Source organism: Dipodomys merriami, unplaced genomic scaffold (assembly GCF_024711535.1).
Source record: "Dipodomys merriami isolate MVZ:Mamm:240054 unplaced genomic scaffold, mDipMer1.0.p SCAF_1106, whole genome shotgun sequence".
In the NCBI taxonomy this organism is placed as follows: Eukaryota; Metazoa; Chordata; class Mammalia; order Rodentia; family Heteromyidae; genus Dipodomys; species Dipodomys merriami.
Genome location: NW_027202390.1, coordinates 32358 through 176536, shown reverse-complemented (window position 1 = coordinate 176536; position 144179 = coordinate 32358). Strand labels below are relative to the sequence as shown.

The following is a 144179-nucleotide window of genomic DNA, read 5'->3' as shown; positions in this document are numbered from 1 at the left end:
ATCGTAGCCTTTGGGATGACTCAGCACACAACACCCTTTGAAGGAGGGAGTCCATAGCACGCCCTGTATAGGACTCAGTGCATGGCATGCTTTGAAAAACTCAGCACATAGCACTCTTTCCCAGGACTCAGCATATAGCACCCTGTGTTAAGATTATTTAAATACTTATACTTCAGCAGAAAAGCAACATGTTTAACAACTGTTACAAATAAAGTAATAAATCAGAATATATTACTATACTAATCATTGAATAGATTTTTAGTGGCAGTCAAATATGTAAGAAATGAGGTAATATGTCATTCGTTTGCACTTAATAAGTGAGAAAGAATTTTCTAGGTCTTTTAAAATATATCATAAGTTTAATGAAGAAACTATTCTGTCATGTCATATGATAATCAGATAAAGATGATATTAGAGCAAAGAACAGATTGTACTAAGTTTTGGGATGTTAAAGAATGTACTTATTTTGGTTTTGGAAAATTGTGATGATTTCAAATTGGGGTATTGTTCTTGCTAGGCTGGCATTATGTCATTGGTTAATTTTAGGATAAGGGTTCCCTTTCCACAAAAACATGCACCTGATCTGTCCTTTTAAGTTTCCCATCATCAATTGCATCAGAGTTGCACACCAACTTGTCTAGCTTCCTGGATCCTGCAGTCCTTCCAATGTTAGTCTCTAGATAGTGCAGGATGGTGGAAATGATCTAATGCACCCAGCTATAGATTGAGAAGGAACTCCCCTAAAATTTGGCCTGGTTTCTGTTCTCAAGCCTCCTAAGTAGTTAAAAGTACAGATTGGAGCCCCTGGTGCCAAACAGTAACAGTATTTTTAAAGCAATTAGACATTTTTATGACACGTTTGTGATTACCTCAGGAAAAGAATAAAAGAGCAATGAAGCATAGAGGACAAACAGAATTTTAGCTAGCTACTCAGAGGGTGAATCAGCTTAGCTAGCTACTCTGGAGGCCGAGATCTGAAAACCACTTTTCAAAGCCAGTACAATCATGAAAAAACATGTGATTATCTCCAAAAAACCAGAAGTGCATCAGTGGCTCAAGTGGTAGACCACTACTTTGGGCACAGATGCTTAGAGCAGGAATGATGCATGCATGAGCACATGAACATGCACGTGTGTGTACAGGCACGTGTGTGCACACACATACAGATGAGTATTTCAATGCAGAGTTCTTTATTTTTTTTTACCTTGCTGTACTTTATTTCCCTGTATTAGTTCACAAATTAACAAAATCAGCTAAGCACCTATTTACATACAACTCATCATGTTTCTCTAAAGTCTACTCTCTTTTGGGCAGCCTGCTCTTATTTGACCCAAAAGTAAATTATTTAAGAGATCAATTCATCTCCCTCATCTCTGTAATGTTAGATGATTGTTTAAGTTCTTCCTAGCAGTATAATTTTGTGAAATCCTACATCAAGCAGCATATTTCTTTCATGAAATGTGAAGCCTCTGGAAAAAAATAAACTATAGGTTTTACTCCTCCTGGCAAGCATCTGGAAATTTATTATCTTCATATAATCAATGATATGTCTGTGTATGCCAAAAACGACTGTGAAAATAAAAAGACCCTTCTAAGCACAAAGAATTCGTATACCATTAATAGGTATGAAGGTTTTTTTTTTTTTATTATTCTGAAAATACCTTACAGAAGAGTTTCAATTACATGGGCAAGATAATGAGTACATTTCTTATCAAGCATCGTTGCCTCCTCTTTTGTTTCCACTTCCTATCACTTTCCATCTCATCCCTCCTGCCCCTCCCCCCATTATGCCCCTCCTTGCGAAAATTTTAAAGTTCATTTTTCGACAAAACATCTTGTACATCTCATTGTTACAATGGGTCCAACTCTATCCTTTTTTAAAAGATTTGTTTTTTCCTTTCCCTTCCACAAACTATACCAACATAAAATACAGTGAAAACAGGAGCTATATTGTGGGGAAGGGACATACAAAGCAACAAAAATTCATCTTATAAATATGTTAGAAACAATCGCATGAAAGAAAAAATATTTGAATGCTTATCTTGGGGTACATTTCACCTAACATCAACGAATCTGACCTTTTCTGCTTGTCTCAGACATATCCTATTTATTACCAATAAGGGAAACCATGGGGCCTATGTGTACTTGGACCTGGCGTAGTTCACTTAATATAATTTTTTCCAAGACTTTCATTTTCCTAACAATGGGGCAATGTCATTATTTCTGATGGAGGCAAAAATTCCATTGTGTATATATACCACAATTTATTGATCCATTCATCTACTGAGGGGCATGTGGGTTGGTTCCAAGCTCAGATATGGTAAATAATGTTGCCATAAACATAGTTGTGCTGGGAGCTTTAGTGTGGTCTTCTTTGTGATCATTTGCGTAAATGCCCAAAAGTGTGATTCCTGGGTCATAGGGGAGCTCCATATGAAGTCTTTTGAGGAACCTCCATGCCCCTTTCCAAAGTGGTTGAACAAGTTTACACTACCACCAACAATGCAGTAGGGTTCCCCTATCCACATCTCCTCCTGCATCTGTTGTTAATAGAGTTCTTGATTATAGCCATTCTAACTGGGGTGAGGTGGTATCTCAATGTTGTTTTGATTTGCATTTTTTATAGCTAGGGAGGTTTAGCATTTCTTCATGTGTCTATTAGCCATCTTTCCTTCCTCTTCAGAGTAGTTTCTCTTTAAGCCTTTAGCCCACTTATTTATTGGGCTGTTGATTCTTTTAGGATTTGTTTTTGGGGGATTTAATTTTTTGGAGTTCCAGATATATTTTAGATATGAGACCCTTGTCCATTGTATGGCTAGTGAAGATCTTCTCCCAATTTGTGGACTTTCTATGGATCTTGCTAGCTATGTCCTTTGCCATATAGAAGCTCTGCAATTTCATGCAGTTCCATTTGTCAACCTTTCTATGATTTGTTGTGTTTCTGGGTCTCTATTAAGCAATTTTCAGCCTGTACCAAGGAGATCTAGGGTTTCTCCTATTCCATCCTGTAATGTTTTCAGAGTGTCTTCATATTGTGAGGTCTTTGATCCATTGGGAGTTGATTCTGCTACAGGGTGATATATAAGGATCTAGATTTATTTTTCTACAAGTAGTTAACCAATTTTGAGAGCACCATTTACTGAAGAGGCTGTCTTTCTTCCATTCTATTTTTTTCAGCTCCCTTATCAAAGATTAGATGGCTGTAGGTCTTTAGGTTCATTTCAATTCTATTCCATTTGTCCTGAGGTCTGTTCTTGTGCCAGTACCAAGCTGTTTTACTTACTATGGCTTTGTAGAAGAGTTTGAAATTTTGTACTGATTTTCCTCCAACACTGTTCATTCTGTTAACGATCGTTTTTCCTATTCAGGGTCTTTTATTGTTCCATATGAATTTTTGGATTGCCTTTCCTATGTCCTTGAAGAATGAGGTTGGAATATTGACAGGTATCACATTCAATTTGTAGATAGCATTGGGAAGTATTGCCATTATCACGATTTGATCTTTCCAATCTAGGAACATGGGAGTTTTTCCACTTTCTAAGTTTGTTTTGATTTCCTTTTACAGGTATTTAAAGTTTTCATCATAGAGGTCCTTCACTCCTTTGATTAAGTTAATTCGTAGGTATTTTATTTTTTGTGGGGCTATTACGAATGGAGTTGCTTTCCTAATTTCAGCCACAATTTTCTCATTGTAGGCATACAGAAAAGCCATTGGTTTTTGAGGGTTAATTTCATACCCTTCTAGTTTGCCCAAGTTTTGAGTAACCTTGAGTAACTTGGGAGTGGGGTCTTTAAATACAAGATCATGTCATCTGCAAATAGGGAAAGTTATACTTCTTCTTTCCCTATTGGGTTCCTCTTTATGTTTGAATTGAAGAGCAGTAGAGAGTGGGCCTCCTTGTCTCGTTCCAGAGTTTAGAGGGAATAGCTTTAGATTTTCACCATTGAGTATAATGCTTTCTGTAGTTTTGTCATGCACAACCTTTATTGTATTGAGGAATGTTCCATAGATTCCTAATTTTTCCAGGACCTTCACCATAAAAGGGTGTTGGATCTTGTCAAAGGCTTTTTCTGCAATTATTGAGATAACCATGTGGTTCTTATCCCTGCTCTTGTTGATGTGATGAATTATGTTAATTGATTTGTGTATATTGAAGCAGCTTTGCATCCCTGAAATGAATCCTGTTTGCTCATGGTGTATGATTTTTTGGATGAATTGTTGAAGTTGATTAGCCAAAATTTTGGTGAGAGGCTTTGCATCAATGCTCATCAAAGAAATGGGTCTATAGTTCTCTTTCTTTGATGAGGGTTTGTGGATGAGGGTTATGATGGCTTCATAGAAAGAGTTCGGTAGGGAACTTTCTCTTTGAATTTCATTGATGATTTGGAGGAGTATTGGTGTGAGTTCTGCTCTGAAGGCCTTTTAGAATTCTGCTGTATAACCATCTATTCCTGGGTTTTTCTTAGATGGGAGTTCTCTTATTGCTCTTTCTATTTCAATGCTTGATATGTACCTGTTAAGATGGTTTAACTCATCTTAGTTTCAGCATGTCAATATTTGCCAGGAAAATGTCCATTTCTGCCAAGTTCTGAAACATATTAGCATAAAGTTTTGAGCAGTATTCCTTTATAATGTTCTGAATCTTGGTTGTTTTTGTAGTGATGTTTCCATTCTCATCTCTGACTTTATTAATTTGGGTGTGTTCTCTTCTTTTTCTTTTTTAAGGGTCTGTCAATTTTGTTAATTATTTTGAAGAACCTTCTCATTTTGTTGATTCTTCATATGGTTTTTTTTGGATTCTAATTCATTTAATTGTGATTGAATTTTAATTCTTTCTTTCCATCAACTTGATTGGGGTTTATCTTGATTCACTTTTTCAAGGAGTGTCAGATCTCATTAAATTGTTGGTTCCAGGTCTCTCCAATTTGTTAATATAGGAACTCAGAGCTATATACTTGCCTCTGAATCGTGCCTTTTCTGTGTCCCAGAGGAGCAGAAAATCTCTGTGCTAGTTTTTGTTGAATAATATGAACATTTGAACTTCGATTCTAAGCTCTTCCATGACCCATTGGTGTTTGAACAGTGTGTTTTTGAGCCTCCATCTTATACTGGACTTTCTTTGGTGGCTTTTTGTGTTGAGTTCTAATTTTATTCCCTTTTGGTCTGATAGAATGCAAGATATGAATTCAATGTTTCTGAATTTTGACAAGTTTGATTTGGAAAATGTTCCATGTGCTGCTGAGCAAAAAGTGTATTCTTATGCTGCTGGATGAATATTTGCTAGATGTCTGCTAAATCAGTTGATGTATGCACTTGTTTAGATCTGCAGTTTCTCTGTTGAGTTTTTGCCGAGTTGATCTATTTAGTGGGAATAGTGGTTTGTTAAAGTCCCCAACAATTAATGTCGTTGGACCTATGTGAGATTTAAAGTAGTATTTCTTGTATAAATTTGGGTGCACTATTGTTTGGCAAATATTTAGAATTTTAATATCCTCCTGAAAGAGATATCCCTTAATTAGTATGTAGTAACCTTCTTTATCTCTTCTCAATAATGTTAATTTGAAGCCTATTTTATCTGATATTAGGATTGCAACTCCTGCCTGTTTTGGGGGGCCGTTTGCTTGGTAGATTTTGTTCCAGCCTTTCACTTTCAAAATGTGTTTGATTTTTATGGGCAAGTTGTGATTCCTGAAGGTAGAAGATAGAAGAATCTTGCATTTTAAACCAACTAGACAGTCCATGTCACTTAATTGGAGAGTTACATCCCCTAAAATTGAGAGAGAGGACTGAGAGGTATTTGGGTGCTCCTGCCATTTTATCCACCTTCTTGGGTGCTGCGCCTACTGGATTCTTTCTCTGGTTCTTGGATTCTGTTTGTATGTGGTTTCTTGGCCTTTATTGTGGTCTTGTTGGTTTTCTATATTTAGGACATCATTTAGTATCTTTTGTAGAGCTGATTTGGTGGAGATATATTGTTTGTTTTTCTTTGCTATGGAAGATTTTTATTAGACCTTCAATTATGTTTGAGAGTTTAGCTGGGTACACTATTCTTGGTTGATAGTTGTTTGTCTTTAGAGCATGGCATACACCATTCCAGGCTCTTCTTGCTTTAATTGTCTCTTTTGAGAAATCTGAGGTGATTCTAATTGGTTTTCCTTTATAGATGACTGATCTTTTCTCCTTGACAGCTTTAAGGATCATTTCCTTGGTCTGATTGATCCTGTGTGGCTTATAATTAATTGGACGATGGGAAGTCCTGTTCTTGTCTGGTCTATTTAGAGTTTTAAAAGCTTCTTGTATCTGAATATGCCTATCTTTTTGCGTGTTGGGAAGTTCTCTGCTGGGATCCTGTTGAACAAATTTTCTAGACCATTACCTTATGTCTCTATATGCTCCTCTACACCCATTTCCCTCAGATAAGGCCTTCTGATGGTGTCTTCCAAGTGTTGAATAGATCTATCATATTTCTTGAATTTGTCTTGGATAGTTGTATGTTCTTTCTCTATAATACCTAGGCTGTCTTCAATGCCGGAGATTCAATCTTCTGCATAGTCTAACCTAATGTCAAGACTTTCTACTTTATTTTTAATTTCTTTTCCTTTTAATTGGTTGGCTGTTATGGCTTCAAATTCTTTGTTGGAGCTTTGTTTTAGATCTTGTATGAAATTCTTTACTACCTTAATTTGGTGTTCAGTGTTTACTCTCAAATCACTTAGTTGATTGGTTATGGTTTCCTTGGACTCTCATTCCTTCTGTTGGGCTCCATTCAACATTCCCTTTGTGGTCTCCCTGACTCCTTTCAGGTGACTGTTTATGGATTCCATTAATGGCTCTAGTGATCTTTGTCTATGCTCATCCAGCTCTTGCAATTCTTGTATTACTCTTTGATTAGATTTCTCATGTTCATGTAACTTCTCTAGTTCTCTTTGACTGATCTCAGCCTGCTCAGACAATTCCTTTATTTCTCTTTGAGTATTCTCAACCTGCTCACGCAATTCCAGTATCAATCTTTGAGTAGCTTTCTCAAGCCCATGAGCTTCCTGTTTTGATCTTTGGTTTGCCTCCACTCTCTCCCTAACACGTTCACAATGAGTCCTTTGCAGGGTTTCAATCTTTTCATTCACCATGTTTACCAGTAGTGTTTGTAGAGCTTTTGGGGAACTCTCGTCTGGATTATTAATTATCTGTTCTGTAACCTGATTATCTTGAGTGGGAATTGAGATACCCGGACTTGCCATTTTCCTTGTGATTTTCTTGCTTGTTCTGCCCATTTGGGATGAAAGTAATACCAGTTTTGTGCTAGAACACCATTTTAAGGCAAGCATCAACCAAAGTCCTGTAATTGCATAGTCAAATGTTTGAAGATACAATCTAGTTCAACAGATACAGTCCATTCAACATTAAATAACTATGTTTTAATGGGCTAAGAATACCAAAGAATAATTTGACAAACCAGAAATTATTATGTTTAGGGAGAAAGGTGGGGAAAACAGCATTAGAGGGATGTGGAAAGGTAAAAGGAGAGTGAAATTAACCAACTCCTAATCTCACAGAGGGAAATGGATTGGAAAGAATGATAGAAAAGAGAGAAGAAAAAATTTTTAAAAAGAGACAAGAAAAAATGGAAAGACAAATATTTAAATTTAAAAAGTGAAACTCTTAAAAGTAATGAAAATTTAAAGAAGTAAAATTGAGAGATGAACAAGGATGAGAGGAGGGGAGGGATAGAAAGGAGACCTGAAAAACTAAAAAATAAAAATACTTCAAATTTATAGTTATAAATAAATAATACTGCTATTTAGGAATGAAATCCTAAGAGGTTTTGAATTGAGTAATACGTTTTTGGATTAAGAATGTACACAATTGTGGATAAGGTTTTATAATCAATGACAGGTATATAGGAGGTGAACAGAACAACAAATAATTCATGCAAAAAGAACAATAGATGAAAAAGTAAAACGAATGAGAAAGAAAGAACAAAAAAGACCAACAGGTCAGTAAACATTTTTTTTTTAAAAAGCACACACACACACACACACACACACACATACACCTAAAATAAAAGTTATAAGAGGAAGAAAAAAAGATTAATGAAAACAATTTTTATCATTAAAAAGTAAAAATTTAAAAAGATACAAAAAAGACTTCTTTGATTTTGTTTTTGGGGGGTTGATGGGAAGATCCTGTATCTCCCTTGTGTCAGTAACCAGTCTCTTGGTGGAGTCTCTGGTTTGCTTGTGGTGTTTGGTTTTCTGGGGCTTGATTGGTTTCTTAAGTCAGTTTGTTTGGGAAGGCAGAAAAAATTCTGTTGGTTTACCCAGAAGTTTGTGATTGCTTCCCAGGCTAGTTCAGTGGGAGGGAGATCTGCTTTGAGTATCACAAAAGAGGGAGGTGGCTGTTTCCTCTAGTTTGGAGTTTCTGTAATAAGGCTGGGTTCTGGGTAAAGTTGAAGCCTTTCAGCAAACAGTAGCTTTTCCCTGAGGGGCTAGCTTCTGAGACATTCACAAAGCCCAGCCTGGAGCCATTCTCAGGGTTTATGTTTACTGAGTTTCAATTGATTGTCAGGGCTGTTGTAGGGAGGGGCAGCCTCTGGCTCTGTTTACCCAGTGAAGAAAGCCACTCCTTTGTGGGATTAGCTTTCTCTGCCTTGTTGTTGTGACTTTCCCATGGGTGGAGTTGAGAATGGCAGGTCAGGGTAGGTACTTGTGACTAGCTAAATGACTCTTTTGTTTTCATCAAAGAACTGAGTTGGATCTAGCTACTTAGCCAGGCTTTTGTCTACATCAAAGTGGATATCTCCGGTGTTGGGGGGAGGGGTGTCCTTCCCTCCTCTGCTCCCTTTGAGAAGGAGTAAGGATGTTAGTTTTGTACTCACGCTGGAGTGTGGGTTCCTGGGTAGCGTCTGGTCTGCTATCTGCAGGATGAAGATATCTGCTACTTGTCAGTTCTTGGTCGTGTTGAGTAAAATCTGCTCACTTGCTGCATCTGGCACATTTGTCCCAGACTCTCTGGGTTGTAGTTATGGCGGCTATGGATGGCACCACAGCCGCCACAGCAACCTCAGCCATGGTTGCTGGAAAATGCTCAGATCTGTCTCCTTACCTGGATTTTTCCTCTCTCCCCAAACTCTCTGTAATGTGATGGCACACTTGGTGTGCCTAGGACTGACTGTTCATTGGAACACTAGAACTGCTTTCTATGCAAGAGCTTGTTTAGCCACCAGATTCTCCTCCGCCATTTTCTCGAAATTTCTGAAGGTGTTTAAATATTACTGGAATTGTTTTGGAATAAATAATGTTCACCTTGACTATCTTGAGAAAGAAGAATTGGTTTCTCAGCACTATAGGTAAGAACTTGAGTGAAAGAAACAAAAGGAAAAATGAGGAACAACTCAACACATACATTCAAAAGAAACAAAACAACCCAAGAAAACACCAATTAACTCAGTACTCAAGAACCTGCAGGAAATGCAAAGATTTTTTTTAAAAATAGCTATGATAAGCTTATGAAAATCCTGACTACGAGGGAGTCTACTATTGTGAGGATAGTGGTTAAAGTTCAGACTGGACACAAAGATCTGTACACAATGCCAGGCACTTGTTATTCTAAATTCCAGGAAGAATAACATAAAATAGACTGAGCCCACGATCTTACACAAGTAGGAAGCAAGATTCTATCTGAAAGTTAATCAGGATAATTTAGGGCTGGGGGCATGCCAAAGTGGTAAGAACAACCATTTAGGAGACACAAGACACTCAATTCAAATTCCAGTCTTATGTGTATTAAAGAAAAAAAGCTATGACTTTAAATAATGGGAATAATTGCAAGATTTGAATATTTGAGTGGAGAAAAATCCATGAGAAAGTTAGAGTTTACCCATGTTGTAATACTTTCTACTTAAGTGATAATATTATGTGGTACTCCAGACATAACAGAGTTACCTTGCAAATGAGGATGGATGTGCATTTGTGTGAAGGAAATACTCTATTTACATAAGTGTAAATTAAATACTTTTTGGGGGTAGATTTTAGTTCTTGTACTAAGAGCCTGGGTGATATCTCTGAGTCTTTTCACTCAAGGCTATCACTCTACTACTATGAGCCACAGTTCCAATTCTGATTTTCTGTTGGTTGTTTGGAGATAAGAGGCTCATGGACTTTCCTGACCAGGATGGCTTCAAAACCATAATCATCAGCTCTCAGCCTCCTGAGTAACCAGGATTCCAGGCCTGAGTCGTCCATGTTTTTAATAATTTAGTAAATTGTACAGTTACATAAGTTATAATTTATCATTATAACCTTTATAATATATGTGTTTGTATTTATATCAATGCATACATATAGAAATATTTTAACATATTTTTGTATCTACAGTAGATTTATGAAATCATCCTTCATTATAAAATAACATGGAAACAAGTTTAATGAGGAGCAAAACAAAGGGAATTGTCACATGTTTCTTGTTGTTGAATGAAATATTAATTGTGAGAATCAGTTTGAGAAAACACTTTAACAAAATGGATAATGGCTATTAATTCCAATCCCTTTATTTGCCCATATTGTGCATCCTCACACATGAATGTCAAAGTCAAACCACACTTTTTTGCCTTTGTATTTAAATCACATGTTATAATTTAGGGGATAGGTGAAATAATCAAATAAAGATTAAAATAATACTAAGTGAGGCTATGAGTTAGAGCTGAAAATTATTTTAAATATGATAATAGCTAATTTAATCCCATATCCCTTACTTTTGCTCTATTGTCATATACCTCATTCCCACATTAGGAAAGTACGTAGAAGGTTCTCACTAAATTATGTGTAAAATTATGAAAAATGTATTAAAAGAATATGGGCACATCGGGGCTGCGAAAGTAGCTCAGTGGTAGAGCTCTTGCCTTGCATGCCTGAGGCCATGGGTTTGATTTCTCAGCACCACATAAGCAAAAAGAAGAAAGCCAGAAGTAAAGCTGTGGTAGATTGCTAGCCTTGAGCAAAAAAGCTGAGGGACAGCTGAGGGCCCAGAATTCAGGCCCCTTGACCGGAAAGAAAACAATAACAACAACAAAAGAATATGGGCACAGTCTGGTTTTAGCTGATTGGTACCTGTAGGGGGTAGTGTGTTTTTGAGGACCTGAAAAACGTTGTGATGTAGATGAAGGAATGGATGTGCTAATTCTGGAAAATTGGCTAGAGGATTGCTCCCAGAAAAACAGTGATGAATTTTCCCAAAAGGTTAGAGTAAAATCACTCTCACAATCATGTTCACTACTGCACTATTCACCGTAGAGAATTTATGGAAACAGCCCAGATGCACTTTAGCAGAGGGATGGTTGGAGAAAGTGTTGCACATATACACAATTGGATTGCACCCATCCATTATAAAGACTGTTACAGCATTTGCAAAGTAATGGATAGAACTAAATTATGTTAAATAAATGAAGTCACAGCCAGACACAAAAAGAACGTGTATTTAGAAGCCAGAATTTTATGCAAGTTAAAAAACAGTATTAATCAAAGCATGCTATTTGTAGAGGAGTATTTAACAGGTGTAATTTCTTATAAAATTGAACTTTTAATCCAACAAAATGAATACCTGGAGGCTACCACTTGGAAAATGTGAGGGAAAATCAAAGGGAAGAAATAAAGAGACTTATGGAAGTAGAGAGTGAAGCCATAATATTCAATGCAGATAGTATGAAACTAATAAAAACGAAAGTGGGTTGAGGTTTGGAAGGATGTGAGAAAGTTATGTAAAGATCCATTGTACTTATAAACTGATTCGTTGAATGGAAAACATTTTGTACACCTATTTAATAAAAATATAATTAAAAACAATGGAGACATCTGATCTTAAACCATGAGTCAATATGATACTTGCCTTCTCAGAAATTTTCTTTGCAGGTATTTTCCTCATAATGACAGAAAAGTGAACAACGCAATGTATATCAATACATCACTTTGCATATCCTAAATAGACAATATAAAAATCACAGTAAAACTATTAGAATATATCACATGATAAAATAAAAGGTAGAAAGTATCAAACTCTGATTGTTTTTCCAAGTACTTTACCTTTGGTATCTAATTTAATCCTCACAATAATCCCATAAAGTGAAACTATTTCTATTTTTAATTCTAAGATGATGATATTTAAGTCTTCAGAGTTGGAATTACTAGTACAACATTCTACACACGGTAAGTGTTAGCCTGCGTTCCATTCCCACTATATGAACTAACCTCATTCTATTTTATAACTAAATACTAGCACTCAGTCTACTAATTCTAGGAAAATTCCCAAAATTATTGTGCACACTCTAATAATATTTCCTTTATCTTTGTTAGAAAATAGGTAAATTAGACAGACACCGTTGGCTCACGCCTATAATGCTAGCTACTCAGGAGGCTGAGATCTGAGGATTGTGGTTCAAAGCCAGCTTGGGCAGGACAGACTGTGAGACTCTTATCTCTAATAAACCACTAGTAAACTGGAAGTGGCACTGTGGTCCAAGTGGTAGAGCGCTCGCCTTGAGTGGAAGAGTGCAGGAACAGCACCCAAGCCAAGTTCAAGCCCCATGACCAACAACAACAAAAAAAGACAATATGTAACTGTAAGAAGAAAACTCCATTTATACCTCCCTAGTGAAAACTCAATTTATACCTCCCTAGTGAAAGGAACTGCTAAAATATAACATTCTTGATTTCTAGCTCAAAATAGTAGAAATCATATTTTATGCCTTCACTCAACACTGCACTGCCTGGGGACCCCATCTCTGGTTAACACAGTCTTACTGAAAGAATGACCTGCCCAATTCCTGATGGAAACAGACTGCAGGCCTTTTGTAGCAATCGTTTCCACATTGTAGCTCACCTAAATTTTTTACCATTTGAAGTATTTTGATTGCTTTTTTTTTTGGGGGGGGGGGTCCGGTCGTGGGGCCTGAACTCTAGACCTGGACACTGTCCCTCAGCTCTTCAGCTCAAAGCTAGTGCTCTACCACTTGAGCCATAGCGCCACTTCCGGCTTTTTTCTTTTTGCTTATGTGGTGCTGAGGAATTGAACCCAGGGCCTCATGCATGCAAGGCAAACACTACCACTGAGCCACCTTCCCAGCCCTTTTGATGGCTTTTTATACCCACCATTTTGAGAGAAATGTACTACTTTAAAATGTTATTAAAGAAAGAATGATATAAAATCACATTTGACCCCAGATAAATATTTTACCTTTCATATACCCAAAAATGCAGTCTTACCTATCATTAATGTTAGGAACGAGAGGTTAAAAATCATTGACACCAAGACCTAATTATGAATTAAAGACTCTCCAACTTGTGAATACAATTGGTTTAAAAAGACATCAATACTACTGCATTTTTAAGTCCCTATGATAATGATGATTCGCTATGATAATCATAATGATAAACTATTAACTCTTAAAAATAACTCATTTTCTTGGGAGTAGGACGAAAAGCACAAGGTTAATCCTAATTATTTTAAAAGACCTTTATTTAAAAGTTCACTCATAACTATAAAGATTCTAAAACTAACTGAAATAGAGAGGAAATAATTTAACTGCATCATCTACATTCAATGGACTATTAATAGAAAACAAAATTATACTAATAATTAGCTTACCCAATTCACTTAATTCTTTCATTCTATTCCATTTACTTTCGTAAAAACTGGGTTTTCATAAAATGAAGCATAAAAAAGCGTATATACCCACATACTTTTTCAGATCTTAACAATATTTCAGAAATTTTAGCTCTACAGTCAATGAACTGAAATAATACTAAAATATTCAAAGGATTTTCAGAAATTGCAAGACTTGCTCTGAGATGTTATGTATATTGGAACAGATATTCAAAAAGCCTTATTTGTTAAAGTTGCCGTAGTTTCTCCCACAAAAGAGCCATTAGTAAAGATACCTGTGCATGTACAAAACACCTTCAAATGCATCCACAATATGGAAATAACACTTGCTTTTTGTTTGTTCGTTTTTGAAAGGAATATCTAACAAGCATATCCACAATACTTATTTTCAATGAATAAGATGGGATATTCAAACATAATATGGGTTGGATTATCTCTTAGTGAGAATAGATATAATATTGCAAAGAAAGTGATTTTCAACAGAAATCCGGAAAGAGTTTATCCAACTTGTGTTTCACAGGAATAATCAGAGAGTAATACCTGTTTGGTCAAGTCGGTCCAAATCACTCTATGAGTGTATCTTAAAAGTATAACCAATTTAAGAGGTCAAATACGTATTTTGTACAGACAATCATCTTATAGCAACAACTTACTAACTAATTATGTCTGTATCTTCTTACCTAACATACAATAAGAGCTGAAAGCGGTCTCTTTTTCTAACTTAATATTGTAAATGCTTTGATTATGATGTTATTATTAGACAAATAATATGTACAAAGGCTGGTTCCACTGAAATGACATGACAGAACACTGATAAATAAAAACATTGCAACACAGTTAGCTTTTTTCAGCCTCACCCTGTCCACATTGGCAAGCAACATTGCAACAGCACACACACACATATACACATACACACATGTTCGCACATGTACACACACATATACACGCATGCTAAATTCAGGGTTTATTGTACAAAAAAGTCCACATAAAATATTAGTGATTAGGACAAATGATAATATGCCTTATTACAAAATAATACATAAACCATTACCACGCACGTTACATTTTACCTGCCTCTCCACATGTGACCACTTAATTTAGTTTTAATTAATTAATTACCTTATTAATTAATTTATTTGTTTGGTGCTACTACTAGGGCTTGAACTCAGGGCCTGGCTTTGTCCCAGAATTTATTTTTTGTTTCAGTTTTCTCAAGGCTAGCATTTTACTGCTTGTACCACAGCTCCATTTCTAGGTTTTGCTGGTTACATTCAAATCAGAATCTAATGGACTGTTTTTTCTTGGTCTGCTTTCAAACCACAATGCTCAGATTTCATCTTTCTGATTACCTACTACTAAAGACATAAGCCATCAGTGTGGCTTCTACTTTTTCCTATATAGTTATCTAATGCACATACTTAGATGGTAATTTTAAAATGAGAGTATAGAAGCAAGATGTACAGTGATGATACTGTCCTGTCAGAAATTCAAGTTAGTAATGTAAATTTATTCTTAAAACACAAAAAATACCATGATATAGTGTAAGAGAACTCACTATTGAACATAGGAGCCTTAAGAGCTTTCTAATAGATCCATTATTTATTGGTACCCAACATTAGAAAAATGTATGCGGCATTGGTAAAATAGAAGTCCTTTGCAAGACTACATACATTCCTTGTTTTTATAAGACACTTGCTTTCATCTAAAAAGTAGGCCTGTCTATTGTCTTCATGTGATTTTGATGATTGAAAGTGCTTAGTGAGAAGGTCAAAATGTATTAGTAGTCCTTCATTATCAATTCTCATTTTCTTCTTGGAGAATATAATAATCAAATCAATAGTTTAGAATCGGCAAGCAATACTTCAGAATCATGCTTCCAGTGCAAGTGGATCACCAGTAAGAAATCCTCAATACCAATTTCCACAAAGTTTTGTCACAGATACAATCTCCCTGCCTTCTCTAGCTGCTTTACTACCCTCTTATTCCTTCATTGTACAAGAAAAGTATGATTCAACTGATTTCAGTCAGATCTGTTACTAGAACTATCAAGGATTTATTTTACTGTCTGTAGTTGGTAAAGTTATGTCTCTTTACGTAGGCTACTAAAAATGTATTTACTAACTTCAAGTAAATACATAAATTCGATTTCCATCTCTTTTAAAAAATAAAATTTTGTTTGCTCTACAAATTGATCAGAGGCATGGATTATGTGGCTAGCTATGTCATTACACATCTTTCTTTCTTTCTCTCTCACTTTCATGGTTCTCATATATAACACGATTGCTCCATAATTATCCTAATTTATTTTGCTTTTATATTTTTGGTTGTATCATTTCACTTTTTGCTCTGCCATTTCCCAAATCATTTATATGGAAGGCATTATTTCCTATTTTCTCATGCCTAGAATAAGCTGCACATGGAGACATCACTGGTCCTCATTTTCAGTGTGTACATTTGAATATGGAGGAATATCTTTCCTCTGCTCTCCATCAATTCCCTACTCTGCAGTTAGAATAATTTCGAATAGTAAAATTAGAAAAAGAGAAAATAAATCATGGTGAATAAACAGTTGCAGAAAATTCACCAGATATTTCTGACCAGTTCAACCAATGTGAACTATTAGGGAAATACATGGACACCTCATTCCCACTGGCACTCAAAGTCTCTGGTTAGGCAATTCTTAGGAATATGGGGAACAAGATGAAAAAGTAAGGAATGGTATCAATTGCAAGAAAAAAAATTGGAGAAGGATCCAACCATATTTCTTCAATGGGCTGTCGAAAATATTCAGCTTACTACAGTGCGGAGACTTCTTTTTCAAAAGGCCACTTATGTGAATAGTAGGGATGATGATCAGTATATCCCTCTTCAAGAAGCCTACGGTGGACACTTAGACATTGTCAGTCAGTTGGTTTCTCAAGCGGCACATGCAATAACTGTAGATGACTGGACACCCCTGAACAGTGCATACACGTGGAATAATACCAGAGTCGCTTCTTTCTTACTTCATCATGATACAGATACCAATGGCCAAACTAACGGACTTTTTTTTTAAAATTTTTTTGGTCTGGACGTGGGGCCTGAACTCTGGGCCTGGGTGCTGTCCCTCATCTCTTCAGCTCAAGGCTAGCACTCTACCACTTGAGCCACAGCACCACTTACTGCTTTTTTTTCTGCTTATGTGGTGTTGAAGAATCGAACCTTGGGCCTCATGTATGCAAGGCCAGCGCTCTACCACTGAGCCACTTTCCCAGCCCAAATATTTTTGTTTGTTTGATTTTTGTTGTTGTTGTGATTTTTTTTTTGGTGGGTCATGGGGCTTGAGCTCTGGGCTTGGGTGCTGTCCCTGTGCTCTTCAGCTCAAGGGGAGTGCTCTACCGCTTGAGCCACAGTAACACTTCCCCAAACTAAAGGACTCTTGACACCCTTATATCTTGCTGTTGAGAATTGAGATAGCAAAGATACGCTGGATCGCCTTCTGTTGAACCATTATATAAATCCAGGCCTGAAGAACAACATAGAAGAAACTCTATTTGACATTGCCAAAAGCATAAGTACGTATCACTACCTCTATGAAGTTGTAAAAGGCTGTACAAATTGTTCACCGAAGTCCTAATGGTCGGGTTAAGTTTCTTAAATTTCAAAAATGCAAGTTCATCTTTTGTGTCCCTACAAAATATTTTCACAATCCAAATAAGAGCAATATCTTTCTTTTTGGTCGGTCATGGGGCTTGAACTCTGGGCCTAGAGCTATCCCTGTGATCTTCAGCTCAAGGTGAGCCCTCTACCACTTGAGACACAGCTCCACTTCCAGTTTTCTAGTGGTTTATTTGAGATAAGAGTACCACAGACTTTCCTTCCCAGGCTGGCTTTGAACCATGATCCTCAGATCTCAGTCTCCTGTTTAGCTATGATTATAGGCATGAACCACCAGTGCCCGGCAGCACCAATATTTTACTGTAAAAATTCATGGATTCCGCGGAATTCTTCCAAGTGAATTGCTTGCCTTGGATGGAAAAATGTATTCAATAGATTTTGTAAACATGTATAATAATTTCTTCAGAGTTTGTGATTTTTTAATAAGAAATAATTTTAATTTACCTGTTGAAATGAGTAGTACAGAAACTAAAATATTTCTGGTGCTTGTCTGAAAAAGTATATTTTAAAATATTCTATATTCTATGTTTGCATAATGTTCATAATTTATTTTCTCCTAGATATACATTGAATTCTATATTATTTTATAATATATAAGTTCATTAATGTGTCCTTTCCGATTGTATTCCATATAGAAACAGTTTGATTCCTTTTTTTCTAGGTCTTAATATTATTTTTCTTTGGGATAAAATGACAATGTTGTCTAATTTGAAAAGTTTTGTAAAGTTTATGCTATGTAAACGCCTTTCTGAGGTGATTTAATACACTGATGTCAAACTAAATTTAATTATATGAATTACGTGTATTGTTAAACTTGTAATTTTGTAATCAACTTTTTAATCACTTTTTTTCATTTCTTGCATCTGAAGAATGAAAAATATGGAATACTTCTCAAATTTTCATATTATCCTTGTGCAAGTGCCATGTTAATCTCTGTATTGTAGTTTGAGTATACGTGCTGCTGAAGCATGTAGTATCCTCTAAATTTAATAGTTAATGCTGCAATCTTTATACAGGCTTATATCTATGGGTGCCTACTTGTAACAAGGAAACCTTATTGTTCCTAACAATGCTATCGATCTTATTTCCCTAAAATTCTGGGAATATTGGAAAAAATTATATTGATCAGTCGATTGCTCACATTTGCAAACTTTTTTTTGCCAATGAATATCTTAAGTCTTTTTATTTGGAATTTGATCATACTCTCTATTACTTATAATTAGGTCCAAAGGTGATGGCTTTTTCAAGTATTTATTTATCCAGCTTTGTGGACCTAATGGATTCAAACTAAGCGTTGCTTAAGAGCTACTTCTAAACTTCTTCAGCTGACATTTTCCCAAATGAGGTGTTACTGGAACAAATGTCTACCTGAGCCTTTACCCTTCTTCCATGTGGGAACAGAACAACCAGAATACCTTACCCTGACAGCAAAGATTTTCTTACAAGAACAAAACTAATCTTGGTTACAAGGGATCATAGAGGGATGAACAGTTCAAAGAGAACTGTTCAGACGAGAAGGTATTTTATCAAAATATAATTGTTTATTATACCTTCCATTTAAAAGTAGCTAAAGCCAAGAAGTGAAAAAATTGTTCGTATGCATGATTACTTAATGTCCTGGCCTGTCTGTAAGTTCCTGGCAGGAACTTACACTACTGCCTTTTTATCACCAAATATTTTCATAGTTGCAGGAGAAGTGCATATGTTTCTCCTCATTATTAGGCATTAAATTGATAATGTTTTAATCACAGTGTTTCCTCTTGCCTCCATGCTGTAAATCTACAAATGATAAAGCTTTAGATCTAACTCTATCAAACACTGAAGTAGAGATAATGGAATCATACTTTAAAACAGAGTTGCCTTTGATACAGTAACTACAACAGAACAATACAAAACGTGTGTCTTTTAATCATATTATATATAGTTATATGTGCTGATTTTATATTTCACACAATGAAACTTACTAGAATTAGTTGATAATTTGACAAATAAATTGATATTTATTTACTCCAATAAACAGAATTGGAATATAAATATTTAGGTTTCAAATATGTATTAGACTAGAAAACGTATCAATGCAATCTTTTTAGTATAAACTTGTGATACATTATAACTCTTCTTGGTCTTCTGAATCCACATGATAAAAAAACAATGTTTTCCTCTAATCTGTAATGGATTTTACTCTGCTGCTCTGTTTATTGTTTTAACTTGCTTGTCCCAAACTGCTTTTGTCCATATTTCTGAAGCATTCTTACTGATTATGCCCAAATTTTGCTAAGATGTCTAAAAAATATTATTCTTCTGCAGTACCCATGGGTCCTAGGATCTCAAGGCCCATTTACCTGCATCATCAGATAACAGGGGCAAGACTTTTCACCAAGGCCCATGCAATATATCAACACAAAGTAATTGAAGACCCATCTCAATTTCGCATTTCCTGTATTTCAGGGCCCCAATTCCTTGAGATGCAGGAATTAGCAGTAAGCAATTGTGAAATGCAAGGCAACTTAAAATGAAGGATGAGATCACAAAATTTGAGAGAAAGTACTGTAATTCAAACATTCAACTTACAGATGACCAGCCCATATGAGTGAACAAGTTCACAAATTGTCATAAGATTATTTTTAATACCCCTCACCTATGATTAACGAAAGATTTTATTCCAACATAAGTGGGCCAAAAAATAGTTCCTAGAAGGATAGATCTATAATTGGTCTACCAAAGCCTGAAAACTTGACTTAGAGGTCAAATGTAATTCAGAAAAACATTTGAAGCACTAAGGAGTGCTTCAAAACACTGGGACTTCAGTACAACATGGTTCTGTGGTATAAAAATGTCACTCTCAAACCAATGATAATCTACATTTAAATAAACTTTTAAAAATCACTTTCACCCTTACTTCATTGTTCGTGGGAATGTAAACTTGTTTAACCACTTTGGAAAGCAGTATGGAGGTTCCTCAAAAGACTTCACATAGATCTCCCCTATGATCCAGCAATCCCACTTTTGGGCATTTACCCAAATGTTTACAAACAAGACCACACTAAAGCTACCAGCACAACTATGTTGATTGCAGCATTATTTCCATAGCTAAGATATGGAACCGACCCAGATGTCCCTCAGTAGATGAATGGATCAAGAAAATGTGGTATATATACACAATGGAATTCTATGCCTCCATCAGAAAGAATGACATTGCCCCATTTGTTAGGAAATGGAAAAACTTGGAAAAAATTATATTAAGTGAAGGAAGCCAGGCCAAAAGAAACATAGGTCTCATTGTTTCCCTTATTTGCAATGTCTAGTATATGTATGAGTCAAGCGGAAAAGGTCAGATAATGTGAGGTCAGGAAAATGAACCCTTAGATATGTATTTTAATGTTTTTTTCTTTCATGCATGTGTTTCTAACGCATTTATAAGATTATCTCTTTGTTGCTTTGTATGTCCCTCCCCCACAGTATAATCCCTGCTTTCACTATATTTGGTGTCAGTATAACTTGTGGAGGAGATGGGGAAAAACCAGTGTTTAAGGACACAGGTGGACCTCTTGCAACAATGAGAAGTACAAGTTGTCATGTCCACAATGAGGTTTAAAAAATCCGTGCGGGGGGGGGGGTGAGGGGGGGAAGGAGAAGGATTGGGATTGGGGGGGAGGGGGGAGGCTGGGAAGGGATGTGAAGGGTAAACCAAAGGAGGAGGCTGCAATGCTTGGTAAGAAATGTACGTATTATCCTGCCCATGTAATTGTAACCCCTCTGTACAGTATGTTCACAAATAAAATAAAATTAAATTTAAAAAAATCACTTTCGCCAAAATAACATTTGACAAGTTAATGATACTTAGTGACATTACAAGTTTTTCAAGTGTAGGGAGCAAGTTACAATAGAGTTGAATTATTTACACAGCACTAATGCCAAACATGTTCAACCATTCAATAAAGTGTAGAAATAGTACCACCCACAATTTGTGGTTTTCAGTATGGGCCTTTCAGAAATGTGTTTAATATGTCAGCCTCCTAAATTTCAAACCCAAACCTTAGCTAATAAATTTCATCATTTTATAAGGTACATTTTAAACAATCACAAATAGTTGCCTCATCATATGTTATTTTATGTTTTCCCTCTGTCTAATATAGTAAGAAATATGACTTTAAGTCTTGAATATGGGTACTAATCAGAGATATGACAAACATAATATCTGTCTTCTATTTCTATCATATTCCTATCTAGGAATAAATTATAATGTTCTTCTTTTTCCAAAACTTATAGGTAGTAGAAAATATTATTCCATGTAAAATAAAAGAATCACACGATTTTACAAAGCCATTTATAAAAATGCATAGTTAGAAATACATTCTAAGCCATTTTTTAACTTTCTTTTTGACTAAAGATTAATCTTTCAAACGGTTGAGAAAAAATCATGTTTAGGTGCTTCCCGTCTCCAGTCTTGCAAATTGTTGCTGCAGATGAATGAATTATGGAGATATAATCTGACATCATTTCAAGAATATGCAGGATTGAAACTCCATGGAATGTATATAAACCTTTCAAAGTATTAATAGACAGTTTAACAGAATGACTATCAGAAGTTGAAACCAAAGAGGAATTATAGTAAAGACATAGAATGAATGAAAAATGAACAAGGAGCAAATACAGCTAGAATCCTGAATGTACACATATGATGAAGGAAGTGGTAAATTGGAAATAAATCTTGGAGAAAGGGTTGGTTGAGAATGATAGAAGGAGTGACTCTGATCTAGGAGCATTGGACAATTAGATGGATATATTTAATTGTAACACAATTGCACAAACTTTTAAAATTCAGTTAAAAACACATCTAGAAACAAAAACACACAAAAATCACAACCAAACAGCAATCTCTAGAGAGTATGAATATGACCACTCAAAATTTTAATCAGTTAATGAAGGGCAGTCTTGGGAAAAGCAAACAAAGCTGTTCAAAGAGGGAAGTTTGGGATAGGGGAGAATTTTCAACAGAATTAAATAGATTGTCTAAGGTTATAAATCACCTGCTGCATATAGTATCTTACTTCTAAGAGATTTCTGTCTGAACTGGATAATCCAGTCCTGAGAAACACTTGGTAGCTTGTGAGGTAGAATGGAAGAAACAAGATCAAGAACGCATTACTCCACTGGAGAGAAAACGATCCTCTATATTTTCTCTAATCTCTCTTCACTACTCTTTCTTCATACTTTTAAGACAATTGATTTTGAATTATATTTTTCCTTCTTTCTTCTGGCAAAGTGATTGGTCAAAGTAATTTCATTAAATATTATTTGCCATTTTCTTCTTTCATGCTGTTTAATTGGCCAAGCGAGTCCATAAAACTTCCTTCTTGTATTTGGTTGCCATGAAACAACATCTATGTTAATAAGGAGAAATCTAATGTAAAACTTTGTCTGCAGAAAACAGTCCAAGATGCTGTGATCACAAATATTTGGCTATATTTTTTTTTCTTTTACCTTGAAAGACTTCTTGTGTCTAAAGTGCCCACAAAAATAAGTACTCCATCACTTGTTGGTTCAATCAGAATTGTCTAACATCAAAGATATATTTTTGCTAAGAAGATGCTTAGAGGAAACCAAAAAATACTGCACTTTTTAATCTTCTCTCTTAAGATTCTCCTTCGATACCATATCAGGAACAGTGAAGTTATTCTATGCAAAATTATTTTAATAGGTTATTTTTCTCTTGGTCTTGCATTTGTTCACCAAGATGTATGGAGGAGTATAGAGTTAAACCACCCATACCTTGGAAGAAAGTGTCTGTTACAAAAGGAAAATGCTTCTATGTCCTACTTCTATGTCCTACTCTTAGCTCTTGCCAGAGTTCCAATTAATCACAGCTTCTTGGCTTCCAGTCTAGTGAAGCTGAAGGACCATACGGGCTCCACCATTGCTACATCTTCATTATTTCTCTTTTAAAACTCTTCAAGTTGCCTCATTTGGATGTGGAATGTATTTTCATGTCTTCATTCAATCAGTTCTGCATTGTAGTGAGCCAAATGGGCTCTGTAAAATCACTTTAGGGAGTAAAAATACTAACACAATTTACATCAAAAAGTTTTGGCCTCCCTTCACTGCTGAAGTCAATACGCTTAGCTAAGGCTTCTAAGAAAAATTTTATTATTAATTTTTCCATTTGCTCAATTCTTTTCTGAACTTTTTGGCATATGTAATAAAAGAAGTCTAGACTACCTCATATTAATAAGAATATTATTTTTTGTGAGCCACTTAGAAATGTGAAATCATTGGTTTGAAGTATCCAATCAAATTTTTTTCTGTGTTTCACTGCTTCACGTCCAAAGACATTGTGGAAAGTGACACCTTCTTTCATTGTGGAGGGCACTTTCTCCCTAAATATTTTGACTCAAATTATCTTTTTCAGAGAATTAGTATTTGGTAATTGAAGGTACATTCACAAATTTTGATGCCTTATTTTTTAAAGAACTTTTTTTTTTGTTTGGGTTTTTTTTAACTGTATTTTTTTTGTCTTTTCTTTTTTGGTACTGGGGATCGAACCCAGGACGTTGCACTTGCTAGGCAAGCGCTTTGCCACTGAGCTACATCCCAGCCCTTAAAGAACTTTTAATTTAAATTCCAATACAACCTTCTTTCAAACAGTGAGAATATAGTTCCTGGGTAAGGACAATTCCAAGGGAACCTACAGGATTTACAGCAAGGTTTCTGATGTTTGTTTGTTTAGTTTGAAAAAGAGCCATCTTCATCCATATTGCTCCCTCTCTACTAAGTCTCCTTGGATTTCTTTGCATGAGAGCCTATTCTTCCAGGCAATTTTAAATTTTCTTAATAGGCTAAGTTATTAAAAATTTTGAACTATTCAATTTTACCTGTCATAAATTTAAATCTGTTGAAAATCATTTATCAGAACCGCAAATTCACCAATCCTAATTCCACCTTTACCATCAAAATGTTAACATGTTGTTTTCATGATATAGTATCCATGCAGCTATTATTTTCCAGTGGCTTTGTTATGCATATATGTAACCATATTAGCTGATGCTAAGCAAAATGAATTCCAAGATATGGAACCAGATTTCTTTTTCATTTGTGGTTGTTGTTTTTGATGAACTATGTGATTTCTGTTTTCTTTGGGGTTTTCCCCTATGGTTTATCCCTGCTGTATGGTGAGACAATGGTGAGACAAAGGACAAAAGGCAAACCAATGCAATAGCAATACTCACAAGACAATATGTTGGAAATGTACTTTACAACTTGTGAGGGGTGAAGGGGTGAAGGACAACTGTGAGAAAAATGAGGGAGGGATAACAAGTTTGAAATGACTTTTATTCACTACCTTACAATTAGTGTAAAGTCACTATACATCAATTTGCTAATAAAATTGAAAAAATAAGCTGTGTAAAATGTAATTTTACTGTATTGACACAGTAAATATTATTCTTTATGTAGTAACATTTTAAAAATCAATAATATTTGGCTTCTAATTTGAGTTAATTACCCCTTATTTATCAGAGGTTCATCAACTTGAATGTTATCCAACTAGACACTATTTTCACAATATACTTGCCAAATTTTTCAAAAAAGAATAAATTTAGTACTTTCTCATTCTAAAACAGAAAACAGGGTCTGGGAAGATGGCTCAGTGGTAGAGCGCTTGCATTGCATGCCTGAGGCCCTGGGTTCGATTTCTCAGCACCACATAAGCAAAAAGAAAAAAGCCAGAAGCTCAAGTGGTAGAGCGCTAGCCTTGAGCTGAAGAGCTGAGGGACAGCGTCCAGGCCCAGAGTTCAGGCCCCACGACGGGACCCAGTTTAATACTATGGAAACCCATAATTTTAAAAGTAAGTAAGTTTTTAAAGAGGACAGAATATATGTGTTCTTCAAAATTCCTATGACTAACAACTACTCATTTTTAAATTCTCAACATTCCTAAGAGATTCAAAACAGTACCTGTTTGCATGTTAATTAATTCTGCAATAGATGCAGTTTCCAATGGGGTGTCCAGATTGAGAAGTAAACAGAAAAATAGCCACATTCTTGTAGAGGATAAAACTGTGAAGCATGTGTAATAATTAATTCTTCAAGAGTAAGCAATTGTTTATAAGAGTAAGCTATTATGTCTATGACCATCAATCCCAAGATTTATGCCATAAAGTCATCCTAGCCCAACAGTTTCCAACTTATAAGGGACACCTTAAAATTCCTTAATTCACATTATGAATACCTTATCTCTATTTTGAAAAAATACTACACCTCTGCTAATGTGACACCCTCCTTGTTCTGAAAAGAACACCACAATAAACTGAGCTGCATCATTTTTCCTCCACTGGTAATCTTGAGATCAGAACACTTGCAAATATTATTTATATTTAGATTTTTTTAAATATCATAGATATTCAGTATGCTAAGATAGGAAAATTATGATTCAAAGCCCACCCAGGCATGAAGGTTTCTTAGAATCTTATCTCCAAAAAACTTCTCTGCAAAATCCAGACTCAAGTGGCACTGAGGTTGAAGTGGTAGGGCTTGAGCCTTGAGCATAAACAGGATCAGAGACCCTGTCCATGCCAAGAGTTCAAGTTCTACGATGAATCAATAAAAAAAAAACTGAAAAAAAACCCCAAACCTAGCATTTTTCTCTATGTATACAGAGGCACGTAAATAAGGAAATGGCTTCCTGTGGTACATATAGGTAGAAGAAAGAAGATGTCACACAATTACTCTCTTCATACCATATTAAACCAAACCTTGAAAAATTGGTTTTTCTAAATGTATAAATTAATGTCATCCATTTTTGGCAACTCTGTCTAGATTATTCATATTAACATGGTATACATGAACTCTGCAAATTATCTATTAACTATGTTCTAATTATAACTGTCGTGAAAGAATATCTAGGCAAATAGAATGCCAGAATTATTTGTGAATTTTTCAATTAATCCCTCTACTTTGAAAGAATTTTGTAGTATCCTATAGAATATGAAATTACAAACAAATCCAAAAACTATATTTTAAATCTAAATTCTAATTTAACAAGGTCTACAAAATCCTACATTAGACGAACTTTGCTATTTCTCCAGTCTTAAGCTTTTGTAATCCTTCAACATTTATTTGGAATCCAACAGAATGAGGGATGGGAAACATGAGCTCTTTTGCATCTACGAATGTTCTGTAATGATGAGAGCATTTAAAACATAAGTGAGGATATATATGAGGTGCATTCAATAGGAAACTTGACTTCTCAAAACATAATGACAAAATTAGGCCAAACTTCCAACTGTGTATTCCTTTCTTGTTGTTTGGTTAGTTTTACTGAGACAAAATTATTCTATCTGGTCCAGGGAAGGTATCATTATGTAATTCCACTCTCTTATCTCTTGTCTGAGTGCTAGAATTCCAGGCTTGTATCACATTGCCCTGCCATAGTTTGTTTATTTAATCTAGAAACAGACTAGAAATTCTGAACTTCTCCTATGATTTAATCCACTAGACTGACTGCTCAGACTGTTTATGTACTATTTTCAAAGGTGTTTTAACATTTGACACAGGATATGAACATTTTTGGATGCACCTGCAGGCTTCCCTGATTCATTCCACTATGTATCCTATCCCGTTAAGAATGATTGCTTGACTCTCTTACTATCTCTGGTCCCAACCTATGTAATATTCTCAACTTCTGGGGGAAAGTTCACTTGAGGGCTTTCTAATATAAAAAAATTATCACTTGATTCTAGTCTTACTAAGGACCAATTTTCTATTGTTTTCTAACTTTTCTACATATTCTGAGAGTTGTTTCATTTATGTATTTTTGTGTGCACCTATAAGTGCCTCTGTGTGTATGTGTATGTTTGTATGTATGTATGTATGCAAAAACTTAAAGCTGTAATTCAGCAATCTTGCTCGTGACTGGTATCCCAGCTTTGGCTGGTTAATTATAGGTAGTGTCTCAAAGCCTATACTGTCCAAGCTAAATGCAAATTGAACCTCCCAGACTCCTTTACATTCTTAGGTTTTATTTTTCTAGGAGTATCAACTTTTAAACTTCAAACACTTTTGTGAGTGTAAAGTCTAACTGTAGCCCAGATTTTTAACTCAAGAATTCATATAAAGTTAGATGAACATATACATTACATATCCTGGGTGTACACTGTTAGAAATGTGATCATAAACCAAGTTTTTGTGAGATCTGAGGATTGGGTTTTAAAGTCAGCACGGGTAGGAAAGTCCTGGAGACTCTTTTTCTCCAATAATTACCAGAAAACTGGAAGCGGCACTGCAGCTCAAGTGGAAGAGCACTAGCCTTGAGCTGCGTTTCAGAGGGACAGCTCCCTGTCCCATATTCCAAGTGCCACGAAAAACAACAACAATAAAAAGGAATATAAGAAAAGGAAAGAACAAGAAATGTGATCTTAGCCACCAGGTTCATTGCTAGTATAATTCCTGTTCCCTCAAGATAGACTCTTTTTTTCCAGTTAAGTCTGTTCTCCCATATGTGACTTGCATTGGAAAAAGAATCATTCTTCCATTCTCCTTTTTGCACATTTACATGATTAGCAAGCGTGATTTAGAAAGGGAGTGGCCTCATGCTTCATGTTCCACTTAGGGGTAATGCTTTCTCTATATCACTCCCATAAATCTACATATGGGACTTGGCTTTATTGTTTCAATTTTTTATTTGTAGAGTCTTGTATATTGTATTGAACACTTATACATAAACACAGAACTTTTTCTCCTATAATTGCTATTGTTTCTTTTACGGTTAACTCATGTACAGTTGGGAAATTAATGCACAGCATATAGACTCACAAAAAATTATCTGAGAACCTTCTTACCATTTAAAATTCACCTTAATTTACAGAGCACATGAGAAGTTTGAACAAAATATTCTCATGGATAATGTATTTATAAGCAATTTAAATTGCATTTGTCTTTACTAAGTGGTCTCTGAAACACGTGTTACCTCATGTCCAAAAGTGTCTTTGTGCTATTTCAATGAAGCCAGAAAACATTCATTTTTTTTCTGGAGCAGCACCATAAATTGTTACTGGAAGTAAGTGGAAGAAACTGCTACTGGATGTGGAAACTGATCCCAGGAGAGGAATTTAACATAGAGAAATGACAAAGTTCAAGTTAACTATTGCATTCCTTTGTACTGGTCAAGAAAAGAATCCAAGGCTGGAAGGAAACTCTGTCCCTGACTTTTTTGAATGTGTCCTTTACTCATATAAAACTTGTCTGTAAACTTCTGGTTGAGAGTTTTGCAAAAGGAAACAATATGCCATTTGAAGGCAGGCATAGAACAAAAGGAAATAACTTTAAAAGTGTTCTACTGCAAAGAAGCAAAGACATGGAGGTTTTAAAGTGTCTTATGGATGGATGTTTCACTCCTGAGATGATTCTCTTGTTGCAGGAATCAGTTTTCAATTCATTTAGTCTGGTCTTGAGTTTTCCATAGCAATAACAATTCCCAAAAATCAGGATCCAGTGAGTATGATCAGCAAAAGCAGCCTCTTCTCAGACCACCACTATTTTAAGGAGAGTCCCAAAGAAATACCCAGGTTTTGTTTTATTTGCTTGTTTGTTTAGTTTGTGCTGGTTCTGGGGCTTGAACTTAGAGACTGGCCCCTGTCCCTGAACAGTTGTCTTTATTTCCTACCTGGCCCAAACCTAGTACTCCACTGCGTGAGCCAAAACTCCACTTCTGGCTTTTTTGGTGTTTAATTACAGATAAGTGTTTGACAGACTCTCTTGCCTGGGTTGGCTTTGAACTAAGACAGTAAGAAAGCTAAGTGACATCAACTCTATGGACTTCTCTTTTGAACCTAGAAATATTAGATGAAGTTTATTATAAAGCTAATAGTTGACAATTTTTAAAGAAGAGAATATGTTTAGCAAAGAAGCCATAACAAATAACTCAGTAAAAGTAGGTGCACTACTAAATCATTTGGGAAGATTACTATTGATTTCATCATTCCTTTGGGGGAAACTTAAACCTATATTTGCACTTTTTTGTTGGTTGTGGGGATTGAAACTTAATCCTGGGCACTGTCTCTCAGCTCTTCAGCACAACTTGAGCACTCTACCACTTTAGCTACAGCACAACTTCCGGGTTTCTGGGGTTAATTGAAGATAAGGGTTTCATGGACTTTCCTGACCAGGCTGGCTTTGAACCACAATCCTCTGGACTCAACATCCTGAGTAGCTAGGATTACAGGCATGAGCCACCAGCACCCCACTCATATTTGCATTTATGTGCACTTAATGTCACTATGTAGACAAAGAATGGAAATATGAACCATATGATGTGACATTGCAGCTTTCCAGAATAATTAAGGTAGCAATAAATATGTCCTCTTCCATTTTGTTACATAAATGACTCATGAGCTATGGGACTCTTATATTAGCATCCTCTTTCATCTTTGTAGGTGTATTTAGTATTAGGAAATGTTCATAGATAAATACAGCAATACAGATTTTTAGAAAGCAAAGGAGATCAGGTATGAAAGATCAGCATAGAAGGAGATACATTCATCACAAAGAGATTAAGAACTAGCCTAGGAGATTTTGAATGCCGAAGGCAATGAGGAATAAGCCTAGTTGATAACTAGTTCTTTAATAAGCAAAAATGGTTCCCTAGAACGGTTTCTGCTATACCTTAGTTACTATCATTTATTCTTTCCATCTGGCGTTATTCCTTCTCTTCTGTCACAACTGTTAATTAGCCTCTGCCTGTTTTGTAAGATGACTGGCCAAAATAGTTTCTGAATCTCACTTACACTATCCTTCTCATTGTGATTAGCAGTGACCCCACTCAAAAGCCTGGAATATTTGAATTTCCAGAATTAATCTTCACCTGACATCTAAGCACATTCCTAGGATTAATTGCTGTGACCCAATGAACAAAACATTTTTTTCAACACAGTATCCTTACATAGGTAAAGTACATGTATTAGGAACTATTGTCAGGTATCAGTATGGAAGGAGCAATTATATATTCCAAGTATGGGTTCTTTATTTCGCATTTACTAACTAAATGTTCATTGTTGTTGTTGCTGTTGTTTTGGCAGTCCTGGGGCTGAAACTCGGTGCTTGGGAATTATTCTTCAGCGTTTTTTTTTTCCTCAAGGCTAACCCTCCACCACTTGAGGCACAGGACCACTTCCAGTGTTTCCTTTTCAATTTATGTAGTACTGAGGAATTGAACCCAGTGTTTTATGCATGCTAGGGAATCACCATACCATGAAGCCACATTCCCAGAACCCTAAATGACTTTCTTAAGATGGCATTACATTTTCATTCTATAACTCTGTATCATAATTTTAGCCAGGAATTTTTGCTAGAAAAGAGCATTGAACACAGTACTTGAGTCCAGTAAGGCTAGATGGACAATGGATAACTGTCACAGTGTAGCCAGGGCACAGAGGGACTTACCTCATGGAGCTGGTACAACAGACTGAGCGAGACAGCTCCTGACCCACAGCCTACCTCGAGAATGAGAGGACCACCTTGGTTCCAGCCACATGGGGATGCTGGACCACCTCCTCCAGCACCCATTGAATCAATTCCTGAGAGAGAAAGCGAAAGAAAGAAGGTCAGAATTACACTTAAGCCAGGTGCTGGTGGCTCAGGCCTATAATCCTAAGTACAATGGAAGCTGAGATATGAAGAATGTGGTTTATAGCCAGCCTGGGCAGGAACACCTGTGAGACTCTTATCTCCAAAGTGGTGCTGTGACTCAAGTGGTAGAGTGGTAGCTTTGAGCTGAGGAGCTCAGGGAGCTGCCCTAGGCCCAAAATTCAAGCCTCATGACTGAAAAGAAGTGGACTTCCCACCACAAGAAGTGGACTGAATAGCACCCATTGTCCTAGGGAGCATGGCAGAGAAGTCAGGCCGAGCTTCCTGTCAGCTGGGAGTCATTAGTAGGTCACCCGGCTTCTCTATGCCTCAGTTTCCCCAGCTTGAAAACTGAACAAAGTGAAGGATCCTGTTACTCATGGGGATAGAGTAATAAAGAAAGAGAGCCATGTTTTGTTTCATAATCCCATAACTGTTGCACTGTTAATAACACACACCATCTGAGATCTTTCCGGGTATCTTCCTATCATATGCTCACAGAATTGCCAAAAACAGTATCAGATGGCCCCTCCCTCTGTGCCTGTCCCTGCTCCAGAGATCCCTCTGTATCAATCCCTTGTTTCCTTACAACTGTCCAATGAAGAGATTGAAGTCCAATGGTTGAGGCCCAACCCAGAGATTCACCTCTGGTCAAGAATTGGCTGCCGTGGACTGAGTTTGGAACAATCCATCTAAACCAATGACTGAGCATGTCGCTACATATCTACCATCCCAACTACAGAAGAACAGGCCTCGTGGCTCAGGCCTGTCACAGATCGGAGGACCATGATCCAGCCCAGAATGAGCATATATTAATTCTCCATCTCAGAAATGCCCAAGACAGAAAAGCTTGACTCACATGGTAGAAGACTTGACCGGCAAGCCTAAGGCTATGAGGTCAAACCCTAATATACCAAAAAGAACTAGAGTCCCAGTGCCAGAAGCTCATGCCTATAATACAGGTACTCAGGACGCTGAGATCTGAAGATCACAGCTCAAGATTTAAAATAGGGTTGGCCTTGCCCATCAGACATCATTATGAGAAGACCCAGAGACTGACCTATGCTGTTGCGCTCCATACTAGCAGAACTCATATCCTTACTAAGAGTTGGCCATGCTCTCTGTCCTCCTGGGAAGCCATCCCCTGCAGGCCACACTCCCAGATCCTCCCAAGCTCCCACTGCCACCAACCAGGCCCAAGGGAGTACACAGCTCCATTGCACACAGATCCCTTGTTCTTGTAATTTAACTGTGCTGTGTCCCCTTCAAGCCTCTCACCCATCCTGGCCCCCAGACCTCAGGTGTGAAGCCCATACATGCCCCAAAGATAACAGGTAGAAGTTACCAAAGCATTCAGCCTCCTTGTTACAACCCAATTCTACACACACACACACACACACACACACACACATCCAGACAGGTGACAGAAGACTCCTCCATGCAGTACCTGCAATTTGCCAACTGATCACTCACCTGAGCACAGTCAGGCTGTACAAGGAAAAAGATTATCTCTCTGTCTCTGTCTCTGTCTCTGTTTCTGTCTCTGTCTCTCTGTCTCTCTGTCTCTGTCTCTGTCTCTGTCTCTGTCTCTGTCTCTGTCTCTGTCTCTGTCTCTGTCTCTCTCTCTCTCTCTCTCTCTCTCTCTCTCTCTCTGTCTGTCTCTCTGTCTTCAGGTGAAAGTTTGACTGAGCACAGAAGACAAGGGCTCACACAGCAAGGGTGTCTATCTTCTGCATCCAACACCTCCCATCCCCAGAAAAAAAGGAAAAAAAAACCCAGAAGGCAGGTGTAGACATGCTGCTCCCCACCTCTGACTAAAGCCACTGGGCTCCCACCATGGAGTGGAAGGGCGCAGATGTGCTGCTGTGTGGCTCCCACTGCTCCAGGCCAGGGGATCTTTGGCGCCCACTCCTCACCCAACCTGCATCTCCCCGTATCCTGGACACTAGTCGCTGGGGATGGGGGTGGCATCCTCGGGTCAACCCCCACCCCCACCCCTGGGGCACATTTGTGGCAGGGCATGGGCCAGACTGTGGGGTACAGGGGAGGCGAGGTCCGGGTCGGAGGGGAGGTAGTGTTGTCAACAAACAGAGTGAATCAAGGTGCTACTGGGCAGCAAGGAATGTGGGCGTGGCCACCATTCTTGTATCCCATTGGTCAGAAAGAACCATGAAACAATAGAGGTGTGGCTGGAATCTTCTGATGCAGGCAGAATGGGTGGAGTCAAAATGAAGGCAGCCCCTTTCCCAGGGAACTCTGTCCAATCCATTGGGGGACAAGAGAGTGACCCACTTTAGCCGGATGGCTGCACAGATTGTTGTGTATGTCTGTTTGTTCCCAGATCTTGAACTCAGGATCAGGGCACAATCTGTGAGTTGTTTTTGATCAAGGCTAGCTCTCTACCACTGGAGCCACACGGCTTTACTTCTGTCTTTGATGGCACAAGTTGGACAGGAGTCTCAAGGACTGTCCTGCCTAGGGTGACTTTGACCATGATCTTCCTTTCACAGCCTTGTAAGTTTTAAGGAGGACTGCTGAGAGCCACTGATGCCTGGTTTTGCTGGTGATCTTGGACAGACCTGTGAGTTCCCTATCCTCAGGTTTAAGTGGTAGGAGCTGGAGCCCACAGCTTGAATCCTGGGCTGCCACCAACAAATGGCAGGAGATCCTATGAAATTCATTCCTATTCATATGATTACCAAAGGAATGTGATGTATGTCATGATTAAATGGGCAGTACTTGAATGATTCGAGGATAAAAGTATACACAATTACATAATAGGACACTGGTCTATATTAATTCATACTTTATGAAGCATTTAAACAATCACCTTCATTAAATGGAGGCCAAATGAAATACCTACGAATTGGACATCACATAGCATCGAGATGCCATTTTTTTTCTGCCAGGACTGGGATTTGAACTCATGGTCTAGGTAACCCTGCTGTTGCACTTTGTGGGAAGGGGAAGCTTGCCTCCTTGAATTTAAGAAATTCAAGTCTGTTTTTTAGGCCTGAAATCGAGGCCCACAACTAGAAAACATACTATTTGTTTACATTTTAAATATATGATTTATATTTTTAAACATATGTTGACTCCATATTGCATTCAGTGTAGTTATTTTATTTTTTGTTTTATTCATGTACTGACTACTCATTTTATTAACTATTATGACACATAGAACAGTGATTACATTGATTACATAGGATATAGGTTTGCATATGTATTGCACGTCCTTCCTGACACCCAGGACTTTCACAGAAAAGGAAAACATGTGCCATCATCAGCTTCTTACTACACGATTCATTTTTTGGGAGTGCTAGCATCTGAACTCACAGCCTTCAAGGCCCAATTCATGAATGGGTGAGTGTCAGCCTGCCATCCTGTGGCAAATTGAGCTGACAGGCAGTCCCGAGTACCTGAGATCGAGCCCCAGCAGTTGACAAAATAAGAACAGATTGACATACAGATGGTAGTAAATGTATATCTTTATAGAGTGCCTGAGATGTCTATACATTATTCAGTTATATAGACTACATTCCTACCAATTCTTGGGTATTTATAATGCCTCCATATAATTAATGTTATTGTTTTCATTCTTAACATGGAATCTAAATTTGTAGACATGTTCTCCATCATGCCAGACACCCAGGTCTCTCAGAGAAAAGGAAAAAAGTTTCACACTTGGCTTCTTACTGCATGATCCAGTTGTTGGTAGTGCTGGGATCTGAACTCAGGGCCTAGCAGGACAAATTGGTGAATAGTTCAAGGTGACCACACCAGCCTGTGAGCAACAAAGGTGTTAGGCCATCCTAGGATCTGACATTGATCCCCAGGGTGGGCCATGATAGTCATAAACTAATGATTTAAACATAGGATCTATATTTACATATATGTGTGGACAGTATCTTGCCTTTGGAGTACTTTTCTCCTTATTTTCTGTCTTATGTAAGTATTGTGTATTTTACTGAATAATGTAACAGATATAACAGAACTTACATGGAAGACAACCTATTGCCCTGGCTATAGGGTTTCCTATGCATTCTCCATCCAAGCTGAGACCCAGGACTTTCACAGGACAGGAAAACAGATGAATCAATGGGCTTCTCACATCAGGATTCATCTTTTGGCAGTGTTGGGTTTTGAACTCACACTCCATCAGGCCCAATTGGGGAAATGGTCAAGGTGAGGACACCAGCCTGTGAGCAACGAAGGAGATAGGCCATTCCTAGGAACTGACATCGAGTCTCAGGGAGGTCCAGATAGTCATGAATTCGTAATTCAAATATAGGATCTATATTTACATACATGTGTTGGCAGCATCTTGCATTCGGTGCACTTCTCCTTAATTTGTGTCTAATTCATGGAGTTATTGTGTATTTTACTGAGTATGGTGACAGGTATACTGTGCTGACATGGATGACAATCTGTTCCCATAGTTATATGGTTTCCTATGCATTCTACATCCTAGTGAAAGCCCGGTTCTTTCACAGGAGAGGAAAACATGTTCAACGACTGGCTTCTGACAACAGAATGAAACTTTTGTCAGTGCTGGGATTTGAATTGAGGTCTGGGTAGCTCTGTTGCACTTTGGGGTAGGGAAATCTCACCATCCTTGAAGACTAGAATGTCAGGCCGCATCAAGGGCCTGATTTGAAGCCCCAGTACTGGACAAAATAACAAGCCCGCCTTTTTTAAACATAGGATCTCTCTTTACCTACAAGTTTGGTATGCATTTGCATTCAATGTAGTTATTCTTTTTATTTTGTGTCTTATTCATGGATGTAATGTGTATTTTATTGAGTATGGTGATAGATATAACTATGCTGACATGGATAACAACCTATTCGAATGCCTATAGAGTTGTCTATATAGAATTTCCATCCTTGCTGAGACCGAGGATTTTCACAGGACAGGAAAACAGGTGGATCGATTGGCTTCTCAAATCAAGGTGAATCTTATGGCAGTGCTGGGATTTGAACTCAAGCCCTAGCAGACCCAACTGACGAATGGGTCCATGTGAGCACACCAGCCTGTGAGCTACTAAGGACTAAGGCCGTTCCCAGGACCTGAGATGGACCCCCAGGTGGGGGGGAGGAGGGTACACAGTAGTCATCCATTCATAAGTTGAAGGTAGTATGCAAATGAGTACACATTTGTATAGATTAGGAGAGACGATAACCTGTGATGGAATCCAATCTACCATGTGTATACTGATTCTTGGATCTTTCCAGATGTCTTCATTTCATGACTCTGACGATTATTGTCACACTTAATCAACACTGCTTTACAAATAAGTGATACCCCATGAGTCTTGCCTATCATTTCCTAGTCACATCATGCATGAAATACTCATTCGATGAGATCGATCACATTCCATGACTTTTCCTGGTCCAGAAACCAGTTTCTCAGGATTTCCTGCCATTGCTTTCTCATGGGGGTGGGCTGAATTCAAGCCTCAGGCATGGAAAACATACTCCTTATATAAATATTAGAGATAGAATTTATACTTCCATACAGATGTTCAGTAGATACTGTGTTTGGTGTGGTAGGATTTATACTTCCATACAGATGTTCAGTCCATATCACGTTTAGTGTTCTTATTCATTTTATTTCTTTTTTTATCCATTTATTTACAATTTATTTTATTGTCTTTAATGACACCTATACCATTTATCCACTTATTACAATTTTTACATCATATCACATACCATCTAGATTTGTAGATGTGTTCTCTATCATGTCTGACACCCTGGACTCTCCCAGAAAAGGAAAACATGTGTCACACTCGGCTTCTTACTCAAAGATTAAATTTTTGTCAGTGCTTGGATCTGAACTCAGGGACTAGCAGGCCCAATTCATGATTGGGTGAGGGTGAGCACAGAAGCCTCTAGCCAATGAAGCTGTCAGGTGGTTCCCAGGCACTGAGATCAAGCCCCAAGTTTAGCCAAAACAGCAATACATGGCTAGGCAGAGGTGGTATACAAATAAATATATATTGTTAAAGAGTTCCAGAGCTGTCTATCTATGACTGAATGACATCTACTACGTTCCTACCAACTCTTAGGTATTTATTATATCTCAATTGAAACAATATTATTCTTTTCATGCTTAATAAACTATTAATTAAGGTCAATCAGCATCCTAGGATTATTGAATCCAATCTTAGACTAGACAAATGCATAAACTACTCTTTCAATCTGTAATCTTATGCATAGGAACGAGTCTCTTGTGATCTCCTGCCATTGGTAAATGTAAGGATAAGGATTTGAACCGAGGGCCTATGTTGACATGTTGGCTTATGGCTTCCCTGATAGCCTGCCAGCCATCAGCAATGGCAGGCCAGGTCCAATTTGAAACCATATCATTCAGACCCAGGATGGTCACCATGTAAAGAAAAAATTGTAAAACCCTGAGTCCTCTACAGCTCCCCACTTTTTGTGCTGTTCTGCTTTTTTTCCTTCTGCAAGCCCCCTGGGCCTAGGGTCCCAGGATCAGCTTTGGGTCTCGAGGCTGCACCCCAGCCTAGGGAGAGTGAAGCTGAGTCAGAGTTACCATGACCTGAGTTCAAGCCCCATGGTTGGCAAAATTAATTAACTAACTAATTGATTAATTAATTAACTAACTAAATTGAAATAATAAAGCTCCTTGGTTTAGAATTTCTGCCAGTTTTCTTTAATAGCCTGGGATTTGAACTCAGAGTTTTGATGAATCCGTAGCAATGTGACAGAATGCGCAGAGTTGCCAATATTTGAGTTCAATCCCCATGCCAAGCCTAAAATAAATAAGTCACTGACCTCACCAGGGAAGTTAGTTGTGAAGATGGGAGGGAAGGAATGGTAGGGGAAAAACAAACGAGGAGGCAACAATGCTCAATAGGAAATGTACTCATTACTTTGCTCATGTAACTGTGACCCATTTGTACAACATTTTTAAAATAAAAAACGTACAAAAAATTATGTAGTGCTCAAAAAGCACTTTGGAGTTAAGGGATGTATGTCTGAACAGCTGTACAAAATTCTATACTGATTTTTTTTCAGTGTTCAGTATGTAACTGAATAAACATAACTGTTTCTGTTACAAATATTAAGTCACTGTCTTGGAACTGGGGCCAGTATTTCTGCCATTGCTGTGATTTGAGCTCACTGTCCATGTAACTCTTTTGCACCTTGGGTGAAGGCTAAGATCCCTGTCCTTGAGGAAAAGATTTTCAAGTTAGAGTTCCCAGGGCCTGAATTAAGACCCTGCAATAGAAAAAATATTTGTGTACATGTGTAATATAAGATATATAGGTAAATATGTATGTATATTTCATATTATGATTATTATTAATTTTGTATTTAATTTTCATTTTACTCATTTTATTGTTTATTGTATTTAGTATTATTATACACATAATATTTATTATGTTGTGTATATATATTATAAAATTATACACAATAATTCAGTACATTGACTAATTTTCATTAATACTTTATTAAGTTTTGAAATATAATACTTAATTAAATGGAGGCATTTGTCAAGTCATCATTTGGTTAGAGTCTGTCCCCAGTATGAGTTTTGTCTTATTTATCTTTGGACAACTTCCTATAAGGATTTGTTTAGATGATTTATACTCAGAAGCCTTTTCTTGTGGATAGGCAAGTTGAGGGATAAAATCGTAAGGTTGGGTCTGGAAATGTGGCTTAGTGGTAGAGATCTTGCTCAGCATGCATGAATGCCAGGGTTTGAATCCTCAGTGCTACATACTCAGAAAAAGCCAGAAGCTGTGGTGTGGCTCAATTGATAGAGTGCTAGCCTTGAGAAACCGAAGCTCAAAGACAGTATCCAGGCCCTAATTTCAAGCTCCAGGTCTGGCAAAAACAATACTCCAGATTCCAGTGGCTCTGGAAACCTACTTTCTCAGGAGGCTGAGATCTGAAGATCACAGTTTGAAGACAGCCTAGGGAAGGAAAGCCTGTTAGACTCTTACCTCCAATGAACCATCAAAAACCCCCATGTGGCACTGTGGCTCAAGTGGTAGAGTGTTTGCCTTAAGCTGAAGCGCTCAGAGACAGCACCCAGGCTTCAGTTTGAGACACACAACTGGAAAAAGATTGAGGGATAATCAAAATAATTTTTTTGCTATTTTTCCTATTATTTTGTTATTATTTGCTATTTTTTCCTATTTGCTACTTATGAAAATATTTTTAGGAAAATGAATGCTGATGTACACCAGAATTGGAGTCAGACCTCAAGGTTCAAGTGTAGCACATCAATAAGCCCAGCCTCTCAGACTCTAGCATTATAAACTTATGTCCTACAGGGTTCTGAAAGGCACATTGTTGAAAGTCTTAATATGCTCCCCAAGCACTTTGTGATAAGCAGTTGACTTGTATTGTCAATGTCATTACAGTTCTGACCCTAGCAGAGAACCAATACCTCACGCCCATCAAGCTTGCTCAGGAGGCTGAGGTCTCTCATAGGGTGAAACCAGCCAAGGCAGGGAAGTCTAGGACATTTTGATTTCCTGTTCTGAAAGGTCAGATGCTTAAGAAATTCATGTTTCACTTGGTGATGAGAAGTTACTTGCACTCTAAATGTTTTTGGAGTTCTTGAGCTACAGAAGAAGGAAAGAAATATTATTGACCCAATCAGGGTTCAAATGAAGTTCTCAGGATCCAAGCCCTAACTCTGTTAGCAGGAAGAACTCCAGTGTAACACTGTATTTGAAGGACAGCAAACAGTTTCAAAAGCCAGGCTAGGTGCAGAGAACTAGGCCTCCAGGATTAGGAGGCAGAATATACACATTCATCACGGAAGTGAGCTGCAAAACCACTTCATTCATTCCAGGCACAGCCAGCAATGGGGGCAACCTGAAACATTTGTTAGAGTTACAGCAGGATCAGGCTTTTCTCACTCTCTTCAAACATTGATTAATTAACCTTCCTTCCTCATGTGAAGGGAGCCTCAGGCTATCTTTAGAATACCAATAGAGAGCCAGTCTAGTGCTGGAGAGGGGAGGAACAGAGTAGAAAACCCTGCTCTCTGGTCTCAGGGAGTAGGTTTTTGACTCTCAATTTGTCAAGTTTGAAGGCCCTTCTATCTCTGCCAGTCCATTCTCCTTACTTCATTCTATACATCATTAATGCAAATCCCCAGTCCAAGGAGGGGCAGGACCATTTCTCTTCTGTCTCCAAGCACCTGAGTTAGAACCTGGCTCTGCCCTCTTGACTCTGGGGCTCTTGGATGCCTGAGAAGTCGGACAGAAACAGTCATCCTGCTCTGCATTTGTGTGAAGGCGATGCTGGTGTCCTGGCGCACTGCAGAAAGCCTCATGACTGGGAATGTTCCCTTCTTTCCTTCTGACGTCAAAAACAGATTCATCTATCAACTTTCTTTCCTTCCTTCCTTCCTTCCTTCCTTCCTTCCTTCCTTCCTTCCTTCCTTCCTTCCTTCCTTCCTTCCTTCCTTCCTTCCTTCTTTTCTTTCTTTCTTTCTTTCTTTCTTTCTTTCTTTCTTTCTTTCTTCTTCTCTCTCTCTCTCTCTCTCTCTCTCTCTCTCTCTCTCTCTCTCTCTCTCTCTCTCTCTCTCTCTCTCTCTCTCTCTCTCTCTCTCTCTCTCTCTCTCTCTCTCTCTCTCTCTCTCTCTCTATTTCTTTTTATCTATCTACCTACCATCCTACCTAGGTAGCTATCTCTTTGCCAGTTGTTGGGATGAATTCAAGGCCTGGGAATTGTCTCTAGCACTCTGGTACTTGAGCCACAGCACATATTCTGGCTTTGTCTGTGTACAGGTGCCTGAGGAATTAAACCCAGGGCTTCTTGCATGCTAGGCAAACACTCTCTCATTAATCCATATTCCGAGCTCCTTCATTTTTTTCTTAATGGTAGTTTTTACATAAGTATGCTACCATTTTATGTTCTCAAGTTTAATTTTCTGAATACCGGTTACTTCTAAGAAACCTGATCTCTTCCCTTGCCAGATTTGTGATTGTTCCTGGGTTGCCCTCATAATAAAATGTAAATAAAGGCTGCTGAGAGCTTCAGTGTGCATCATATAAAGACACAGGCCTAGAACCCTGGAAGAGAAAAGCAATGGGCCTGAAATGAAGAGAATGATGCAGTATGTACAACTAGCATATCTGAAAAATAAACCAGTAAATAAAAGCAGAGTTTGCACTATGGATGGTAATATATATACACACATAAGTAGGTAGGGCACTGATACATAAACTTGGCCTTCTCTTTTTGAATGTTTTTTGGTCATCCCAGGATTTAAACTCAGGGCCCGATGTGTTCTTGAGCTGTTTTGCTCAAGGCTGAATCTCTACCACCACCACAGCTCCACTTCCTGCCAGCTGGTAGTTAATTGGACCTAAGCAATTCCCAGGCTTTCCTGCCTGGTCTGGATTGTATCTCCTACTCAGTTTTCTCTCTCAAAGCTGGAGCTCTACCCTCTGGGCCATTGCTTCACTTCTGGTTCTCTGGTGGTTTATTGGAGAAAATAGTCTCAGAGACTCTCCTGCTCTGCTGGCTTGAATGGCGTTCTCCTGAGAAGGCTTCAAATGGTTTCCTCAGGAATTCACTGAGGAGCCACTCCACACAAACCCTTAGTCTAAATCTCGAGGAGTACTAAAGAAAAATGGAAACATTGTTATACCCCAGTCACAGGACCCCCACCAAAAAGACCACCGAGGGTCAGACTTTACAGCTGTTTTAAGGTTTTATTTAAACGGGCTGCAGCTCGGGTCTCATCCTACACTCCAACACAGCGGAGCCTAGGAGGAGAACCCCGAGCTAAAGTTTTGCAGGGTTTATAAAGGCACACAACCAACCAGGTGCTTAGATTACCACCACATGTTGCTCTGCTAGAAACAAGCAACAAGTGGTCACTGCCTCAAAACTTTAACCCTTCATTCCCCCCCTTGACTTATGGTCTTGTGGCTCCAGCCTCAAACTAAACTCCAACAGCTCTTGATCTTGAATGGGTATGGTCCGTAACTGACCTTAGCCATACTATTAAACAACAATACCAATAATAATCAGCTCATTTTTTTTCTTGAGTTTTATGCAGTGGTTGGATAGGATGCTTGGAGACTTCCCATGTTTCCCCACGGTTGTCCAGGTCAAAGGGATCTGCTGGTCTGGGGTGGGAGCAGTGGATCCAAGCAGCAATGCCATCCACCTTAAGGGCAGTAGGTGTAGCCAGTAGCACCATGTAAGTTCGCTTCCACTGTGGTTCCAGAAATATCAGGTTGTGTCTTCCAACAAACACCCAGTCCCCTGGTTTAAACAAATGGCGGGGGGTAGGAATAGAAGCAGAATCATATAATGCTCTAAGCTGGGTCCACATCCTCTTATGCACCATCTGCAGTCAAGCTTACACAGAAATTCAATATCATCCAAATCAGCAAGCAATTCAGTCTGAAGGGTAGGGATAATGGGTGGAGGGTGTCCATACATTATTTCAAAAGGAGTAAAACAAAGCTGATAGGGTGAATTTCTTACTCTAAACAGGGCAAAAGGTAACAGCAATACCCAGTCTGGGCCAGTCTCCAAGGCCAATTTAGTTAAGGTCTCTTTTAGAGTCCGATTCATTCTTTCTACCTGCCCTGAACTCTGGGGTCTATAAGCACAGTGCAATTTCCAATCCATCTCCAGTGCCGCGGCTATTCCCTGACTTACTTTTGAGTCGAAGGCTGGTCCATGGTCCTACCCAGTTGTGGTTGGGAAGCCATCCCTGGGTAGGATTTCTTCCAGGATCTTCTTAGATATGACGTTCACAGTCTCATGCTTTGTTGGGTAGGCTTTTACCCATCCTGAAAAGGTGTCTACAAAAACTAGCAAATATTTATATCCAAATTTTCCAGTTTTAATTTCTGTGAAGTCTACTTCCCAATACACACCTGGCCTATCTCCATGGAGATGAGCTCCTTTTGTAACCAGTTGATTAGGGGCATTGTTGAGTTGACAGGCTTTAAAATTTTTTAACAATGTCCTCAATTAGTTGATTTCCTTGCCTGATTTTTACTTCTGAGAGTAGGAGCAAGTTCTCCATTCTTTGGGTTCCCATGTAGAGACCCGATGGATTCTCATAAGAAACCTCTTGCCCAATCTTTGTGGCAAGATAAGCTTTCCCTCACCAGTTTTCCACCAGTCTTTATCTCTTTCTCTGTTTGGGGGTTTATAGGCCATGGAAATTTTCTTTATCCACTCCAAGTCTTCTTGGGAGTACTGAGGCTCAGGAGGCAAAACTTGTGGCCCTGGGCTGGAGGCCCACCTCCTTAGCTGCCTGATCGGCCAAGTTATTTCCTTTGGTTATTGAATCAATTACCTTTTGATGGCCAGGAAAGTGCATAATGGCAATATTTGCTGGTTCCCATAAGGCCCAGATGAGGCTTAAAATGTCTTTTTCGTTTATAATAACCTTTGCCTCAGCTGTCAACAGCCCCCTCTCTTGGTAAATGGCTCCATGGACATGCACAGTGGCAAAAGCATACCGACTGTCCTTGTAAATGATTAGTCTCTTCCCTTATCCCATCTGTAGGGCTTTTGTTAGTGTCACTAGTTCTTCTCTTTGTGCAGACGTTCCCTGGGAGAGTGCTTCTGCCCACACTATCTCAGTGTCCATGGTGATTGCTGCACTGGTGTACCTTTTTCCCTCTCAAATGAAACTGCTGCCATCTGTGAACCAGGTATGCTCAGCATGCGATAGTGGCAAGTCCAACCAGTCTAGCCTCTTTTCTTTGGCCTGGTCGCTCTTTTCACACTCAATTTCATGTTCTTTGTCCTTCCATTCCTGTCTTTGCTACTGTCTCTCTCTTATTGTAAACCCTTTCCACTGCAGCTACTAGATCACTAATAGACTTTTCACTAAGTCTGTCTAGAGCCTGCAACTTTCGCTTTATGTCTGGTGCAGCTTGATTTATATAGGCAAACATAATCATCTGAGCCGACTCCTGGGTCTCAAGATCATATGGGTATATTGACTAAAAGCTTCCATGAGCCACTCAAGATATGCTGCCAGACTTTCACTTCCTCCCTGTCTAACATTATAAACTTTGGCCATATTAGTAGGTTGGCCACCTTGAGACATGCCAACAGAGCCTGGCGATAGACGAGGTCGCTCCCTACTTTCAACTGTATTGTTGTCTCAATTGTTGGTTGGATCTCAGGAAAATAGGCAGTGATCAGGGCAGGATCCGTGATAGGTGCTCCTGTGGGGCCAGGGATATGTTTCCGGGCTGCCTCTTGGATATATTTCTCTCTTCGGTGGTAAAAAGGACCTGTAAAAACTGATTAAATCAACCCAAGTGGGCTGATGAGTAAAGAGAATAATTTCAAGCAAACAAATTAAATCCTGGTGTTTCTCAGAAAAGGGGGCATTTTGGGTGTGCCAATTGTGTAGATCACTGGTAGAAAATGGCCAATATTGGAGTTGCTGTTGACCATCTGCATCCACACGACCTATGGTGCGTATGAGAAAAATAGCTGCATTAGAAGGGGGGTTGATCCCACTTTGTCGTGGAGTGACTGGCCACTCAGAAACTTTAAGGGCAGGAGCTGAGTGTTTTATAGCTCCCTCCTCCTCTTGACCATTCTCAGGTTCTGCAAAAGGAACCTGGAAAGGAGAATATGGGGGAGGAAACATTTCTTCTTCCAAGTTATCTCCCTGAAAAACCGGGGGGTACCTTTTCTTTCCCTCTGTCTCAGTTACTTTTTGTAAGTCTAGGAGGCTAGATGGAGTGGTGCCTATGGTTTCCAGTCCCATCAGACATACAGTCCAAAAAACAATAAACAGTACAAACAAAACACACGCAGGCCTGACAGTTACAAAAAAGGGCTTACAAAGTGGAGATCTCCCAAATTGGTCACGGTGGGGTTCCACACCCAGGCCACACAGCAGAAAGAGCAGAGCCAGAGTGGGCGAGTTGCGCCGCTGTTAGAAGGCCCTCTTGGTCAGTTCCAGCCCAACACTGAACCGACCCCCACCCCACAATTCACACGGAGGTGTTCCAAGGACTGCCCCCCCTGCCCCACACAGTGGGGTTCCAAGGACCCCTGCCCCACAAGAGGATCTTGGACATCTCCCAGTTCCTCCAGGGTTGTGGTGCAAGCGCCATCTGCCTCAACAACCCTTTACAAATCGGAGTGGCCATCCTCACAAAGGAAAACGAAAGTAAAACAGACAAATGACAGGACAAGACAAATTAACAAAGACAGCTCTGTATTACCTTTGGAGACTGAGATCTCGAGGGTCTTTGGGGGGATCCAGGACAAGCCCTCACTAATATAGTATACCCAGGTCGCAGGATCCACACCAAGAAGACCATCGAGAGTCAGACTTTACAGCTGTTTTAAGGTTTTATTTAAACGGGCTGCAGCTTGGGTCTCATCCTACACTCCAACACAGCGGAGCCTAGGAGGAGAACCCCGAGCTAAAGTTTTGCAGGGTTTATAAAGGCACACAACCAACCAGGTGTTTGGATTACCACCACGTGTTGCTCTGCTAGAAACAAGCAACAAGTGGTCACTGCCTCAAAACTTTAACCCTTCACATGAAGATGCTACTAGTGTGTTCTAGACACTTAACGTTGGGGACACAAAACACTCATAATTATTAGATCATTTTATAGGCAAAAAGAGCAATGCAGACTTTATGAGGATCACTCCAGCTTTCAGTCCTCATATCCTGAGACAGTAAATTCACAGCAGCTCAATGCTAAGTGACAGAACTGGCATGTACTGTGGATATTTGCTCCCAAATCCTGTGACACTCATTTCTCACTTTTGGCCTCAAACCTGTGACCAGAGGGGAAGATGAGGAGAGAAAATCCTTCTAAGGGAAAGCAGCTATAAATAACATTGGATAGTTTGCTTATAAATTAAAACCTTGGGAATGACCCTGTTAAGAAGTCAGATTGTCCAGATTAAAAAATGAAGAAGAGAAGAAATAAGGTGCCAGTGGCTGCTGTCTGTAATCCCAGGTCCTCAGGAGGCTGAGATGTAGAGAAACTGAGTTTGAATCCAGCCAGTCCATGACACAGTTATTTCTAAGAGATCACAGAAATACCCAGAAGTGGTGCTGTAACTCAAGCTTAATGCAGTACCCTTGAGCAAAAGGAGCCCAGGGACCATGAATAGGATCATACTTCCACCCCAGGACCTGCCCCCTCAAAAAGAGCCTGTACTTCCATGTCTTTGTATTCTTATAGGTGAAATTCCCGAGTAGCTATACTGAATGACACCAACCTAGGAAATTTGTATTCAGTACAATGAGTTCATAACAGAGAGACTTCTTTCAAGATAGTGCATGTTCCAGGGCTCCCCTCACTGTTCACAGTGTAACCTGAGGGTTTCTCTGCAACACAGGCCTGCTGGAGGAAGTCTCTCTCATTTTCTGGACAGGAACACAAAAGTCCTCACTCCTGTACAGCTGGGTAACAAACAACTCCATCTGGGCCAGTTAGTGAGGATGAGTGTGAGTTGGCTCTGAAGGTCAGGAAAAAATGGCCTGTTTGTACCCTTAGCTATCTCTCTCCGCAGTGCTCTGTTTTTAACAGGAGACCTTCATTTGTGCCACCTCTCATGGCAGGCCAAGTTCTGTGCACTTATCCTGCCTTTGTGAGACTATATTCTGTTGTTCAGTAACAGTGCTCAATATAATTCAAGTCATTCAGGCAGACAACTAAGGCACTGAACATAATGAAATGATTCATTGCAAGCAATGTTGGGTCTATGATGCCTTTCCTATATTTCCGGAAGCTTGGTAAATCCAAGCACATGTTGGATATCACAAAGCTTCCTGTCATCTAGGACTGGTGAAACTCATCAGGTTTTGAAACCTTTGACTTCTCCTAGCTGGTCCCTGGGTGGCCAGGTTTTGGGGTTGAACATAGGGCCTGAGTGCTGACCATGAGCTCAGTGCAGAAGCCCAGTGCTTTCCCATTTTGTGTAACAACATCTCTTCTGGTCTGTGAGTGTATGTGTGGGTGTGTATGTGTGTACACCACGGTGTGTGTGTGCGTGGGTGGGTGTGTGCGTGCACACATATACATGAGTCCTGAAGCTTGACCTCAGGACCTGAGGACTGTACCTAGTTTCTCTTGTACAATGATATCCCTCTCCCACTTGAGCCACAGAGCCAGTTCAGGCTTTGTCCTAGTCATATGGTCCTGAGAAATGAAGCCCACGATTTTATATATGCAAAGTATTCTACCACTAAGGCACATTCCCAGCCCTCTATTTCAGCTTTGTTAGTTTAGTTCTGTCTTTTTTATTGTTGTTGTTGTCAATTGAAGGAGTTGAAATCTTGGTGTGGGTGCTGTCCCTGACCCCATCAGCTCAAGTCTTGTGCTCTACCACTTGAGCCACACAGCTACTTCCGGTTTTCTTGTGGTTCATTGGTGCTAAGTTTCTCAAGGACTTTCCTGCCTAGGCTAGCTTTGAACCATGATCCTCAGATCTCATCCTCCTGAGTAGGTAGGATAACCAACATGAGCTCCTGCACCCAGTTTCCCCTTCAGGTTCTTAGTAGTGAATTGGAGATAATAGTCTCATAGTACCTTTTGTGTCTGAGATAGTTTCGAACCCAGATCTTTAGAACTCAGCTTCCCGAGAAGGCAGTATGACAGACTTCAGCTACTGACCCCTTGGCCATAGCTTCTACTGCAAGGGGGTCCATGGCTCCACGTGGTGGAGTGCTAGCCATGAGCCCAAGAGATAAGGGTCAGTGCCTCAGCCCCGAGTTCAAGGTTCATGACCAAGAAAAAACAAAACAAACCATTATCTGCTGTAGACAACTCACGAGTCTTCAGTAATACATAATTTTGTCCCTGACATGGGGGCCTATCTGAGACTCAATATTCTTGTCTATATAAACATCTAAGTTGTGGAGCTCTTACATAGACAAGATGTAAGAATGCACACGGTTAAGGACATAGCACATGGCACTCTTTGCACCACTCAGCACACAACATTCTGTGAAAGATTCAGCACCCAGCACCCAACGCAGGACTCAGTACACTGCATCCTGTGAAAGACTCAGCACATAGCACCCTGTGCAGGACTCAGAATGGAGCACCCAATGGAGGACTCAGCACATAGCTCCATTCCACAAGCTGTCATTAGAATTAGGGTGCTTTCATCAGTATCACCATTCTTTGAGGAAAATTTACAAACCATAAAAGTTCACATTTAATGGTTTAGTGGGGTGTTTTTCTGGGGAGAGGGTGTTAGCCATGTGGCTTGAACTCAATGCTCTACCACTTGGAGCCACATTTGAGGTGTCTCTCAGACTTCCTGCCAGGACTGGGTTTTAAAGCCCCTGAGTAGCTAGGATTACGAGCATAAGCCAGGATGACATGGGTAACCCGTGGAGCAGGGTTGCAGCAGTTTACATGTGACTAAGTCAGGTTAGGTGGCAGCTGTTAGCACCAGACTCCTAGCTTGCTCTGTAATGAGGTATTTGAAGTTCTGTCCTTCTATAGAATATCCTACCCTTTTTTGGCATCATACCTGGGGCTTGAGTAAGAGCTTAGACACTGTCCCTAAACGTTTGTGCTCAAGGCTAGCACTCGATTGAAAGACAGCAGAACTTCTGAGTTTTCTGTTTTGTGGCACTGAGGAATCAAACCCAGGGCTTAATGCTTACTATGAAAGCACTCAACCACCGAGCCTCAGGAGTGAACGAGGTATAAATAGATAGAGACTGCTGTATATAAATATTATATACACAAAAAGAGATTTCTGCATAATATTAAATTATAGATAATATTGCTACCAATACTTAGGTATTAAATTATGTCTCCATTTAATGATGTGTCCCAGTTAACAATTAATAAAGCATTAATTAATAATTACTCAATATTCCATAACTGTTTGTCATATATATACATATATCCATACATATTTGATATTTCATAGAATGAGAACAATGTCTATATATTATTAAATTATGTATCATGTGTTACTCCCAATTATTAGTTGTTTAATTATGTCACCTTGTAATTTTTATTTTGTTAATGCTTAATAAAATATTAATTAAACTTAGTGCACATCCTACACTTATTGCATGTAATGTTATCCTAGAATGATTCACTACTAATTCAAACTGTTTATCATTTACTGTAGTGGTAACTCTTCTACCTATGATGTTTTCTACCTTTATTACATCCTATTACATAGCATATAGATTTTCATCCAAATTATACATCCTACCTGACACTGAGCACTTTCAAAGAAAAGGAAAACATGTGTCGTGCTCAGCTTCTCACTCCAAGATTACATTTTTGGGAGTGCTGGGATCTAAAATCAGGGCAAAGAAGGCTCAGTTCATGAATGGGTGACTGCCAGCACAGCAGCCCCTAGCCAATTCAGCTGCCTGACAGTGCCCAGGCCCTGAGAATGAGCCATGTACGTTGACTCCAACGTTGACTCCAAATTGTGCTTAGAGTAGTTATTCATTTTATTTTTTTATTCATTTACCATTAATTTTATTGACTGCTATAACACATGGAATATTTACTACATTTTTTACATAGGATATAGAATTGCCTATGCATGAAACTTTACACCTGACACCCAGGACTTTCACAGAAAAAGAAAACATGTGTCACCCTGTGTCCTACTGCATGATTCAATTTTTGTTAGTGCTGGCATCTGAACTCACAACCTACAAGGCCCAATTCATGAATGGGTGAGTGACAGCATGCCAGCCTGGGGCATATTGAACCGACAAGCAGTTCCCAGCACCTGAGAATTAGCCACAGGGCTTGACAAAACAAGAACAGTTGGACCTGCAGATGGTAGTACACAAATAAATATAGATCTTTATAGAGTAACAGAGATGTCTATATATTATTTAGTTATATAAGCTACATTCCTACCAATTCTTGGGTATTTATTATGCCTCCATGTAATTAATATTACTGTTTTCATCCTTAATGAATTATTAATTATATCGACCACTGTCCAGAAACTGTTGTGTCCATGTAATTAATAGTATTCTTTTAATGTGTTAAAATATTCATTAAAATCCATCAGCCTCCTAAAATCACTCTGTAATTTTATGCTAGTATCATTCAGGAACAAGTAATGCAACCTTGACATTCATAACTTTCCATCGGTATTCCTAAGAATATGAACGAGAATCTTAGGATCTCCCTTCATTGGTAGGGGTCAGGACCCAGCTTCAAACACAGGGCCTATGTTGTCATGTTGGCCCATGGCTTTTCTGGAAGAACGACAGCATTCAGCAATGCCAGGTTACCAACACTTTTCAGCCCTGTCATTTAGACCCAGGATGGTCACCTTGAAAATAAAACAAATGTAAAACTGGCAGCCATCTGCAAGTTACTGGGTTTTTTTCTGTGTCTTTTCATTTATTTATTTTTCCTGTCAGCCTTTGAGTCCCAGGAACCTAGGTTCAGCTGTGGGTCCAGTGGCTGCAACCCAGGCTAGAGTGATCAAAGCTGAGAAGAGTTGCCATGCCCTGAGTTCAAGCCCTGTGCTTGGCAAAATAAAAATACGTAATACATACATGCATACGTACATATATACATTAAAAATATTTAACAATTATTAGGCTACTTGGAGTTGTATTCACGCCATTTTTTCTGCGGGGCCTGGGATTTGAACTCAGGGTCTGGGTAAATCTGCAGTACTGTGGGGGAAGGGAAAGCTCACAGTGCTGGAAGATAAGAAAGACAGGCCTGTTCCTAGCACTCGTAAAAATAATATTTGTATACATTTTAAATTCATGATTTATACCTACAGACACATATTTACTGCATATTGCAGTTAGTGTAGTTATTCATTTTATTTTGTTTTTCATTCATTCATTATATATTTTAGAGAGTATGATTACATGTATAACATTTTTTACATCCTATTACACAGAACATAGATTTGCCTATGTATTATACATCATTCCTGAGTCCCAGGACATTCACTGATAAGGAAAACAAGTGGGACACTTGCCTTCTTCCACCAGGATTAAGTTTTTGGCAGTTCTGTGATTTGAACTCTGAGCCTAGAAGGCACACTTCATGAATGGGTCAATGTTAGCCCACCAGTCTGACACAAGTGAAGTTGTTGAGCAAATTTGAGGACCTGAGATGAAGCCCTAGGTGTGGCCAATATATAAATTCAGATATATGTGTAGATTGAAGCATGTGTGTGTGTGTGTATTTACATATGTATATGAATCTATAAATAAAGTTATATAGAGAGACAGATAGACATTTATGTAGATTCTAGTGTATAACTCTATACAAAGAATGATGACCTATATCTTATTTTTATATATTCTATTACTATGAATTATTTGGTCTAAAATTATGCCTCCATTAATTAATCACGGTAGGAGACTTAATAAAGTATTAATTAAATTAATCAATGACCTATATTTATTGTGTACAATCTTAGACTACAATGACTAGCTAATTAGTAGTTCAATTGGTACATTACAAAGATTCTATCATTGTTCTTATAGATAGGAACGAGTAGGTGAAAGTCCCAGGATCAAACTGAGGGCCTAGGTGTCTTGGTTGGGCTCAGACTTCACTGACACCCCACCAGCCTTCGGTCATGCAAGGACATGTACAATTTTCAAGCCGAGGCATTGAGAGCCAGGGTGGTCACCGTGCAAAGGAAACAAAGGTAAAACTATTGTCTAAAACTTCCTGGTATTTCCTCCTCCATCTTGGTTGCTTTATTTTTTTTTGCCAGAGCTGGGAGTTGAACTCAGGTTGTAGGATCCCTGGATCATCTGTAGGTGTAAAAGCTGCACCCCAGCCTAGGGTAATCAAGGCTAAGGCAGAGTTGTGGTGACCTGAGTTCAAGCCCCATGCCTGCCCTCCCAAAAAAGTTAAGGTCCTGGCTAGGAGTTTGGGCCATTTTATCTGCCATACCTGGAATTTGAACTCAGGGACTGGGTAACACTATTGTGTTCTGGGTGAAATGAAAGCTAACCTCCTAGAAGAAAAAAAAATCCGGAGCATTTCCCAGTGTGTGAATTCCAGCCCTAGAAATGGCAAAAAAAATAATATTTATATACATGTATAATATCTATCATATATATGTATTTGCATAGATATTACATATTGTATCTAGGGCACAATATTTCCACAGAAAGGAAATCAGGTCAACATTGGCTTCTTACTCCACCTATTGACTTCAGCACTCCTGGGATTTGAACTCAGGGCCTGGAATGTCTAAATCATCAAGGGGTCAGTTTAAGGACAGCAGCCTCAAATAAATTCAATGCCAGGCAGTTCTCAGGACCTGAGTTCTAGCCACATGAGTGTCCAATATATAAATAGATAGATGTGTAAATTGCTGCAAATACGTGTATATAATTATATATAGTGAGAGAGAGATGTATATGTATATTCCACTGTACATTTAAATATAAATATATTTATAGAATGTGAGATGTCTATATATTATTAAATTACATGTAATATATTACTAATAATTATTAGGTATTAAATTATGCCTCCATTTAATGAAGTATCATGGATTAAGGCACAATAAAATGCTTCCTTGTGTAAATGGAGCTCTGGAACAATTTCTAGGCTCATAGTTCAAGCCTCAGGATCTGCACTAAAAAAAAAGCCAGTAATTGCATGGGTCTGTGTATATATGCATGTATTTCTATCAGTGAACATCCATAGTCGTTATGAACAATAGCACCCAGGTAACAAATTTGCTTTGAATAGAATGATGTCATAGCACAGAGAGTGCTTTCAAGACAGTGCATGTTCCTAGTCAAAAAAAATTTAAGACCGTGGGTTGGAAATTGCACCATTTTCCTGACAGGCCTGGGATGTCAACTCAGGGTCTGATTATCTCTCTGGCACTGTGGGGGAGGGGAAACCCACCATGGTTGAAGACAAGAATTTCAGACCAGTTTCCAGGGACTGAATTCAAGCCCCAGTACTGGAAAAAATAATATTCATACATGAGATCTATTTACATACATGTGTTTACTCCACATGACATTTATTACCCTTATTTATTTTTTATTTATTTTATTTAGTATTATTGCATATATAGCATTTATTTCATTTATTACATCTTATGACATGGATTTATTTGCATACAGATTATACATCATACAGAGACCCAGGACTTTCACAGAGAAGGAAAAAAATGGGTCAAAATTGGCTTCTGACTCCACATATAAACTTTTGGCCATGCTGGGATTTGAACTCACAGCCCACAATACACAAATCATGAATGGGCCAGTTGTAAAACAAAAGCCTTTGGCAAACTGAACTGCCAGCCACTTCTGAGATCAAGCAATAGTAGTGGCGGATAGATAGATAGATAGATAGATAGATAGATAAATAGATAGATAGATAGATAGATAGATAGATAGTTTGCTATGTATATGAGAGAGAATGTGAGGATATTAAATTATATATATATTATAGATTATTAGTTATTAAATTATGCCTCCTTTGAATGAAATGAAGTATCATGGTTGAATACTCATTAAAGCATTAATGTAAAAGTAGTCAGTATTCCTTAATTGGGAGAATCATAACATGGTGCTAGAATGGAAGACAATACTTTTTGTGTGGCATTCTATAAGAGAATCATGAACTAACTGCAAATTTAATTGTTACTTTTATAACATTCCATTAGGTATTCCCATGGATAGGAATGATTTCTCAAGATCTCCCTCCATTTGTAGGTGGCAGTCCAGGCACTTCAACTCCAGGCCTGGGTATTTTACTTCAAAATGCAAACCATTGGAATGACACTGTGAAGATTTCAGATTGTCAGGATGAAAGAAAAGAATGAGAAGAAAAGAAAGCAAAGTGTCAGTGAATCCTACCTGTAATCCTAGCTCTTCAGGAGGCTAAGAGGTAGAGAATGCCAGTTTGAATTCAGCCAGGACAGGGAATCCCACCACACTCTTATTTCTGAGGGATTACAGGAATAAAAATTCCCATGAATGGGGCTATGACTCAAGGGCAAAGCACTACCCTTGAGCAAATGGAGCTCAGGAACATTGCCTAGGCTCATAGTAAAACCCCCGGACCTTCTAATAAAAAAAAGCCAGTAACAACATGTCACCCCTTGTATGTATGCATGTATTTCTATTGGTGAAGGTCTAGAGTTCCTATGATAAAAGGTATCCAGCTAGGAAATTTACTTTGAATAGAATGATTTCATAGAACAGAGAGAGTTTTCAAGACAGTGCATCTTCCAGGGCTCCTCTCACTGTTCCCATTGTAGCCTGAGGTTTTCTGCACATCAGGGACTGCTGGAAGAAGTCTTCCTCGTTGCTGGAACAGGCCTCACTCCTGTACAGCTGAGTGATTTTAAAAAAAACTCCTTCTAGGCCAATTAGTGAGGAGTGTGGGTGGGCTCTGAAGGCCAGGAGAAAAAGGCCTCTATGTACCTCAACCTATCTCTCTGCCGAGAGCTCTCCTGTGACAGGAAGACTTCATTTGTGCACCTTCCGTGGCCAAGTTCCCTGCAATTATCCTGTCTTTGTTAGACTATGTTCCAGTGTTGAAATAACCTGCTACAATTAATTCAAGGGTCCTTCTGGCAGACAACTAGGGAGCTCAACCTAATGAAATGATTCATTATTGGCAATGATCCTCCCTGCGTTTTCAGAAGCTTGCTAAATCAAAGCACATGTGTAATATCACTATGCTTCCTGTCATCTAGGGCTGGTAAAACTCATCAGATTTTGAAATTTTGACCTCTCCTAGTTGGGCCCTGGATGGCTGTGTTTCAGGGTTGAACACAGGACCTGGGTACTGACTATGAACTCATTGCAGAAGCTCAGTTCTTTATCATTTGGTGTCACAGCTTTACTTCTGGTATCTGTGTGTGTATGTTTGTGTGCATGTATGTGTGTTCATATACTTGTCCTGGAGCTTCAACTCAGGACCTGAACACTGTACCTGAGTTTCTCCTGTACAAGGATAGCACTCTACCACTTGAGGCACACAGGCACTTCACACTTTTTTCTAGAGATGTAGTACTAAGGAATCAAACCCAGGGATTCACACATGCAAAACACTGTACTCCTAAGACATTCTCACCATTCTACTTCAGGTTTCTTTCTTTTGTTGGAAATTGGAGGAATTTAAATCTAGGCCTGGGTGTTATCCTTGAACTCTTTAGGGAAAGCCAATCGCTCTACCTCTTGAGCAACAGCACACCTTCACATTTTTGGTGGGTCACTGGAGAGAAGCGTCTCAAGGAATTTCCTGCCCAGGCTGGCTTTGGACCGTGATCCTCAGCTCTCAGCATCCTGAGTACCTAGGATGACAGGCACGAGTCAGCAGCGACTAGCTTCCACTTCAAGTTCCTAAGTAGTGAATAGGAGATAATAGTCTCATGGGACCTTTTGTGTCTGGGATAGTTTTGAACCCAGATCATCAGATCTCAGTTTCCTGAGTAGGCAGGATGACAGACTTCAGGTACTACATGACTAGACTGTAACACTCTATTGCAAGGGGGTCCTTTGCTCCATATGGTAGGGCGCTAACCATGATCCCCACTGGTAAGTGTCAGTGGCTTGGCCCTGCATTCAAGTTTCATGATCAAGAAACATAAACCAAAACAATTGTCTGCAGGAGACAACTCACTATAGTTAGGTACATACATAATTTTGGCCCTGACATGAGGACATATCTGTGCCACAAATTTCTCATCTGCACAATCATCTTACTTGTGGAGCTCTTACAAGAACCAGATGAAAAAAATGAAAAAATATACCCCATGAAGGACTCAGCACACAACAACTCATGAAAGACTTATCACATAGCTGTAACCCACATAATATCATTAGAATTAGGGTGCTTTCATCATTATCACCATTCTTTCAGAAACAAACCACAAACAGTCCAAATTTAGATTTTAGAGGAGTGAGGGTTTTTTTGGGGGGGGGGAGAGTCAACCACGGGGATTGCACTGAAATGTTGGGGGTACTGTCCTAAGGTCTTTTGATCAGGCTAGAACTCTACCACTTTAATCCACAGCTCAGAGTTTCACAGACTTCCTGCCAGGGCTGGGTTTTAAACCTACCAGTGTCAGATCTCAGCCCGAGTATATTGGATGACAGGATGAGCAAGCCAGCAGCATCTAGTCCATGGGACTGGGTTGCAGCGGATTACCTCTGGCTAATTCAGGTTAGATGGCAAATGTCAGCACTAGACTCCCAGCTTGCTCTGTGATGAGGTATTTGCAGCCCTATCCTTATATGGTTACAGTCAGAAAATTCTATCTTTTCGGGGTTTTTTGTTTTGTTTTGTTTTGTTTTGGTGCCAATCCTGGGTCTTGAGTAAGGCTCTAGACACAGTCTCTAAGCCTTTATGCTCAAAGCTAGTGCTCGAATATTTGAACTACAGCACAACTTCTGGATTTTTCTATGCACATAGTAGTGAGGAATTGAACCAAGGGCATCATACTTACTAGGCGAGCACTCTTACCACTGAGCCCGAGTAGTGACAAGTGTATAAAAAGATAAATGTGTAGATTGGTAGATAGAAAGATAGATAGATAGATAGATAGATAGATAGATAGATAGATAGATAGATAGATAGATAGATAGATAGATAGATAGATAGATAGATGTAGATTTATTTAATGAGGGATGTCTGTAAATTATGAAATTGCATATATATTTCTACCAAATATTGCCAATTAAATTATTCCTTCCTTTTTTTAAGTATCATGATTGAATACATAATAAAGTATTAATTGAAAAGTAGTAAATGTAGTATAATTGTTGTGTATAATTTTTAATATAATCGTACAGCAACTGCTAATGTAATTGTTACATTTACAACATTCTATTAGTACAGATGTCTATTGGAAAGCGTTTCTTTTTTAAATTTTAATTTTAATATTTATTTTTTTATTTTTTGGGGGGGGTCCGGTCCTGGGGCCGAACTCTGGGCCTGGTCGCTGTATCTCAGCTCTTCAGCTCTTCAGCTAAAGGCTAGTGCTTTACCACATGAGCCACAGCGCCATTTCTGGCTTTTTTCTTTTTGCTTATGTGGTGCTAAGGAATCGAACCCAGGGCCTCTAGCATGCAAGACAAGTGCTCTACCACTGAGCCACTTTCCCAGCACTGGAAAGTGTTTCCTATAATCTCCCGCCAGCCATTCATTAGTGGGAGTCCCGGGATTCAAACTTCAGGCCTAAGTTGCTGATTTCTGCTTGGCTTCCCTAATAGCTCGCCAAACATCAGCAATGTAAGGTCATGCATATTGTCTGGGCATTGTTATTTAGACCCAGGCCCAGGATGGTACAATACAAAGGAACAAGAAAAGTAAAACCACTGGATTGAACTTCTCAGTTTTATACTTTTACTTTTTATTTTTTTGGCAGCCCTGAGATTTGACCTCAGGACCTAGGCTCCCAGGATTGGCTTTGGCAGAGATGCCAAGACTTGAGTTCAAGCCCGGTGCTTTGCCTAAAACCAAATAATAATAATAATGATAACAATAACCACCACCACCACCACCACAATAATAATAATAAGGCATTGTCTTGGAATTTGCACCATTTCACTGGCAGGCCTGGCATTTAAAATCAGGGTCTGGGTAACTCTGTGGCACTGTGGGTTAAGGGGAAGATCACCATCTTTGAAGACAAGAAGTTCAGAAAAGTTCCAAGGGCCTGAATTGAAGTCCCAGTAATGGAAAAATAATACTCATATAGGAGATCTATTTACATACATGGGTTCATTCCATATGACATTTATTGCCCTTATTTATTTAGTATTATTACACAAAAAACATTTATTTTATTACATCATATCACATATACTGAGACCCAGGACTTTTACAGAGAAGGAAAAACATGTGTCAAAATTGGCTTCTTACTCCATGAATACATTATTGGCCATGCTGGGATTTCAACTCATGGCCTACAATGCCCAATCCATAAATGGGGTCACAGTCTTAGCCTACCAGCCTCCAGAAAACTGAGCTGCCAGGACATTCTGAGGACCTGTGATCAATCCACAGTAGTGCCATATATGTATGTATATACATATACATATATATATATATATATATATATGCTGACAGACGGAATGTGAGGATATTCTTAAATTATATATTTTTACAAATTATTAGTCATTAAATTATGCTTCCATTTAATGAAGTATCACCACCTAATACTTATAAAATCATTAATAAAAAATCAGTCAATATCCTTAATCATACCATGGTGCTAGAATGGAAGATATAAATTCAATAATTTTTGTGTGGCATTCTAAAATAGAGTAATGAATTAACTGAAAATTTAATTATTGTTTTTATAATGTTCCTTTAGCATTCACATGAATAGGAATGAGTTAGTCAGGATCTCCCTCCATTTGTGGGTGGCCATCCTAGCATTGGAATTCCAGGCCTGGGACTGCAAACCATTGGAATGACACCGTGAAGATTTCAGGTTGTCATAAAAAAAAGAACTACAAGAAGAAAAGGAAGCCATGTGTCAGTGGCTCTTGCCTGTAATCCTAGATCCTCAGGAGGCTGAGATGCAAATTTGAATTCAGCCTGGGTAGGAAAGACCTCGACATTCATAGTTCTTAAGAGATCACAGGAAATCAAAACAAAATAATAACAAAAAATACCAGAGAGGCCCATGGCTCAAGGTGCAGAGCACTACCCTTGATCAAAAGGGCTCAGGGACAGGGCCTGGATGATGGGCATTGAACAAGTTGCCCATGCCCAGCCCCCCAAAATGGGCAAGCTGGAACAAGCTCTCAGAGAGTACTAAGTCTGAGCAGGCATCTTGAACAAGCATCCTTCACTGCAGTTTAATAACTGAAGCCAGGAAAGCTTTGTGTGGGCTGGTGTGTGCAACTGGTGTGTACAACGGGTAAATTATGTCCTGGCACTTGTCAAGGGAAACCACAATTCTTAGGCTGTAGGAGTTGTCGAAGGTTGTGACTCCATATCCTCTATCCCTCTGTAGGATGTGAGCCTAGGCCTCTGGGGGCTGGTGCCATAACTCATTCATCATTCCTCATTGCCGAGTCTCAGGCTGGTCCCAATTCCTGGGAAAGAGAAAATCCTAGCAATTTCTGTGCCAAAAGGGGTAATCCAATAAATCCCACCGTCATAACTCCCATTAGAAGTAAGCCTTGGGCTTCGAATGTGGTTTACTGGTAGAGTGCTTACTTAGCACACATGAAGCCCTGAGTTCGATTCCTCCCTACTACAGAAACAGAAAAATCCAAAAGTGACACTGTGGTTTAAGCAATAAAAGTGCTAACCTTGAGCAAAAGAAGCTCAGGAACATGCCCAGACCCTGTGTTCAAGCCACAAGACTGGCCAAAAAAAAAAAAAAGTGAGCATGGTGAGACATTTTCTACTGAGACTTAGAAGAGGGCCAAGGTTATGGGTAACAGGTGGAGGGCAGGTGCTGTTGGCTCACCCCTGTAATCTTAGCTCCAAAGGAAGCTGAGATCTGAGGATGACAAATGCAAGCAGGAAAGTCTATATGAGACTCTTTTCTCCAATTAAACTCCCAAAAATTCAATGGGGGAAACCTGAAACATTTGTTACAGTTACACCAGGGTTAGGCTTTTCTCAGCTTCCTCAAACAATGAGTAACCTTCCTCGCTCAGGTGAAGGGAGCCTCAGGCTATCTTTAGGTTACCAATAGAGAGCCAGTTTAGGGAGGGAGAGGGGAGGAACAAAGTAGAAAAGCGTTGCTCTCTGGTCTTAGGGAGTGGGATTTTTACTCTCCATCTATCAGATTTGAAGGCCCTTCTTCTACCTCTGCCAGTCTTTTCTCCTTCCTTCATTCTCCACATCATAATTCTAATCCCCAGTCCAAGGTGAGGAAGGGTCATTTCTCTTTTGTCTCCAAGCAGCTGAGTTAGAACCTGGGTCTGTCCTCTTGACTCTGGAGCCTTTGGCTGCTTGAGAAGTGGGAAAGAGACATTATTCCTGCTCTGTGGTTGTGTGAAGGTGATGCTGGTGTCCTGGCATACTGCAGAAGCATCATGACTGGGAATTGTTCCCTTCTTTCCTCCTGAAGACCAAGACCAGAGTCATCTATCATTTTTCCATCTATCTGTCTGTCTATCTATCTATCTATCTATCTATCTATCTATCTATCTATCTATCTATCTATCTATCTATCTATCTATCTATCTATCTATCTATCTATCTATCTATCTATCTATCTATCTATCTATCTATCTACCTACCTATCTATCTATCGACCTTTCCTTCTTCTTTCCTTCTTTCCTTCCTTCCTTCCTTCCTTCCTTCCTTCCTTCCTTCCTTCCTTCCTTCCTTCCTTCCTTCCTTCCTTCCTTCCTTCCTTCCTTCCTTCCTTTCTTTCTTTCTTTTCTTTCTTTTCTTTCTTTCTTTCGTTCTTCTTCCTGTCTTTCTTTTTTCTATGTATCTATCTATCTATGTACAAACGTACCTACTTGCCTACCTACCTACCTACCTACATAACTACATACATAGTTATCTCTTTGACATTTCTTATACTGAACTCAAGGCCTGTGCACTGTCTCTAGCATTCTGCTACTTGAGCTACAGCACCAATTCTAGATTTTTCTGTGTATGTGTTACTGAGGAATGGAACCCAGGGCCTCTTGCATGGTAGGCAAGCACTCTCCCACTAATCCACATTCCCAGCCCCCTCATCGTTTTTCTTAATGGTAGTTTTTACATATATATGCTACCATTTTGCATCCCCAAGTATAATTGTCTGAATACCGCTTATTTCTATGAACTCTGATCTTCTCCTCCTCTGCCTGATTTGTGACTGCTTCTGAATTGGCCTCATAATAAAATGCAAATAAAGGCTGCTAATACCGTCAGTGTGCATCATATAAGGAAACAGGCCTAGAACCTTGGAAAAGAAAAGCAATGGGGCTGAAATGAAGAGAATGATGCAGTATGTACAATGAGCATATCTAAAACATAAATCAGTAAATAAAAGCAGAAGTTTTGCATACAACCTCTTTGCACTTAGGGAAGTAATATGCACATGTAAGTAAGTAGGACACTGATACATTAACTTGGCCTTATCTTTTTCAATTTTCTTTTGTGGCCATCCCATGGCTTAAACTGAGGATGTGATGCATTCCTCAGCTGTTTTTCACAAGGCTGAGTTTCTACCACTGGCACAGCTCCACTTCCAGCCATCTGGTTGTTCAATGGACATAAGCGCCCCCTAGGCTTTCCTGCCTGGTCTGGCCTGTATCTCCTGCTTGGCTTTCTCTCTCAAAGCTGGAGCTCTACCCTCTAGGCCACTCTCCACTTCTGGTTTTCTGGTGGTTTATTGGAGACAATAAAACTTACCTGCTAGGGCTGGCTTTGAATGCAGTTCTCCTGAGGAGGCTTCAAGTGGATTTCCTCAGTGATTCACCTAGAAGCCGCTCCACCCAAACCTTTAGTCTAAATTTTAAGAGGTACTAGAGAAAAACGGAAACAGGAACATGCTTCTAGTGTGTCCCAGATACTTAAGGTTGGAGATACAAAACACTCATAATTATTAGATCATTTTATAGGCAAATCGAGCATTGCAGACTGTATGAGGATCACTCCAGCTTTTGGTCCTCATATCCTGAGACAGTAAATTCACTGCAGCTCAATGCTAAGTGACAGAACTGACATGTCCTGTTGACATTTGCTCCTAAATCGTGTAACACTCATTTCTCACTTTTGGCTTCAACCCTGTGACCAGAGGGTAAGATGAAGAGAGAAAATACTCTCAGAGAAAGCAGCTATAAAGAACATTGTGTAGTTTACTTATAAGTCCTAACCATCGTAATGACCCTATTAAGAAGTCAGTCCAGAATATAAACAAAGAAGAAAAGAACGAAGGTGAAAGTGCCAGCTGACTGTAATCCCTGCTCTCAGGAGGCTGAGATGTAGAGAATTGGAGTTTGAAACCAGCCAGTGGAATAAAGTCTTTGACAATGTTATTTGTAACAGATCACAGAAAAACCCAAAAGTGGGGCTGTGACGCAAGCTTAATGTAGTACCCTTGAGCAAAAGGAGCTCTTGGTCCAGGCCTAGGCTCATAGTTCAACCCCAGGACCTGCCCCCTCAAAAGAAATCCTGTATCTCAATTTCTTTGAGTATGTATGGATGTATTCCTCTAGGTGAATCTCCTGAGTAGCTATGATGAATGGCACCAAGCAAGAAAAATTGTATTCAATACAATGAGTTCAGAACACAGAGACTGCTTTTATGATATTGCATGTTCCAGGCCTCCCTTCACTGTTCACATTGTAACCTAAGGGTTTCTCTTCATCACAGGCCTGCTGGAGGAAGACTCTCTCATTTTCTGGACAGGCACACAAAAGCCCTCACTCCTGTACAGCTGTGTACCAAATAACTCCATCTGGGCCAATTAGTGAGGATGTGTGCGTGGGCTCTGAAAGTCAGGAGAAAAAGGCCTCTTTTTACCCTTAGTTATCTCTCTCCCCAGTGCTTTGTTTTAACAGGAGACCTTCATTTTTGCCACCTCCCATGGCAGGCCAGGTTCTGTGCTCTTATCCTGCCTTTATGAGACTATATTCTGGTGTTCAGATACAGTGCTCAATATAATTCAGGAATCCTTCAGGCAGACAATTAGGGCACTGAGCATAATGAAACGTTTCAGTGCCGGCAATGATGGGCTTATAATGCCACTCCTAGGTTTCCAGAAGCTTGGGAAATCCAAGCAAATGTTGAACATCGCAAAGCTTCCTGTCATCTAGTACTGGTGAAGCACATCAGGTTTTGAAACCTTTTACCTCTCCTAGTTGGGCCCTGGGTGACTAGGTTTTGGGGTTGAACATAGGGCCTGGGTGCTGATTATGAGCTCAGAGCCAAAGTCTAGTGCTTTACCACATTGTCAAGCATCACTTCTGCTTGCCCTCTGTGTGTGAGTGTGTGTATGTGCATGTACGTGTGCATACACTAGTCCTGGAGCTTGAACTCAAGACATGAGCACTGTTCCTAGTTTCTCTTGTACAAGGTTTGCCCTCTTCCACTTGAACCACAGAGCCCCTTCAGGCTTTTTCCTAGTAATGTTGTTCTGAGAAATCAAGCCCAGGGTTTCATATATGACAAGCACTCTACCCCTAAGGCACATTCCCAGTCCTCTACTTCAAGTTTGTTAGTTTGTTTATGTCTTTTTTGTTGTTGTTCTCATCGTAGGAGTGGAAATCTGGGCCTGGATGATGTCCCTGAGCTCTTCAGCTCAAATATTGTGTTCTACCACTTGAGCCATAGAGCAACTTCCGGTTTTCTGGTGGTTCATTGGAGCTGTCTCAAGGACTTCCCTGCAGAGGCTAGCTTTGAACCATAATCCACAGATCTCATCCTCCTGAGTAGCTAGAGAGACTGGCATGAGCCACAAGCACCCAGCTTCTACTTCAGGTTTCTTAGTGGTGATTTGGAGATAATAGTCTCATGGTACCATTTGTGTCAGGGATTGTTTGGAACCCAGATCTCAGCTACTTGAGAAGATAGGATGAAAGACCTCAGTTATAGAACCCTAAGTCATGGCACTCTGCTGCAAGGGGGTCCTTGGCTCCGTGTGGAGGAGTGCTAGCCATGAGCCCAAGAGGTATTGGTCAGTGCCTAGGCCCCGAGTTAAACGTTCATGACTTTGAAAAACAAGACAAATCATTTATCTCCTGTAGACAACTAACTAGTCTTCAGTAATACATAATTTTGTCCCTGCCATTGGGACAGATCCAAACCTCAATATTATTTTCTGCATATTCATGTGAGTTGTGGAGTTCTTACAAGAACAAGATGAAAGAATGCACCCTTTGAAGGACAAAATACAGAAAACTTTTTTTTTGTCTGTCATGGGGCTTGAAATCTGGGCCTGCACTCTGTCCTTCAGCTCTTCAGCTCAAGGCTAGTGCTCTACCACTTGAGCTACAGTGACACTTCCAGTTGTCTGGTGGTTAATTGGAGATCAGAGTTTCAGAGACTTTCTTGCCTGGGCTGGCTTTGAACCACTATCCTCAAATCTCAGCCTCCAGAGTAGTTAGGATTACAGGCGTGAACCACTGGTGCCCAGCTCCAAATAACCCTCTTTACAGGACTCAGCACACAGCATCTTGTGAAAGACTCAGCATCCAGCACCAAATGCAGAACTCAGCCTACTGCACCTGTGAAGAAATCAGGTGAACCACTGGTGCCCAGCTCCAAATAACCCTCTTTACAGGACTCAGCACACAGCATCTTGTGAAAGACTCAGCATCCAGCACCAAATGCAGAACTCAGCCTACTGCACCTGTGAAGAAATCAGCACATAGCATCCTGTGCAGGACTCAACACACAGCACCCTGTGAGGGCCCCAGCACCCCAGAAAGGACTCATCATGTAGATGTATCCCACAAGCTGTCATTAGTATTAAGGTGCTTTCATCAATATCACCATTCTTTCAGAAACACATTACAAACTGCACAAAGTTCACATCTAATGATTCAGAGGGGTATTTTTGGGGGTGGGTGGAGTCAGCCACAGCGATTACACTAAAATGTTGCGGTAAGATCTTTTGCTCAAGGCTAGAGATCTATCACTTTGATCCACAGCTCAGAGTTTCACAGACATACTGCCAGGGCTGGTTTTTAAACCCACCAGTGTCAGATCTCAGCTCCCGAGTATCTTGGATGACAGGGGTGAGCAAGCCAGCAGCATCTAGTTCTGTGGGGCTGAGTTGCAGTTGTATACCTCTGACTAAGTCAGGTTAGATGGCAGCTGTCAGCACCAGATTCCCGGCTTGCTCTGTGAGGAGGTATTTGAAGTCCTGTCCTTATAGAGTTGCAGTCACAACATTCAATCTTTTTTCATGCCCATTCTGGACCTTGAGTAAGAGTCTAGACACAGTCCCTTAGCTTTTATGCTCAAAGCTAATGCTCAACTGCTTGAGCAAGAGCACAACTTCTAGATTTTTATGTGCATGTGATAGTGAGGAATCGAATCTAGGGCTTTGTATGTACTAGTCATCATTATACCACTGAGCCCCAGGAGTGACAAGTGTATGAACAGATAAATGTGTAGATTGGCATATATGTATATGTATATACATATATATATACCTATATATATGTAAAAATGAGAAATGTGTCTGTATATTACGAAATTACATATATTATATTACAACCCATTATTGATATTCAAATTATTCCTTCCACTTTTAAGTATCATGGTTGAATACATAATAAAGTATTAATTGAAAATTCGTCAATGCAATAAAATTGATGTGTATAATTTTATAGTATACTCATACACTAACTACTAAGTTGTTGCTTTTATAGAATTCCATTCGAATGGATGTACATGTAAATGGGTTTCTTAGAATCTCCCGCCAATACTTAGTGGCAGCCCTGTGATTCGACCTCCAGTCTTAAGTTTTGGTTTTGGTTATGACTTCCCTAATAGCCAGCTAAACATCAGCATGCAATGTCACGAACACTTTCTGGGCTTTGTCATTTACACTCAGGATGGTAATAATGCAAAGGGAAAAAATGTAAAACCACCTTCTTGAATTTCTCCATTTTATTCATTTCTTTTTTATTTTATTTCTTGCCAAACCCGAGATTTGAACTTGTGTCCTAGAATCCCAGGGCCAGCTGTGGCAGAGATACCAAGACCTGAGTTCAAGCCTCGTGCTTGGCAAAAAATATAATAATAAAATAAAATAAGGCACTGGCTTGGAATTTGCACCATTTTTCTGGCAGATCTGGGATTTGAACTCAGCATCTGGGGATCTCTGTGGCACTGTGGGTGAAGGAGAAGATCACCGTCCTTGAAGACAAGAAATTCAGACCAGTTCCCAGGGCCTGAATTGAAGCCCCAGCACTGGAAAAATACACACATGAGTTTAGTGAGTATGACGTTTATTACCCTTATTCAATTTCATTTATTACATCCTATCATTCAGGATATATTTGCATATGAATTATACATCATACTGAGACCCAGGACATTTTGTCAGGGAAAAAATGAATAAATTTTTGGCAATGCTGGGATTTCAACTCATGGCCTACAATGTCAAATCCATAAATGGGGTCAAAGCCTTAGCACACTAACCTCTGGCAAACTGAGATGCCAGAAAATTCTGATGACCTATTACCAAGCCACACTAGTGCCCAATCTATATCTATATCTATATCTATCTATCTATCTATATGTATATATATATATGTGTATGTGTGTGTGTGTAGATTGCTGTATATATATATATATGTGTATATGTGTAGAGAGAGAGAATGTGATGATATTATTAAATTTTATATATATAGTTACCAATATTTAGTTATTAAGTTATGTCTCCATTTAATGAAGTATCATGGTTGAATACTTATAAAATCATTAATTAAAATTAATCAATATCCTTCCATTAGGGGAATCACAACTTGTTGCAAGAATGGAAGATATAAATCCAATGATTGTTGTGTGGCTTTCTAAAATAGAATCATGAATTAACTGCAAATTTAATTACTTTTATAACATTCCATTAACATTCACGTAAATAGGAATGAGTTTGTCAGGATCTCCCTCCATTTGTGTGTGGCAGTCCTGGGATTTGAACTCCAGGCCTGGGAAGTTTACTTTGAATGCAAACCATTGGAATGCCACTGAAGATTTCAGATTGTCACGATTAAAAAAAGAACAACAAGAAGAAAACAAAGCCAGGTGTCAGTGGCTCCTGTATGTAATCCTAGCTCCTCAGGGGGCTGAGATGTAGAGATTGCCAATTTGAATTCAGCCAGGGCAGGAAAGTCCGCAACACTCTTATTTCTAAGAGATCACAGGAAAATATCCCCATGGGTTGGGTCTGTGGCTCAAGGGCAGGGCGCTACTCTTGAGAAAGAGGTGATCAGGAATAGGGCCTAGGCTCATATTTCAGCCTGAGACCTGCCAAAGAATAAAAAGAAGGCAGTAACTCCATGTCTCTGTGTATTTATGGATGATGTATGGATGATGGGCATTCAGCAGGTTGCCCATGAACAGACCCCCAACCTGGGCAAGCTGGGACAAGCCCTCAGAAGGTACTAAGTCTGAGTCAGTAGCTTGAACAAAGTATCCTTCTCTGCCATTTAATAACTGAAGGCTTGCCTTGGCTGGTGTATGCAATGGATTCATTATGTTCTGGCTGAGGTGTGCCATTGGGATATTTAGCAGCCAGCCTCTGCCTCTATGGAGATCACTGTTCCTAGGCTGTAGGAGTTGTGGAAGGTTCTAGCTCCATATTCCCTATCCCTCTTTAGGACGTGAGCCTAGATCTCTGGGGCCTGGTGGCTATCACTCATTCATCATTCCTCATTGCTGAGTCTTACACTGGTCCCAAATCTTGGCAAAGATTTGAAATGGCCAGCGATTTCTGTGCTGAAAAGAGTATGCCAGTAAATTCCACCCTCATAGTTCCTGTTAGAAATAATCCTTGGGCTGTGAATGTGGCTAAGTGATAGAGTGCTTACCAAGCAAGCATGAAGCCCTGGGTTGGATTCCTCAGTACCACATAAACAGAAAAATCCAAAAGTGTCACTGTGGCTTAAGTGATAGAATGTAGCCTTGAGCAAAAGCAGCTCAGGAACATGCCTAGACCCTGAGTCAAGCCATAACACTGGCAAAAAAAATGTGAGCTTGGTGAGACATACTCTTCTGGGATTCAGAAGAGGGCCAAGGTTATAGGCAAGAGTAGAGGGCAGGTGATGGTGGCTCAACCCTGTAATAATAGCACTCAGGAAGTTGAGATCTGAAGATTATAACTGCAAGCCTGTGCAGGCAGGAAAGTCTATATGAGACTCTTTTCTCCAATTAAGCACCAAAAAAACCAGAGCTGTGGTATAAGTAGTAGAATGCTAGCCTTAAGCATAAAAACTCAGGGATAACATCCAGGCCATGAATTCAAATCCCAGGACTGGCACACACACACACACACACACACACACACACACACACACACACACACACACACACACACACACACACACACACACACACACACACACACACACAAGATAGAGCATTTGACAGTCAGCCTGCACAAGTTCGATCTCTAGCAACTCAGTATTAAAAAACAAGTGAGAGAAGGGAAGGAAAGGCTTCCTCCAGGAGGTGATATGACCAGTGCCAAAATTCCACAGGATTGCTAAGATGTGGAACAGGACAGAGGGCCTCGGGCAGAAGGTACAGAGCATGCACAAAGGTCCTGAGGGGTGTTGTCGAGAAGGTGGTGTGGGTGGAATGAAGGTTCTGTGGCCTCAGATAAGTCTGGCAGAACGATGAAGGCTGGGTCAAGGTTTGTACTTGAGTCACAGGTAGGGCAGTGGGTGGGGTCCCAGAATGGGGCTCAGGGGAAGATTAGCTTGATTTTTTACCAAAGACCCCAGCCAATTTTGTGCCTGGAAGCCTATTTTTCACAGATCCTGACTCTCAGGCCCCCTTTGCATGGAGGAGTCAGGGCAAATGCAGGGAAGAACTCTTGCTTAAGAAAAACTTCTACCCAATGCCTCCAGTGGCTCAAACCCTGTAAATCCTAGTTATTAAGAAGTCTGTGATCAGAGATTGTTGGTCAAAGCCAGCTCAGCAGAGGAAAGTTAGGGACACTCTTCTGGTCAATGAACTACCAAAATCCAGAAATGGGCTGTGGCTCAAGTGGTAGAGTAAGAGACTTGAGGGAAAAAGTTAAGAGATCAGAGCCCAGACCCTGACTTCAAGCCCCAGTACTGGCACAGAAAAAAATAAAGTTTTCAGGAGATCCCAGTCCACTGTGGACAAAGGCCATTATCAGCTGGACGCTGGTGTCTCATGCCTGTCATCCTCGCAACTCAAGCCTGAGACCTGAGCATCAATAAAAATTAAAAGCTAGCCTGGGCAGACTCTTATGTCCAATAAATCACCAAAAAGCTGGGAAGCAGAGCTACTGTAGTTCAAGTTGTACAGCACCAACCTTGTGAAAACAAGCTAAAGGATAGCATCTATGGTATGAGTTCAAGTCCCGCTAAACACACACACACACACACACACACACACACACACACACACACACACACACTAACATCCTTAACAGGTGCCCGTGGCTTATAAAAGCAATCCTAGCTACTCAAAAGACTGAGATCTTTGGATGGCAGCTTGAAACCAGAACAGGCAGGAGAGTCCATGAGATTCTTATCTCCACTAAACTACTAAAAAAAAGATGAAAGTTGAGCTCTGGTTCAAGTGGTAGAATGTTAGCTTTGAGCAAAGGAAGCTCAGGGACATTGCCTAGGCCCTGAGTTCCAGCTCTAAGAGTTTTTTAAAAGACATCCTTTGCCACCCACAAAGGCCATAAATCCTGATTTTGGTCATCCTAGACTCCACTTCCATTCCTGCCACTTCCACAGTACTGCCACTAGGGGCCGGTGTGTGGCCAACACTGGGTTAAGAAGTGAAAGTACACAAGGGGGTGCATAGCCAGGTCAACACTAATACCCCAAAACAATGAGGTATTGGCCATACCAGCCTCTCATTCCCCCAGACCCTGGCCCTGGAATCTAAAGTCTGTGCCTCTGTATTCAGAGCATCTGGAATTGTCTAGAAGGACCTGAGAGGCCCAGCTGGGGCCAGAAGATAGACTGTCCTGTGATAAAGTACATTTACATTTCCTAGAAACTGACCTATACTTCCAAGCCACCTTGGCCTCACCTCCCATGTAGCACTACATCCTCCTTTCTTGGGCAGTCTTCAGTCAGCTGTGAAGCTCGACTTGGCCAGACCACCAGCAATCCCCCATTCCCCACTCCACTGCCAGCCTGATGAGAGGGATATGATGTCAGAGTCCCCGTTGAGGAAAATGATAGGACATGACATGACTGAGGCCCTCCCTTTCAGGCAGAGGAGACCCTATGCCAGCTGGCATCACTGACCCAGAATCCCCTGGAGGTAACCAAATATTGTTACAGCCAGACTTGTGTGCCAGAGAAAAGTTGGAACACAGGTCTGTGGCAATTTAGGACTCATTGTAGACCCTAATAGGGGGCTAAAGCAAGGTCGGTGTGAAGGAGGGGCACCATCTGAGATCAGAAGAGGCAGCCCAGCCACCAAGAAAGGGACAGAAAAAGACAAGGGAAAATTACACACACACACACACACACACACACACACACACACACACACACACACACACACACACACACACACACAAACACACACACATACACACAGATATTCCAAGCCCTTAGAAGTTCCTGAGAACAAAACCATAAACTCCCTCTATTAGGATCACATCCAACCCGTGAGAAGATGGCACTATCATCCTCAGACTAACTGTAGACACATCATTGAGCCTGTCATATCTGGAATGTCTCAGAACCCAGCATGGGATTTCCTACCGTACACACTGCAATGTAGAAAACTCAGCCAACCCCTTTGTTTATTGTTGGTCATGGGGTTTGAACTCTGGGTAAGGGATCTGGACTTCAGCTCTTCAGCAGAAGATGAACACTCTATAATTTGAGCCACAGTGACGTTTCTTGTTTTCTGGTGGCTCATTGGATATCAAGACCCACAGACTTTCCTGCCCAAGCTGCTTTGAACCGTGGTCTTTACATTTCCACTTTATGAGTAGCTAGGATAACAGTTGTGAGCCACCAGAGGTGCCAGACATCATCCATCTTCATATACCCAGAGAAAACCCATTTCATCAGGACACAAAATTTCTTGCAACCCTTTACTTCAGACTTTGACACCCAGCATCCAAATCCATCCTTCATTAGGGAGAATACAGAAACAACAATCCCACCCCTGCACCCATTTGCCCACTCTCTGCCTGCCATAGGCCTCGAACACTTGAGTCCTTGGTAAGACACCATCCATTCTACTGTGGCTTCAAACTGGGGCAAATTTGGGGAGTTCTTAGAAATGTCTGTAAATTGAGGCCAGCACCTGGTCTCTCAATCACTACACCCTCCCACACACACCTCCACATCTTTGCAGCGAAGATGTTTTACTTTCTTTCATTTTTTCGATTGTCACCTTGAATACTGGGCCTGGGTGCTGTCCCTGAGCTCTTCAGCTCAAGGCAAGCACTCTACTACTTGAGCCACAGCACCCATTCCAGTTTTCTGATGGTTTGTTGGAGATAAGAGTGTCAAGGTATTTCCTGTCCAGTCTGGCTTTGAACCATGATCCTCTTATCTCACTTCCTGAGTACCTGGGATGACATCCATGAGCTACTGGCACCCAGCAAAACATACTTTTCAATGCCTGTCATCCTATCCTCTCAGGAGACTGAGATCTGAGGACTGGAGTTGGATGCCACCCTTGGCAGCAAAGTGCATGAGAACTCTTTATCTCCAATTAAACACCCAAAAACCGGGAAGTGGAGCTGTGGCTCAAGCAGTAGAGGGCTCGCCTTGAGCTGAAGAGCTGAGGGATAGCGCTCAAGCCCAGAGTTCAAGCCCCGTGACAGACCAAAAAAAAAAAAAAATTCAGTTTTCACTATCAAGTAGGGATGCTGGAGGGGATGTGGACAGAAAAGAACCTTACTTCATTGTTGGTGGGAATGTAAACTTGTTCAACCACTTTGGAAAGCAGTATGGAGGTTCCTCAAAAGACTTCACATAGATCTCCCCTATGATCCAGCAATCCCACTTTTGGGCATTTACCCAAATGTTTACAAACAAGACCACACTAAAGCTACCAGCACAACTATGTTTATTGCAGCATTATTTACCATAACTAAGATATGGAACCAACCCAGATGCCCCTCAGTAGATGAATGGATCAAGAAAATGTGGTATATATACACAATGGAATTCTATGCCTCCATCAGAAAGAATGACATTTCCCCATTTGTTAGGAAATGGAAAGGCTTGGAAAAAATTATATTAAGTGAAGTAAGCCAGGCCCAAAGCATCATAGGTCCCATGGCTTCCCTTATTTGCAATATCTAGTATAGGTATGAGTCAAGCAGAAAAGGTCAGATAATGTGATGTTAGGAAAATGAACCCTTAAATATGTATTTTAATGTTTTCGTTTCTTTCATGCATATGTTTCTAACGCATTTATAAGATTATTTCTTTGTTGCTTTGTATGCCCCTCCCCCACAATGTAACCCCCGCTTTCACTATATTTGATGTCAGTATAACATGTGGAGGAGATGGGGGCAAACAAGTCGTTTAAGGATTCAGGTGGACCTGTTGCAACAATGAGAAGTACAAAATGTCATGTCAAAACCAGCTTTACAATGTCGGTGGGGGGGAGGGAGGGGGGTATAATTGGGTGGGGGGAGGGGGGAGGCTGGGAAGGGAGGTGAAGGGTAAACAAGGGAGGAGGCTGCAATGCTTGGTAAGAAATGTATGCATTATCCTGCCCATGTAATTGTAGCCCCTCTGTACAGTATGTTCTCAAATAAAATAAAATAATATTTTAAAAAATGTGAGATTGAATAGTAACTAGAGCATTATCATTATATTTATTTCTCAGTGATCATTCTTGTAATGATTAATGAGACTTTTCCAGCCAGGTTTAGCTTGAGAGTTAGTGTTAAGTAATGGATTAGATGGCAAGTAAATTTGAAATTGATTTAGGGTACAGGCATTCAGGGAAAGGTAGGATCATTGGAAACTACAGTATTTTTCCTGAGAAGTGAATTTGAGGACAAATAATATAATACTTCATGTTAGTGAACAAGATAACTTCAGAGGTAGAGTCAGAAAATTTTTGGGAATTAGGGCAAATTGAAATGCATTTCCAGAGTGCAAATTGGAGTATCCATTAGAATGATTAAAAACTAGAGTTTTTTCTTAAACATTAGAATTGGACTATCATTAGAGTGAAAGTTAGATTTCAGTTCCAGCTGGAGTTAGAGTTAGCCTTAGGGAAATGGAAAGTTTAGGGCCAAACTGAAAGTAAATCTTCAAATAACAAGTCTAGTTAGAATTAGGATGAATGTAAAATAAGAAAGTGCTAATAATATTAAGATTAGGGTATGATTAATGTGAGGCTTAGTCTCAATATTCCAGTTAGGGTTCGGTTTACAAAAATGGCAAGATACTGAGTAAAACTACAAACTATTTTTAGAAACATGAGTTGAATCAAAGTTAAGATGAATAAAAACTAATGTATTTGTATGGCTTTTAGAATCCAAAGGCTATTAGTTCTAGGGTTAGGGTTACTGTTCTAGTTCAGGTTAGACTTAGGCTTAGGGAAGGGTAAGCTTTACAGTAAAACTGAGTTTTCTGCTAAGATTTTCAAGTAAAATAAGTTTGAAATTTAACAAAAACTACAGAGTTTTCCTAAGTTTCCTATTCAAGGTTGAATAGGGTTAAATTTAGAGTTAGGTTTCTATAAGGTTTATATATAGTTAGGGTTAGGTACTAAAGTAGATTTTAAATAAACCTGCAACTTCTTTTGGAGATATAGGATTTCAGATCAGTGGAAACTGAGATAGTTTTCATGATATGAAGATATGAGGTTAATGATTCATAACAGGGAACGATTTCAGAGTCCAAGTTAGGAAATCTAGGATTTGGAGCAAACTGCAAATCATTTCAAAGGCAATGAGTATCTGTTAGAATGTGTCTAAACTTGAGTATTTTCCATTAATTTTAGGATTGGGTTGCTATTATCATCAAGATTACTCTTAGGGTTCTTTCCAAAATTAGAGTTAGGATTAGGGAAATGGAAAGTTGAGAAATTGAGTGACTTACTTTGTTTGTGATGTATATACACTATTCTAAGGCTTGAACTCAAGGATTGGGTTCTGCCCCTGAGCTTTTTGCCGTAGACTAGCATTCTACCACTTGAGCCAGGAGTCCACGTCCAGCTCTCTTTGACAGTGAATTGGAGATGAGAGTCTCACAGACGTTCCTATCTACGCTGACATTGAACTGAGGTCCCCAGATCTCTGCTTTCTGATTTAAAGTAGGATTAATGCATGAGCTACTAGTGCCCTGGAAAGTGCCTGAATTATACTGAATGTTTTTAATTTTGTTAGAGATTGAGACTTGAATTCATTATCTGACAGCTTTGCTCACTAAGTAGCACTCTGCCACTTGAGCCATGTCTTCACAAATTATTATTTTAAATAGCTGGAAATCATTAAATTTTCTTCAAATGATATGTATCATTAGTGTTGTTCTAAAACTTATCCTAACCAAAAAAGATTTATTGACCCTAGAGATTTTCCGAACAGATACTCATGCTTTGCTTCTAATTGCATAACATTTTAGGGACATGCTTTTTTAATTATTATTTTAAGTAGCAAAGCAGTTATCATTAAACAAAGCAGTTTATGCGTACAATATACATTGATCAATGCCAACCCTTCCAACATTCTCATCCATCCCTCCTCTATACAGCTCTTCCTTCACTCTTCTTAATTTTATAGGATATTTACTGGATTCCTCTCTGCATTTTCCCCCTTTTCTCCTATTCAATCTTCTGCCTTTTCCCACTTCACTCCTCTTTTGACTACCCACTTTCATATGATCCAGCAACTCTACTCCTGGGTATTTACCCGAAAGAATACAAACCAGGACATAACGGTTTCAGCACAACCATGCTTACTGAATCAGCCCAGATACTTCTCAAAAGAGAAATGAATCAAGTAAATGTAACACACACACACACACACACACACACACACACACACACACACACACACACACACACACACACACTGGAAATTCTTCTTACTCATCAGAAAGAATATTGTACCTTTTGTATCTCTCATTTATCATTTCATCTGCCTGGTATCTCATTGCCATCGTATTGTCCCTGTACTGCAGTAACTGACACATGCAAACCGATGTAAAAGATTTTCAGGTTAAGGGCTAACCATAGATTCCTGAGTATCAGTTCTCTGCTCATTCTCTTTGTCTATGCATGCCTTTGAGTAGTGATAGTACAGATTCATTTGTACCATTTGCTACACGGAAAAGAGATGAACCATACATATATATGTATGTACATATATATATATGATTACACACACACACACACATATATATATATATATATATATATATATATATACATACATGGATATATGCACACATATGGATATATATTAAATACTTGAGTACATTTTATGTTTTCAAGAATTATGGAGCTAACAAAAATCACATGCATTTTCCTACGTTTTCAATTTTTTCAAAACCTAAAGAATTTTGTCCCTTTTGCAAACCTAATTTTTAAGATAATTTCACCATCTCTGATCTGTCAGTGGCCTTGAAATTAGATGTTCAAATAGGACAAAGTTATTTAGGCTTTTTGGTGGAAGAAAGGAATATTACTAGGGTTCTATTCAGGGGTTCTCTGCTTGCTAGACAGGACTTTGTATAGCACCAAGCATCTCAACTACTTTTGCCATACTTCTAGTCCATTTCATTTATTTGAGGTCTTGAACTTTTGCCCTGGTCAGATCTTAGATTGACTGAGACTTTGCTACCTATGCCTCCCACATAATTCGCTAGGATTACAGATGTGAACCACTATGACCAGCTCATTTGTTGAGAAGGCTGTCTTGGCAATTATTTCTTTGGCCTGCCTCAGACCAAGATCCTTGTCATTTCTGCTTCCCAATCAGCTGGGATTACAGATGGAGCTACTATACTTGGTGTACATGACACCTGTTTTTGTTTTTGTTTTTGTTTTTTTGTCGGTCGTGGGGCTTGAACTCTGTTCTTGGGCGATGTTCCTGCACTCTTCAGCTCAAGGGGAGTGCTCTACCGCTTGAGCCACAGCACCAGTATCTGTTTTCTAGTGGTTTTATTGGAGATAAGAGTCTCTCAGACTTTCTTTCTAGGGCTGTCTTTGAACCGTGATCCTCAGATCTCAGCATCCTGAGTAGCTAGGATTACAGGGGTTAGCCACAGGTGTCCGGCACACCTTCTATTTTTTAAAAGAGGTTTTAATTGTAAAAAATGCTGTTTAGAGGGGTTATAGTTACATGAGCAAGTTAATGAGTACATTTTCCATCAAGCATTGTTACCTCCTCCTTTGTTTTTCCCCTACCCTCCCCTCCCACCTCCACAAATACACACCCCTGTACTCCCATCCCTTCTTCCCCGCCTATATTGTGAAGATCTTTTTTTAACATTGTGTCTTGTGCATCTCATTGTTAAAATGGGTCAGCCTGTATCACTATTTATCTATTTTGTTTTTTCCCTTCCCCTCCCCAAGCTAGAGAAGGGTGTATACAAGATACAGGGCACCAACACTAAATATAGTGAAAACAAGGGTTAAACCATGGGGAAGGAACATAAAAAAAACACATGGTAGATTACAAACCCTATCTTGGGGTTCATTTCACTTAACATCATCTTATCTGGTCGTATGTACATAGCTTTTGAACTTTTATGCTTATCCCAGACATGTAATAGTTATTGCAAATAAGGGAAAACATAGGACCAATGTTTCTTTGGTTTTGGCTTACTTCACTTGATATAATATTTTCTAAGTCCTCACTTAGAGCTCCCCTATGATCCAGCAGTCCACATTTTTTGGTATTTACCCAAATGATCACAAACAAGACCATACTAAGCTACTGGTACATCTATGTTTATTGCAGCATTATTTACCATAGCTAAGATATGGAACCAACCCATATGCCCCTCAGTAGATAAATGGATCAAGAAAATGTGATACACACACACACACACACACACACACACACACACACACACACACACACACACACACACACACACACACACACACACACACACACTGGAATTCTATTCCTCCATCAGAGAGAATGACATCGCCCCATTTGCTAGGAAATGGAAAGACGCAGAAACAATTATATTAAGTGAAATAAGCCAGGCTCAAATAACCATAGGCCCCATGGTCAATCTTACTTGGAGTAACTAGTACATGGTAACATATAACCATATAAGAGGATGTTTTGTGAAATGAACCCCAAGATAGGGACACAAAAAATTTGTATTCCATGAGATTCTTTTCTCTCTATGATCCCCCAAATAAAACTGGAAGGGGAGATGTCGTTCAAATACAGAGCACCACTATTAAGGGAAAAAGTCTAAGTGACAAGGTTAGGTCCTAATTTTAAACCATAATATCAGCCCTCAAAAAAATTGATTTCTTTTCCTTGAGGTTTTTATTAAATTGCTCGGGAAAAATAATCAACGTTGTATTTATGTTTAGCATTACTATTAAAATCATGTTATGTTTATTTATGGTATTTTTTATTTTCTTAAATTTTACTTACACTTTAATATCCAGTAATGATAAGAGATGATTATTGTTTCACAAGTTTTTATGTCAGTTGAATATATGGATGAGAGGTGCATACAAGCCGTTTCGACTGAAAATAGATATTAGCAAGGTCTTAACATAAGGATTGATAGTTGAAACAGCTGTGGGCATGTATGAAATAAACTAAAGAAACCATCAAGGAAAGATAAGGTATGATTCTGGAAAGCAAACAATTTTGGAAGAAAAAAAAAGGAAAATATGTAGCTTTTGGTAAGAACTTTGTAACCCATCTGCACATTTAATTCCTTTTTTCTAGTGGAAGACATTTCAGTTAACTTTATTTTACAAAGTTAAACATGATTGACATTTAATAATAACTGGCCTCTGTCTCAGGTAAGCAATTATTCTAGCCAGGTGCAAGTGGCTCATGCCTATAATCCTAGCTACTCAGAGAGCTGAAACCTCTAGATCCTAGTTCAAAGGCAGTCTGGAGAGGAAAATTGGTGAGACTTTTCTGTCTCACTGTGGCTCAAAGTGGCAGCACTAGTCTTGAGTAAAAAATCTCAGAGACTGAATCCAGGCCCTCAGTTCAAGCTCTCTGAAATTATTCTAAAAATACTTGGTCTCATTATTTCTTTAACTTGTCTAGAAGGATGTTTTAAACTTAGGGTTTTTTTTCTTTTTTTAGTTTTAATTTTTTTGTGAACATACTGTAAAGAGGGGTTACAATTACATAAGCAAGATAATGAGTACATTTCTTATCAAGATTGCAGCCTCCTCCTTTGTTTACCCTTTACATCCCTTCCCAGCCTCCCTCTTCTCCCCCACCCAATCTCTCCCCTCCCCGAACCAAAGTTGTAAAGTTCGGTTTCGACATGAAAACTCATACTTCTCATAGTTGCTACTGGTCCACCTGTATCCTTAAATGACTTGTTTTTCTCATCTCCTCCACAAATTATACCAACATCAAATATAGTGAAAGCAGGGATTATACTGTGGGGGAGGGACATACAAAGCAACAAAGAAATAATCTTATAAATGAGTTAGAAACAAATGCATGAAAGAAAAAAACATTAAAATACATATCTAAGGGTTCATTTTCCTAACATCACATTATCTGACCTTTTCTGCTTGACTCATACATATACGAGATATTGCAAATAAGGGAAACCATGGGACCTATGTTTCTTTGGGCTTGGCTTACTTCACTTAATATAATTTTTCCAAGCCTTTCCATTTCCTAACAAATGGGGCAATATCATTCTTTCTGATGGAGGCATAGAATTCCATTCTGTATATATAACATATTTTCTTGATCCATTCATCTACTGAGGGGCATCTGGGTTGGTTCCATATCTTAGCTATGGTAAGCAATGTTGCAATATACATAGTTGTGCTGGTAGCTTTAGTGTGGTCTTGTTTGTAAACATTTGGGTAAATGCCCAAAAGTGGGATTGCTGGGTCATACGGGAGCTCTAAGTGAAGTATTTTGTGGAACCTCCATACTAGTTTCCAAAGTGGTTGAACAAGTTTACATTCCCACCAACAATGAAGTAAGGTTCCCTTCTGTCCACATCCTCTCCAGCATCTGTTATTGTTAGAGTTCTTGACTATAGCCATTCTTACTGTGGTGAGGTGGTATCTCAATGTTGTTTTGATTTGCATTTTTTTTATGGCTATGGAGGTTGAGCATTTCTTCATGTGTCTATTGGCCATCCTTCTTTCTTTTTCAGAGAAGTTTCTCTTCAAGTCTTTATTCCACTTATTTATTTGGCAGTTGTTTGAGGATTTGTTGTTGGGGGATTTAATTTTTTGAGTTCCAAGTATATTTTAGATATGAGACCAATGTCCATTGTATGGCTAGTGAAGATCTTCTCTCAATCTGTGGGCTTTCTATTGGTCTTGCAAGCTATGTCCTTTGCCATGCAGAAGCTCTGCAACTTCATGCAATCCCATTTGTCCAACCTTTCTTTGATTTTTTGTGTTTCCGGGTCTCTATTAAGAAAATTTCAGCCTGTGCCAAGGAGACCTAGGGTTTCTCCTATTTCATCTGTAATATTTTCAGAGTGTCTGCTTTGACTCCAAGGTCTTTGTTCCATTTGCAGTTGATTCTGGTGCAGGTTGACATATAAGGATCTAGTTTTAGTTTTCTACAAGCAGTTAACCAATTTTGCCAGCACCACTTATTGAAGAAGCTGTCTTTCTTCAATTCTATTATTTTAGCTCCCTTATCGAAGATTAGTTGGCTATAGGTCTGTAGGTTCATTTCTGGGTTTTCAATTCTATTCAATTGGTCCTGAGGTCTGTTCTTATGCCATTACCAAGCTGTTTTGATTACTATGGCTTTATAGTAGAGTTAGAAATTTGGTATTGATATTCCACCAGCAGTGTTCTTTCCATTAAGGAGAGTTTTTGCTATTTGGGGTTTTTTACTGTTCCATATGAATTTTTGGATTGCCACTTCTATTTCCTTGAAGAATGAGGTTGGAATTTTGATTGGTATCAAGGGATTTTTTATTTCATGATGTCTTAATTTATTTTTAAGATGTTCAGAGAAAAATGATTTATAGTAAGAACTGGTTTGTATTGCTTTGTATTACGTTTTGCTTCTACACCTATAATTCAACTGGAAAGTAGATAGCCAAAACCCTCCTCCCCTCACCAAAGTTGTAAAGTTAATTTTTCGACATAATTACTTGTATATCTCATTGTTGCAATGTGTCCACCTGTATCCCTAGTTAAACGATTTGTTTTTTCCCTTCCCCTTCACAAATTGTACCAACATCAAATACCGTGAAAGCAGGGGGAGAGACCTGAAAAGCAGTATAGAAATCATCTTATAAATATGTTAGAAACAACTGCATGAAAGAAAAAAATTGAATACTTATCTTAGTGTTCATTCCTCTAGCATCAATTTATCTGACCTTTTCTGCTTGACTCAGCATATACTAGTTATTTCAAATAAGGGAAGCAATGGGACCTATGATGCTTTGGGTCTGACTTACTTCACTTAATATAATTTTTTCCAAGTCTTTCCATTTCCTAACAAATGGAGCAATGTTATTCTTCCTGATGGATGCATAGAATTGCATTGTGTATATATACCACATTTTCTTGATCCATTCATCTACTGAGGGGCATCTCATTTGATTCCATATCATAGCTATGGTAAATAATTCTACAATAAAAAATAGGTGTGCCGGTAGCTTTAGTATGGTCTTGTTTGTGATCATGTGGTTAAATGCCCAAAAATTTGGATTGCTGGGTCACAGGAGAGCTCTATGTGGATTCTTTTGAGGAACCTCTGTACTGCTTTTCACAGTGGTTGAACAAGTTTACACTCCCACCAACAATGTAGTAAGGTTCCCATCTGTCCAAATCCCCTCCAGCATCTGTTGTTATCTGAGTTCTTGATTTTGCCATTCTATCTGTGGTGAGGTGGTACCTCAATGTTGCTTTTATTTGCAATTCTTTTATGACTAGAGAGGTTGAGCATTTCTTCATGTGTTTATTGCCCATCCTTCTTTCCTCTTCAGAGAAGTTTCTCTTTTAGTCTTTAGCCCACTTATTTAATGTGCAGTTGTTCCTTTGAAGATTTGTTGTTGAGGGATTTAATTTTTTGAGTTCCAGGTATATTTTAGATATGAGACCCTTGTATGTTGTTTGGCTAGGGCAGTTCTTCTCCCAATCCATGGGCTTTCTAGTGATCTGGCTAGCTGTGTCCTTTGCATGCAGAAGCTCTGCAATTGCATGCAATACCATTTGTCCCATTTGTCTTGGATTTTATTTTGTATTTATGAGTCTCTATTAAGAAAATTTCGGCCTGTGCCAAGGAGACCTAGGGTTTCTCCTATTCCATCCTGTAATGTTTTCAGAGTAAGACTTCAAACTTTTAAAGTTTGAAGATCTTTGGTTCATGTTGAATGGATGTGAGTAGATTGATCTGTTGCATACATTTGTGTGTGTGTGTGTGTGTGTGTGTGTGTGTGTGTGTGTGTGTGCGCGCGTGCGCGCTTGTGTGTATCATTGAAATCAAGGATAAGGAACTTGGTTCCTTTTTGTGAGATATACATTATGGTGTTTCTTTGTTAGTGTTAGGCTGATTGCTTGCCTTTGCCTGATGTGTACATTCCAACTCAATTTTTCAATTAAAGTTACTTAATTATTATTGAACATATAATGCTCTGATATTGCTTTGTCTTTAGTCTGCCATCTAGGATCTTCTTTTCCTCTTAAATATTAACATTCAATATGAATTTCACCTCCTGACTAATTTTCCCTTTAATTTGCATTTTGAAATAAGTATTATAATACCTTTGATCTCTGTATTCATGAAGAAAAACAACTTTGAATTCTCTGTTTAAAGTAATAATACCTGGACAGATTTGTTAGCACCAAGACCTTAAATTATCTTTTGTAGTTTAGTTTAAAATAACCCTCCTCCATGTTTTTAGCATGGGTAGAAAAGAATTCCAACAATATCTCACAACTTTTATCTTTCACTTTGTCTATGCTTCCTTGTCAATGCTAAATTGTTCTGGATGCATGTATTAACTACCCAAACCCCTGCAAAGCTGTTGCTGCTACCCAATTTCCTGCCAATGCAACTCACCAATTACAGTCACAATTACCCTTTCCGTGTTATCCTATTCTCTGCTACTCATTTTGCTCCCCATAATTCTTAACACCATGGTTCCAGCCACCTGATTCCTGATACCCCTGTCTATGGTACCACATTCCCAAACAAAGCAAGGCCAGAGTAGGCACAGACAGTCGAATTGGGTACTCCTCATGCAGGCACAATTGGACATTATTCCTCAGGGATTTAACATGAGGAACTAACTAGTAGTGGAAAGAAAAGAGGTTACTCAGAAGGGACTAAAATCCAAGGATATCAACTTATAACTTGTTGCTAGGAAAAGCAGGCCCTAAGGTGAAAGTTAATGAGAAAAGAAAATTTGACAATAATATTGGGAATGATATAAACAAAAGTTTTAGCTTAATCTCTTCTACCAGTGATCTGAATTATTTTATGACATAGATATGTAACTACTTTGCAGTTTTAAAAGTTTATGAAGTTGCACATTTATGTGGTACTTGTATTAATTTATGGAATATTTGCATATGATCATGTTAATGATACTCAATAGTTTATGCTTTATGATATGCTCATGAGTCTGCCTTTGGCAATATGAATTGAGCTCTCTAACAATAAATGGGATTTCATTGTCAAATACTACAAGGATATTACTAAGGCTAATACCAAAATGAAAGCTGAAACAAGAAAACTGAACAAAGCTACAAGTTTGAAGGGAAGGGGTCAGTGGTAAGGGCTATGTTAAAACAGAAATTCTTCACATAGGAATCTTGAAAGAATAGAATGTGTCTTGTTGAATCAATAGCTTTTTAAACATTCTTAGAAAGCAGAACATGCTTTTTGATTCTAGCTTTTTGGGACCTCTTTAATGAGTGGTTAAACAAAAAATTATTGAAATGACTGAAAATCCACTGACATGAATTATTAGATTAACATTATTCTCAAAGTTGCCTTGACATGCAGGCAGGCTGGATTCCTTTTGTATTAAATTAATGGAATAATCTTCCTTTTGAATGGTTGGACAGTCCATGACACTTGTTCCAAAACAAGAAAAGATACTAGAGAGAACAAAAAGAAGAAGGAGAGTCAAGGCTGCTGAAATTAGAATATTTCCCATTTGGACTTTATGGGTTGCTACTACAAAGAATTAGAATTTCATCTTAAGATAATAATTTCAAAATGGATGTGATAAAGGATAGCTTCAAAATGTAATATTTAATGCTGTTGCATTACTTGAAGGCAAAGGTTTACAGAAAACTTTAAATTCCAGAAAAACTGTAATGTACCAATAAACACCTAGAAGAAATATAATTTAAAAATTTACCTGTTCAAAGCAAATCCTGGCATGAAAGTCTGTGAGTCAGTTATCTCCAAACAGGAAGTTACACTGTGGCTCAATTGGGAGAGGGCTCCCCTTAAGCTGAAGCACTCTGGGATATGTTAATACCCAAGCCCTGAGTTCAAGACCCATGACTGACAAAAAGAAATTTTAAAGAATGAAAGCATTATGGTTGGAAGAAGACTTGTGGTAGAGTGCTTGTCTTGCATGCATGAGGTCCTGGTTCAATTCCTCAACACCACATAAGCAGAAAAAACTGGAAGTGGCACTGTGGCTAAAGTGGTAGTGCACTAGCCTTGAGCTGATCAGCTCAAGGACAGCACCCAGACCCAGAGTTCAGGCCCCCCTACCAACAACAGCAACAAAAAATTAAAGCATCAAACAACCTGAAGATGTTGTCCAGAATAATGAATGCAGCATTATCCGTTGACATGACTTAGTGACTTGAAACCAAGTTTACCAGGGGAGATGGTGGGCATTTTGTGTGTGTGTCAAAACCTGCAAAATTATTTTATACTTTCCCAGGGAGGGAGAAAGGAGGAAATGGTGGGGGGAGGGAGGAGGTGTTTGGTGGATTTGCCTTTTGTTTCACTGATTGTTTTCTGTAGTCAAATTCAGAGAAATTCTGCTTGCAATCCTAGTTGCCTGGGCAATAACGAAGTCATGTCCTGGAAGTGGTTTTGTCCTGTCCTTGGACTGGTTCCAACCAGCACTGGAAAATCCAAGTCCCACTGCAGGACCAAGATGCCTTGAAGACTACTGATCCATTGGGCAGGTGGACCTAACCACAGCCAGAATAAGCAGAAAATGCAATTCTGAGGGCAGCACTGGAAATTAACATCGGGTAGAGATTTTTAAATATATTTTTATTGTAAAAATAACTGTACAGAGGGCTCAGAGTTACAGAACTAGATAACGAGTACATTTCCTATACAGCATTGTTACCTCCTCCTTTGTTTTTCCCCTGCCATCTTTTCCGTCCCCACATCTCCAACTCCTCCCTCCTCAACCCCTGCCTGACATTGTAAACTCATTTTCGACACAGTGTCCTGTACATCTCATTGTCACAATGGTCAACCTGCATCCCCATTTAAGCTTTCTGCTATATTCCTTCCACTCCCCAAATTACAATTACATATATATATATATATATATATATATAAATATATATATATATATATATATATATATATATATATATATATATATATGATGCAAAACACTGGAATCAAATAAAATGAAAACCGGGGTTTACCGTGGGGGAATAACTTACAAAATGATCATAGAGTTCATTATAATCATACTAAAAACAAAAGAAAGAAAGGAAAAACCAATTGTGTCTCTGACTTGGAGTACATTTTGCTTAACATCATCTTGTATTGACATATGTACCTAGCTTTGATCTTCTCTACTTGTCCTAGACATGTACTAATCCTTGCCAACAAAGGTAAGACAAGGTAAACCATGGGTGTTTCTTTGGGTCTGGCTTACTTCACTTAATATAATTTTTACCAAGTCTTTCCATTTCCTAACAAATGGGGCAATTCCATTCTTTCTGATGGAAGCATAGAATTCCAGTGTGTGTGTGTGTGTGTGTGTGTGTGTGTGTGTGTGTGTGTGTGTGTATGTACCACATTTTCTTGAACCATTCATCTACTGAGAGGCATATGGGTTGGTTCCATAACATAGCTATTGTGACTAATACTGCAATAAACATGGTTATGCTGGTAGTTTTGTGATCATTTGGGTAAGTGTGCAAAAGTGGGGTTGCTGGGTCATTGGGGAGCTCTAGGTGGAGTCTTTTGAAGAAATTTCATACTGTTTTCCAAAGTGGTTAAACAAGTTTAAACAGCTACAAGTAATGCAGTAGGGTTCTCTTTTAGATACATCCCCACCAGCATCTGTCATTATTACATTTCTTGATTACAGCCATTCTAACTGGAGTGAGGTGTAATCTCAATGTTTTGATTTGCATTTCATTTATGACTTGAAAATTTGAGTATTCCTTCATTTGTCTAATGGACATTTTTTTTTAATTGTATTTTATTTTCTTTGAGAACATACTGTACAGAGGGGCTACAATTACATGGGCAGGATAATGCATACATTTCTTACCAAGCATTGCAGCCTCCTCCTTTGTTTACCCTTCACTTCCCTATCCCGCCTCCCCCCTCCCCCCACCCAATTTTACCCCCCTCTCCCCACCCAATTATACCCCCCCTCCCCCCCCACACCGAAATTGTAAAGCTGGTTTTGACATGACATTTTGTACTTCTCATTGTTGCAACAGGTCCACCTGAATCCTTAAACGACTTGTTTGTCGTTTAATGGACATTTTTTATTTCCTCTTCAAAGAAGTCTCTCTTTAAGTCTTCAGCCCACTTAGTTATTGGGCAGTTGTTCCTTTGAGGATTTGTTGTTGTGGGATTTATGATTTTGAGTCCTAAGTATATTTTATATATAAGACTTTGTCTGTTTTATGACTCATGAAGAACTTCTCCCAGTAAGTGGGCTTTTTATTGATCTTGCTATCTATGAACTTTACCATGCAGAAGCTCTGCTGTTTCATGCAATCCCGTTTCTCCAACCTTTCTTTGATTTGTTTTCTTTCTGGTTCTCTATTAAGAAATTTTTGGCCTGTGCTAAAGAGCCCTAGAGTTTCTCTTATCCTTCATGTAATGTTTTCACAGTGTCTGCTTTTATTTTGAGGTCTTTGATCCATTTTGATTTGATTATCATGCAGAGTGTTTTATATATATGGATATATCTTTTATTTTCTACAGGTGTTGAACCAATTTTGTCAGCACCATTTACTGAAAAGGCTGTCTTTCTTCTATTCAATTTTTTTAGCTCCCCTGTCAAAGATTAGGTGGCTATAGGTCAGTGGCTTTATTTCTGAGTCTTCAGTCCTATTCCATTGGTCCTCAGGACTGTTCTTGTGCCAGTACCAAGCTGTTTGTATTACTATGGCTTTTTAGTATAGTTTGAAATTTGGAACTGATATTGCTGCAGTGCTGTTCTTTCTGCTTAGAATTGACGAACCTACAGCTAGCATTATACTTAATGGTGAAAAGTTAAAGCCATTTCTTATTAATTCAGGAAAGAGATAAGTATGTCTGCTCTCTCCACTCCTCTTCAAGTTAGTATTAGAATGCTAGCTGGGGCAATAAGACTAGATGCAATCTTAAAGGGAATCCAAATAGGGAAATATGATGTAAAACATCCAAGATGACCAATGGAATAGAATTGAAAACCAGATGTGAACCTACAGTCCCATAGGCATCTAATTTTTGATAAGGGAACTAAAAAATAGAGTGGAAGAAAGACAGTCTCTTCAGTAAATGGTGATGGAAAAATTGGTTAACTACTTGTAGAAAACTAAAGCTAGATCCTTATCACCATGCACCAAAATGAACTCAAATGAATTAAAGACCTCAGAGTCAAAGCAGACACTCTGAAAACATTACAGGGTGGAATAGGAGAAACCCTAGGTCTCCTTGGCACAGGCAGAAATTTTCTTAATAGAGACCCAGAAACACAAAAAAAAATAAAATAAAAGCTTGGACAAATGGGATTGCATGCAATTGCAGAGCTTCTGCCCAGCAAAGGACATGGCTTGCAAGATCACTAGAAAGCTCACGGATTGGGAGAAGATCTTCACTAGTCATACAACATACAAGGGCCTCATATCTAAAATATACCTGGAACTTAAAAAATTAAATCCCCCAACAACAAATATTCAAAGAATCAACTGCCCAATACATAAGTGTCCTAAAGACTTAAAGAGAAATTTCTCTGAAGAGGAACGAAGGATGGCCAATAAACACATGTAGAAATGCTCAAACTCTCAAACCATGAAAGAAATGCAAATCAAAACAGCATTGAAATACCACCTCACCTCAGCTAGAATGGCTATAATCAAGAACTCTAATAACAGATGCTGGAGGGGATGTGGACAGATGGAAAGCTTACTGCACTGTCGGTGGCAGTGTAAACTTTTTCAACGACATTGGAAAGCAATGTGGAGGTTCCTCAAAAGACTCCACATAGACCTCCACTATGACCCAGCATTCCCACTTTTTGGCATTTCCCTAAATGTTCACAAACAAGACCACACTAAAGCTTCCAGCACGACTATGTTTATTGCATCATTATTTACCATAGCTCAGATATGGAACCAACCGAGATGCCCCTCAGTAGATGAATGCATCAAGAAAAAGTGGTAAATATACACAATGGAATTCTATGGCTCCATCAGAAAGAATGACATTGCCCCATTTGTTAGGAAATGGAAAGACTTGGAAAAAATTATATTAAGTGAAGTAAGCTAGGCCCAAAGAAACATAGGTCCCATAGTCTCCTTTATTTACAGTAACTAGTATATGTCTGAGTCAAGCAGAATAGGTCAGATAAGTTGATATTAGGGAAATGAACCCTAAGACATGTATTCAAATGTTTTTTTTGTTTCATGGGATTGTTTCTAACACATTAATAAGATTATTTCTTTGTTGCTTTGTATTCCCTCCCCCACGGCATAACCCCTGCTTTCACTGTATTTGATGTTAGTATAATTTGTGGAGGGGAAGGGAAAAAATCAAATAGTTTAAATAGGGATACAGGTGGACCCATTGCAACAATGAGATATACAAGTCATTATATCGAAAACGAACTTTACAACTTTGGTGGTGGGGAGGAGGATTGGGTGGGGACAAGGGAGGAGGATGGGAAGGGATGGAAGGGGAAACAAAGTAGGAGGATACAACGCTTCAGAAGAAATGTACTCATTATCCTGCCCAGGTAATTTTAATCCCTCTGTACAATTTTTCCCAATAAAATATAATAAATTTAAAAATAGCAAAAAAGAAAAAAAAATGAAAATGACATGATCTTGTATTTAATGAACCCCATGTACTCCATTCCCAAGTTATGTGAGCTGATCAGAACCATGGCCAACTTGAAGACTATAATTTTGTCTCAATAAAACCAAACAAGAAAGGAATAAAAAATAAACCAGAAAGGAATACACAGTTGGAAATTTGGGCTAATTTTGTCATTATGCTTTGAGAAGTCAAGTTTCCTATTGAAATACAACTCATATTTAAAACACAACTCAGTTGTGTTTTAAATGTTGTCTTAATTACAGAACATTTCTAGATGCAAGAGAGCTCATGATTCCCAACCAAAAATTTGAAAAAGTAAGTATCATTCTGTTAGAGTCCCAAGAAATGATGAAAGATTACAAAAGTTTAAGCCTGATGAAATAAGAAAGTTCATTTAATGTAGGACTTTGTACACCTGGCTAAATTAGAATTTAGAGTTAAAATAGATATTTTTTGTTTGTGATTTAATATTCTATAGAATACTACAACATTCTTTTCAAGTAAAAGATTTAATTTACAAATTCACTAATTAGTCTGGCATTCTAATTGACTAGAATATTCTTTCAGCTGGGAAGGTGGCTCAGTGGTTGAGCGCTTGCCTTGCATGTCTGAGGCCCTGGGTTTGATTCCTCAGCACCACATAAGCAAAAAGAAAAAAGCCAGAAGTGGCGCTGTGGCTCAAGTGGTGGAGCACTAGCCATGAGCTGAAGAGCTGAGGGACAGTGCCCAGGCCCAGACTTCAGGCCCCACAAACGGACCCTCACAAAAAAAATATAATATTCTTTCAAGGCAAGTATAATAAGAATTAGTTAATAGATAATTCCAACAGTTCATGTGTAAGAAGATAATGTGAATAATCTAGACAAACTGTCACCAAATTGATTATATTAATTTATATAGAAAAGGAGCAATCTTTTGAGAGTTTGGTGTAACGTGGTATGAAGAGAGTAATTGTGTGACATCTTTTTTTCTACCTATACATAACACAGGAAGAAATTTTCTTAATTATGTACCTCTGTATACAATGAGAAAAATGCTAGGTTTGAGGTTTGTTTTTATTTTGTTTTTGTTGCTTGGTTTGTCCTAGGGCTTAACCTCAGGGCTTGGGCACTGTCCCTGAGCCTGTTTTTGCTCCAGGCTACTGCTCTACCACTTGAACCTCAGTGCCTCTTGGGTCTGGCTTTTCCTTATGAGTTTATTGGAGGTAAGAATCTAAAGAACCTTCCTGCCTGGGTGGGCTTTCAACCATAATCTTCAAATCTTAATATTAATATATACAGATCTCCTGAATATCTATGATAGATAATATATATATATATATATGATAAATATAAAATAAAATGAAAATAAATAATATTTGCAAGTGTTCTGATCTCAGGAATACCACTGCGGTGAAAATGATGTAGCAAAGTTTAGTGTAGTATTCTTGCCATAATAGGAAGGGCATCACATTAGGATAAGTGTAGTGTAGTATTTTTTCACAATAGTGATAAAGTAGTCATGATGTGAATTTAGGGAATTTTAAGGTGCACCTTACAAGCTGGAAATTGTTGGGCTAGAATGACTTTATGGCATAAAAACTTGGGATTGATTGTCATAGAAATAATAGCTTACTCTGATGAAGAAATGTTTACTCTTAAGGAATCAATTATTATAGATACTTCATATTGTTATCCTCTACCAGAACATGTCTATTTTTCCTATTGACTTTTAAATATGTAATTCCTCATTGGAAACTGAATCTATTGCTGAATTAATTAAAATGCAAACCGTTACTGTTTTGAATGTCTCTCGTATGGCATGTTCAGGATTTGAAAATGAGTAGTTAGTAGTCATAGGAATGTTGAGGAACAGATATATTTTGTCCTCTTAACAATTAGTGAATTTTCAAAGTTAGGAGTTTCCATAGAATTGAACTATTTTCTGTTTTAGTAGGAGACAATACTAAAATAATGTTTTTAAAAAAATAATGGCAAGTGTATTCTGACAATATTGTATAGTTTTATAACATTCATGTTGATGTCCCTCCGATAAATAAAGAAGTAATTCAAATTAGCAGGCAAAAATGTTCATTTTTATAAAAGATAATACACAGAGAATAATATTTACTATACCAATACAGTGAAATTATATATTATGCAGCTCATTTTTAAGTTAATTTTATTGTCAAGGTGATATATAGAAGGGGTTGCAGTAATTGTAAGGTAGTGGATATATAACATCTCAAAAATTTTCCCCCCTCCCTTATTTTTCTCACACTTTTCCTTCAACCCAATACTCCTCACAAGTTGTAAAGTAAATTTCTAACATGTTGTCTTGTGAGTGTTGCTATTGCATTGGTTTTCCTTTTGTCCTTTGTTGGGCCATTTTATTGCTCCGTTTCCCTTGCCAAATGAAGATAAATGTATATACAATACACAGGATACTGAAATCAAATACAACAGTGGACAAACCATAGAGGAAAACACAAAAGAAAAAAATCACATAGTACATTAAAAACAACAACCACAAAGTAAAACCTCTCTTTCCATATCTAGGAGTTTATTTTGCTCAGCATTATTTTATGTGGTCATTTATACATAGCTATTGAGCCATTCTATTCATCTGCTAGGACTATCCTAGATATTTCCTAGTTATTACATTACAAATGAGGGAAACCATGGAATCTGTTTCTTTGTGTCTTGCTTAGTTTTCTTAGTAGGATTTTTCCAGCTCTTTCCATTTCCTTATGAATTGGAAGCATAGAATTCCTCCGTACATATATAAAACACATTTTTTTCAATTCCCTCATCTACTGAGTGGTATATCGGTTTAAAACATGATTGCATGTAAGTATCACTTAAGGCCATTCAAAATGACAGATGGCAACTCAGCAGATATACTAATGTCATGATTTCCAAATAAGATAGTATTTTATGGTGGTGCAAGTGTTGAGATATCTGAATGAGTATAGTGTATATCTTGCACTGAATTAGGCAGGAAGATATCCAATATCATATAGGATAAAAATGGTAGTGACAAAATATTTCCCTTGAGAAAGATATAGGAGGCTGCCAGAAGTATGAATTAGTTCAGATAATTTGAATAATTTAGAAATGCAACCTCAATTATGTCTCTTTACATAATAATCATGTAAGTGGAAGGGCAAAATAAGGGTAAGAGAAGAAAATAACTGACAGCAGAAAATTTTCCCAAGTTACAGTACAAAAAATATAATCTATAACTACCAAATTAAAGAGATCCCAATATAATATGTCCCACTTAATTTAGGTACCTGCAGAATTTTTACTTGGCTTTTTCCTACTCTAATGCTCCAAAATAAATGAATACTTCTAAGAAAAGTTATGTGATTGCCATTGCTTCAACTTGAACAGTAACTTTGATAAGTAAGCCCTCTTTTTCTCATTTTTGCACTTGGAAAATAGTCCCTAAGTTGATGATGTTGTGGCTGATTAGAGTCAGAGTTAGTGGCTTCTATTTGTACAATTATCCCAGAATACTTTAAAGCCGTTTTTCCCCAAGACATCCAACTACATTGTCTGAAACTGTACTTTGAACACACCCTCACACCTGAGCACATTATTTGAAATTATACTTCAGTTTTTCTTGGCACATTCTATTTGTGCCTTTGTCTTTTTTGCACATTCCTTTTGAGTTCATAGTTGCTCTATTTCCATTTCATCTGTACAAACTGCTAAGAACATTGTTCAACTACCACTTCTTGTTTGCACACGCCCAGTCTATGTATGAAAGTACTTTGTCCATGTTAAGCAATAGAGTAATACTTACTCTCTGAGGAGAAAAGTTTCACAATATAATCCTATGCCCACATTAGAGGATGTAGAATTTAAAGCATTTTGAGACAGTGATATTAGAATTGAAAGGCTCCTTAGGGAAATTTTCCTGGAGCTCATTAGTTTACCCTAAAGAAATAAAAATATCCACAAAATTTGGAGCTAATTACTAAGTATCCGAATTAACATTAGATCCTAGATGTTGTGTTAATACAAGTCATGATTGTATTATTGTTACAACAGAAACTTTCACAACTTGGCAATGTGTATGAGAAAATGAAAGAAAGGCATTAAAGCAAAATGTCTTATCTTTTTAGGCATTTAATCTTAGTGGTGAGGGTAATGTCTGAACTCTTCCATTCAATAAAAGCTTGAAATTTATAAGAACACTTTCCTACATATATGAATTTGTGTCAGGTTGATAGACAGGGTTATTTCAGCATGGAGATATACCTAACAAGAATTACATTTCAATAGAGTATTTGGCAGTTATGATGTGTCAATAGCTATTGAAGCATTTTCTATTTTAAAGAAGAATCAATTTGAGGAGTCTTCAGTCACATCAGTAAAGCTGTATGTTCAACTTAATACTTGGTGTTACTTGTCCTACATTTATAATGAGTAGGCTGATAAGATATCCAAACATATCTAAATATATTTCAATAAAATCCCAAACTGATATGGATAGATGAGTCACTAATTGGAACTGTAGGACAAAGTAGGCTTGTCTGTGCTTTAGTTCAATCTATAATCTCCTGGCTAAATAAAGTTTTCAAAAATGTTCACAGAATACCTCTAAGAAAAGTTCATGACAGTTATATCTGTATAATATTTCTAAAGTCAGGATTAAAGCATTTGTTCCCAACATTTAGAATCAACAGGACCTGTTGAATTTATTGGTCCAGAATTTTATGTCTTCACATTCATAGCTCAACATTTTATCAATATGACTTTCACCAAAACACTGTTCTTATTGATCTAGTCAATGTCCTTTTACTTTTCAAATCCAAATAGTAGATTTCCTTACTGAAATTTCTTTCCTTCCTTTTCTTCTGTAAATCTGTGTTTATTACCTTTTTCTTTCCTTATTTATCTCTTTCCTCCAATCTTGTCCACACTGGTACTCACATTGTTCACACTTTCGTCAGAACTTTCCTTTTCTTCTTCCCTTTAATTATGACCCTGATTTTATCATTACATTTCATATTCATGTTCGTGGATATTGTGATGTTGTTCAAACAGACCTATCTTGGCATCTGTTTAACATAAACCTTAGAACTATCAGAGAGTTTATTTTCCTCTAAATCCATCTTTTCCTCCTGTAGTCCTTATCACCAAGAATGTAACTAACACAGTTAGGAGACAGAGATGTGGAAACACTTTATATTTCTTCTTACCCTACCTCCATCCATAGATAAGATGAATGATCAAGATTTTTTCAGTTTCTGTCATAATGTAATTTCTATGTACTCCTTTTTATGCCCCTGACACCAGCCTATTGCAAATACTCATCACCAGTCACTCAGTCCTAAAACAACTGTTTACAAAGTATGCATTTTTCCCCATAGTATTTTCATATTGGTCCTCTCCTTCACCAAATGACTCTCCTTGTAAGCACACAGAGTAAAGAACTCAGAAAAATTCTAGTACCATTATTTACTCACAACATTGACTGTTGGTGTTATATTTTTCATCTGTAAATGGATGTAAACTACTAGAAATATTGAAGACTATATTTGTTGAATTCTAGAGCAAGGAAAAAGAAAGTAAACAGTCCTTACATTTTCTACCTTAGCTTACAAATAAGGAAAGAGTCAAATTCAGTTTGTTGGTATAAAGTCAGAAATAGTTTCATGCAGAAATAAAAATAAATTTTAACTCCTGGCTCTGTAGCTTGTGTCCTTTTATGGTAACTGCAGTTATGTAAGTGGTATTATGTAAATTGTATCATGTATTTACAGCTGTAATGAAGAACATGTTCTTAATATATCATTGGTAAACATTGGTTATTGAATAGTATCTTTATGAGAATGTTATTTGAACTAATCACACTAAGTTGAAACCTACATCTTAGTCCATCAAAATATGGAAATAAATGATTTTATTTATAAGAAAATAATATCACCAAGAACAGTGAGTATACATTAGAAAGACCGCTGGAATAACATTACTGTTTTTACTGTCTCTACCTGTTTATGTGATTGTATTCTTGATATTCAAACTCTCCTCTTGTTATTCTGGTTCTTTTTTTTTTTTTCTTTTTGGTTCGTCATGGGGCCTGGACTCTGGGCCTGGCACTGTCCCTCAGCTCTTCAGCTCAATGCACTCTACCACTTGAGCCACAGTGTCACTTCCCGCTTTTTCTGCTTATGTGGTCCTGAGGAATCAAACCCAGAGCCTCATGTAGGCAAAGCCAGCACTCTGCCTCTGAGCCACCTTCCCAGCCTTCCTCTCGTTATTGTTATTATATGTAATCAAACTCTGTTTATAACTATGCATTCAATGTGGGAAATTTAGCTTCATAGATATCTAAAGATTTTTTTATTCCTTTTCAATCACAACATCGTCATTATCAGGCTACACTGTCGTCATCATCCTCGCCATCAAAATTATTATTAGTATCATAAGTGCTAATTATTGAACGTTGGATATTTGTCTATGATTTTATTATTATTTGTCTTTGGATTAATAATTTTAATGTTACCACTCTGCATGCATCCATATTGAAATTTTGAACAAATAAACAAAAAAAACTAAACCATATCAGGTTGCTTCACTATGTGCTTATAACAAATTATGGAATAGATTTCTTTGAAGCATTGAAAATTCATAATCAGTATGAATTAACTTCCTCCCTCTCCTTAACTACAAACAAATATTTAAGAGTTTGGGCAGAACCTTTTCAAGTAATATACTGTAAATGTTACTACAATATCATATGTATATCTAAAATTCCCTTGAAAGTAATAAACTCTACTTTCTATTGAAATATTAGTTATTTTATTCTAGGAAACTTTTAGAAAAATAGAGTGTATATCTTTGAAATGAAAAAGGTCAAGAATAGTAACATGAAAATTTTAGAGGGTGTCTGTCATATATATATATATATATACATATATATATGTTATGTGTAAAAAAGTACATTTTAGAGACTATTTGTCATCAGAAATATATACATATATCTAAATTTATTTGCAGAGTGATATACATCATAGTGAAACAAACATCTTAAAACATAATTAAAATAAAAAAAATACTTCATGAAACCAAGTGCTGGTAACTCACCCTTATAATACGAGCTATTCTGGGTGCTGAGATCTTAGAATTGTTTTCAAAACCAGCCCAGACAGAAAAGTACTTATTAAATTCTTATCTCCAATTAACCACTGAAAACAGGAATTAGCTCTTTTCCTCAATTTCTGGAGTGCTGTCTTTGAGCATAAAAATGCTTAGGGACAATTCCCAGGCCTTGCAAACAACACCACCAATAACAAATTGTATCACATTAATTTCACAAAGGCATCTTTTAACTGCTGTGAACATTTCTTAGAAACATGAATACATACCCCTGGAAAATGTTAAGTAAAAAAGTATAGAATATTTACGTCTGTTTTAAAGACATGACTATTTATACTGTTTAAGATATTTAGGTAATGATTAGAAGTTAAGAATAATGATAGGTAGGTCATATACTGGGAGTGGTTTTTTTATTGTATTTTTATTCTATTTTACAATAGTAATAAAATGATATTTATAATGATTATATAAAATTACTCTTGCTTGGTATTTGAATTATCATAAGTGATAAATATTTTTAAATGATTTCCAAAGCAAAGGAGTATCAATTCTTTTGTGATTTCAAAACAATTAAGAAAATGATTTCAAGGTTGGTTCACTCTAAGTCTATATTTGTTTTCTTGTTCTAGTTTTCATATGTTTGTAGATATTAAAATTCCAAAAATTTAATGGATATTGGTATTCAGGAACATCTTCACATACACTAATATTGGATTCCCTTAAGTGGAATTGCTTTATTTCATTTGTTACTTTCACCAATAAATCAAGATGATTGTGTATTTTGTTCTTTTCATTGCTTTTGGCTCTTATCTTGAGAATACGTTTTTCCTAGCAAGGTAGAGATAAGCAATTGGATTGTACAAGTAACATATGACTTTCATAAAATGCAGATGCATAGATTTGTGTCTTCTGTCATTTGCTAGAAGTTTCTTCCAGAAAAGTTTCTCAATTACTTAGAAATTTTTCCCTTCCCCTCCACAAATTATACCGACATCAAATACAGTGAAAGCAGGGGTTATAATGTGGTGGAGGGACATACAAGGCAACAAAGAAATAATCTTATAAATGTGTTAGAAACAATCGCATGAAAGAAAAAAAAACATTTGAATACATATCTTAGGGTTCATTTCCCTAACATCACCTTATCTGACCTTTTCTGCTTGACTCAGACATATACTAGATATTGCAAATAAGGGAAACCATGGGGGAAAAATAGGGATAAAGATGAACCCATTGCAACAGTGAGATGTACAAGTCGAAAAATGAACTTTACAACAGTGGGGGGGGTAGCAGGAGGATTGGGTGGGGTGGCAGGGGAGGATGGGAAGGGATGGGAAGGGCAAACAAAGGAGGAGGCTACAATGCTTGATAAGAAATGTACTCATTATCTTGCCCATGTAATTGTAACCCCTCTGTACAGTTTTTTCACAATAAAAAAATAAAAATAATAAAAATTACTTATCACATATACTTTTGGATTGAGTTATCTCTGTATAAACTCAAACGGACAAAATACCCTCAAAATAAACAGAAATCACATCTTCGTTTTAAATGCAGCAGTTTACCAAAAATATCTTTTTAGCAATTCTGCAGTTTGTGTGAAGAAGTTTTAACAATAGTTTTTTTAATGACATGCAATTCACTTACAATATAATATCTCCTTTTATTGCATACATTTTAGTGCTTTGGAAGTGAATTGTACCTTCATAGGTTTTAAAAGCCTAATTTTCACAAACTTGCATTTCTTCAAATAGAAATGCTGTAAATTTTAGAACAGACATTAAAATAGATATAAAATTCAGTTACAGGAATTTGCCCAGCATACATTCTCTATAGTGTGTCTTTTCAAAATTTGTTTTTGGAATTATATTAAGTGAAGTAAGCCAGGCCCAAAGAAGCATAGGTCCCATGGTTTCCCTTATTTGCAATATCTAGTATAGGTATGAGTCAAGTGGAAAAGGCCAGATAATGTGATGTTAGGAAAATGAAACCTTAAATATGTATTTTAATGTTTTCGTTTCTTTCATGCATGTGTTTCTAATGCATTTATAAGATTATTTCTTTGTTGCTTTGTATGTCCCTCCCCCACAGTGTAACCCCCGCTTTCACTATATTTGATGTTAGTATAACATGTGGAGGAGATGGGGACAAACAAGTCGTTTAAGGATTCAGGTGGACCTGTTGCAACAATGAGAAGTACAAAATGTCATGTCAAAACCAGCTTTACAATTTCGGTGTGGGGGGGGAGGGGGGTATAATTGGGTGGGGGGAGGGGGGTAAAATTGGGTGGGGGGAGGGGGGAGACGGGGAAGGGAAGTGAAGGGTAAACAAAGGAGGAGGCTGCAATGCTTGGTAAGAAATGTATGCATTATCCTGCCCATGTAATTGTTGCCCCTCTGTACAGTATGTTCTCAAATAAAATAAAATACAATTAAAAAAAAAAAAAAAGAGAACAAAAAAAAAAATTTGTTTTTGGGGATCATTTCCAGGGTCTCACACATACTATTCAAGTTCACTGTCAATTAACTACATTCTCTGTCCAAAAAAGTTTTTTACTTCTGTTTAATACATTCATAGAAGTGTAATACCTGGATCCTGTACAATTCTTTCACCTTTTGAAGACTTGAAAACTTGTTTGCTAAAATGATTACAGTATTATACAAATCGATCACTATGAGAAGTATATCAATTTATCCACAAATGCATTACTATATTTTGGGTCCTCTTTTTATATTATGGTCATACTAGTGAGTTTTCTTTTTATTATTTCTTAGACACTAAAGAGGAGCTTATTTCATATGTTCCTCCTATTAACTATTAAATTACATATGTTATTTAAAGAAATATTCAGGAAAAAATTTATATAGAATTAGAAGATAGAAAAATAAAGTTTCAGAATCACTGTAGCATTAACATTGTAGCATTAACAAATCTGTGCCCTCTGTTGGATATGTTTGCATTTCTGTTAGACTGTCCCTTGATTTATGAAACGTTATCACTTGATATAATCCACTTCTTGCTTTTCTTTAGCCCCTGATGTTTTCCATGTCAAATTTTTAGAAACCTTTACTGATCAATGTCATGATTTTTTACATTTAATTTTTATAGGTTTTTACAATTCACATTTAGTTTGATAATCATTCTTTATAAGGTTTGAGGTAGGCCATGTACTGGTGGCTCATGCCTGTAATCCTAGCTACTCAGGAGGCTGAGATCTGAGGATCGTGGTTTAAAGGCAGCCTTGGCAAGAAAGGCCATGAGACTGTTATCTCCAATAAACCACTAGAAAACCGGAAGTTTTTGCTGTTGCTCAAGCGGTAGAGTGCTCACCTTGAGCTGAATAGCACATGGACAGCGCCCAAGCCCAGAGTTCAAACCCCATGACCAGCAGACAAACAAACAAACAATGGATTAAGGTAGTAGTCTAAGATCATTCTTTAAATCTAGAGAGGCAATAGTGCCAATACAACCATTTAAGTTTCTGTTTTTATTTCATAAAGTCATAGCATCCTTTTCAAAATCTGTGGATCATAAAACTAAGAATTTATTTTTGACCAATCTGTTACATTCTTCTATGTGTCTGTTCTTATAGTAGAACTATGTTGTCTTCACTACTAAACATGGTAATACTATTCAAAACTAGTATGAAGGCTCAAGCTACACCATTTTACAAGATTTCTCTGACTGACCTGTATTCCTTGAATTTACATATGAGATTATTGAGCAGGTGGACCAATGTTCTACAGAGATATCTAAATATTTGATAGTCACTCATATTTCACACCTTGTGAAAATACAAACCCCTGATATTATATATAGAAAATGTCTTAGAGACTGCTCAATGCAGTCTCATTTAGGAATGAGTTAAGATTTAGATAGCAGTACAGCATAATAAAGCTGAATGATAACTACTTGAGCTTCACTGCAGAAGAGAGTGAGAGGGAGAAGAATGGTGGACCACAGAGGAGCTGTATGTCATTGGTATTGTTTCAAAAAACAGAAAGACTTCAGAGAAGAGAAGGAGAAAAATAAAGTGTCCTGAATCTAGTTTCTTTTTAATCCACCAGATAGATTGGACTGAAAGTCAGATAACATGGGAAAAATAAAATAGAAAATAAAGCATTGTATAGAGCTGTTACAATGTAAAGAAGCTGTACTAGGAATCTAATTAATTTCCAAATAAATAAGAGAAAGAATAACAATAACAATTGCTAACGTGGATAGAAGATGGATCACATTTTATCATACATAATTTTAAAAAACCATACTAGGAATGAAAATTTCAAATTCGGGGATGGGAAGGTGGCTCAGTGGTAGAGCACTTTCCTTGCATGCCTGAGGCCCTGGGTTCGATTCTCAGCACCACATAAGTAAAAAGAAAAAAAGCCGGAAGTGGCGCTGTGGCTCAAGTGGTAGAGCGCTAGCCTTGAGCTGAAGAGCTGAGGGACAGTGCCCAGGCCCAGAGTTCAGGCCCCATGACCGGACCCCCCCAAAAAAATCAAAGTCATAATTTAAAATACAATTTATATTATAACTAGATAGTATAGATCAGAGGTAAAACATTGGCCTAACATATGTGAAGAAATTGTGTGATCTCCCAAGCATTACAAAGTACACCCAAAGCACACACACAAAATAACAAATAAACACACACACACACCACATACACACATTTGTTATTATCATATTAAACAGAGGAAATTACCACAAATAGTAAAAGTATTTTAAAATATGAAATCATAATATTGCTCATACTATTTAAAAGTTTAGTAGAAATAAAATAGTCACAAGATTCTTGGATTCTTTTTTTTTAATTTTTATTTTTATTGTGAACATATTGTAAAGAAGGGCTACAATTTCATGGGCAAGATAATAAGTACATTTCTTATCAAGCATTGTAGCTTCCTCCTTTGTTTACCTTCACATCCCTTCCCAGCCTCCCCCAGCCCCGCTGCACCAAAGTTGTAAATTTCGTTTTCGACATGACAACTTGTGCTTCTCATTGTTGCAATGGGTCCACCTGTATCCTTATTTAAACCACTTGTTCCCCCCACACACACACAAATTATACGGACATCAAACACAGTGAAAGCAGGGGTTGCACTGTGGGGGAGGGACATACAAAGAAACGAAGAAATAATCTTATAAATTCGTTAGAAAGCAATGCATGAGAGAAAAAGTAATTAAATACATATCTAAGGGTTCATTTTCCTAACATCACCTTACCTGACCTTTTCTGCTTGACTCATACATATATGAGATATTGCAAATAAGGGAAACAATGGAACCTATGTTTTTTGGGCTTGGCTTACTTCACGTAATATAATTTTTTCCAAGTCTTTCCATTTCCTAAGAAATGGGGCAATATCATTCATTCTGATGGAGGCATAGAATTCCGTTGTTTATATATACCACATTTTCTTGATCCATTCATGTACTGAGGGGCAACTGGGTTGGTTTCATATCTTAGCAATGGTAAATAATGCTGCAGTAAAATAGTTGTGCTGGTAGCTTTAGTGTGGTCTTGTTTGTAAACATTTGGGTAAATGCCCAAAAGTGGGATTGCTGGGTCATAGGGGAGCTCTATGTGAAGTCTTTTGAGGAACCTCCATATTACTTTCCAAAGTGGTTGAACAAGTTTACACTCCCACCACCAATGAAGTAAGGTTCTCTTCTGTCCACATCCCCTCCAGCATCTGTTGTTATTAGAGTTCTTGATGTCTGCCATTCTAACTGGGGTGAGGTGGTATCTCAGTGTTGTTTTGATTTGCATTTCTTTTATGGCTAGGGAGGTTGAGCATTTCTTCATGTGACTATTGGCCATCATTTTTTCTTCTTCAGAGAAGTTTCTCTTTAAGTCTTTAGCCCACTTCTTTATTGGGCAGTTATTTGTTTGAGGATTTGTTGTTGGGGGTTTAATTTTTTGAGTTCCAAGTATATTTTAGATATGAGACCCTTGTCCGTTGTATGGCTATTGAAGATCTTCTCCCAATCCGTGGGCTTTCTATTGATCTTGCTAGCTACTTCCTTTGCCGTGCAGAAGCTCTGCAACTTCATGCAATCTCATTTGTCCAACCTTCCTTTGATTTGTTGTGTTTCCAGGTCTCTATTAAGAAAATTTTGGCCTGCGCCAAGGAGACCTAGAGTTTCTCCTATTCCATCCTGTAATGTTTTCAGAGTGTCTGCTTTGACTCCAGGTCTTTGATCCATTTGGAGTTGATTCTGCTTCAAGGTGATATATATGGATCTAGCTTTAGTTTTCTACAAGTACTTAACCTATTTTTCCAGCAACATTTACTGAAGAGGCTCTCTTTCTTCCATTCTATTTTATAAGCTCCCTTATTTAAGATTAGATGGCTATAGGTCTGTAGTTTCATTACTGGGTTTTCAATGCTATTCCATTGGTCCTGAGGTCTGTTCTTGTGCCAGTAAAGAACTGTTTTTTTTTCTATGGCTTTATATTAGAGTTTGAAATTTGGTATTGTTATTCCTCCAGGTGTGTTCTTTCCGTTGCGGAGCGTTTTTGCTATTCGGGGTCTTTTATTGTTCCATATGAATTTTTTGATTGCCTCTTCTATTTCCTTGAAGAATGAGGTTGGAATTTTGATACGTATCGCATTGAATTTGTAGATAGCTTTGGGAAGTATTGCCATTTTCACGATGTTAATCTTTCCAATCCAGGAGCATGGGAGGTTTTGCCACTTTCTAAGTTCTGTTTTGATTTCCTTTTTCAAGTTTTTAAAGTTTTCATCATAGAGGTCCTTCACTTCTTTGGTTAAGCTAATTCCTAGGTATTTTAGTTTTTGTGGGGCTATCACAAATGGAGTTGCTTTCCTAATTTCAGCCACACTTTTCTCATTGTTGGGATACAGAAAAGCCATTGATTTTGGGGGTTTAATTTTATACCCTGGTAATTTGCCAAAGTTTTGAATTAGCTTGAATAATTTGGGAGTGGATTCTTATATATTAAGTAAATTGAAAATTAAGAAATAAAAGACATGAGAAATTTGTAAAAAAAAGTTTTAAGTAATGAACATTTTGAAATATGTGTCCTTTTATTTTGACAAAAGATTGATGTTACTAGTGTTTTAACTCAAGATTTATAATATGATAACCAGGTGCTCTATATCTTGCTAGGGATGGCTATATCTCTAATCATTTCACTCTGGAAATTTTATGATAAGGTCTCATAGTTTCTCAGTCTCTCCGAATTACAAACCCTATTTACACTTCCCACAATAGTTAGAAAATGGAAACCACAAATCACTATGCCTAGCTCAAACATTTTTTTTAATTCAAGTACAAATATTTCCAAAATGTGACCAGGTAATAAAGCCTTTTTAAATAAAGTATGTGCTTCTTGAAAATACAGTATTTGTTACATGGACAAATATGTTTAGAACTATAAGAAAACACATTTATTTAAATTCACAAACCATATAAAATTTAAGAAAATAATTTTTACATATTCACATGTTAACTATTTTGAAAGCAAAATATATATCTGAATAATTTACATGTGTTAAAATTATACAAAACTAAATTAACAAATCCTACAACTCTGAAAAAAGAATTACCCTAAAGAAACCAAACAAAATAAGTTCAAAATTTGAAATTTAGAAAATAAAATGAAGTGTTCTCTTTAGTTGACTTAAGTAACTGTAAACCCTCTGTATATCAAGGTTTTAATAAAAAAATGCATAAACAAAGAAAGAAATATACCCATTTGTCAATAGCGACAGGAAAAACATCAGTAGTTTTTTTTGAGTGTGCAAAAATTCAATGGAAGAGATAACAATGTTCCTTCCATCATAAATGTACTCATTATCTTACTTATGTTACTGTATCCCCTCTGTACATTACCTTTACAGTAGAATTAAATTGAAATTAAAAATAAACTAATCAATATACCAATTAAGAATTCGTAGGGAGCTAGGAAGTTGGCTCAGTGGTTGTGTGCTTGCCTTGCATGCTTGAGGCCCTGGGTTTGATTCCTCAGCATCACATAAACAGAAAAAAAGCCGGAAGTGCCGCTGTGGCTCAAGTGGTCGAATGCTAGCCTTGAGCTAGCCTTGAGGGACAGGGCCAAGTCCCAGAGTTCAGGTTCCACGACTGGACCCCCCCAAAAAATAACAAAAACAAAAAAACCCCACCAGAATTACTAGAAGCCATTGGTTAAAAACTTTTTAGAAAACTGCCCTAATTACCCAAGTAATATAATTTGATGATACTATTTAAATACTTCAACTTCAGCAGAGAAGCCAAAAGTTTAAAAATGTTACAAAGTAAAGTAATAAATCAGAATATATTACTATTAATAATAATCAAAAGATGAATTTATAGTGGTAATCAAATATGTAAGAAATGAGGCAATTTGCCATTAGTTTGCACTTTATAAGTGAGAAGGAATTTTCTAGGTCTTTTAAAATATATAGTAAGTTTAATGAAGAAACTATTCTGTCACATCATATGAAACTGAGATGAAGCTGATATTAGAACAAAGAGCAGATTGTACTAAGTTTTGGATGTTAATGTTTATACTTATTTTGGTTGTGGGAAATTGTGTTCAACTTGGGGTATTATTTTTGTTAAATTGGTGTCATATCAGTGGTTAATTTTAGGATAAGGGTTCCCTTTCCACAAGAACTTGCTCCTGATCTGTCTTTTTAGCCTTCCCATTATCAATGGCATAAGAGTTGCACACCAACTTGTCTAGATTCCTACCTTGGTTGGCCTGGATTCTGTAGTCCTTCCAATTTTATTCTGTAGATAGTGCAGGATGGTGGAAATAATCCAATGCACCCAGCAATAAATAGAGAAGGAAGTCCACTAAACTTTTGGCCTGGGTTCTGTTCTCAAGCCTCCTCAATAATTAAGAGGTCAGATGGGAGTCCCTGGTGCCACGCAGTAAGACTATTTTTTTAAAGCAACTACACATATATATGACTTAGTCATGTGAAAACCACAGGACAAGAATAAAAGATCAGTGAAACATAAAGGACCGGCCCAATTTTAACTAGCTACTTAGAGGCTGAATAAGCTTAGCTAGCTACTCAGGAGGCTGAGATATGAAGACCACTATTCAAAGCCAGTCCAATCATGAAAATAAATGTGATTATCTCCAAAAAAAAAAACAAAAACAGAAGTGGAACAATGGCTCTAGTGGTAAACCACTATCCTTGGTCACAGAAGATTAAGGAGAGTGCCCAGTCACTTTCAAGCCTCAGGAATGATGAATGAATGAATGAGCACTTGCAAATGCACGTGCATGTATACGCATGCATGTGTACACACACACTCTCTCTCTAACACACACACACACACACACACACACACACACAAATGAGTATTTCATGCAAAGTTCTTTTTTTACGGTGTTGTAATCTATTTCCCTGTATTAGTTTACAAATTAACAAAATCAGCTAAGCACCTACTTACATACAACTCATCATGTTTCTCTAAAGTGAACTCTCTTTTTGGAAGCATGCTTTTATTTGAACCAAATGTAAATTATTCAGAAGTTCGATTTATCTCCCTCAATTCTGTAGAATTAGATGATTGTTTAGCTTGGTCCAAGCAATATAATTTTGTGAAATCCTGCATCAAGCAAGGTATTTCTTTCACTAGACGGGAAGCCTCTTTCAAACAATTAATAATAGGTTTTCTTCTCCTTGCTAGCATCTGTAGTTTTAATATCTTCTTATATTTCATGATCTGTCTGTGTATGACAAAGACTGCTGTGAAAATAAAAAGACCCTTTGCAGCACTTATCATTTATATACCATTCATAGATATGAAGGTGTTTAAATATTACTGAAATTGCTTTGGAATGAATCATGTTCACCTTGACTATCGTGAAAAAGAAGAATTGGTTCCTCAGATCTTTAGGTATGAACTTGATTGAAAGAAACAAAAGGAAAAGTGAGGAACAACTCGACACATACATTCAAATGAAACAAAACAACCCAAGAAAACAAATTAATTAAGTACTGAAGAACCTGCAGGAAATGCAAAGACTTAAAAAAATCAGCTATGACAAGCTTATGAAAATCCTGACTACATGGGAGTCTACTCTTGTGAGGATAGAGGTGAAAGCCCAGACTGGACAAAGATGTGTACACAATGCCATGCACCTGATATTCTAAATTCCAGGAAGAATAACATAATGTGGACTGAGCTCAAGATCATATACAAGTATATGAAAAATAATCAAGATAATTTAGGGCTGGAGACATGACAAAGTGGTCAGAACACCCATTTATGGGGCACAAGACACTCAATTCAAACTCTAATATTATGGGCATTAAAGTAAAAAGCTATGATTTTAAATAATTGGAATAATTGTAAGATTTGAATATTTGAGTGGAAAATGCATGAGAGAGATAGAATGAACCCATGGTGCAATGCTTTCAATTTAAGTGAAAATATTTTCTGGTAGTTCAGAAAAAAAAGTTACCTTGCAAATGAGCATGGTTGTGCATTTGGGTGATGGACATACTTTACTTACACAGGTGTAAATTAAATAGATTTTATTTGGGTAGTTTGTACTTCTTGAACTAAGAGCCTTGATGATGTCCCTGAAATTTTTCTCTCAAGGCTACCACTCTACTACTTTGAGCCACAGTTCCAATTCTGATTTTCTGTTGATTGTTTGGTGATAAGAGGCTCCTGGACATTACTGCCCAGGATGACTTCAAACCATGATCATCAGATCTCAGCCTCCCAAGTAACCAGGATGCCAGGCATGAGCCATCGATAGTTTTAATAATTTAGTAAACTATACAGTTACTGAAGTTATACATTATCATTATAACCTGTGTAATATATGTGTGTATGTATATAACAATGCATACAGATAGAAATATCTTAACATATTTTTGTATCTACAGTAGGTTTATGAAATCATCCATTATAAAATAAAATGGAGACAAAAGTTAATAAGGAGCAAAACAAAGGAAATAACCACATGTTTCTTGTTGTTGAATGGAATTCGAATTGCAAAAATCAGTTTGGGAAAATTATCTGTACGTTAACAAAATGGATAAGAGCTATTAATTCCAATCCATCTGTTTGCCCATGTTGTGCAACCTCACACATGAGTGTCAAAATCAAACCACAATTTTTGCCTTTGCTTTTAACTCACCTGTTATAATTTACAGGTTAGATGAAGTAATCAAATAAAGATTAAAATAATATTATGTGAGGCTATGAATTGGAGCTGAAAATTATATTAAATGTGATAATAGCTAATTTAATTGCATACTTCTTACTTTTACTCTGTGATGTCCCTCATTCCCACATTAGGAAAGTACATAGATGGTTCTCACTAAATTATATGTACAATTATGAAATAATGTATTGAAAAAATATGGGAACAATGTGGTTTTAGCTTATTTAGACCTGTAGGGGGAAGTGTGTTTTTGAGGACTTGCAATACATTGTGATGAAGATGAAGGGAGGGATGTTCTTATTCTGGAAAACTGGCTAGAGGATTGCTCCCATAAAGGTAGTGATGAATTCTACCAAAAGATTACAATAAAATCACTTTCACAACCATGTTCACTGCTGCACTATTCACCATAGCCAAGTTACGGAAACAACCCAGATACCCTTTGGCCGAGTGATGGTTAGAGAAAGTGTGGCACATATACACAATTGATTGCACCCATCCATTCTGAAGACTGTTACATTATTTGCAACGAAATGGATAGATCTAAAAATATATTAAGTGAACTAAGTCACTAAGTGCACTAAGCCAGACACACAAAGAATCCATGTTTTGTCTCATATTTGGAAGCTAGAACTTTATACAGGTTTACACAAATATATTAACCAAAGCGTGCTATTTGCAGAGGAGTATTTCAAAGGTGTAATTTCTTATAAAATTGAAGTTTTAATCCAACAAAATATATATCAGGAAACTATCACTTGGAAGATGTGAGGGGAAGTCAAAAGGAAGGAATAAAGAGAGTTATGGAGGAAGAGAGTGAAGGTGTAATATTCAATGCAGATAGTATGAAACTAGAAAAAATTAAAGTGGGGTGAGGTTTGGAAGGGTGAGGAAAAGTTATATAAAGATCCATTATACTTAAAAAAATACTGATATGTTGAATGGAAATTCCATTGTCCAAGTATTTAAGATAATAAAATATAATTAAAAACAATGGAGACATCTGATCTTAAATTCTATTTCCATCTCTTTTAAAAAATTAAATTATTTGCTTTATAAATTGATCAGAGGGATGGATTTTGTAGTTAGCTAGATCATTTCACATCTGTCTCTCTCTTCCTCTCTCCCTTTCATGGTTCTCATAGGTAATATGATTGTTCCATAATTATCCTAATTTATTTTGCTTTTATATTTTTGGTTGCATCATTTCATTTTCTGCTCTGCCATTTCCCAATTCATTTACATAGAAAGCATTATTTCCTATTTTCTCATTCCTAGAATAAGCTGCACATGAAGACACCACTGGTCCTCATTTTCAGTCTGTACCTTTGAATACGGAGGAAAATCTTTCCTCTGCTCTCTACCAATTCCCTACTCTCCAGTTAGAATAATTTAGAATAGTAAAAATTAAAAAGGAGAAAATAAATAATAGTGAAAAAAACAGATGCAGAAAATTTACTGGATTTTTCTGATCAGTTCATCCAATGTGAACTATTGGAGAAATACATGGACACCTCATTCTCACTGGCACTCAAAATCTCTGGCTAGGCAATTCTGATGAAGATGAGGAACAAGATGAAAAAGTAAGAAATGGTATCAATTGCAAAAGAAAAATGGAGAAGGATTCATGTAAATTTCTTCTTTGGTCTGCCGAAAATAATCGCCTTACTACAGTGTAGAGACTACTTTCCAAAAAGGCCACTCATGTGAATGCTAGGGATAATGATGAATATACCCCTCTTCATCGAGAAGCCTACAGTGGGCACTTAGATATTGTCCATGAGTTGGTGGCTCAAGGTAGATATTCATGCAATAATCGTGAATATCTGGACAACCCTGCACAGTACTTATACATGGAATAATACCAGAGTGGCTTCTTTATTTCATCATGATGCAGATACAAATGGCCAAACTAAAGGCTTCTTGAGCCCCTTGCATCTTTCTGCTGAGAATAGAAATAGCAAAGTTATGCTAGATCTCCTTCTGTTGAACCATTATATAAAACCAGGTCTGAAGCACAACTTGGAAGAAACTGCATTTGATATTGCCAAAAGAATAATTATGTATCACTACCTCTTTGAAGTTGTAGAAGGCTGTAGAAATTGTTCTCCTAAATCCTAATGGTTTGGGTAAGTTTCTTAAATTTCAAAATTGCCAGTCCATCCTAGGTGTCCATACAAAATATTTTTACAATACAGCAGCAATATCTTACTTTAAAAATTCATGGATTCCATGGTATTCTTCCAAGTGAACTGCCTGACTTTGATATAAAAATATATTTGAGTTGTTTTTATACACCTATAATGATTTTTGTGATTTTTTAATCAGAAATAATTTTAAGTTATCTGTTGAAATTAGTAGTACAGAAACTAAAGATAATTCTGGTGCTTTTCTGAAACAGTGTATTTTAAAATATTTAGTATTCTGTTTGTATAATGTCCATAATCTATTTCATTCTCTCCTAGATACAATACTTTGAATTCAACATTGTTTTACAATATATAGGTTCATTAATAAATGTGGCCTTTCAGATTGCATTCCATATAGAAACAGTTTAAGATTCCTTTAATTCCTAGGTCCTTATAGAATTTTCTTTCTTTGGGATAAAATGACAATGTTATCATATTTCAAAGTTTTATAAAAGTTATGCTATGTAAAGGCCTTTCTAAAAAGGTGAAGATTGAATACATTGATGTCAAACTAACATTTATTTCTATTAATTACATGTATTATTACACTTGTATATTTGTACTCAATTTTTAAATTACTGTTTAATTTCTTGCATCTGAAGAATGAAAAATATGGAATACTTCACAAATTTTCATATTATCCTTGTACAAGAACCATTTAAAACTCTGTATTGTAATTTGGGTAGACGTGCTGCTGAAGCATGTAGTATCCTGTAAATTTAAATAGTTAATGATGCAATCTTAAGACAGGCATATATCCTTGGTTGCCTATTTGTAACAAGGAAACCTTATTGTTCCCAAAATTTCTATTCATCTTATTTCTGTAAAATTCTGTGTATGGTGGAAAAAACATTGTTTCTTCGATTGCTCACATTTGCAATTTTTGTCAATGATTATTTTAAGTCTTTTTCATTTGAAATTTGATCATACTTTGAAGCCTTTATAGCTAGGTCCAAAGGTGATGGCTTTTCAAATACTTATTTATCAACTGATTTAGCTTTGTGGAGCTAATGCATTCAAAGTAAGCCTTACTTAAGAGCTACTTCTAAACTTCAGCAGCATAAAATTTCCCAAATAAAGGCTTACTGGCACAAATGTCTCCCTGACCCTTTACCCTTGCTCCATGTAGGAACAGACCAACCAGAATATCTTACCCTGATAGCATAGATTGTCTTTCTGGAGCAAAACTAATCTTAGTTACAAGGGATCATAGAGAGACGAACAGTTCAGACAGAAATGTTCAGACTAGAAGGTCTTTTTTCAAAATATAATTGTTTATTACACCCTACTTTTTCAAAAGTAGCTAAAGCCAAGAAGGTGAAAAATTATTCATATGCATGATTCCCTAATGCCCTGGCCTGTCTACCATCCAACCAGGCAGGAACTTACACCACTGATTTTCTATCACCAAATATATTCCATAGTTCCAGGAGAAGTCCATATGTTTCTCCTCGTTATTAGGCCTTAATTTGGTAATGTTTTAATCACAGTGTTTCCTCTTGTCTCTAGGCTGTACATCTCTGAATGGTAATGCTTTAGTTCTAATTCTACCAAACACTGAGGTAGAGGTAATGGAATAATACTTTCAAACAGTTGCCTTTGATACCATAACCACAACAGAACAATGCAAAACATTTTCACATATTATATATAATTATATATTTTATATTTATATGTGCTGATTTTATATTTCACACAGTGAATTTTACTAGAATTAATTGATAATTTGACAAATTAATTGATATTTATTCCAATAAATAGATTGGAATATAAATAATCAGGATTAGAATATATATTAGAATATAAAAAGTATCAATGCAATGTTTTCGGTATAAACTTGTGATACCTTCTAAGTGTTCTTGGTTTCTGAATTCACATGGTAAAAAAAAAACAAAAACAATGTTGTTTTCCTCTAATCTATAAGGGATTTTACTCTGCTCATGTTTATTGTTTTAACTCGCTTGTCCCAAACTGATTTTCTCCATATTTCTGAAGCATTCCTACTGATTATACTCAAATTTTATTGATATGATATATAAAAGCTATTATTCTTCTACAGGATCCACGGGTCCTAGGATCCCAGGTCCCAGTTATCCGCATCATCACATAACTAGGGCAAGAGTTCTCACCTAGGCCCATGCAACATGCCAGCAGAAAGTAATTGAAGACCCATCTCAATTTCTCATTTCCTATATTTCAGGGCCCCAATTCCTTGAAATGCAGGAATTAGCAGAAAGCAATTTGGGAAATGCAAGGCAACCTAAAATGCAAGATGAAATCACAAAATGTGAAAGTACAGTAATTCAAGCTTTCAATTTTCAGATGACCATCCCATATGAGTGAACAAGACCACAAATGTCACAAGATTATTTGTAATACCCTTCTCCTAATGATTAATAAATGATTTCAGTCCAACATCATCAGGCCAAAAAATAGTTCCTGGAACGATAGATTCATAATTGTCTACCAATGCTAGGAATACTTGACATAGAGGTCAAATATAATTCAGGAAAACATTAATTGAGAAGATCCTTAGTGCTTCAAAACACTGGTACTTCAGTAAAACTTGGTTCTGTAGTATAAAATGTTGTCATTCTCAAGCAAATGATAACCTACATGGAATCTCCTGAAAGTATATTCTTTTTCAAATAAACTTTTAAAAATCACATTTGCCAAAATAACACTTTACAAGTAGATGATATTTAGTGATGTTACAGGTTTTTCATGTGTAAGGAGCAAGTTACAATAGAGTTGATTTATTTACACTGCACTAATGCCAAACAGGTTCAACCATTCATTAAAGTGTAGAAATAGTACCCCCCTCCATTTGTGCCTTTCAGTAGGTGCCTTCGAAAATTTGTTAACTAGATCAGCCTCCCATATTTCAAACCAAAACATTAGCTAATAAAGTAAATTTCATCACATAATAAGTACATTTTAAAAAGTCATGAATTGTTGCCTTATCATATGGTGTTTTATGTTTTCCCTATCTGTCTAGCATAGTAAGAAATATGATTTTAAGTCTTGAATATGGGTACTCATCAGATTTGACAAACATAAAACTGTCTTCTATTTTTATCATATTCCTCTACAGTAGTAAATTTTTAGTTTTCTTTTGCCAAAACTTATAGTAGTAGAAAATATTATCCCATGTAAAATAAAGTAATCACAAACCACTGTACAAAGCCATTTATAAAACTGGTGGTTAGGAACACATTCTAAGGCATTTTTAAACTTTCTTGTTGACTACAGATTAGTCAAAAAAAACAATACTCTTTGGCGTCTAATTTGAATTAACTATCCCTTTTTAATCGGAGGACCATCAACTTGAATGCTATCCGACTAGACAATATTTTCACAATATACTTACCAATATTTTGAAAAAAGAATAAATATAGTCCATTCTCATACTAAAAGGGAAAACAGTTTAATTCTATGGAAATTTATAACTTTTTAAAGTAAATAAGTTGTTAAGAAGACAGAATGTATGTGTTCTTCAACATTCCAATGACTAGTAACTACTCATTTTTAAATTCAGAAGATTCCATACCTGAGAGATTCAAAAAAGTACCGGCTTGCATGTTATGTAATTCTGCAATAGATGCATTTTCCAAAGGGATGTTACAGATTGAGGTTCAACAGAAAAAAAACACATTCTGGTAGAGGATAAAACTATGTAGCATTGGTAATAATTAATTCTTCAAGAGTAAGCAATTGTTTATCTCAGTAAGCTAGTTTTTTTATGACCATCAATCCCAATATTTATGATAAAGAGTCATCCTAGCCCAACAGTTTCCAACTTTTAGGGTGCACCTCAAACTTCCCTTCATTCACATCATGAATAGCTTATCTCTATTGTGAAAAAATAGAACTCTACTAATGTGATGACATACATGTTCTGGAAAGAATACCATAATAAACTGGGTTGCATCATCCCACCCCCCACCCCCCGCCACTGGTATTCTTGAGATCGGAACACTTGTAAATATTATTTATATTTATACTTTTTAAACTATCTTTTAAATTCTGGATGCTAAGATTGGAAGATTACAGTTGAAAGCCAACCCAGGCAGAAAGATTCCCTAGATTCTTATCTCTAATAAACATTTCAGCAAAAGCCAGATGCAAGTGGCACTGAGGTTGAAGTGGTAGGGCACGAGTCTTGAGCATAAACAAGCTCAGAGACAGTGTCCAGGCCCAGAGTTCAAGCCCTAGGACAAACCAATAAAACAAAAACAAATCCAAACCTAACATTTTTCTCAGTGTATACAGTAGCAAATAATTAAGGAAATTGCTTCCTGTGTTACATACAGGTAGAAGAAACAAGATGTCACACGATTATTCTCTTCATACCATGTTATACCAAAGATTCCAAAAATGGCTCTTATTCTAAATTTATAAATTAATATCATCAATTTTTTGCCAACTCTGTCTACAACATTCACATTAAGTTCTAATTATAACTCTCTTGAAAGAATATTCTAGGGAAATAGAATGCAAAATCATTTGTGAATTTGTCATTAACTCTCTACTTAAAAAGAATTTCGTAGAATCCTATAGAATATAAAATTTCAAACAAAAACAAATTATTTTAAATCTAAATTCTAATTTAGCCAGATCTTCAAAATCCTATATTAGACGAACTTTGCTGTTTTTCCAGGCTTAATCTTTGTAATCCTGCATCATTTCTTTGGGATACAACAGAATGATGATAACTTATTTTTCAAATTTTGGATGGGAATCATAAGTCATTTAACATCTAGGAATGTTCTGTAATGAAGAGAGAATTTAAAACACAAGTGAGGATTAAGTATGAGTTGCATTTCAACAGGAAATTTGACTTCTCAAAACATAATGACAAAATTAGCCCAAACGTCCAACTATGTATTCCTTTCTTGTTTGTTTTGTTTTATTAAGACAAAATTACCTGGTCCAGGGAACATATCACTATGTAATTCCATTATCTAATCTCCTGTCTTAATCTCAGTGCTAGAATTCTAAGCTTGTATCACATTGCCCTGCCATAGTTTCTTGGTTTATTTAATCTAGATACAGACTACCAATTCTGAACTTCTCCAGTGATATTATACACCAGAGTGACTGCTTAGACTGTTTTCTATTTTCAAGGATGTTCTAATATTTGACACAGGATATGAATATTTTCAGATGCACCTGTGGGATCTCTGATTCATTCCGCCATGGATCTGATCCCTTTAATAATGATTATTGACTCTCTTACTATCTCTGATCCCTACCAATGAAATATTCTCAAACTTATTTGAAGGAAGTTCATTTGAGGACTTCTAATATTAAAAATTATCACTTGATTCTAGTCTTGTTCAGGACATACATTTATTGTTTTCTAACTTTTCTACACATTCTGAGAGTTGTTTCATTTGTGTATTTGTTTGTGCATATATAAGTGCTTCTTTGTCTATGTGTATGCTTGCATGTATGCATGCAAAAGCCTCAAGCTCTTATTCAGCTCATGACTGGTATTCCATCACCTGAGCCATTCTTCCAATCCAGCTTTTGACTGCTTAATTTTATATACAGTTGCAAAGAGTGTTCTGCCCTGGCTGGATGCAAACTGAACTTCCAAGACTCCTTTACATTCTTAGGTTTTATTTCTCAAGGGCTATCAAATTTTAAACTACAAACATTTTTTGAGGGTAATGTCTAAGCTGTATCCCAGATTTTTAACTCAAGAATTATTTTTTGTTTGTTTTGGTGGTTGGTCCAGTCATGGGGCCTGAACTCTGGGCCTGGGCTCTGTTCCTCAGCTCTTCAGATCACGGCTAGCCCTCTACCACTTGAGTCACATTGCCAATTTCAGCATTTTTCGTTTTTGCTTAAGTGGTGCTGAGGAATTGAACCCAGGGCCTCATGCAGGCAAGGCAAGAGCTCTACCACTGAGACACCTTCCCAGCCCCTAACTCAAGAATTCTTATAAAGATAGTTGAACCCACACATTACATACCCTGAGTGTACACTGTTAGGAATGTGATCGTAAGGTGGGTCATGTTGAGATATGAGGATTGAGGTTCAAAGCCAGCCCAGGTAGGAAAGTCCCAGAGACTCTTTTCTCAAATTAACTGAAAGAAAACTGGAAATGGCACTGTGGATCAAGTTGTAGAGCATTAGCCTTGAACTGAATAGAAGAGAGACAGCTCGCAGACCCACAGTTCAAGTGCCAAGACCACCGCCAACAAATATATGTGTGTGTTCATGTGTGTAAAGAAAAAAAGAAATGTGATCTTAGCCACCAGTTCATTGCTAGCATAATCCCTGCTCTCACAAGATGGACATTTTTTCCAGTTAATTCCATGTTGTTATATTTGACTTGCATTGAAAACATAATCATTCTTCCATTCTACTTTCTACAAAGTTGCATGATTACCAAACATGATTTACAATGGTATTGGCCTCATACTTCATGTTCCACGTAGGAGTCTTGCTTTCTGTATATCACTCCGATAAATCTACATACTGGACTTGGCTTTTTTGTTTCAATGTTGCCTTATTTGTAGTTTTCTATATTGTATTGAACCCTTATACTTAAACACAGAACTTCTCTTTCTCCTATTATTGCTATTGTTTCCTTACTGTTAGCTCATGTACACTTGGGAAACAATGAACAGCACATACACTCACAAAAAGAATGTTCTGAAAACCTTCCCATTTAAAATTCACCTTTATTTACAGAGAACTTACAAAATTTGAACTCAATGTACTCATGTATAATGTATGTATAAGCAATATAAATTTTATATTTTCCTTTTACTAAGTTGTCTCTGAAACACGTGTTACCTTTCAGGTCCATAGGTGTTCTAGTGTTATTTCAGTGAAGCCAGAAAACATTCATTATACCTCAAGCAGCACCATCGATTGTTACTGGAAGTAACTGTTACTGGATTTGGAAACTGACCCCAGGAGAGGAATGGAACATAGAGGAATAACAAAGTTCAAGTTACCTTGTGCTTTCCTTTTTACTGTACAAGAAAAGTATCCCAAGGCTTGAAGGAAACTCTGCCCCTGGCTTTTTCGAGTGTGTTCTTTACTCATATAAAATTTTTCTGTAAACTTCTAGTTCATGTGTTACAAAAAGAAATAATGTACCATTTGAAGGCCAGCATAGAACAAAAGAAAAAAACATTGTTTTAAAAGTGTTCTCCAGCAAAGGAACAAAGACATGGAGGTTTTAAAGTGCCTTATGGATGGATATTTCAATCCTGAGATGATTCTCTTGATGCAGGAGTCAGTTATCAGTTCCTTTGGTCTAGTCCTGAGTTCTCCAGAGCAATAAGGATTCCAAAAAAGCAGGATCCAGTGAGTTTGATCAGCAAAAGGAGCATCTTCTCTGACCAGTACTCCTTTAAGGAGGGTCCCAAAGAAATATCTGGGATTTTTGTTTGCTTGTTTGTTAGTTTGTGCTGGTTCTGGGTCTTGAATCCAGAGGCTGGATCTTGCCCGTGAACAGTTGTCTTTCCTGCCCACCTGCCCCCAAAGCTAGTACACTACTGCTTGAGCCAAAACCCCACTTCTGGTTTTTTGGTGTTCAATTTGCGATAAGAGTTTGACAGACTCTTCTGCCTGGTTTGGCTTTGAATTAAGATAGTAAGAAAGCTAAGTGACATCAACTGTATAGACTTCTCTTTTGAAACAAGAACTATTAGATGAAGTTTATTGTAAAGCTAATATTTGACAATTTTAAAGGAAGAGAATATGTCTAGCAAAGAAGCCATAACGTAAATAATTCAGCAAAAGTAGGTGCACTGAATCATTTTGAAATTACCTTTTTCTGCTTGAGAAAATTATTGATCTTGTTCTTCCTTTTGGGGAAACTTAAGGTAATATTTGCACTTTTTGTTGGTTGTGGGGCTTGAACTCTGATCCTGGGTGCACTCCCTCACCTCTTCAGCTCAAGTTGAGCACTCTACCGCTTAAGCTACAGCACCACTTCTGGGTTTCTGGTGGTTAATTGAAGATAAGTGTCTCATGGACATTCTTGACCAGGCTATCTTTGAACTGCAATCCTCCGGTTTCCTGAATAGCTAGGATTACAGGCATGAACCACCAACGACCAGCTCATATTTGCGTTTATGTGTGCTGAACGACACTATGTAAACAAATAATGGAAATTTGAATCAAATGATGGCATTGCAGCTTTTCAGAAAATTTGAGGTAACAATAAATATGTCCTCCTTGTCCATGTGGTTTCATTAATAACTCATCAGTTATGGGACCCTTAAATGATCATTCTCTTCCGTCTGTGTAGGTATTTAGTATCAGGAAATGTTCATAGAGAAACATAGAAAGACTAAGATTTTTAGAAAGCGAAGAAGATAAAGTAAGAAAAAATAGCACAGAAGGAGATACATTTATTAAGAGGTAGCGTAAGAGATTTAGAATGTTAAAGGTAATGAGGAATAAGGCTAGTTGATAACTATTTGTTCAATATCCAAAAATGGTTCTCTAAAACAGTTTCTGGTATACCTTACTTATTACCACTTATTACTTAACTCTGGAATTATTCCTTCTCTTCTTTCACAACTGATAATTTGCCTCTGCTGTTTTGGTGAAATAAATGACCAAAAATATTTCCAAATCTCACTTAGATTACACTTCTCATTGTGATTAGCAGTGACAATTCAAAAACCTGGAATCTTTGAATTTCCAGAATTAATCTTCACCTGACATCTAAGTACATCCAAGACATTAATTGCTGTGACCTAATGAACAAAACTTTTTTTTCAACACAATATCCTAATATAACTAAAGTTCATGAATTAGGGACTATTGTCAGGTGTCAGTAGGCATGAGCAATAATATATTCCAAGTATGGGTTCTTTATTTTGCATTTACTAATTAAATGTTTTTTGGTTTGGTTTTGCTTTGGGATTTTTTTGTTTTTTTTGCTCAAGGCTATCACTGTACCACTTGAGGCACAGCACCACTTCCAATGTTTTTCTGTTTATGTGGTACTGAGGAATTGAACTCATGGTTTCATGCATGCTAGGCAATCACCGTATCATGAAGCCACATTCCCAGAGCCCTGAATGACTTTCTTAAGTTGACATTACATTTTCATTCAGTAACTATGTACCATAGTATTGTCCAGGTGATAGAAAATAATGTAGAAAAGAATACAATAAAATAAATCCAGTAAGGCAAGATGGACAATGAATAACCCTCACAGTCTCTCAATGGCACAGAGGGTTTACCTCATGGAGATCAACACGCTGAATGAGACAGCTCCTGACCCACAGCCTACCTCCAGAATGAGTGGGCCATCTTGGGTTCCAGCCACCTGGGGACGTTGTGCCACCTCCTACAGCACCCATTCAACCAGTTCCTGAGAGAAAGAGAGAGAGAGAAATCAGAATTACACTTAAATTGGGTGCCAGTGGCATAAAACTCTAATCCTAACTACACAGGAGGCTGAGATATGAGGATCATGGTTCATAGACAGCCCAGACAGGAACGTCTGTGAGAATCTTATCTCCAAAGAACCACCAGAAAACTGGAAGTGGCACTGTGATCTCAAGTGATAGAGCGCTAGCGTTGAGCTGAGGAGCTCGGGAACAATGCCCAAACCTAGATGTCAAACGACTGAAAAGAAGTGGACTTCTCACCACAAGAAGTGGACTGAATAGCACCCATTGTCCTAGGGAGCATGGTAGAGAAGTCAGGCCGAGCTTCCTGTGAATTTGAGGTTATAAGTAGGTCACCTGGCTTCTCTGTGCCTCGGTTTCCCCAGCTGCAAAATTGAACAAAGTGAAAGATCCCCTTCCTCATTGGGATAGGGTAATAATGAAAGAGCCATGTTTCGGTTCATAATCCCACACCTGTTGCACTATTAATAACAGGCCCCACCTGAGCCCTTTCTGGTATCTTCCTGTCATATGCTCACAGAATTGCCAAAACCTTATCTAAAGGTCGCTCCCTCTCTGCCTAGCCATTCCACAGAGATCTCTCTGTATAAATCCCTTGTTTCCTCACAACTGTCCTGTGAGGAGACAGGTCCAATGATTGAGGCCCTACAAAGAGCTTCACGTGTGGTCAAGAATCTGTTGCTGTGGACTGAGTTTGGGATAATCCATCTACACCTATGACTGAGCATGACACCACATGTCTATCATCCCAATTACAGAGGACCAGGCCTGGTGGAGCATATCTTTCACAGGAGGACCGTGATCAAGCCCAGCCTGATCATATTTAGTTTCTATCTCAGAAATGCTCAAGACAGAAAGGTGGCTCATCAGAGCCAGGGAGAGGAAACACCCAAAGGGGACATGGTGCCTCCAGAGGGGTGTTTGACCCAAGGTAGGTTGGTGTTGGGGCAGCCACTCACCTGTGCTCTGGGAGAAGCTGTTGGCAGCTGCTCCAATTGGGGCAGCAGCGATGGTGGCAGCATCGCGGACACATGGGCCCAGAGCAGAAGACTAGGGGCAGGGACCAGGTCAGGGATTTATGCCTGCTGGCAGCACGGCCTTTCCTGAGGTTTGAAACCTGGCACCATGTGAAGGGAGTGAAAGGGCCAGGTGGGGGTGGGAGCATCAATTTTCTACTATACTCCAAAGTCACCTCAAGTCTCTTCCTCTCCACTCAGCCACCGCTACTTTCCTCAACTGCTGGTAATGGTGTAAACTAACAGAGGGAATCCCAGTGCTACCTGGCAACATGGAATGTTGCGTGGCCACCATTCTTGTATTCCATTGGTCAGAAAGAAGCATAAAAGAATGGTGGTGTGGCCAGAATCCTGTGAAGCATGCAGCATGGGTGGAGTCAAGAACAGAGCGGTTCTCCCAAGCTCTTTTCCCAGGAAATTCTGTCCAATTCAGTTGGAGAGAAGAGGGTGACCTGCTTTAACTGGATGGCTACACAGATTGTTGTGTATTTCTGTTTGTTGCTAGTCCCAGACCTTGAATTCAGGGTCTGGGCACAGTCCATGAGCTGCTTTTCCTCAAGGCTAGTCCTCTACATTAGAGCCACAAAGCTTCTGGCTTTGTTGGCACTGAAGTTGGACAGGGGTCTCAAGAATTTTCCTGCTTAGGGTGACTTTGACCATGATCCTACTATCACAGCCTTGTAAGTATCAAGGAGGTCTGCTGAGAGCCACTGGTGCCTGCCTAATCACTGGTCTTGTTTATGTTCTTGGACAGACTGGTGAGTTCCCTATCCTCAGGTTGAAGTGGTGGGAGCTGGAGCCCACTATTCGAGTCCTGGTCCTGCCACCTCTAAATGGTAGGAGATCCTAAGAAACTTGTTCCTATCCATGCGATTACCAATGGAATGTGATATAAGTCATGATTGAACAATTCTTGAATAATTCTAGGATAAAATTATACACAATTATATTACACGACTCTGATTGATTTTAGTTAATATTTTATTAAGTATTTAAATAATCACATTCATTAAGTGGAGGCATAACGACATACCTAAGAATGGGGCCTCACATACTATAAAGGTGACATTTTTTCTACCAGGACTGGGATTGGAACTCATAGTCTGGGTAACTCTGTTGCACTGTGTGGGAAGAGGAAACTTGCTTCCTTGAAGTCAAGAAATTCAAGTCTGTTCCTTAGGCCTGAAATCGATCCCCAGCAATAGAAAAAACCCTATTCATGTACAATTTACATCCATGTTTTATAGTTATACACATATGTTGACTCCATATTGTGTTCAGTGTAGTTATTTTATTTTTTGTTTTATTCATGTATTGACCATTTATTATAATGACTATTATAGCAAATAGAACATTGACTACATAGGATATCGGTCTACATATGTATTCCACCTCATACCTGACACGCAGAAGATTCACAGTAAAGGAAAACATGTGTCACCATCAGCTTCTTAATCCATGATTCATTGTTTGGAAGTGCTGGCATCTGAACTCATGGCCTACAAGGCCAAATTCATGAATGGGTGAGTGTAAACACACCATCCTGGGGCAAATTGAGCTGACAGGTTGTTCCCAGGACCTGAGAATGGGCCCCAGGGGTTAACTCAATAAGAACAGATTGACATGCAAATGGCAGTATGCTAAGAAATATATATATTTATAGAGTGCCAGAGATGTCTATACATTATTCGGTTACATAGACTATATTCCTACCAATTCCTGGGTATTTATTATGTGTCCATGTTATTAATGTTATTGTTTTCATTCTTAAAATATTAATGAAAGCACTCAGTGTCCTGAAATTATTGTGTTCCTGTAAATAATAATATTCTTTTAATGCTTCATAAATATTAAATAAAATCAACCAGCCTTCTGAAATGATGCTGTTTAATTTTATAGGATCATGATTCACGATCAACTCATTCAACAGTGACATTGACAAAATTCTAGTGTTATTCCTTTGGATGGGAACCAGTTTCTTAGTACCTCCTGTCATTGGTTGTTGTCAGGACGGGGATTCGCAATGAGGGCCTATGTTGCCACGTGGGCTTATGGCTTCCCTGATAGTCTGCCAGCCTTCAGAAATGCAACATGAAGTAACCATTGCAACAGTGTCATTCAGACCCATAAGGGTCACTGTGCAAAACAAGAAAACATATAAGGCCACATTTTTCTGTGCATTGTTTTCCCTACAACACCTGGGGGTGTAGGACCCCAGCAGCACCTGGGTGTCCAGTGGCTGCACCCCATCCTAGGGTTATCGAAGCTAAGGCGGACTTGCTACGACCTGAGTTCAGGCCCCATGCTGAGAAAAAAATTAGCTCCCTGGCTTGCAATTCACACAGTTTATACTTACAGGCTTTGGATTTGAACTCAGGATCTGGTTAAATCTGCAGCAATGTGGATAAAGGGGAAGATCACCTTACATGAAGATTAAAAAGTCAGGCATGTTCACTAGTCCTGAATTCAAGACACAGCCCTGGAAAACATACTATTTATATGTATTGTAAAGATAGGATTTATACTTACCTATAGATGTTCAGTCCATACATGTTTGCTGTAGTTGTTCCTTGTATCTTTTGTTTTATTCATTTATTTACCATTGATTTTACTATGATGAAACACATTCTGTTTAATACATTGATGAAAAACTATCACAGAACATCCATATTTGGAGAAATGTTCTCCATTACGCCTGACCCCCAGAATTCTCAGAGAAAAGAAAAACAAGTTTCACATTCTCCTTCTTACTCCACAATCCACTTCTTGGTAGTGCTGGGATCTGAATTCAGGGCAGAGCAAAACAAATTGGCCAATCAGTCAAGGTGATCATCTGAACCTGTGAGCAACTAAGGAGTATGGCCATTCCCAGAATCTGACATTGATCCCCAGGGTGGTCCACTATAGTCATAAATTCATAATTTAAACATAGGATCTATGTTGACATACATGTTTGGACAGCATCTTGTGTTCAGTGCAATTATTCTCCTTTTTTTGTCTCTAATTCATGGAGGTATTGTGTATTTTAATAAATATGGTGACAAGTATAACTGTGCTGACATAGATGACAACCTGTTCTGATAGTTACAGGGTTGTCTATCATATTCTCCATCATATTTGAGACGCAGGACTTTCAAAGGAGAGGATAAAAGGCATCATGACTGGCTTCTGACATCAGGATGAATCTTTTGTCACGGCTGGGATTTTAGCTCAGGTCTGGGTAACTCTGTTGCACTGTGGGAGAAGGGGAAGCTCACCATCTTTGAAGAGTAGAATGTCAGGTCTGGTGCAGGGCCTGATTTGAAGCCCCAGCACTGGACAAAATAACAAGCCCACCTTTTTAAAACATAGGATTTCTCTTTAACTGAAGGTGTGGTATGCATCTTGCATTCAGTGTAGTTATTCTTTTTATTTTGTGTCTTTTTCAAGGATGTATTTTGTATTTTATTGCATATGGGGTGACAGATATAACTGTGCTGACATGGATGACAACCTATTCCCATGGCTAAGAGTTGCCTCTATAGCATTCTCCATCCTCAATGAGACCCAGGACATTCACAGGACAGGAAAAACTGTGCCACCTTAGGCTTCTCACATCAGAATGAATCTTTTGGTAGTGCAGGAATTTGAACTCAAAGCCTAGCAGGCCCAATTGGTGAATGTGTCATGGTGAGCTCACCAGGCTTTGAGCCACTAAGGAACTAAGCCATTCCTGGGACCTGAGATGGAGCCCTGGTGGGGGCCAATATAGTCATAAATTCATAATTAAATAGAGGATCTATATTTCCAAACATGGATGGGTGGCATCTTGCGTTTGGTGTAGTCATTCTCTTTGTTTTGTGTCTTATTCATTGATGTATTGTGTATTTCCTTGAGTATAGGATGACAAATATAACTGCGGTGAACTGGATGACAACCTATTCCCATGAGTATAGAGTTGCATATACATTCTCCTTCCTGGCTGAGCCCCAGAACTTGCACAGTACAGGAAAACAGGTGCAACGACTGGCTTCTCACATCAGGTGAATTTTTGGCAGTGCTGGGATTCGAACTTTGGGCCTAGGAGGCCCAACTGCCCAATGGGTCCATGTGATCACACCAGACTGTGAGCCACTAAGGAGCTGGGCCGTTCCCAGGAACTGAGATCGAGCCCCATGGAGGCCAAAATAGTCCTCAATGATCATTGAAATATGGGATGTATATTCACATCCGTGTGTGGACTGCATCATGCATTGAGTGTAGTCATTCTCTTTATTTTGTATGTTATTCATGGGTGTATTGTGTATTTTCCTGAGTATATGATGACAGGAATAACTGGGCTGACATGGATAACAACTTATTCCCATGGCCACAGGGTGGCCCATGCATTCTCCGACCTAGCTGAGATCCAGGACTTGCACAGGACAGAAAACAGGTGCAACGATTGACTTCTGACATCAAGATGAATTTTTTGGCAGGGTGGGGAATATGAATTCTGGACCTAGCAGGACCAAGCGGTGAATGGAGTCATATGAGCACACTAGCCTTTGAGCCACGAAGGAGCTAGGCCGTTCCAAGGACCTGCGATTGAGCCTCCGCCCCCGAGGGGACAGCGGGGAACACAACAGTCATCCATTCATAAGGTGAAGGTAATATGGAAATAAGTACACATTAAAATAGAGTAGGAGAGATGGTAACCTGTGTTGGAATCCAATCTGCGTGACTCCCGATTCTTGGATATTTCCTGATGCCTCCATTTCATACTGTGATGATTATTATCATGCTTCATCAACTGTTCTTTACAAATAATCGATACCCCATGAGTGGTGCCTATCATTTCCTACTTGCATCATGCACAAACTACTTATTCAAGGATGAGATCAATCACATTCCATGACTCATCCCAGGTCCAGAAATGAGTATCTCAGGATCTGCTGCCATTTCTTCTGCATACAGGGGCTGAATTCAAGCCTCAGGCCTGGAAAAGATACTCCTTATGTATATATATACATATTTTAGTCCACTCATGGGCCTGAACTCTCGGCCTGGGCACTGACCTTCAGCTCTACACCTCAAGGCTAGCGCTGTATCACTTGAGCCACGGCACCACTGCTGGCTTTTTTTTTCTGCTTATGTGGTGCTGAAGAATCGAGCCCAGGGCCTCATCCATGCAAGGCAAGCGCCTTACCATTCAGCCACCATCCGAGCCCTCTTTATATATATTTTAAAGATAGGATTTATACTTCCATACAGATGTTCAGTCTATATTGTGTTTGGTGTGGTTATTTATTTTATTTCTTGTTTCATTCATTTATTTAGAATTTATTTTATTGACTCTGATGACACCTATACCATTTATTACATTGTTTACATCCTGTCACATAACATCCTGATGTAAGATGTGTTCTCCATCATGCCTGGCAGTGCCAGGATCTGAACTTAGTGCCTAGCAGGCCCAATCCATGATTGGGTGAGTTTGAGCATGGCAGACTCTAGCCAATGAAGATGTCAGGTGATCCCCAGACACTGAGATCGACCCCCAGGTTTGGCCAAAACAGTGATACATGGATAGGCAGACAGAGGTATACAGAGGTATACAAATATACATACATATATATATATATATATATATATATATATATATATATATATATATATATATATATATGTAAAGAGTTCCATAGTCGTCTATGATAGAATAACACCTACTATGTTCCTACCAACTCTTAGGTATTTATTATACCCCAATTGAAGAAATATTATTCTTTTCATGCTTAATAAACTATTATTATGTTCAATCAGCATTCTAGGATTATTGCATCCAATTTTAGCGTAGATCGATGTATAAAATACTCTTTCAATCAGTATTCCTATGAATAGGAATAGGAATGAGTCCCTTGTATTCTCCTGTGATTGATGTCAGGAATGCGATTTGAACCCAGGGCCTATGTTGAAAAATTAGACTATGGCTTCACTGATAGCCCACCAGCCACAAGCAATGGCAGCTCAAGTCCATATTGCAGCTTTGTCATTCAGACACAGGATGGTCACTGTCCAAAGACAAAAATCGTAAAACCCCAGCTCTCTGCAGGTCACCAATTTTTGTGCTTTCCAATGATTTTTTCTTCCTGAAAGCCCTCTGGGCCCAGGATCCCAAGATGGGCTATGGAAACAGAGACTGCACACCAGCAAAGGGAGATCCAACCTGAAGTAGAATTTCCACTACCTGTGTTCAAACCCCATGCTTGGTCAAAAAAAACCAATTTATATATAAATTAATTATTTCACTAAATTAAAAAAATAAAGCTCTCTGGTTTGGAATTTCTGCCAGTTTTCTTTTCTAGCCTGCGATTTGAACTCAGGGTCTTGGTAAATCTGTAGCAATGTGAGCGAAGAGTTGCCATTACTTGAGTTCAAACCCCGTGCCAACCAAAAATGAAAAACTAAGTCACTAACCTCGGTAGGGGGAGGTAATTGTGGAGATGGGAGGGAAGGGATGGTAGGGGAAAAACACAGTAGGAATAAACAATGCTCAATAAGAAATGTACTCATTACCTTGCTCCTGGAACTGTAACCCCTCTGTAGAACATTTTTACAATAAAAAATATACACAAAAAAGAGAAACAATGTGGTTCTCAGAGAAGCACTTTGGAGGTAAGGGAAGGACGTTTGAATAGCTGTACAAAACTCTACAATGCTTTTTTTAATGTCCAGTATGGAATTGAATAAACATAACTGCTTCCATCAAAAAAAATAAGTTACTCTCTTGGAACTGGGGTCAGTATTTCTGCCTTTGCTAGTTTTTGAGCTCACCATCCAGGTAACTCTTTTGCAACATGGGTGAATGCGAAGCTCATTGTCCTTGAGGAAAAGAAATTCAGGATAGTGTTCCCAGGGCCTGAAGGAAGGCCCTGCAATGGAAGAAATATTTCTATACATGTGTAATACATGATATATGTATATATATATATGCATGTTAATTTCATATTATGAATTTTATTATTGATTTTATATTGTATTTTCTTTGATTCATTTATTCATTATTGTATTTAGTATTATTATACACAAAATATTATATTTTGCACATCTATTATGAAATTATACATAATAATTTAGGACATTGACCCATTTTAATTAACATTTTATTAAGTGTTGAAACATGATACATAATTGAATGGAAGCATTTGTCCCAGTCTTCACATATTTAATGTCCCTCCCAAGTATGAGCTTTGAGTTCAAGCCCAAGTCTGGCAAAAAAAAATTGAGCCTGGTGAGATATATTATTCTGGAACTCAGAGGAGGGACGAGGTTATAGTAAGAGGTAGGATAGAGAGCAGGTTCTGGAGGCTCACCCCTGTAATCTACTCAGGAGGATGAGATCTGAAGATTCCAACTGCAAGCAGGAAAGTCAATATGAGACACTTTTCTCCAATTAAACTCCCCAAAAGCCAGAAGTAGAGCTGTGGTTCAAGTAGAAGAGTGCTAGCATGGAGCACAAAACCTCAAGGATAGGATAGCATCCAGGCCCTGAATTCAAACCCCAGGACTGGCACACAGACACACACACACACACACACACACACACACACACACACACACACACACACCACACACACACACACACGCGCGCGCGCAAACACAAACACACACACACACAAACACAAACACACACACACCAATATAAAGCATTTGCCAGTCAGCCTGCACAAGTTCCATCTCTAGCAACTCAATATTAAAAAAAAAAACGATGGAGAAGGGAAGGAAAGATTTGCTCCAGGAAGTGATATAGCTAGTGCCAAAATTCCACAGTAGTTCTAATATGTGGGTACAAGACAGAGAGCCTCAGGCAGAAGGTATAGCATGGGCAAAGGTCCTGAGATGTGCTGTAGATCAGGTGGTGTGAGTGGTATGAAGTTTTTATGGCTTCAGAAAAGTCTGGCAGGAAATTCAAGGCTGGGTCAACGTTGACTTGAGTCATAGGGCAGAAGATGGGGTCCTAGAATGGTGCCCAGGGGGAAGCTTAGCTTGGCTTTTCGCCAGGGACCCAAAGCCATTTCCTGTGGTTGGAAACCTGTTTTCCCAGCTCCTGACCCTCAGGCCTCCTTTGCATGGAGGAGTCAGGGCAAATGCAGGGAAGAACTCTTGCTTTAGAAAAGCTTCTAGCCCAATGCCACCAGTGGCTCAACCCCTGTAAATCCTAACTACTCAGGAGACTGAGATAGAGATCGAGGGTCATGCCAGCTCTGGAGAGGAAAGTTAATGAGACTCTTCTTGCCGATTAACTACCAAAATCCAGAAATAGAGATGTGGCACAAATGGTAAAGTGGTTACCTTGAAGGAAAAAAGAGACCAGAGCCAAGACCCTGAGTTCAAACCCCAATACTAGCACAGGAAAATTAAAGAAAAGCTTTCAGGAGCTCCTAGTCCACTGTGGTGTAAGGCCAGATCACCAGGCACAGGTGGCTCAGCCTGTCCTCCTAGCTCCTCAGGAGGCTGAGATGTGAGGATCACGTTTCAAAGCCAGCCCAGGCAGGAAAGTCTGGGAGACTCAGATCTCCAAGGAACCTACAGAAAACTGGAAGTTGCTCTGTGGCTCAAGTGGTAAGGTGAAGAGCTGGGGGACAGCACCCAGGCCCAAAGTTCAAGCCCCATGAACAACACCTGGCTTGCTTAGACCTTACTCTGTAGCTCTAGGCAGAGTTCTTTCCAGTGGGTTCCTGAGGGTCTCCTAATGTCTAAATGTCCTACAAGTCTTGATAGCAGCCTGTTTGGAGGACATTGCCTACAGAGCATGACACAGTAGCAGAGAAGTATCCAGCCGTGGGGCATGAAGATCATCAGAATGGCATCTGTCATGGGTGCAATGTGGATGAGAGCAGTAAATCACTATCTCAGACCACAGTTCTGGGCCAGGAGGGGCAGGAGCTGTAAGATGTCACACCAGATAATGCCAATCACATGAGTATCACAAGAGTGCTAATTTGTCAGTCAGACCTTGGGCAGGTGTTGAGATGTGCTCATGAAAGTTTTGTAGGCTCAGGAATCCACAGCCAACTTGCTGCTGCTTGTAGCAGTCACTATCCTAGGAGTCCGAGGGCTCATTGCCCTGCTTTCCTTATCAGTGCTTGGGGAAGAGGGGCAGATGAAGGTCTGGAATCATGGGCTGACTACCAAAGAGCAACCCTAGTGTCCTTCACTTGATCCTGTAGCCCCATGTTGAGATCGAGGGGCAGGTTCCATAGAACTTACTGCCATGGCCCAAACCCCTCAGCCCAAGAAGGACTTAGGGAGAAACCACTTGATCTGGCTTGAGAGTTTACTGTGACTATGACTCAGGACTGCCCTCCAATTGTAGCTCAGCTCATCCAGTGCAAAACTAATGCCCCAGAACATTGAGGTACTGGCTATACCAGTCTCTCATCCCCCAATTCCCTGGTCCTGGAATCTAAAGTATATGCCTCTGTATTCTGGGAATCCTGAATTGTCTAGAAGTACCTGCGAGGCCCAGCTGTTGCCAGAAGATAGATTTGCCTACAATAAGGTATGTTGACATTTCCTAGACATCGAACAATACATCCAAGCCACCTTGGCCTCACCTCTCATGTAGCCCCATATTATCCTTGTTTGGGGAGCCTTCAGTCAGCTATCAAGGTCGAGTTGGCCAGAGCCACTGGCAACCACCCTTCCCCCACACTACTGCCAGCCTGCTGGGAGTGGGAAATGCAGCCAGGGTCCCAGCTGAGAAAAAGACAGGACACAGCATGAGTCACCCTGGCCCCCAGAGGCAGGAGAGAACATATGCCAGCCGGCCGTGAAGACCCAGAATCCCCTGGATGAGGACAAAGATATGGACAGCCAGACTTGTGTCCCAAGGAAAAGATGGAATATGCAGGTCTCTGGCAATTTGGGACTCATTGTAGACCATGATAAGGGACTAAACACAAGGTTGCTATTGAGGAAGGGCTCCATCCAAGGTTAGGAAGAGGCAGACAAGCACCCAGGAAGTGGGTAGATAATGATCAGGGAAAAATACACACACATAGAAACACACACACACACACACACACACACACACACACACACACACACACACACGGGTAGCCCCAGAACTCAGCAGTCCCTGAGAAACTGAACATCCCAAACTCCAAGAAGATGGCACTACCATCATCAGGCCAAATGTTGACAAAATTCAGAGCCTCTCACACATCTGGAATGGCTCATAAAACAGCATGGCATTTTCTACTGTACACCCCACTATGAAGAAAACTCAGCCACAGCATTTTGGTTGTCAGTCATGAGGTTTGAACTGCGTGCCTGCGTGCTATCCCTCAGCTCTTCAGTTGAAGGTGTGCGCTCTACCACTATAGCCATAGCACCAATTCCAGTTTTCTGGTGCTTCCCTTGAGTTAACATCTCACAGACTTTCCTACCCAAGCTGGCTTTGAACTGTGATCCTCAGATCTCAGCCTCCTGAGTAGATAGGATGACAGTTGTGAGACACTGGCAGTGCCCGGTTTCAGCCACCTTCTTACAACCAGGGGAAATCCAAAATGTCAGGCCATAAAGCACATGCAGCCCTTCACTTTCAGACTTTGAAACTAGTATCCAAAGCCATTCTTCTTTTGTTGGAGAGAATATAATCGACACTGCCCTCCAACCCTACTCCCATTCTCCCACTCCCTGCCTAAGATAGGCCACAACCTCTGGAGTTCTTGGTAAGACAACGCCCAGCCTGCTGTAACTTTACACTTGGGCAAACGTGGGGAGTTCTTAGAAATGGCTGTACACTGAGGCCAGAACCTGGTGTCCCAACAACAGCAACCCCACTCCTTCACCATCTCTGGCAAACAAAGGGTGTCTTTCTTTCGTGTTTTTTTGGATAAGGGGCTTGAACTCAGGGCTTGGGTACTGTCCTAGATGATGAATTTGCTCAAAGCCAGTGCTCTACCACTTGAGTCATGGCACCACTTCAAGTTGGAGATTGGAGATGAGAATCTCATCGGAATTTCCTCCTTGTGCGGGGAAACAAGACCCTCTGGATCTCAGCCAGGATGAAAGGCGTGAGCCATCAGTGCTTGGCCTATTATGTCTCATTCTTTACAATTTCCATCTAGTCTTCCTCTAGACACTACCACCTAGACTCTCCTCTACCTCCCTCAGGGACAGCAAAGGGAGGCTTAGAATCTGGGAAGGACCATGGGCATAAAAGGGGCCCCATCACATCACTAACCCTTTCTAAGCTCCCATCCACTTCCTCTGGATGGCCTGGATGTCTGGCGAGATCAGACCTACTAGGACTTCTTAGGCCTGCCCTGTATCACACCCCTCCCCGTCACACCCAACCTGTATCTGAGAATTTCTGGGGCCAGCTGCTCCATGTCCCAGTGGAAGACGTTGGAAGGTTGCTGATAACTGGGTCCAGGGGTGCCCAGGGCAGAAAGAGTGTCCAGATCCCCTCTGTCAAAGAAGGAGACACAAAGCATGAATGGATCTACTAAGTACTACAGTGCACACCATCCACCTGTCACCCAGGTCCCTTGGAGTGAAGTTTTACCTTGACAGATCTGGGGCTTGAACTCAGGGTCCAGGCGCTGTCCCTGAGCTTCTTTTGCTTGATGTGAGCACTCTTCCACCACAGCCACAGTACCACTTCTGGCTTTTTCTGTGTATGTGGGACCTAGGAATCGAACCCAGGGTTTCCTGTGTGCTAGGTGAGCCCACTACTGCTAAGACAAAATCCCAATATTGGATGGCTGTTCTTCTGTGACCCCTTAGGCCTGATTCGGGACAGTCTGGCACATCTTTACCGAGTATCTAACCAGCAGCCTTGTCTGGAAAAGAACACGCTCTGCTATGTTGTCCTTTATCTATGGCATCTTTTCTCTCTGTGCTTCCTGTCCCATCCTCCTTCTTAAGCAAGACCTCCTTTCAAGTGCTGCCTCTAAGAAGCCCTCTCTAATCACCTTGGCAGAGGGGGATCTTCTCCACTCTGCAGGCTTTTGGCTTTGTCATGCTCTGCCTCAAGCTGGTGAGGTTGAGAGCGGACAAAGGCGAAGGCCTTGCTTTCACCACCCAATTTCTGAAGGCTCTGATACACTACCCAGGGACCAGTGCGGAATCACACTCTGTGAGAGAGCACTTGAGGCCCAGGCAGTCTAGGGGCAACAAATGGGGCCATTTCTTGTGTGGGTTTTTTTTTAATTTAATTTAATTTAATTTGTGAACATACTGTACAGAGGGGTTACAATTGCATGGGCAGGATAATGCGTACATTTCTTACCAAGCATTGCAGCCTCCTCCTTTGTTTACCCTTCACATCACTTCCCAGCCTCCCCCCTCCCCCCCAATCCCAATCCTTCTCCTGCCCCCCTTCCCCCCCCTGCACCGACGTTGTAAAGCTCGTTTTGGACATGACAACTTGTACTTCTCATTGTTGCAACAGGTCCACCTGTATCCTTAAACAACTGGTTTTTCCCCATCTCCTCCACAAGTTATACTGACATTAAATATAGTGAAAGCAGGGGTTATACTGTGGGGGAGGGACATACAAAGCAACAAAGAGATAATCTTATAAATGCGTTAGAAACACATGCATGAAAGAAATAAAACATTAAATTACATATCTAAGGGTTCATTTTCCTGACATCACATTATCTGACCTTTTCTGCTTGACTCATACATATACTAGATATTGCAAATAAGGGAAATCATGGGACCTATGTTTCTTTGGGCCTGGCTTACTTCACTTAATATAATTTTTTCCAAGTTTTTCCATTTCCTAACAAATGGGGCAATGTCATTCTTTCTGATGGAGGCATAGAATTCCATTGTGTATATATACCACATTTTCTTGATCCATTCATCTACTGAGGGGCATCTGGGTTGGTTCCAGATCTTAGTCTTGTGTGGGTTTGAACTGAGGATCTGGGAGCTGTCTCTCTGAGTTTTCATGTTCAAGGCTGCTACTCTACCACTTGAACCACAGCTCCACGTCTGGATTTTTGGTGGTACCATGCATAGAAGTGTCTTATCACCTTGCCAGCTTATGGCTGGCTTTGATCTTTGATTCTCAGATCTCTGCCTACTGAGGAGCCAGGATGTCAAGTGTGACCCTGAGCCAGACAGGCTCCAGAACCTTTCCTTTGAGCTTATGTTTATCTCGTGTCAACTAACAAGCCCTAGTTAAAATAGTCATTTATAGAGGATCATGTTCCTCTCCTAGGTCAGTTAACCCAAGGAGATAAAATATCTTTGGAAAAGGCTAGTCAGAGTTGGCCTAGGTGAGTTTGTATGTGTGTGTGTGTGTGTGTGTGTGTGTGTGTGTGTGTGTGTGTGTGTGTGTGTGTGTGTGTGTGTGTGTGTGTGTGTGTGTATGAGTTTCAGGGATACCTACCCCCATCTTTCTGGTGCTTCTTTCACCCAGAGGTGAGTACATCCAGGATCCCCACCCCAAGAAAGGTGGGTAGGGGAGGGTACTTAAGGTCACATTAAGTGGGATGATCTGAATTCTATCCTGCAACTGAAGCCAGGAGAGATAATAGAGAGAAGGAGAGATTTAGAGGAACATCAAGGGAAGCCCCTTACCTTTGGCTACAAGTACCAGAGAAAAGAATGTATCCTTCCTTTTTGGTAGTAAGAAAACAAATGTCCATTATTCATTTTTTTTTTTTGTGAGTCCCAGGTCTTGGATTCAGGGACTCGGTTTCATCCCTGAGCTTCTTTTACTCAAGGCTGAGGCTCTAGAACTTGATCCACAGCACCAAAACTGGCTTTTTTCAGGGTGGGGTGAAGGAGGTCGTTTATGGGAGATAAGAATCTCGCAGACCTTCCTGCCTGGGCTGGCTCTGAGTCACGACCATCAGAACTCAGCCTCCCGAATAGGCCAGATGACAGGCAACAGACACTGGCACCTTGTTGGGTCTTCGTCCGAACAAAAGACGGACGGACGGGGTCCGAGGAAAGGAAAGGTAAGTGCGGCACTCACCCGTTCCCCAGCCTCCCTCAGCCCAGGAGACAATCAGACACAGCGGGGAGCCAAATCCAGCAGGTAAAAAACTCGTTTATTAACAGAGAGCAGCTCCTTTTAAAGACAAAAAGGGCTGGTGGCATGGTAAGGGAGGAAGAGGAACCAATCACTGTCAAGGTCACACCCTATCATTCACCTGAGCCTTCACGGGCTGGTTAGGCACTGATCGGCAGGTCAATTGGGCTCTGCCCACTCTACTCTCTCCCAGCGCCATCTTGGCTGCCCATGTGCTCTACAGTAAATTAGGCTCTGCCCACTCAACCGCCTCTCAGCGCCATCCTTGCTGCCAATGTGCTCCACAGTACCTGACTGCCACCATCCATTCATAGTCCCCTAGATCCAGTGCTGGGCTACCTGCACTGCATCCTCCTTTTTGTGAGTTGGAAGCAGAACTGTGTGGGTTTGATTCTTCAACCGCCTACCTACCTTTGAGCATTGTTCTGGCTCAGTCTGATGCCGGCTTCCTCCTTATCCACAGCAATGACTTCGCGCTGTCATAGAACAAATGTCCCCCAGGAGGTGTCAGACCTGGGGTCTTTCCTCTGCACACTGACTCTACTCCCTGAAATGACACACTGCAGCAACATGAAGTAGACAGAGTGAATTCAGTTTCTTATAATCAGGGTCTGGCCAGATAGGTGGCAGTGAGTATCAGAGGCTCAGGATAGTGCTGTGCATTTGGACAATGCGATGCCTCCTCATCCACTTTCCTTTAACTGTCTTAGCAGAGGGTAGTGGGGAAAGACTCACCAGACAGACTGACAATGAGTAACCATCACAGTCTACCCCGGGCACAGAGGGGCTTACCTAAGGGAGCTAGTTCCACAGTCCAAGTGGGAATGATCCTGACACACAGCCTACCTCCAGAATGAGAGGGTCACCTTGGGTCCCAGCCACATGGGAACGCTGAGCCAACTCCTCCAGGACAAATTCAACAAGTTACTGAGAGAGAGACAGAGACAGAGAGAAAGAGAGAGAGAGAGAGAGAGAGAGAGAGAGAGAGAGAGAGAGAGAGAGAGAGAGAGAGAGAGAGAGAGGGAGAGAATTACACTTAATCAGGCTGCCGGTGGCACAGGCCTACAATGGAAACTACACATTGAGATATGAGGATCATGGTTCATAGCCAGCCGAGGCAGGAATGTCTGTAAGATGCTTATCTCCAAAGAACCACCAGAAAACCAGAAGTGGTGTTATAGCTCAAGTGGTAGAGCCCTAAGCTTGATCTGAGCAGCTTGTGGACAGTGCCCAGGCCCAGATTTCAAGCCCCACGACTGACAATAAGTGGACTTCCCACCACATGAAATGGACTGAATAGCACCCATTGTCCTAGGGAGCATGGCCGAGAAGTCAGGCCAAGCTTCCTGTCTCCTGGGGGTCATGAGTAGGTCACCCAGCTTTTCCGTGCCTCATTTGCCCCAGCTGCAAAGCTGAACAGTGAAGGATCCCCTTCCTCATGAGGATAGGGTAAGCATGAAAGAGAGCCATGTTTTGTTTCATAATCCCATACCTGTAGCCTAATAAATAGCAGGCCCCTTCTGAGTCCTTTCCAGGTTTCTTCTTGTTATATGCTCACAGAATTGCCAAGAAACTTATCTGATGACCGTTGTCTCTATGCCTGGCCCTGCCCTAGATTTCCCCTTGTATTGATCCCTTGTTTCCTCACAACTGTCCTGTGAGGAGACTGAGGACCAATGGTTCCAGGCTGAACGCAGAGCGTCAACTGTGGTCAAAAATCGGCTGCTGTGGACTAAGAGTTTGGGACAGTAATCTAAACCGATGAATGAGCATGGCGCTACATATCTACCATCCCAACTACAGAGGACCAGGCATGGTGACACCTGCCTGTCACAGGAGTACCATGATCCAGCCAAGCCTGAACATATATGGAGTCTCTATCTCAGAAATGTCCAAGACAGAAAGGCTTGGCTCCCATGGAACAAGACCTGATTGGAAAGCTTAAGCTCTTGAGTTCAAACCTTAATATACCAAAAAGAATCTGAGACCTGGTGCTAGACGCTCATGTCTATACTGCTACCTACTCAGGATGCTGAGATCTGAAGATCACAGGTCAAGATTTAAAGTAGGGTTGGCCTTGCCCATCAGACGTCATGATGAGATGACCCAGAGTCTGACCCATGCCAATAAGGTCCATACTAACAGGGCTCACAGCCTTAATAAGTGCTAACCACACTCTCTGTCCCCCTGGGGAGCCAACCCCTAAGGGCCCCACCCCCAGGTCCTCCCGTGCTCCCTCTGCCACCAACCAGGCCCATGAGAGTAGACAGTTCCAGATCACAAAGATCCCTTGTTTTTATAATTTAAAGGTGCTGAGTCCCCTTCAAACGTCTCACCCTTCCAAGCCCCCAGACCTCAGCCACAAAGTCCATGCACCCCCCTAAAGACAGCGGTTAGAAGTTACCAAAGGGTCCAGCACTCCTTGTAACAACCAACTTCTACACACACACACACACACACACACACACACACACACACACACATACACACACACAGAGCCATCATGGGTGGCTCCTGTCTGTCATCCTAGTTATTCAGGAGGCTGAGTTCTGAGGACCACTGTTCAAAGCCAGCCACTCAGGAAAGTTTGTGAAGCTCCTATCTACACTGAACCACCAAATAACCACAAGTGGATCTGTGGCTCAAGTGTCAGAGCTCTAGCTTTGAGCAAGATATCTCAGGGACAGCACCTAAGCCTTGAGTTCAAGGCCCAGTTCTACCTCCAAACACACACAATCACAGACACAGACAGTCAGACAGACAGACAGACAGACACACACACACACACACACACACACACACACACACACACACACACACACACAAGATAGCCCAAGGATTCTACAGTCCCTGAGAACAGAAACATGAACTCCCTCAATTAGGATCAGATCCCACCCACTAGAAGGTGGCAGTACCAACATCAGGCCCACTGTAGACAAAACATTGAGCCGCACATGTATCTAGAATGTCTCATAGACCAGTATGACATTTCCTATCATGCACACTGCTATGTGGAAAACTTAGTCACCTCTTTTTTGTTGTTGGTCAAGGTGTTTGAACTCTGGGCCAAGGTGTTGTCCCTCAGCAATTCAGCTGAAGGTGAGCACTCTCCCACTTGAGCCAAAGCAACACTTCCTATTCTCTAGTGGTCTATCATCAAGTCTCACAGACTATTCTGCCCAAGCTGACTTGTAACCACGGTCCTCACATCTCAGCCTTCTGAGTAGCTAGGATGGGAGTTGTGAGCCATGGGTGGCTTCTGGTTTCAGCCACCTTCATATACACAGAGGAAACCCATCTCATCAGTCCACAAACTTTTTGCAACCCTTCACTTCAGATTTTGATACCCAGCATCCAAATCTATCCTTCAATGGAGAAAATAAAGACAAAACAATCACATCTGCACCCCTTCGCCCACTCCCTGCCTGCCACAGGACACGTCCTCTTGAAGCTGTGGCTTCAAACTGGGGCAAACTTGGGGAGTTCTTACAAATATCTTTACAGTGAGTCCAGCACTTGGTCTCCCAAACACAGCACCCTCCCCACACCCCCACACTTCCACCATCATTTGCAGGCAAAGATGCCTTACTTTCTTTCTTTTTTTATGTTGTGGGGCTTGAACTCTGGGCCTGGGTGCTGTCCCTGAGCATTTCAGCTTAAGGCAAGCACTCAATTGCTTGAGCCACAGCACAACTACTGGTTTTCTGCCAATTCCTTTTAGATAAGAGTCTCAGGGTCTTTCCTGATCTGTCTAGCTTTGACCTGTGATCCTCAGATCTCACTTCCTGAGTACCTAGGATAACAGCCATGAGCTACTGGCACCCAGCCAAACAAACTTCCATTCCTGTCATCCTCTCCCCCCAGGAGAATGAAATCTGAGGACTGCAGTTGGATGCCATTTAGCAGCAAGGCCCGTGAGAACTCTTTATCTCCAATTAAACACCCCAAAAAGCTGGAAGTGGAGCTGTGATTCAAATGGTAGAGTGCTATCTTGGAGCCAAGAAGATAAGATCCATGCCCTAGTTTCAAGCTTTTTCTAGCATAGACCCACCCAAGAAAGGGAAGCAAGTGGGCACATGGGAGCTCAAAGCTAACACATAATACTCAGGACTCGCAGAACAGACCCCATCCAGCTCTGATTCTCTAGATTCTATGTCCTAGACCATGGCAGTCTTAGATGGGACTGACCATGCACCAAGTTGGGACATTCAAGTACAACCTCATACTGAAGATCCCCTGACCTTATCACTCAGGATCTCTCGCTGTCCTGCATGAAAACTAGGCAGTGAGGTAAGATCTAGTTATCCACCACATGATATGGGAACCAAAGGGATTCCTGGTCAAGGGACGGAGACTGGGGGGATCTAGTTCCCTCTTTGGGAGGTGAAAAGGGCTGCTCTATCCCAGAAACTTTCCTATGTTGTGAGTATTATCAAAGAAACAACCCTGCTCAGACCACAGTGCCTCTGATTTTTCCACCAGCCTCTACCCAGCTCTGCCCCAACTTCAGCCTGCCCTTTCTGAATCCTAGATCTGCCATCTATACTAAAGAGTGAGCCAGCCAAGGGACACACTTCCTGCCCTCATTCCCAGGCTGTCCTGTGTCAGTGGCATGCTTACCTCAGTCTTTGGTGAAGGAATGAACACCGGGAGTGGTATCGTCAGATTGAGCCCTGGAAAGTCCTAGTCCCTAAGGGTGTACTGCACAGGCATCCTGCAGTGAACGGCAGTCAGGTTGTCAATGATGAACCCAAGGTGCCAGGACTTTTAATAGCAGTGTGGCTGGATCAAAGGCTGGTAGTCTATGTTGTCAGGCGAGGTCATGGCTCCAAAGGCCTGACACACGTGACCCAGCATCATTCTCCCTCTTCAAATTCCTACTTATACTTTGATCCCCCCCCCTTGAAACTCTCTCACTCCAATACCTCCCTAGCCCTTTGAAACTTTCTTTTTATCTGACCAGAAAATAAACTCAATGAGGCTGGGCATAATTGAAACCTGGTGACCCACTCTGAGCCCTAGGTTCTACCTGAGGCTGGTTCCCTATATTGTCAGTGACCACACAGCTCCTGGATGGCATGAAGTTTCTGAGGGGTCAGTGGCTTGGTCCTCCATACTGGCTTTAGGCTCTGAAACTGTCCCCACATAGATTGTGAATAATTGGCTCCCTTGATCCAGAGACTCCAAACCATGGCTTGCATGTTCTCCCTTCTTCCTTCCTTTCCTTTTTTTCTCCCTCTGCCCTTCCCTCCTTTCTCTCTTTACTTTCTTTATGTCAGTTCTGGGCTTTGTACTCGGAGCCTAGGTGCTTTCCCTAAGCCTTTTTACTCAAGGCTAGCAGTTTATGGCTTGAGCCACACATCCATTTCTGGTGTTTTATTTTTGGTAGTTAATTGAAGACAAGAGTCTTACAGGCTTTCCTGCCCGGGCCAAAAGCCTCAATCCTCTGATCTCAGCCTCCTAAGTAACTAGGATGACAGGCTTGAAGCACTGGCATCCAGATCAATCCAAGGTTTCTTCATGGGCTGTGGAACCAGTCCTGGAACTTTTCGTTGTCTATGACCCCCCAGAGCCTCGTGCACACTGTAATGGTTTGTTGGTTAAATGAATGAGCATCTGTCTATGACAATACTACAGAAAATCCCATCTGATTCAGGTAAGAATCCTCTGTGGGGGAGTGGGGAGAAAGCCTGATGTAGCTCTCCCACAGTTCTCCCTCCTCCCTCTTACCCACTCCTGGTGCCACAACACTTAACTGTTTTGGCTCTGAGGGTGGGAGCCACTAGGTACTCGCTACATTCCAGGGCCTCTGGGATGCCTGTCTTCTTAACGATCTCTGTCCAGCAGCTGACCAGCTCTGTGGCACTCAATTCACCATAGAGGTGTGAATGAGTTTGCTGTGAGCTGAATGGCTGGCTCAAGGGGACTCCTGTCCTCCCCCTGGGGCCGGCCAGGATTGTCCACCACATGTGGCCCTTAAATTTCATGTTGCAGATGAAGGATGCTTGAGGTAGTCTGGGTTCTCTGAATCTCCCAGAGTCCAGTACAGATGCTGGGAATCATCTCTGCTCATTGTTGGCAGGCTGGGGATGGTGAGGTCACAATGTCTGCTCCCCACAATGTCCTCGATTGGGGTCATCACCCTGGTGAGATGCAACAGCTGCCAGAGAAAGGCAGTCAAGGCACAACGTTCAAAGCAGGAGACAATCTGGCTTGGGAACTCTGCCTGTGCTGCTTTGAACATCATTGTTTGTTGGCTGAAATCATCCATCTAATTTGATCCATAATCCCAGGTATTAGTGGAAATTGCCAGCTTAAATTAAAAAAAAAAACCCTGGAGAATGTGGTATTTAATTTGTCCCAATCAAACTTAAAGGGTTCCAAAATCAGTGGTCCCCTTTTCCTTCCAGACTGCCTATAACACGTTACAGAAACTGGCATTCAGCCAGCCCTAACTAACTGCCACCTCCTGATACCGAGCGGGCTCCAGCAGGGTAAATGGACTTGCCTACCACTGCCCAGCTGGAAACAGCCCAGGTGGGACACAGACTGGATTCTGCAGGACTCCAGGGAGGATTGACACTGAGCACTGCCCCAGGAGGGTATCCTCACCAACAGTGGGGGCCCACAACGCTGTGCCAGAAATGCCCACAGAGACCGTTAATGCCCTAGATATGGTTCCCCTCTCATCCATTGTCATGGTGAACCATCTGCCATGTCACACCATACTCCAGTCCCTAAAACCTCATAGCTTCACACCCCCTGCCTTATCATTTCCCTCATCTCGTTCCCTAATTATGTTGGGCAAACACATTCCAAACCCTTGAATTACCTCCAACTAAACACACAAGAGCAGAGTGTCTGGCTTGAAGAATGTGGCTGTGATCTCATTCGCCTCATGAAACTTCTGGCTGGGGATAGAAGGACAGGTGACCACTCCAGTCCAGGGTTCACACAGTTCTAGAGGAGGCCCACTCTGGCCCAGCAGCTACTGTGGGCTACAGGAAAGGGGGAAGAGAGAGGTGGAAAGGGGAGGAAAGTAATGCCTACTGAAATCTTCCATAAAGGAGCCATGAAACTGTGAAGGAGAAAACAAAAAGTGTGGCTGGGCTTGTACTTGGTATTGATGAAGAACAACAACAACAAATACACACACACACAGAGAAATAAAATGTTTTTGCTGTTTTTAGACTTGGTGACTTAAATATATTTTCATTGTTCTCATCTCCCTGCTCTCCCAACACACACACACACACACACACACACACACACACACACACACACACACACACACACACACACACACCTCCAGAATGGTGACATATGACACTTCCATGCAGCACCTGCAATTTGCCAACTGATCACTCACCTGAGGACAGTCAGGCTGTACAAAGAGAAAGATTCTCTCTCTCTCTCACACACACACACACACACACAGACTCAGAGTAGTACTTCTCCTAAGTTTGTTGATTACTCATCAGAGCACGCGGGTTCCCATTCTCCGTTCCCTTGTCAGAACCAAGAGCTCCCATACAAGGGGAGCACCACTCTAATGACACAGCACGACCCCACCTCTCCCCTTCTCCAGGGCCAGACCCTTCCCCTTGGGAACAACCAGCCTTAACTCCCCATTCACCAAAACCCTACACCAGGATGCTGGGTGAAGGAATCCCCAGACAGGTGGGTCCTCAGAGCAGGACTGTGAAACAAGCAGTGGGTCATGGAGTCCCAAGGGGGGTGTCTGACCCAGGGTGGGGGCGGTGTTGAGGAAATGGATGGGGTCCTAAAGGCTACATACATGCACAGACTCCTACTTCCAGCCTAGATACTTCTGGGCAACTGGGCAGATTCTTGGGGAGGACAAGGAGACCAGATGGACAGGGAACACCAGCAGACTCTGGCAGAGCTGGGAAATGTGATCACCCTGTGAGTACTGTTGACAGCTGGGGTGGGGGGATAGGCCGGTTATATGTGTCTGAGGGTGTGTGTTCCTCCCATATATTCACCTCGTATCTGACCCCCGTGCCCCGTGCTTTTCTGGGACCCTCCTCAGATGAAAGGGTGACTGAGCACAGAGGACAAGGGCTCACATAGCAAGGGAGGCCTATCTTCTGCATCCAACATCCCCCACTCCCAGAAAAAAAGGAAAAGACCCAATAAGGCAGGTGCAGAGGTGATGTTCCTCACCTCTGACTAAAGCCACCAGGTTCCCACCAGGGAGAGGAAGGGTGCAGATGTGGGACTGTGTGGCTCCCACTGCTCCAGCCAGGGGCTCAGTGGTGACCCCTTCTCACCCATTCCTGCATCTCCCCATTTCCAGGGATACTGGCCACTAGGGATGGGGGTGAGTCCCCAGAGTCAACACTCACTCCCCAACCCCCAACTCCTGGGGCGCATTTGTGGCAGAGTCAGGGCTGGCCTGCCTGGTGCTGGGGAGGCATGGTTGGGACACAAGAGGAAGGCGGGATTTGCGGGGGGGGGGAGTGGGAGTGGTAGGGGGAGGTCGCAAGGTGCTGACCTGCGATTGGCCACTCACTTGTGCAGCTGGGAGAATCTGTAGGCTGTAGTTCTGTGTGCAGTGTGCAGCAATGGTGTGAGGGATATGCCTGATGTGCTGGCTTTCTGTGCTATGTACTCCTGGCCCAGCCCAATGCTCCCACAGCAGCAGGTTTTGAGGCCGCCACCCCTGGTGCATGTGCCTGCTCTTCTCTCTGCTCTCTCTCTGCCCCCACTTCTCTCCAGGGCTGACCTGCCCCTGTTGCACAAGTGCTGCAGTCCATGTGTGCCCCTGGATGCAGCAGATATGTGTCCCCTCAGCCACGCCCTGTCCTCCCCTGGGTCACGCCTCCTCCCTCCCTCAGCCATGCCTCCATCCCTGGCTTTGTGCTGTCCTGACTCTGCCCTAAGTCTACCAGGCCATGGCAGAAGCAGCCTCACCTCAGGTCAGGGCTTCCCCCCAACCTCAGCAGCTGCCAGGGGGGAGGGATCGAATCTCCACTCAGCCCAACAGAGGACTCTTCCCCATCCACCCCACACACCAAGCTGGTGCACGGTGTCTCTTTATGTTTGTGTGTGTGTGTGTGTGTGTGTGTGTGTGTGTGTGTGTGTGTGATTTTTGGGGATATCAACCTTGCAAGGACTCAGAACGATTTTAAAAAATAGCAAAAAGAATCCTGTGTAATGGACTCAGCACAATAGCAACCTTTGGGATCCTCATGGTAATCTAATGACTAGTAAGATAAGACATGCCATTTTAACATCACTAAACTTACATATCATAGTATTATGACATCATATGTCATAGTGACATTATAGACATATTGTGAATGCCTATAATGTGATTTCATTCTATTTCAAGTGAGCAATATTGGTGGATTTCAGAAATCCATTGTGACCTCAAAGCCATTGTGCTGTGAAAATCCCTTTGTGACATCACAGTGCCATTGAGATAGTAACCTGTTGTGACATCACAAACTGGTCCTGTCCATTGTGACCTCATCACCAAGGTGACATCACAAAGCCATTATGATATCACATTGCTGTTGTGACAGTACAATCACCTTGAGACCTCCCAAATCCATTATGATGTCTTTAGCACCTTTAAAAAACACATGGCCTTTGTGACATGACAGTCCCTTTGTGTACCCATATCCTCATTGTGAAATGTCAATTGAGATCAGATATGCCAAAGAAATATCACAAAGTATTTACAATATAATCATAGGTGTGACATCACATTGTCATTGTGACGAAATCAGCTCATTGTGACATCACAAATCTGTAATGACATCATACCTCTATGACATCACATTGTCATTGTGACATCATATATACATTATGAATGCCTATTAGGTGATTTCATTACATTTCCAATGTGGCATGTGGATTCATATCAAAAACACATTTTGACTTCATAACCATTGTCACATCACAAACCCTTTGTGATATAACATTGAAATTGTGATATCTCTAAACAACTGTGACAACTCAAACATGTCCTGTCCTCAAAAGTTTTGTGACATATTGCCACTGTGTTATGTTAGGCCCATTGATAGCTCAATCTATTTTCGACCTCAAATTATTTCAGGAATGACATGAAATATTAGAAATATACTTTGACATCATGAGCATAGTGACATCACACTGCTAGATGTAATGACCATTGTGTCATATTGTCACATCACAAATCTGTTTTGACTTCATTACATTTGTGTCAACAAATGCTTTGGAAGCCTCACAAGCCCATTCTAAATTTATATACTCATTGTGAGTTAATTACAATTGAGGTCTGGAATGCCATTGTCACATCATCAATCTACTGCAACATCACAAAACAATTTTGAACTCATCATTATTATAGAATCACCAATTAATTAGAATTTGACATCATATTGCAATTGTGATATTACTGTACCATCATGCTTTCACAAACCTATTATGACTTAATCACATCTTAGAAAATGCATGGCCTTTGGGACATCAAGATCCTTCTGTGAACTTGTATCATGGGGAACTTGTAGCAATTGAAATTTGACATAATATGTGATATTACAAACTAGTTTTGACATCATTAACCCATTTTTATATCATTAACATTTTGACAACCAAAACCTGTTAGGAACTTTAGCACTTTTGACAAAAAACATGGCGTTTGTGTCATCACAGTTCATTTGTATATGTCATGGTGACTTCATTCTCATGTCCTCACTGTAAACTAATGGCAATTAAGATCTGACATACCATTGTGACATCACAAACCATTTGTGCCATCATCACCAGTGTGATATCAGTCATTATGACACAATCAGCACATTGTGACATTAACAAGCTACAGTGACCTCATAGCATTATGACACCACATTGCCATTTTGCTGTCTTAGACACATTGTGAATGTATATCCTGTGATTTCATTCTATTTAAAATGTGGCATGTCAGTTGATATCAGTAACACATTGTGACCTCATAACCATTGTAACATTATAAACCCTGTGTGACGTCATAACTTGTGTAACATCATATTGTTGTTATGACATCTTTAGCTTATGGTGACATCACAAAATGGCAATGACATTATAACATTTGCCATTATGTCATTGTGATATCATAGTCACATTATGAATGCCTAATCTGTGATTTCATTTTATTTGAAATGTGGCATGTGAGTTGATATCAGAAACTCATTCTGATTTCACAACCATTGTCACATCAAAATTCCTTTGTGACATTAATTTGGCAACGTAACATCACAATGGCAATGTGATGGAATTAAGACATCATGATATCAAAATGGTCATCAACACACAATGGGTTTCTGATAACCGACATGCCACATTAAAAATAGAATCAATAACATAATAGGCAAACACAACGTGTCTATGACATCAGAATAAC

General features: G+C 39.2%; 1 pseudogene; it reads right to left on the bottom strand.

The window, feature by feature from the left end:
• Positions 1 to 18184: 18184 nt before the first annotated feature.
• Positions 18185 to 18281, bottom strand: LOC138822498 (U6 spliceosomal RNA; annotated as a pseudogene).
• Between the last annotated feature and the right edge of the window lie 125898 nt (positions 18282 to 144179).